Below are 144,179 nucleotides of genomic sequence, written 5' to 3'. Positions count from 1 at the left end.
GTTTAAACATGTTTTGCACACGAGTGTTTTATATCCAGGAGTGAAATATACAGAGTGTTTTATATTTAGTAGTGAAATGTATAGAATGTTAAGTAGAGTAACTATAATTGTAACGGTGTGAGATTAATGTAGAAATGTTGGAATATATGTGAAAACCTCATGTTCTCATGTTAAAAGAATCATGTCCGAATTAAATGTAACTTTGAAAATCCAGTATTATGTGTAGGCCTTAGGGCAATTCACAGCAAACCTGAACGTGCTGCTAAATTAATGTGAGATAAAGTTGACATGGTTCTTCCAAAATGTACTATTGAACTTAGGGTTAAAAGTATATGCTTTATAGATGTGTTATTTTAGAAACGTATGCTAGTTAAGAATGTTTGCTGTTTAAATCAAGTTAACGTTTTAAGAGTGCAGGGACCTGCTGCATGTAAATCAAGTAGGCCAGAGGAGATAATGTCATGTCGTGTAAATCGTCATGTGCTCGTTAGAGAAGAGGTCGCGAGGTGTCCAGCACCGAGCTTTGAGAGTGTTTTATGACTAAAGATATGGTGGAGTCTGGAATTTGAGGCCCACTGCAGGACGAGCTGTATGCAGGTGCGAGGGTCCTAATCAGCTCGAATGAAAGGGACTTTGTTCAGTGGCGCCTTGCGCAGGCCTGTAGGAGTTTCCAGGAATTTCAGGGGGTATCAGCGCACTGAAGAAGAAGCCTGGGAACCAAGGTCAACTATAACGAGGGTCTTCAAGAGTACCATCATGGAGTTTGCCGCGCAAAGATGTACCACGTGAGGGGCGTCCTAAGGGGCGTTTCTATTGAAAATGTGATTTGGTATTAGGGAAAGAGACCCGGGAGGAGAGCAGAGCAGATGATTTTGGGAGCCTAAGGAAGCGGATGGGTAGGCAGATAGACTGATCAGGAGAGACCCATCATCAGAGAAGAGACAAAGAGAAGTGCGTGATCTTCTTAGGAAGTCACCACGGCTGACACCTAGAGGGTAAAGATCTTGCTAAGTAGGGATGTCATTTAAAATAGTGTAGGGACAGACTAACCTTAATTTTCTTTTCTGTAATGACTTTGAGATTGCAACTTATATCTATTTTGACAACCCTTATGGTCTTTGAGCTTGTACTTATTATTTTGTTCTTCAGACTTAGATTATTCAAGAAGTTCATGTTTATAGTGATACCAATTTACCTTTTGAATCTCATTTTGAGAAGTTTGTATCTTCAGTTATCTTTGACTTTATATTAAATCTTTAAAACTTAAATTTGGTCAGTGGTCATTTAGAGTGTTGTAAGTTCTTAAATTGATTGACTTATTGCGAGATTACCTTTTACTCAAGACAGGTACCAACGATTCAGTCGACATAGTTTGGGATTTGGTAAGATAATTAGTAACCAGTAATCCCGCGTTAGCAGTATTCTAAAGAATACGCTAAAGGGGCTCTCTCTATATTGTAGGTAAAGATCAAAAGTTCAAATAGGCTGGCGATCCCAGCTTAACATCCTCCAGTGAAGACGAGGAAGCGGAAGGGATGTCACATGATTAAATGCAAGGGACTGAACTGTGGTTGGACTATGGTGACCATGGAGACTGCTCCCTTATGGTTGATGGGGTGTGTAGTCTGTGATGTTTTACTGTTGTTTTTGTTTAAATTCTTTTAAAACTGTGTGAAAATAAAGTGAAGAAAGAAATGCATAATCCGAGCCTTTGATCCTATGACATGAGGTACTTCCGCATTGAAAAGAGAAAACAACTGTAAGGCGAACAGCGTCGTCATTGCTGGTATCACGTCAGTCAGATGCGTGTTATTGCACAGCTGTGTACCTAATCCGCCGACAACAATTAGTTTTAAACAACAAACAACAATTTGTAAAATACATACGAATATTATGCCAATAATTCCCTTCCACTCTATTTCACCAACCGGCGACCGCTGCGCTCAGTTTTTTGCTTCCGTACAAACAATACCCCACCAGATATATGTTATTTAATTTACTCATCGTTAATCTCTTTGGCCACTGCAGAAAAAACGCGGTATTGTCCTTCTTTTGTTTCCATAACGATTAACCGTTTGGGGCCCACAGAGCTTAACGGAAAACCTTTGATTAGAAAATAGCGTTACGAAAGTTGCGATCTCTCGCTAGTCTGTCTTCCATTTCTAGGTCTCTCAAAGGCGTCTTCCTATCAGCTCCCTTCTTCCTTGTAAGAGTAGTGTTTCTGCCATCTCTATTACACCTGCCGGTCGCTCCTTCCTAGCCCCCTCTGCGCTGTCAAACCTCTGATAGCGGAAGCAGCGGCTGGCGCTGGGTGGACTGGGTCCCGGGGAACAGCGGCAGGAGAAAGGGACAGTGCTCGGCGAGCACTTGCAGGCGTCACGTACCAGAGCCTGGGGGACCAATTCGCATCAATGGAGCTCGCCCACAGTTTGCTGCTCAATGAAGAGGCGTTGGCACAAATCCCTGAACCGAAGAAGCCAGTTTTCGTCTTTGAATGGCTTCGTTTTTTGGACAAGGTCATTGTTGCTGCCAACAAGACAGATGTTAAAGAAAAACAAAAGAAGCTGGTTGAGCAGCTGACTGGGCTGATCGGCAGCTCCCCTGGGCCGCCGACAAGGAAACTATTAGCTGAAAATCTTGCAACGCTGTACAGTATTGGAGACACTTTTACTGTATTTCAAACCCTGGACAAGTGCAACGAGATAATCAAGAGTAAGGATGACACCGCAGCCTACCTGCCAACCAAGCTGGCTGCAGTGGCATGCGTTGGCGCTTTTTACGGGAAAATGGGCCGAATGCTGGGAAGCACTTTTCCAGAAACCATTAATAATCTCCTAAAGTCTCTAAAAAGCGCAGAGTCCCAGGGTCGGAGCGAGATCTTGCACAGCCTGCAGAAAGTCCTGGGTGGCCTGGGAGGTGCTGCTGCGTCCTATCACCGTGACATCTACAAGAATGCCCGCTCCCTCTTGACAGACAGGTCCATGGCGGTGCGATGTGCAGTGGCCAAGTGCTTCCTCGAGTTACAGAATGAAGCAGTGTTCATGTGGACAGCAGAGCTTGAAAACGTGGCCACCCTCTGCTTCAAAGCTTTGGAGAACTCCAATTACGGTGTACGCGTTGCAGTATCTAAACTCTTGGGAACAGTCATGGCGACCGCCTTAATGCCAAAGCAAGCAACAGTGATGCGACAGAACATCAAGAGGGCAACGTTAGAAGAAGTGTTGGAGCTGCTGGCTACTGGGTTCCTGAGAGGAGGCTCAGGGTTCCTTAAGAGTGGAGGCGAGATGCTAAAAGGCGGAGCATCAATCAGTCGAGAAGTTCGAGTTGGAGTGACCCAAGCCTACGTTGTTTTTGTCACAGCTTTAGGAGGACAATGGCTGGAGCGCAACTTTCCAATACTTTTGTCCCATGTATTGGATCTTGTTTCCCATCCCAGGGCAACTCAAACTCACGTAGAGGCTGTATACTCACGAAGATGTGTTTCTTTCATCCTGAGGGCTACAGTAGGCAGTTTGTTAGGAGAGAAAGCCCAGATTGCTGCTGCCACAGAGATCTGCCAGGCCATCGGTAAACAAATGAGGTCAGTGGAAGCTGTGGTAAATGACGCCAACAATGAAAATAAGACTGGAACTTCTGATGTGGCATCAAGTCAGCATGTCATGGTATGTGCCCTTCAGGAGCTAGGCAGCCTGGTTCAGAGTCTGAATGCCACAGCCTCCCCTCTCATTCAAGAACCTTCTGTAGGTCTTCTGGAGACTGTAACCTCTGTCCTCCTTCATCCAAGCATGGCTGCTCGACTTGCTGCTGCATGGTGTATGCGTTGTGTTGCTGTGGCATTGCCTTACCAACTCACACCACTGTTGGATAGATGTGCCGAAAGAATTAACAGCCTAAAGACCTCGCCAGAAGCTGTTAGTGGGTACAGTTTTGCAATGGCAGCTCTGCTAGGTGGTGTATACCAGTGTCCTCTGGGTATCCCTCATGCTAAAGGAAAAGTCCTTGTTAGTATTGCTGAAGATCTGTTGCGCACTGCTTTGCAGAATAGCAGGATGTCATTGCAGCGCACCCAAGCTGGGTGGCTGTTACTTGGTGCACTAATGACTTTGGGACCATCAGTTGTGCGTTACCATCTCCCTAAAATGCTTTTGTTGTGGAGAAATGTCTTTCCCCGTTCCATAAAAGAGCTGGAGGCAGAAAAAGCACAAGGAGACTCTTTTACATGGCAAGTGACACTTGAAGGGCGGGCTGGAGCGCTTTGTGCAATGAGAAGTTTTGTTGCCCACTGCCCTGAACTCCTTACCGAGGATGTGATTAGGAAACTGATGACGCCTATCGAGTGTGCTATGACAATGTTGTCTCACATTCCCTCAGTGATCAAAGCCCATGGAGCTCACCTAAAAGCCAGCGCTGCTATGGTCCGCCTTAGACTTTATGATATTCTGGCCTTGCTACCTCCTAAAACATATGAAGGGTCCTTTAATACACTCCTCCGTGAGCTGGTTGCAGAATTTACATTAACGGACAACTCAGCCAACACCACAACATCCCTTCTACGGTCTCTTTGCCACTATGATGACAGCGTCCTGCTTGGTTCCTGGTTACAAGAAACTGACCATAAATCGATTGAAGATCAGCTACAACCAAACAGCGCATCTGGCAGTGGTGCATTAGAGCATGACCCCTCCTCGATCTATCTACGTATTCCTTCTGGAGAAGCTGTACCGGGTCCTCTTCCACTTGGAGTATCTGTCATTGATGCCTCTGTGGCCCTCTTTGGTGTGGTATTTCCGCATGTCTCTTTCAAGCACAGACTTCAGATGCTGGATCATTTTGCAGAGTGTGTCAAACAAGCTAAAGGTGTGCGTCAGCAGGCAGTACAGCTCAATATCTTTACAGCTGTGCTCAGTGCTTTAAAGGGATTGGCAGAAAACAAAAGCACGTTGGGACCGGAGGAAGTTCGCAAGTCTGCCTTGGCCTTGGTTATGGGTGCATTGGATAACTCCAATCCCATTTTGAGATGTGCAGCTGGAGAAGCTCTTGGAAGAATGGCTCAGGTTGTTGGAGAAGCAACCTTTATTGCAAGAATGGCTCAGTACAGCTTTGACAAGTTAAAGTCAGCACGGGATGTTGTGTCCAGAACCGGCCATTCTTTGGCTCTAGGCTGTCTGCATCGATATGTTGGTGGGATTGGGTCTGGGCAACATCTGAAGACAAGTGTTAGTATTCTCTTGGCATTGGCACAAGATGGAACCTCTCCTGAAGTTCAGACATGGTCTCTTCATTCTCTTGCCCTTATAGTAGACTCTAGTGGACCAATGTATCGTGGATATGTAGAACCAACATTATCTTTGGTCCTCAACCTGCTTTTGACTGTTCCTCCTTCACACACAGAAGTACATCAGTGTCTGGGAAGATGTCTAGGCGCTATAATTACTACAGTGGGGCCAGAACTGCAAGGTAACAGTGCCACAATTTCAACAATCCGTTCTTCGTGTTTGGTGGGTTGTGCAATTATGCAGGACCACTCTGACTCTCTTGTTCAAGCAGCTGCCATCTCTTGCCTTCAGCAGCTCCACATGTTTGCACCGCGGCATGTCAACCTATCCAGCTTGGTTCCCACCCTGTGTGTCCATCTGTGTAGTTCACATTTGTTACTACGTCGAGCTGCTGTTGCTTGTCTACGGCAGCTTGCGCAAAGAGAAGCTGCAGAAGTTTGTGAATATGCTATGAGCCTAGCCAAGACTTCGCAAGACAAAGACAACAGTGCCATAAATATAACAGAGACTGGTCTTGAAGGCGTCCTTTTTGGAATGTTAGACCGTGAGATTGATCGCAAGCTGTGTTCTGACATTCACGATACACTGGGCCACATGCTTTCATCTCTTGCAGTCAACAAACTGTCACATTGGTTATTGCTTTGCAAGGATGTATTAGCAGCCACAAGTGATGTTAGTTCTGCTGCCCCAGTGTCGGGAGGCAGGGATGAAGACTCTGATAAGAAGGATGAAACGGACGATGACTCTATGTTCACCACATTGGGGGATGATGATAAAGCCAAGCCATCTGTAGCTCCTCGGTGGGCCACACGTGTGTTTGCTGCTGAATGTCTGTGTCGCATTATCACGCTGTGTGAGACTAGCCACCAGGCTCATTTTGATCTGGCAAATGCCCGTTCAGCCAAGCTCAAAAATCAAAAAAGCGACCTGCTAGTACTCCATCTCTCTGACCTGATCCGTATGGCTTTTATGGCATCAACTGATCACAGCAACCAGTTGCGTATGGCAGGCCTGCAAGCTCTGGAGGACATCATAAAAAAATTTGCTTCTGTACCAGAGCCAGAATTCCCAGGGCATGTCATATTGGAGCAGTATCAGGCTAATGTTGGGGCAGCACTGCGACCAGCATTTTCTCAAGATACACCCTCCGATATAACCGCAAAAGCCTGTCAGGTGTGCAGTGCATGGATTGGGAGTGGAGTTGTAAGTGACCTCAATGATCTCCGACGTGTTCACACTTTGCTTGTCTCCTCACTAGATAAGGTCCAAGCAGGAAAAGGGTCCTCAAGTCAGCTTTATAGGGAGAGTGCTGCAACAATGGAAAAACTATCTGTTTTAAAAGCCTGGGCAGAGGTTTATGTTGTGGCGATGAAAACCAAAAAAGAGGCTGAGACAACACCAAAAATATCCCGTTTGAGGGGAGATGATGAGGATGAGTACGCCTATGGCACTGTGGATGAGCTGCCCCCAGACAGCTTGATAACACTTGTTCAACCTGAATTACCATCACTTAGCAGCCTCTGGCTTGCTGCCCTCAAAGACTATGCACTTCTGACACTGCCTCCTGAATTTGCAAGTCAGCTTCCACCAGAAGGTGGAGCTTTCTATACTCCAGAGACAATTGATACTGCCAGATTACATTATCAGAATTCTTGGGCTCCTATATTGCACGCTATGGCGCTCTGGCTTAATACTGCTGGATTTAACACCCCAGAGTCAACGGAAGAAACAGAAAGTGCACCTAGGCAAACAACACAGGTTGTATCGAACCAAGCACCTGGAACTGGCTCGACAGCAAAGTCTCTGCCAGAGTTAACTAAAGAAAACATGCATTTAATTTTGGGTGTCAGTATACAATTCTTCTGTAGTCCTAGACCTGAAGAGCCTATAGAACATGTCACAGCATGCCTCCAGGCACTAGATACATTGCTTGATTCCCCATATGCCCGAGCACATATTGCAGAAGATTATCTCGTTAGTGTTGAACTTTTAAATGTTCTACATCGCCTTTTGCTTACCTGGGATCCACCACTTGTCCAACTGCTTGTGACTGGTGTTCTTCGACAGATTGTGCAGGCCTCTCTGGATTATTCCCAAGCAAAACTAAATGTCTCAAATGAAGATGGCTCAAAGGAAAAAGACACTAGCATGTTGGAAAGGGAAGGCGACGACAGTGGTAGCATTGTCCCTGGAAAATCTCTTGTCTTTGCAGCAATGGAGTTATTAATGTTTATTCTGGTGCGACATTTGCCTCAGCTCAGCATTAAAATGTCAGAGTCTCCTAATCACATGCCCAGCAAACCACAACAGCTGCCAGAGGAAAGTGCTCGCCTTGTGGCTGTCTCTGTTACCATCCTTTCTGACTTGCCAGCACTTTGTCCCTCAGCGGGATGCATGACTGTGTTACCAACAATCCTGTATTTAACTACACAAGTACTAAAAGAGACGGCAGTAAAGTGTGTGGATGGGCAAGTTCCATTACCAGTAAGTGCTGCTTTGCAGGGCCTGAAAAACATTGTGTCGTCACCACTGGCCAGGACAGACAAAACTCAGAAGCAGTGGACCAGCCTTATACGCAGTGCTTTAGCATCCATCTTGGAATATTCTGAGCCAAGTGACTCCAATTCTGTTGATGAAGTTACTATGCTAACAGCTATCGTCCTCTTTCTTTGGTCTGCAAGCGTGGAAGTAATAGGTGTTCAGTCCCTACAAAATGGATGCTTGACCAGATTTAAAAATGCTCTAAATTCCAGTGACCCTTGGGTTCAAGCCAAAAGTTACCAGCTACTGCTTTCTATTTTTCAGCATTCGAATCGAGCTCTCTCAACACCGTACATACATTCATTGGCACCAATTATGGTTGAGAACTTGAAAGCTGTAGAAAATAATAAACCAACCTGTAGCACTGAACTTTTGGCAGTCCAGGAAGGAATTAAAGCCCTTGAAACATTAGTTTCCCTGACAGAAGAACAAAATCGAGTCCAGTTGCTTGCTCTACTTGTCCCAACTTTAATCTCGTATCTACTGAATGATAAACATTTTGCTTCAGCCTCTCCAGTATCCAAAGATCTCCATGAGTTTGCACTTCAGAACCTTATGAGAATTGGCCCCCATTACTCCCAGGCTTTCAAGACAATAATGGGAGCTGCACCAGAGCTAAAAGCCCGCCTAGAGACTGCCATCAGAGCAAGCCAGGCCAGCAAGGCAAAAGAAGCAGCTAGGCAGCCTGCACCAACAATTAACGCTGCCCCAACAATTAAACTCAAAACAAGTTTCTTTTGAACTGTTTTTCTTGGTGTGTCCTAAACTGAAGAATAAGCATTCCAGGAGACTATAGAAAGTACTTTATATTGACAATAAAAATGAATCCTTGAGAAGGTATTGAGAATGAATGTCCCGAATATGCACTTTTGAGATGCAAGCCAAAAAGGCATTTGTTGGCATCTAAATTATGAAACTAAGAAAGAAACCGGATGCATATTTTATTCTTTTAATCTTTAATTATGTAGCCTTGGGTACTTAATTTAATTGAAACATTTTGATGGGTTTTTGTTCCATTTCACAATACATTCTGTCCTCCCCTTATTTTACGTGACTGTTACAATTCATGGTTAAGTGCATGCGTTGACAGGTTTATTTATTAAATATGGCATAAATATAAGAAACAGATAAAATAGTGGGCTACCTTATTAGGCAAGAACACTGTTTTGTTTTAATGGGTAAAAAACAGGCAGTCTTGCAAGGATGATATATTGATTATGTTAATCCATACTTCCAGTTTCTGGCTTCCAGAATTTACAAATCCAACATAGAGGCAAGGCGTCTAATTACACTATTAGTTTATGAAATGAAAGTGTAGCTATAATGTGTGACTTTACTAGGTCCAGCTAGGTCCAAGAAAGACGGGAAGTTTTTTTCTATTTACACGTGAGAAACAAATACCTTCAAAAAAGTTGTCATGTTGTGATCACCCTTGTCTTACAATTGACCAATTACTCTTTGTATTCACAAAAAAATAAGTCAAATGTATGAAATATTTAGCACTTGTGACTGTAGTGACAAACCAATTTTCATCCACCTAGTACAAAAAGGGGAAGAAGTGGGTCGTTTGACATGTGACTCAGTTTCTTTGCATATTGCTGGTGGATATGGCAGCAGGATTTAGTTCTTTTTGGGCTCTGAGTGGAGATTGGGGCTCAAATTTCTGCTATGTATAAGCAATTTTCCAGTGGGTGACTTAATGATTCCTTTTAGTGATTTCCAGTGCATGACAGAAGGTTGTAGATGGCAGCTACAGGAACACAGACCATTTCCCGTTTTGTGTTTGTTTCACAGTAGGATCTTTCTGTTTATTCTAGTGTCTTTGATGATCTGCTCATCCACAATCCTCTGATTGCAGCCAAGATTTAAGCATTCTCTCTTAAAACAGCTGCTACTCTTTTTCTGCTGTATCAAAGTATGTCTTTTCATATTGCTACCCAACATAGTGGCATATTTTGTGTGTTGTGTTCAGGGTTATTGTTTGAGTTTGTTGAATATTGACTTCTTTATGTTTTCTGTTTTATATTCCAGTGATGGAGTTGAAAAATAATTATTTTCTTGAGGGGTTCATGAGTAAGCTGCATAACTGCAGTGTAATATAAGAATGACATTGACTAGCTGCCTCTCTGGATATAATCTTGTACTGGGAATGCTATTTATTGTCATTCCACTGTTGTTGATATTCGTCTAGGGGATCTCCGTAGTTGCTAATGTTGCTTTTTCTAGAAAGGACAAAGTGTCATGGATTCAAACAAATCCTGAATAAAACTGGACTTTTTCTTTGTTAAGATGGTATGTTTAATGTGTGCTTTTAGACAGATGCTTTTGTCAAGTTTAAGTGCACAAGATTCAGGTGCTCTGGGTTTCTCCTATAAATTATGGGGCGCAACAAGTTTGCTTGGTTCTGGCTCTCCTTATGATGTTTTGACTACAGTAATGTGGTTCATGTCCATCAGTTATTTTTGGATGTGTTGGTTGAGTTCTCATGTTTTTGGATATAATATTTTTTTAACATGGATTATTGTATTCTTTTCTGCGGTTGACAATGTTCATTATGACTACTACTGTAGGCATGGTTGTTAATTGTGCTTCGCGTACTTTTCAGTGAATGTATGGCTCATCTTTCAAGCGTTGATGAGCTTGTACATTTGTTTTATATCTGTTTTATCTAGCATTCTTGGTATTGATCTGTATCAGAACTTTTCTGTTTTTGCGATCATTCTTTGTGGTGGGATGCAGCCTAAATATTGGTTATGGACATTTGCCTTCCTTAAAAAAATCTCTTGAATGTAGAATATGTCCATATGTATCATTCTTTTTTATTGTATATTGTAAATATCTGAAAAATTTACAGGTCAAGGGGAAAAAAGCCTACCTTCAATATGCTCTTAGTCAGTATTTCTTTTCTTTGAATGTGACCGGTCCCAATAGGAGAAGCCTTTCATTTCTCTCGATCACTTTTCATATTAATCTTTCTTCTTTTGATGGCCCCAACAGGAGCAGTCTTCAAGCTTTCCTAATTTTAATTTATATTGTCTGTCTTTCTTTTTCTGTTGTGGCAGCAGCTACAATCCAATTACCTGCAAATTCCGTTAGTCTGTTTTTTCAGAGCCTCCGTTTACCATTGGGCGTCCAGGCAGGAGTAATCAGCCTATTATCTGCATTACTATCTTTGCAGTCTTGTAATTAACTTGTAGCTGGTATACTAACTGAGCTCACAGAGTGAATCCAGTGGTTGGCTTAAGCACAAGTGAAGCTGGCTGAAGTTGCTGGTTAAAATTTTTATGTAATTTTGAAATGTAGAAATGCGAGAGCTGAGTCATATTGTGTTTCTTTACATAGGTTGTTCATAAACGTTCAAGTTCTTTCAGTTATTAAATTATTTTCATGGCCTGAAAGATGTACATTTCGGCAAATAATGTTAAACAGATTGAAAAAATAAAATGCCTTGCGAACACTATGTACATCCGTTTGATGGGGGAGCATGGTCACTTTATATGCAGCGCGAGTGAAGCTTAAGAGTGGCTTAGAACCACTCTGGCACCCAAGGGAAAGTTTTCAGCGTTAGAGCAGATGGGCAAAGTGCCATCTGAAGGTCACCAGCAGTTCTGTTGGCCGAGGTCAAAGCTTCCCTTAAAAGTTTCGAGGATCATTGAAATTAAATATGTAAAAGGGAATGTCCAGACAGACAAACTCAAAATGTATATTCTTTTTTCAGTATCAAGATACTAGTCATAAGCATGAATGAGATGAAAGCAATGGATGAAAATGAATGGCAATTCAAAAAGAGTAAAAAAGGAATAAAATATCTTTAACGTGGAAACTTCCTGTCAAACTGAATTTGAAGTGTAAATAATAAGAATACAAGCTCAGGGATTTCGCTGGAAGCGTCTTTCTTTTCAGGGATTTGGAAACTATGTACCATGCACCTATATTTTGTCAGATACCCCATCAAGGAAGGAACAGACGTGTACAATACTGTTCCCCAAAGCTTCTTTAGTGGGAGCAAGACTTTAGCACACGTTCTCTCCATCAAAGATCTTACACCAGTAACACAGCCAAATGTGCAAGTAACTGTATGTAGAGGCATCAAAGAGAACTCCCTCGCATCACCTATTCACCACACACATACATTTCCTGTCAATGGGCGCCTATATAAACTGAGAAAATACAATAGTAATTTGTTTCAGCACTCCAGTCTCAGCTCACTCTGCACTTTAATGCTATACTAATTATATATTGTATGCTAAACAAGTGCCATTTAACAATAGATAGTTGAGTGATGAGATTTTTCCCATTGTAATACGGTGCATAGATAGTTGTTGTATTTTCTGCATATGCTTGCTTATGGGCCAGCAGGTTAGCCCGAAAGAACACTTACAACACAATGCACCCAACACATCTCAGCTATGCTGCCAAATAGCTATCATGTGCTATAACAGCGCGCAACCCCAATACTGCCTCCATCAGAACACTTTTATAACTTTTGCCCCGTCATGTGAACAACACAGCTCCTAGCCATCTAGGTGGCTAAGCATTTGTCAGCTGAGCGATTGTTTCATTGATTAATATTTATATTGAATACGCGTAGAATGGAATCAAAATGGGAAAAGATACAAAACATAAGTTACTTGAAGCAAAACATTGGCTGATTTTATACCCATAAAAACGAAACGCAAAGGAAGATCCTTCGGCACACGGACCCTTGCTACTGATGCTCCATATAGACCCATCACTGATATAGCTGGCTATAATCCAATGTATTCTATCATTAAACAATACATTATTGTACTCCAACCTTGCTAGCATCGATCCAGTATGACTTTTTCCAAGGAATAGGAAACACAACTAACTACAATATGAACCCCTTGGACTCTGGTCAGTGAGAATCCCAGAACCGTAAGGGGCGACCAGATTCCAAAAATGTTTTGGCACCATACTGTTGTGATTGTGGTGTACAAATACACTCATCATAAATGATAGCTCCACTTAATGGCACCCACTTCCAGTGCACAAGACATTATTCATTCTTTCCCTTTACAAAAACAAACTGGAGAAGGCCCAAACAGGCTGCCGTTCAAAACAAAATCCGAGATCCTTGTTTCCATTCATAAAACTCGCTTCTGCTGTCCATGAGCCTCTTTTCACAGTTAATCTCAGCTGGTTAATTACATTTACACCCACCTTGCCTAAATACTCCAGTGTCTGAATGATTATTTGCCAATCCTATCTGCTTTTCATTGATGTTCTGGATGTAGGCAAACTGGCTCGGTTTCAGGCCTTCAAGAGTCCATTGTCTCAAATGTGATTGACTCTGGCATAGCCTTATTTGGAGATATGCCTGACCAGTCACTGGCTCAGACTTAGGCCTGCTGGATTTTCAGAGCATGATCCAACATGTGCGACTGCCAATCCCTAAGACCTTCCAGGGGCAACACTGACTCTGCCCCTGCTCTAAATATTTTATTCCTGTGGCCAAGTAAGCGCAAGTAAAATGAGCCTTGATAAAACTATTCGTTTTGGCCTATGTGTACGAAAAAGATTGTACAAAGTCTCTGTAGCACAGAAGAGGTGTACAGAGGGGCAGCCAGCAGTGCAAGCCGCTCTTCTACTTAGGACAGGTACAGCATGGTAACGACAGTGCAAGCTTTCCTCATCCACAGAATAGATATGACATAGGAAGCAGCAGTTCACACTTTTTGACATGTAGGCACGCTCACACACACTTTCTCTTTCTTTAGACAGGAATGCCCATAATAGGTTCAGCAAGCTGGATCCATGCCAGATTTTTTTAGGATATTCACAAAAGATACTTTTTTATACACTGAATCTAAACCGAAATTAAATATTTGCATAGTTGGTGGTAGTGTTGAAAATCTGGCATAAGTTCGCGCCCTAATGGGCCTCGGTTTGACACCCCCTACTCTACTGATTTGGTACGTACATGGGCATTTCAAGGTTCTATCTCTTGCTTTTTCTACCACTCGCTCCCTAATAGAGCATGCACGACAGTAAGTCAGGTTCTCCTCGTACACACACAGCATCAGAATGGTACAGCTACAGCTAGCATTAATGCAAGTTTCTCTGGAAAAGCAAGGAAATACAGTCTGCTTTGAGAAAGCTTCTCTCACACACAGAACTGATGAAGCACAGCCCGTAGCAGGGCTAGCTTCGTCAACACAGAACATTTAGAGCACAGGGGTATTAGCTTTTTGCTGAGGTAGCTGCAATCCTGGCACCAACCCTGTTTTTAATGTCTGCATTGTCGTTTAATTAGCAGATCTGGAAGTGTTTAGACTCGAGGCCCCCCTTACATTTAACAAACAAGGCTTTATGTTCTGAAAACCACTATTATTTCTTGTATTCAATAGATTTTAGTTGTTGGTTGAAATGTGTGTCCATGACACCCACATGTAATGGGCACTGGCAAAGCCAGTAGGTCTTGTCTTTATAAAGCTAGTGCCAAGCTTTTGGCTCTGCCAATGCTTGTTTGTAAAGCACTTTTTTACCATCAAAATACTGTAGTAGGAAAAGCAAAAATATGTTGAAGTTTCTCAAGAATGTACATGGAATTCAATATTTGTAAACTTTATAAATGTCATGGTTTACTTGTCAAATTCTTTTCATAAAGGACACTGATCGGATTTAAAAAGAATTAAGGCAGTGTAAGAATTTCAAGGAAACTGCTTGACAAGCCATCTGATCCACTGCAGTAGCCCAGGGATCAGATTTATGTGCCTCCAGGAGAAGAGACCTCTACTTTTCAGTCATGCTATGTATTCTTCTACCTCAAGTGCCGGTGAGTAAGTGTTGCAGCTGAACTCTTCCCACAGTGCCATAAAAGCCATTGTGTGTGTCAAAGGCACTGATTTGATGCGATGTGTGCAAAGCAGGAGATAAAACAAAAGCAACAGTTAAAGTTTGGTTTTCAGCAACACTGTGCCAAAAATATACCTATTGCTGTTCTTTTGCAGACAAGCTTAGAGGGAAGCACAATTGAGAGCACACTGGCAGATATTTGAAGGGGAAAGCAGCACACAAGGGAGATTTCAAAACGCTCACTTATGGAGTGCTAAAGGAAAAAGGTTGTTCCCTGAATGTGAGCAGTGGAAGGATATAAGTCATCCAATCAAAAGAATGGTTAAAAACACTGAACGAGGGAAGGAACAAGCAAAAGGGGAAGCAAAGCCATCAAACCAAAATTAGGCAAATGAGGATGACAAGAAAGACGACCAGTGGTAAGCAGGGAGCTGGCACAAAGCCCATTTTGCATGGTCCACAAGAAGTCTTTCGACAGCTGTCTGTGGGTGAGCCCTAAAAATGATACCTACTTGGAAAAGATGTCATTTTTCATGAAACTCTATCTTGTGTTGTAGTTTAGCATTTATGAACTTAGACAGGGGGTGGAGTGGTAAACTGTCTCCTATCAGTGTTAGGAAGGGACACACCATGACATAGGTGTGGGAGAGGTAGGTCACCTGCACATGGCAAGCGTGAAGGGAGGATGAGAAAACATTTCACAGGCCTGTCTCATGCTCCATACTTGTGTGGCAAATTTTATTTGTGTATTGTTTTATTCAATGCAAACTGCATCCGAAGCAAATTTTCAAAGCACTGGACAGAGATTTAGAATGCCGCCAAGTGTACAAAATATTATTAGCAGCAGAAAAGGTAATGATGGAATAAAAGGCTTGCAGTATTCATGCGTAGACATTTTAACTGACATAAGAGCAGCAAGGCATAGGTTGCAATTGCAGGGCTTCAGTAAAATTTCCAAAAAGAGACAAAATAACATGCATAAGTACAGATCGGAACACTGGCATAGCATGGGCAATTTGTACAAGAGTGTGGCAGATGTACAAGGCACTGGTCACACAGGGTGAATAATGAACAATTTTTGATGTCATTCTGACAGGTGAATATAAAAGAGTGGGTGTCGGTCATAATGGGTTGCAAATTTAGCGCATGAGAAAAATAAAAAAAAGTCATAATGCATCAGTATAGCTTACATTAATGGCATAAAATTATGTTTGGACAGAATACAATAGTTTTGTAACTGGGGTAAGAGGAGGGATCAAACACGAACCATATGCGAAGGGAGAAACAGAACATCATGGCAAGCCTGCTCGAAGGCTGGACACTTGAGAGAGTCGTGGGCAAGTCACTTGGCATCATGATGAAGAGAAGCCAGTTTGCAGACATGAGCCGGTGGTGGAGAAGATGGACATAAGGGATAGAATACCATGAAGGGGTGAATAACGGCCTTAGCACAGGCGAGCAACAGGGAGAATGTCAGTGTATTAACAGCCATGACGTGGGCGAAGGAGATATGGTACACATAAATGACTAAAGACAAACTAACAATTCCTGAAAAGGATGGGGCATAGATTGGGGGGAGGCAGGGATGGATGGGATATGGATATTTGGGCAGTGCCACACCCAACAAACACCAGTTTTAGGCAAGACGCATAGGACTGGGCAGTATACAACAATAGCATAGGTATGAGTGAAAAGGGCAACCTATATCTGCAGGCTATGGAAGACTGGTCAGTAGCAGCTGGGACTGAGATACAGGAGGAGGGTTTCAAAGTCAGGCAGCAATAAAGGGCCAATTAGAAAAAAATACAATCAGTAGAACCAGAGTTATAAATTGTAAATGTTTTAGTAAAAAACAAGTGCTTAAAAGATCATAGTGCCAACCGCAGACATCTAGTAGCATATGACCGGGTCAAGGGAGAAAAATATGTCTGACCACAATAGAGTGCAGCTCCATTACAAGTAGGGATTGGGCCCCCGGTCGTCGCTTACCTTCGGACTTGGAAGAACTTCCAGGAAGAATGTTCTGAGAAGGTAAAGTTCAGCAGGGCAAGGCTACAGTTGGTGGCTGAGAAGGGAGCGTTGTCTTCAGGGAGCCTTGGGTTGAAGCTGCGGTGAAGATCTCTACGTTTGGACTGAGTCTCTTTTTTGGAAGTTGGAAATCTCCAGTGGGACAAAGCATGAGGCTGTAGCCGAAGACGGTTCCAGGGGCTCGGATACTCCTTTGGCAAAGGATCTCTGAACAGGATTTGCTGCTGCAGAAAACAATGAAGTGGAAACAGCCACAAAGTCTGACTGACTGGCGATGCACCATGGGCGGATTGACAAACGGGTTAGTACTGGGTTCCTCTCAATTCTCAGGGCACCTAGTAGCCAAAAATATTTTAAGTTCCAAGTTTTGGAGTTTGGCTATCTGGGCACCTTGAGAACCATAACCAAGGATCCCGGACCGGTGGGACACCACTTGGGGGTTCAGGGCTCATGCAGGCTGGGTCCAGGTGCGGGTTCAAGATGGTGGGAGGCACAGGAAACCAGCAAACTAGACTTTGGAGTCACCCTGATAGTCCTGGGTTCCAGTGAAGATGCAGGGCTCCAGCAGCCTTGAACCTCTGAGGGTTCAAGGCAGCAAAGCAGTCCTTCCAGGTACAGCAAAGCAGTCTTGCAGAGTGCACAGCAGCATGCAGTCTTCTGAGAGTGGGGTTATGCCCCGCTCTGATATCTCCCCCCAGCCAGCAGATGGCCCATTCAGGCCCACTAATAACTTTACTGTGTGACTGTCTAAAAGGAATTCATAAACCCTGTCAGTTACACCCAGTCATGTGACCTAAGACAGACTGCAAGCACGAATAAGCCCACTTTCTAAAAGTGGCATTTTCAAAATTGTAATGTAAAATCTGACTTTACCTTTAAAGCAGATCTTTCATTACAATTTCATAGATACCAAAACATAAAATGCTTATCTATCTTCAATCAAAGCACTTAGTTAATGTAATAAGGCTACCCAATGTTATCCTATGGATTCCTAAGTGGGTGGCATAATAATTGCTGAAGGCCTACTAGTAGCATTTAACTTACAGTCTCTGGGTATATGGTATACCACACTACAAGGGACTTATAAATAAATATGCCTATCAGGTATCAACCAATTAAACCATGTTTAGGGGAGTGAGTACGAGCACGTTAGAAGTGGTAAAGGGCACAGAGTCCTAAGGTCAACAAAAAGGAATTTCAGCACAAAATGAAGGTAAGCAAAATGTTAGGGGGAAGACCACTCTAAGGCTGACCGGTCTAATATTCACCCTTCTAAAGTCGCCACCCCAGCTGGTGTCTAATCTGCTCCCCGGAGAAACAACCCAGGGGAAATTGGGGTTATGGAAGAAAAATGTAGAAAGACCGGATTCTCCGGCCATTTTAAGGTCTCAGCCATCGGTCTTGCAGTTCAGTACTTTACTTCAGTAGGACACAGGTCTTCTTGCTAAATAAAGTACAATAGATTAATATGGTCGCACAGGTTTTAAAAACATTCATAAAGAAACTGAAATACGACTTACGGGGTCTCTGAAAAAAGTGTGTAGCTGATGAATGTTGAATTTACCAGGAGCATTTCCAGCACACAGGGTGTTATGGAAGACCATCAGATGCAGATGGAAATACACAGCAAAAGGAGCAACAGATCCTGACAATACTGGTAAGGAAGGCAAGTACCAAGGAGAAAGGGATCTGAGGGAAATAACAGGAAGAAACAAAATCGAGGTGTCAGAAACGGGCGGCCAGGTGAACTGTAATAAGAGCAGAACACAATGCAACTATGTAAGACGTTGGCAGCCAAGGAACACCTGACTGTTTGTACTTCAGCTGCCAGAGTGTCCCAGAAGCGCATGACTCAATCTGGAGGTGGATTCTTATCATGAAGAGGTTTGTGGTCTGGTTTCTGACAGATTTTTTTATCTTACATTTCCCTGTTTTCCATAGCCTGTGGTGTAACACCACCTACCCACTTAAGGGTATGGTGATACATGTGTCAGGCATTCCATGAGTTGGCTCAAGTGTGTGCAACATTCATTCCTGGATCCCTGACCCAACTCCTCACATCCTACTCCACTGGGTATCTAGGACAACTGAGGACCTTGTGCTGATTTTCAACCGTAACTATGATGTGCAACGTATATTAAAGGTATGAACTACCTTAAATGTGCAGGTATTAATTTCCATGAAAAAAATAGCTAACGTAGCATCTATAGCAAACTAAAACAACAAATGTAGCAATGTTGCAAGAATCTCACCTGAAAAAAGGATGATGCTATAAGAATGTGCTCATACTGGTTCCATACTTATGTGTCCACTAAGTCTAATGGGGCGTCTCTGTCTCCATAATAATATGGATGGGCATTCCCTTTTCTCTAGAAGTACTATTTAAGGATACTGAAGGGAGGGTACTTGGTCTTAGAGGTGGCTTCAGCTAAAGGCGGCTTACACTGTTCTTGGAGGCATTTTACTCTGACATGATCTAAATAACCTACAATTTACCAGGTTTGATGTCATATTAGGAGGTGACTTTTTTTTCTCACGGTTTTCAAAAAATAGAGACATAAAAAATATGTCACAGAGCACACAGTACATTAGGAGGAGACATTTACGCTGCACTGAATCCCACCACAGACTACTGAAACCCCAGGCTTTACTTTCAACACATTCCTGTATCACTAATACAAGACATAGAAGAATTAAGCACAATAGATATATGGTGAATCCATCATGTCTCTGAAAGGGACTACACACTTATTTTGGATGTGCACTAATCATATTCCAAAATTGATTTGTTCTATATCACTTACCCTCAAACCCCCATAGGTATTAGATTAAATTAGCACAACAATCCAGTCCGACCACTCATCCATCACTCTAATACAGGAGAATTGGAACAGTTCGGGATTCAGAAGTCCAAGTGGCAAATTAGGGACACAAATGTAAATGCCTCTGTTGCCAATACTTTAAAGCATAACTTTGCAGACCATTCTAAAAATGAAGCATCCTTGGACATCGTTTGGGATGCCACTGAGGCAGTCACAAGGGTGAACTGAGTTCAGGCAGGTTGACATTTGTCTGATTGGCGAAACAGAGGAAAACCACCCTTGAATCCCAAATTAGAGAACTTGAAACTCAACACAAATCGAATTGCTCACAGAACACGTACACGTTTCTTAGAAAGGCTAGAGGAGAACTGGAGAAACTCTTGCTCACAGAAGTTGTTAGAAAAAAAGTGTACTTCACCCACTCATACTATGAATGTGTGACGAGGCAGATCCCCTGCTTACCCACAAATGTAAAATACTTCAGTCAAGAAATCACGTGCATTGTTGACAGTAATGGCAAATGTCAGGAGGAGACATTAGACATCACCACAGTTCTTCATGGCTACTACACTGCTCTGTACGCAACTCAGGGAAGTGACCTCATATTTACTATTAGATATCTTGCCAATTTTGAATTCCCCCAGATTGACCCTCAGAATATTTAAGATGCGGTAGTTTGAGTCGCCATTACAAGCCTGCCTAGCAAAAAGGCTCTAGGCCCATATACATCACAGATTCATACTTTAAAACACTCCAGGACTTATTAGTGCTTCTTCTGACTAAAGCCCTTAACCACTGTTTACACTCAGGCATTGTTTTGGACATGTTGACAGAATCCACCCTGATGGTATTGTTGAAATCCGACAGACGGGATACAATGTGGTACATGCAAGCCTATAGATTTTTTGAGCCCAAATGCAAAAATGAACCCTAAAATTCTAGTGTCCCATTTTAACTCTATATGGTCTGAGATAACATCAGTCTCAAAATCAGGTATCATCAACAACCAGCACAAATGGGACAACAGCTGCTTAGAGGTGGATACGCTTGTTATAGCTGAACGCACTAACAATCGATTGACACTCATAACACTGGATCCTGAGAAAGCGTTCGATAGAGAGGGGTGAAAACTGCTGACCAAACTTCTATACAAATACATGTTGGGTAACTTTCAATGCCCAAGAACTAATATAATGGTCAACTGTGAATATTCTGCTGTTATAACCCTCTCTAAAGGAACAAGGTAGGGCTGTCTCTTCTCAATTCATTTATTTGTGCTTTCAATGGAACCATAAGACACAAAGCAATCCAAATATTCTCGGTATTACAGAAAACAAGCAGCCATTATAAATTAGCCCTCTTTGATGATGTTGTGCTGTGATGCACATGTGGCTGGCGGCTCTTTCATCTCATCACACATTCAAGAAATCTCCAGAACTCCTAAGGGCACATTTCTGGTGGACAAAGATGTGGTCCCTTTTCACAATGGAAAAGTTGTCAGCCGTATACTATGATAGGTTAGCAAAACTTGAAAAAACCTGTGTTTCCTCGGTGTTGGAAGCCCCATGATGCACAACCGGTTCAGAGCTATGGACTTATGCGCTGCAGCAGGAAAACATTATGTAAGGCAATTGGATGACCCAAGAAATATGGCATGCCCACTCGGGAGGGGATGCTTTGTTTGTTAAATAATGGTTTCCTTCCAATATATCATTCGCTTAGATTTTATTAAAAATATTAGAAAGTAGAATAATGATAGGGAATAGTATTGTATTAAAGCAAAATGTTATAAATACCTCAAGGAGGTTAATTACCTGATGTATTGGTTTACAGATAGGAAAAATGTCCTGATGTTTCATTACTTGATACAACATGTTATTCCGCCGTGAAGTTCCTCAGAAGTTAATGGTGACGCTTTAGCCCATCTCAGTATACCACTATGTAAAGTATTACTCTGCAGACCCTTAGATAAAGGCAACACTCTACTTGTCGGTGCCCTAGATTCATAGGGAACCCTCTTCTTCATGGTGCTGCCTGGTGAATCAAGAAACTGATGTAGGTGGCCCAAAACTCACACACATGCAAAGAAATACACTAATTTCTGTCTCTTCGGGGCACATGCATAAATATTGCATTTTGCGTTTCCTTAATTGCGAAAAATAAGGAATCGCAATTAAGGAATTGCAAACTGCAATGCATCAAGAAATCGCTATAAAAATAGCGATTTCTTAAAATTCCTTAATTGCAATTCTCTAATTGAGATTTGCAATTAAGGAATACCTCCCCATCCATTCCTATGGGCCTAGAGGCCCTTAGGAATGAATGGAAAGACATTCTTAATTTGCAATTCACCATTAGAAATTCGCAAATTAAGAATGCAATTTCAAGGGTGCACGGGTGTCCAAATGACACCCTGTTGCAACCCTGAAATCTGCTTAGAAGTACATTTTGCACACTCACATGCCCCAAGGGAATGTGTGTGTGTAAAATGGAACTTTGAAAAATGCACTTTAGTGCATTTTTCAAAGTTTTCTCAAATTACCATGAAGGTCAACTTCATGGTAATTTGCTCCCCTTATTTGCGAATTCGCAAATTTTTAGAGTTTGATGCATTGCATTTAAGGAATCTCAATTTGAGATTCCTTAAATGCAATCGCAATTTAAGAAATCGCAATTTCTTAAATTGCGAAAATTACAAAAATGTTAATGCATCCCAAAAATGGGAATTGCATTCGCAAACGGCTGAATTTTGCAATTCGCACCATTTGCGAATGCAATTTCCTGTGATGCATGTGCCCCTTAGTCTCCATCCCCGGCAAGTCCACAAACCTGAGCACCTGACCATATCTAGCAAGCAAGATCATGCTCTGGTGTAGGACAAGCATCAGCAACATCATCTGCCTTCAGGCAACAAAATTCAGGAAGGAGTGTACAAGACTCCAGGCCCTCTCCTGCTATGCTCCAAAGATGTGGAACCCTCTCCTCACCAGGCCCGGCAGGCTCCTTTACTTGTAGCACATATCACTCTCAGGATGATGGACCTTAGCTGGTAAATGTCCTCTGTCCTACCTTCATCCCAGCCGGAACCCACTGTCCCCCTCCTCTGTACTCACACACCTCCAACCCTTTTTGTACATCTCTTTGTAGCTAAGCTTCCACCATATAATCCACACACATACAGATGAGGTAGAGGCAGGCGAGGATGGGATTGCACACCTTGATGATTCAGAAGATGGATTGGACGGGCTCAAGGGATATAAGTATGTAGGACGAGCACTATGGTCCATGTTTATGGGGCCCAGACAAGAAACTGGGTGGACCTACGGAACCTCTTTACTGCTTATACCACTGCTGATGGGAAATGAGAGTTGCCCGGAGAGAGAATTCCGAGTTCAGAATGAGGGGGCCATTACACCTATGAGAATCAAGCATCCGTGGATGGGGAAAAATACAAAGAGACACTAGTGACTGGGGAAAGCTATGGGGACATGGGGGTACAGGAGGGGAAGGTACTGACATAAAAGGAAAGGGGGACTTGAAAGGTACTCAAACACGAGGAACTGGGAATGAAGAAAGTACTGGGGCACATGGGTGTGGAAGGAGAGAGACGGAAGGGCACATGTCGCTGGGGAATGAAGGAAGAGTTGAGAAGAATGGTTACTGATGTAAACTGCACAAGCGCACATCATGCTACTTGTGCAGCATAATAGTAGGCTAGACGGGCAAGGCGTAAATCTCAATACAACCCAACTGGAACATTCCATGTTAACGGGCAGCAGGAGGTTGTCATGTGTTTTACTTTCAAGAAAACAAAAACAGTGAATTCTATAAAGCAGGTTAGTGTGCAAATGCAACATAATGGCCTACAGGGCAAGCATTCTTTGGCAGAGTAAAGAAATGTGCTGTACATGCAGGTAGGTCAAATCCAGTTCAGTGACAGTTGGGTGGGTGCTCACCACATGAAGACTGCAGAAATTCCTTCAGCTCAAATTGAAAAGACAAGCACTAGAAAATTACTCCACTGTGGGAATTCTAAAGAGAAATTTTACTAGACACGTCATCTTCTGTGGCCATAACGATGGGCAGGTGCAATAGGTGCAGCTTATCTAAACTTCTTACTCCAAACATTTGATCACCTTTTTGCTAATTTACTCAAGTTCTTTAATGTACCCCTGTCAGCCTCAGTTCATTAATCAGAACCTATTTACCTTCATATGGTTTATAGAATTTCGAGGTATCCTCCCTATAAAGTCCCCAGTAGTCCTCCAAACACAATCTCCCACAGATACTCGAGATCACTGGCACCCTTTTAATGGTCATGAAAAACCTTATTTGTCCTGGGAACTTATAGCATTTTCCTAATTTCTCCCTTTGACTATAAGGTCAATGTTACATTTTGGATACTTAAGTTATCTTTATTTATGTTTGCCACCACCTTTCGCTGTCATGTTGCTGATATATACACCATTGTGGATAGCAGGGTCAGCGCTCTAGTCTGCCACTGGCTCTCACAGGAAATGAGATCCGGTGGCCAGGAAATTGTAAGAACGAGAACGCAGGTTAACATGCAGGTAAGGTAATAAAGTATTTTCTAGATATTTTCAATTCTATTAAGAACATGGAGGCAAGGGTTATGCTTCTCAATTTTACTGCAAACAAATACTGCAGTTAACAAAAATAGATATACTTCAAAAACTACATTCCCCTCATTACTTTGCAGTTATCACAGTTTCATTAACCAATCATCACACCCTAAGACATCATCTTAGTCCCTCTTTCTTTGCCAAAGTCTTGTCTCATATATCACCGATTAAAAAATGTCACATTTTAAATAAAGGCATTCAACAGAAATAAACCAAAGTGAACAATCCAACATTCTTCAAGGAAAGAACATGACAATGTCCACAAGTTTCTTCTCTTCAAACGCAGCCAGAACATGTGCCTTCGCAGATCATCAATCTGCCAATGCTGTCTATCAGTCCTGCTTCTTTTCTCCCTTCCTGAAAAGTAATAGTATAGCCATAACCAAAGTCTTTAAGACGCCAAGGGCCTCATATATGAAAAGTGACACATTGCTGCTAGAAAACAGCGATGCGTCACTTCATTGCGCCCTCCTTGCGACACCAATGATGCGTCATTTTTACAGATTGTCGTAAGGAGTTACAGCTACGTCAGTATTTGTGAAGTATCTGTAGGTGCAAAAATGACACATTGCTGGAGTGTTTCACAAAAGTGACACAACTCTAGCAATGGGTCATTACACATGGGCAAGTCCCATGTTAAATGTGCCTGTGTCAGTCTTACGCCTGCCATGAGGCACGCGTAAGATATTGACGCATTTGTGTCTTGAAGTGGCGCAGTGAAATCTTATAGATTTCACTGAGTCGCTTCTACGACCCTTTCTTGCGCCGGAACGCCCCCCACATACATTATACCTGGCGCAGGTATAATGTGGCGCAGGGGTTTACATAGTGACGCATCTACCTAGATGCGTCACTTTGTAAATATGGCGCAACATGGCGCATTTTTTACGATGCTGGTGTGTCACAAAAAGTGAGGCACCAGTGGCGCAAATGTGACACAAGGGCCCATAAATAAGCCCCCAAATAAGCAGTAGTTGTATGATTATCTTTGCTTCACACATAGCATACATGTAATTATCTAGACTTATGCTGAAAGCACTTTTGGATGGAATAATTATTTTCTCCGTATCTTTAATAGAATTGAAAATTCTTAACATGATAACTAGAATTGTTTTTATTCTATGTCAGGACTGAAAGCTTATATTATGGCTGGCTAAAGCTGTCCCACAACACCAGAAGCAACATTAACAATAGATTAACAATCAAAATATTTTAAATGTTGACTCAGATGACCAGTCAGCTACTTGCATAATGTCTTCCAATCTAAAAACCCAGTGTGAAAGCTTTTGAACCCATGATCCCTCTCACTGAGTGTGCACTGAATGTGGCCACATTAGTGCTCACTTCTGACAGCAATCATTTAACTCAGCAAGCCAAAGTGGCTGCTGACACTGGTGTATGTGACTTTTGAAGAGCGATCAATAGTTGCTCTTTGGGATCCTGACGGAACTCTCTGGTAACATCCTTATATACCTTAAAAAAATGCACCACACATAATCTATGATTATTTGTAAAACTAGGATGAGAGACACATCATGAATTAGTCTTAGTTCTCTAAGAAATGGTAAAGAACAGCCCATCTGGGGAAAATACTCTACCTGCTAGGTTCGAGCTTACGCATCCGACACTCTCCGACAGGATATGAAGCTTAACAGTTATTTATCTTTGTTGACAACTGTGTTCTTGAGAGATAGGAATGATCCAGCCATGTTTCTAGGGATCTTAAAACCATGTTAACTTCCCATAAAATTCAATATTTGTGCTTAGGAGGGTTGGAAATACCTCTCATGTGTTTGCTTAGCAATGGATGTTCTCTAACAGGTTTGCCTTCATCCTGCAAATGGTACGCTGACACAGCCAATCAGAAATTGTTCAACGATCTGTAAGCCATTCCATCTGCTGCCAGTGTAAGTAGATATTTATTATCATATGCAGCTCATCCTCCAAAGGTTCTACACTTCTGCTGGTGCACCAACAAACCCATCTCTTCCATGCAGTGGAGTAGTGTTTGTGTGGGTTATTGACCAAGCTTGTTGAAGGAAGAATTCAGCTTGTTGCAAAATTCCAGGCATGCACCAGCATTGCCTGAAACTCTCCAAGACATGGGGGTGAGGTGGCCTGAGAAGATCCGTGAATGTGGAAGATCTAACGGATCAGTACAAAGATCCAGACAAACAAGGAGTCTGATTGGTTGATTGCAGCTCATTTCCTCCAGAAATCATGGTTGGAATCTCCAAAGTGGTGTTATCAGAGCCAATTCTTCTAGCTGTGTCCGTGCTTGAGCCGCTACTCTCAGAATCATCACAAATGGTCTAAATGCATTATGTAGAGCCCTTCTTTTTAATTTTTTTTAATTTAATGCGATTTTATATAGCGTGAAATTTACCCGAAGGTGTCAGAGCGCTTTACATAAGAACCAGTTGAAAAACATAAGGACTAAGGATTACATGTGTTACATAAAAGATACAAACAGAAAAAATTGCAAATGTACAAGATGTAGAGTCACACACGGAAGAGATACAAACAGAAATAAGAGGTACGAATGGATATACTCTAAGAGTCACATAGGAATGGTAGAGACTACAAAGGTCTATTGCATATACTAGTGATTAGAGTTATCTCTATATACATAGGGAAGGGATACGAATGGATATACTCTAAGAGTCACATAGGAATGGTAGAGAGTACAATGGCCTACTTCGTATACTAGTGATTAGAGTTATCTCTATATACATAGGGAAGAGATACGAATGGATATACTCTAAGAGTCACATAGGAATGGTAAAGACTACAAAGGTCTACTGCATATACTAGTGATTAGAGTTATCTCTATATACATAGGGAAGGGATATGAATGGATATACTCTAAGAGTCACATAGGAATGGTAGAGAGTACAGAGGTCTACTGCATATACTAGTGATTAGAGTTATCTCTATATACATAGGGAAGGGATACGAATGGATATACTCTTAAGAGTCACATAGGAATGGTAGAGAGTACAAAGGTCTACTGCATATACTAGTGATTAGAGTTATCTCTATGTACATATGGAAGGATATGACTGGATATACTCTAAGAGTCACATAGGAATGGTAGAGAGTACAAAGGTCTACTGCATATACTAGTGAATAAAGTTATCTCTATATACAGAAAAGCAGAGTTCCATTAAGTGGGGTCGGCGGGGGGGAAGCAGTCACAGCACCAAGGGAGGGTGGGAGGGATACAAGGGTATGGAGAAAAGGCAAATCAGAATAGGGAAGAAACATTTGAAGATCGTCAGGTGGGAAAAGGGTTAAAGGACGTGGGAATGGACTAGGTGGTGGGTCAGAGTCCAGAGAAAAGTGGCCGAGATCAGCAGCAAAATGACAGCCAGGACAAAGGAAGAAGTAAAGAAGTCCAGGAGAGTCCGTGGCGTAGTTTCTTTCATTCGAATGTGGCTACAGGGCTGTTGCCTGCATCTGGTGTTTTCACGGCCCAGCTGCTTTGTTTTGCGGAGGGGTGTGTGTGCCCCGAGTGCCGCTCCGCACTGGCCCTCTCTGCTGGCCCAGAATTGGTGGGGCTGCCGCAGACGTGGGGCTCTGCTTGCGCTGGTTGCTGAGGCAGAAGGTGCAGATCTGCTTGGGCTGCGAGTTATCACCCTCCCGGGCTGGGCTGGTGCCCTGCTGGTGGTGGTGGTAGAAGGTGGTGGTGTGGCACGGCTCCCCGTCGCTCACCAGCAGCACGTTGCCCAGGTGGGAGATGAAGCTGGAGGTCAGCCGCAGGCGGGTCTCGATCTTGGAGAGCTTGCGGTCGGTGGGCTCGGTGGGCATGAGGGCTCGCAGGGCGGTGAAGGCTGTGTTGACGCTGTTGGTACGGTCGCGCTCCCACGCGTTGGGTGTGTGGCGCTGGTGCGGCTCCCGGTGCCGCCCGTGGGTTGTGAGTGGGTTCATCTGCCCTGGCTGTTGTGTGGGTTCATCTGCGCTTGGCGAGGGTGCTAAGTAGCTACTGCGCTTTAGGCTTCCGGGAGATGCAGAGCCTGCCTGCTGTGGTAGCCTCTGGGCCTCTACCCTTGATGCGACCACTCTTGCTTTAAGGCAATGCATTGTTGGGCTACGCGCTCAGGATGTCCTTAAGTCTGCTATTTTGGAGTCAGGCAAGTGTGTTTATATCGATATTGCCGGAATCAGCTCCTAATTAAAATAATACCTCACCGGAGCTTCAGATGTGTGTCGGTTCCCTACAAGCATTCAAGTGCTGCACGAGACATGAGTGCTTGTATCACCTGGCAACCACTCTCAGCAGTCTGCCCTTCTCCCGCTCCCCTCAGTAGTTTTTCAGCTCTGGGAGCACGCTATGCTGAGTTTCGGAGGATCTGTGTCTCGCGCTCCCCCGTGGGTTTTGGGTTTCCTCCACCTTCTAACCTGGTGCCGGGTACTGAGGGGCTGCGGGTCACTGGGCCAATCCTGTGTGGAATGCATCCATAGCTTCTGCCATTGGATCCGGCCTCCAGCTGAAGAACTTGTCTAGCTGTTTGTTCAGTTGTGAAGCAAAGAGGTCTGTTATACATGGACTCTGGTTTAACCACTGTAATATTTGCAGAAGCAGCATCCAGTCACTGCTGTCCATCAAGTGTCTAGAGTTCCATACTACTATATCATTCTGCTGACCCACAATGTATTCTTCTATCATGGATATCTGATGTTGGAGACAGAAGTGCCATAAATCTTTGGCATTCTTCACCAGCATCTGGGCCCTCGTTGCTCCTATTTTTTTTTAAGCAAACCCTTGAGATATTGTGCGTCCTTATCCGAAACAGGATGGAACACTTCACTTTCTGCAGTCACAGTGTCTTGATGGCAGAGGACCATGCTAGGAGTCCCAGACAATTTATATACAGAGATAATTCAACATATCCCTAAACTAGTGGTGTCAAGAACTTTGCCTAAAACTGAGATTTTATTTTGCAGCAAAACAGAAATAAGTTCCTGTTAGACCTGGGGTTACCAGACTACATAGGGTAGCTTAGCACAGAGCAGGGACAGCTACACTCTAAGGCAAATGTGTTGTGCTTACAATCCTCACTCACAGTAACCCAGCGCTCCACCACTAAAATAAAAGACGCCACACCAGTTTAGAAAAATACGTTCCACTTTATAAAATCTCTTTGCAGTTTCTCTATGTTCCCTTGCAGTCCTCAGTTTCTGTTCACTAAATGGCTCCGCACAGGGTTATTAGCATATACACATTTACATGTAACAGTATTTACTCAACACTCTGTTGCTGGGTTGTGGGTCAGTTTTCTTCAACTATGACATGGGATAATTACTTAGCCTAAATTGACACTCTGGAACATTCAATAAGGAATTACTTTCAGGTCCAACTCAGCAGATCATGGAGACCCCAATTTCAATGACTTATCAATTATACTTATCACTTTCAATTCGACTATACTCAGTTTGTCTGGTTAGGGGTCACTGAAACACCATTTCTCATTTATTCAGTTTAGCAGAAGTATACATTAGGTCCATTTGGTAACCATGGAGAAGCCGACTCAGCTAAGTTTCCCAATATGTTTTCTCAACAGTTGCCTGATTTCACTCTTATGCTTCTCCCCTCCCCCTTCTTAATCCCTACACAGGAAATCGGGGTCAATACTGTCCAACTTTGTGTGAAATTTCCTCTGTCCCTGGCTTCCCTGGTCCTCGTTAATAACTTACCAGGTTTAGCCCTAAAACGATTGAGTCTGAAGTCTTAAGTCTATTGGCAGTCCCGCCAGCTCAACTCGCGCTGGCTAACACACTGTTCCACAGAGCTCTTCCTCCTCAACTAATCACCAGGGACCGTGGCGTAGATTTCTGATTCCACGTCCCTTGCCAGCCCCCACCGCTCCCTGCTTACTTGTATTCAGGGAGGCTGGTTCCTCCAGTTCACTATTTCTCTACCAGCGCCGAAGTCCCGAGTCCTCTCCCCTCACAGGCCAATCTGCACCAATTCAAAGCCTGCAGGAGAGGGGGGGGGGAAAGGTCGCACACACTGTCGGCGCGCTGGATGTATCTCGATCCCCAGTCTTCACGGCTACCGGCTTAATGTAGGTCTGCGCGGCCGATTCTGCGCAGTAGATTAGTGTCTTCCTCTGCGGTGCCGCCTTTCTCCTCAGACGGCTGACAGGCCCTCCTCCGGACCCGCCCGCCAGCAGCTACTCCGGGCTGTCGCTCCGCCCCCTCTCGGAGAGTAGTGTCTCCCTCACTTCGAGACCTGCGCAATCACGGGCCACTATTCTCGAGCCCCTTCGCTTCTCCCGCTGTCAATACCACCAATTCTCGCTCCACACCCAATACCTCAGGGAGGGGCCAACAATGAAGGGGCAGCGCTTCCCAACACAGGAGAAAGGTGAGCACTACGGGGGTATCAGAATCGGAAGGCCTTGGATTTGTCGAAGGCTACGAATTCGCCTTTAGTTCCTGGGGCACGTTGTTGATGACGGGACCCTTCAGGTGTTCCTGCCCAGTTCACCAGCAGACTGACGATTCCACCTCAGCGTCAGGGGATTGGTTCTAGTAACTCGTGGGGGCTTTGTGTCCCAACAACCGAGTACAATTCAAAAGGGGCCAGATCTATGGTTTGCGGGTCGGTGTCAGCAGTAAGGCAGCAATCCCTAGGGAAGGATGTCAACCCTCTGTGAGTCCTAGCCCCCTAGCGCCACAGCCTGCACTCCCACTGTTTCTAAGGTCACTCCTTATCATCCCAAATGGCCGCTTTGGTTCTGGCCTTTTATAGTCTGGGTTCTGGCTACCAGAACTAGCCAGAAGGTTCTAGAACCTCTCCATAGGTTCCTATGGCCACTAGTCCTGAGGTAAAAAGATTATGGCAGTTGCAAGCCACCATTTTGTGTCACTGTGCTCAATAGTGTTTATGAGAGGGGACTAGGCCTTAAAGAAAAAAAATGACACTGGGAAAGGTGACACCTAGCCCCTAGACAACACTAAAAATTCTGGTGAACATGAAAAATGGGAACTCTCGGAGGCCAAAGGGGACAAAATAAATAAATAAATGGTAGGAAACTCCCAGAAGCAGACAGGTCTAACACGTCCCCCCCAGCTGAAAGTGGGGAGAGCTACCCAACCCCTTGGGGGTTCTCATCACTAAGGCGGAAATACCTAGATAGACCGTCTGCATTGGCGTGGTCCACCCCAGGCCGATGTTCCACCCGGAAGTCCATTCCCTGTAGAGAGAGAGACCATCTCAACAACTTGGGATTTTCTCCCTTCATTTGCATCAGCCAACGAAGGGGTCGGTGGTCGGTCTGAACCAGGAAGTGCGAGCCAAACAGGTATGGCCGCAACTTCTTCAGAGCCCAAACCACCGCAAAGGCTTCCCGATCTATTGCACTCCACTTCTGTTCCCGGGGAAGCAGTCTCCTGGACAGGAAGACAACAGGTTGATCCAGACCCTCTTCATTGAGTTGCGATAACACTGCCCCAATGCCATGCTCTGATGCATCTGTCTGGACAATAAATTCTTTGGAAAAAATCCGGGGCCCTTAGGACCGGTGCCGCACACATTGCTTGTTTCAACTTATCAAAGGCTTGCTGACAAGCCTCCGTCCAGACTACCCGTCGAGGTTGTTTCTTGGATGTGAGCTCAGTTAGGGGTGCCACAATAGTGCCATACCCCTTCACAAAGCGACGGTAGTAACCTGTGAGGCCCAGGAAGGCTCAGACCTCTGTTTGGGTCTTGGGGGGCTCCCAGGCCATGATAGCCTCAATCTTCGCCTGGAGGGGCTGCACCGCTCCCCTGCCCACCAAGTGGCCTAGGTACACAACAACCTCTGCCCGATCTGACATTTACTGGCCTTGATCGTCAAGCCAGCCTGTTTCAGGGCCTGAAGAACTGCTTGTAAGTGACACAAATGGTCCTCCCAACTGCTGCTGAAGACGGCAATGTCATCCAGATAAGCAGCGGAGAAAGCCTCCATCCCAGAGAGGACCTGGTTCACCAGCCGCTGAAAGGTGGCAGGGGCGTTCTTGAGCCCAAAGGGCATTACGCAGAACTGGTAGTGGCCCTCAGACCGTGGAGAAAGCTGACCTTTCCTTTGCTCCATCTGTAAGAGAGATATGCCAGTACCCTGAAGTAAGGTCAAAGGTACTCAAGTATTGGGCAGCTTCCAGCCGGTCAATAAGTTCATCCGCTCTGGGGATCGGATGCGCATCAGTTTTAGTCACTGAATTCAGTCCCCGGTAATCCACACAGAACCTTAGTTCTGGAGTGGTGCCCGGTGGGGCAGCTTTTGGTACCAAAACCACCGGACTGGACCAGGGGCTACTAGAAGGTTCAATTACTCCTAGCTCCAGCATCTTAGTGACTTCACTGTGGATGCTGGCCTTCACCTTGTCTGACAGCCGGTAGGTCTTAGACTTCACTGGTGGGCTGCCTCCTGTGTCCACATCATAGGTACACAGGTGGGTCCTTCCCGGGACAAGGGAGAACAGCGAGGAGTACTGCTCCAAGACCTGGCGGCAGTCTTCTCGCTGCTCAGGAGTTAGGGATGGTGAGAGAATCACTCCCTCCACAGACCCATCCTTTTCCTGAGACGAAAAAAGATCAGGGAGAGGCTCGCTTTCCGCTTCCTCTGCTCCATCAGTCACCATCATTAAGATGACCTCGGGCCTCTCATGGTGGGGTTTGAGACGATTGGCATGTAGTACCCGTAGGGGCTGCCTAGGGGTCTTAAGATCCACTAAGTAAGTGGCCTTACCCTTTTTCTCCATCACCTCAAAGGGGCCTGTCCAGCGGTCCTGGAGGGCACTTAGCTCTCCAGGTTCCATCACCCACACTTTCTGGCCAGGCTCCAACTCCACAGGGTGAGCGTTGTGATCATACCACTCCTTCATCACGGCTTGGCTGGCTTCCAAGTTGTCAGAAGCTTGCTTCCACAACTTAGCCATTTGGCTCCGGAAGGCCAGCATGTAGCTCACCACATCCTGGGGAAGCTTCCTGGGAGTCTTTTCCCATCCGTCTTTCACCAGGCTGAGAGGTCCACGCACAGGGTGCCCATACAAAAGCTCGAAGGGGCTGAAGCCCACTCCCTTCTGTGGAACTTCCCTGTAGGAAAACAACAAACAGGGTAGGAGGACGTCCCATTTCCTCCGCAGGCTCTCAGGCAGACTTCTTATCATGCCTTTCAAGGTCTTGTTGAACCTTTCCACCAGACCATTGGTCTGTGGGTGATAAGGAGTGGTAAACCGGTAGGTAACTCTACACTCCTTCCACATAGCCCGCATGTATGCTGACATGAAGTTGGTCCCCCTGTCGGACACAACCTCCTTGGGGAAACCCACTCGGGTAAAGATCCCCATCAGGGCCCTAGCTACTGCAGGTGCAGTAATGGTCCTCAGAGGAATTGCCTCTGGGTACCGTGTGGCGTGATACACCAGAACCAGGAAAAACCTGTGACCAGCTGTAGTTGGTGGATCCAATGGCCCCACAATGTCGATGCCCACCCTTTCAAAGGGGGTGCTAACGACAGGAAGTGGTTCCAGGGGAGCTTTCAGCTTCACCCCTGTTTTCCCACTAGCTTGGCAAGACACACATGTCCGACAGTACGTGTCGGACGCCACCCTCATCTGAGGCCAATAAAAGTGGGGGACAAGCCGGGCAAAGGTCTTGTCCTGACCCAAGTGTCCTGCCAAGGGTATTTCATGAGCCAACTCTAAAAGAAAGGCTCGGTAACGTTGAGGGACAACCAAGGCCCGTGATGAACCGTGCACGGGTGCCTTAGGTTCATTGTAGAGGAGTCCATCCTCCCAGTAAATATGGTAATTCCCAGTAACGTTCCCTGCTGCCTGGGCTTCGGCCTGTCGCCTCAGTCCCTCAAGGGTAGGGCACTCCTTCTGGCCCTTACAAAATTCCTCCCTGGTAGGCCCTCCTTCCACATGCCACTCAGCAGGGATAGGTAAGTTCTCCAGGGAGACAATTTCCCCCTCCACGGACTCCTGGTCCACCACCGCAGGTGGCCTATCTGTCTCATGGGGCGTGGAAGCCGAGGCAGGCTTCTCCTGTTCCCTTTTTGGCAGCTGGCTGGGCCTTTGTTCCAGGCTCCAGTCCAAGCGAACTCCCCCTCCGGGCAGTCGCGGACCTTGTGCTAGCACAGGCCCAGTCAGGTGTACCCAGCATCTCAGAATGAGTCCGGTATTCCACCTCCTTCCAAGCATTGTGCTCCATATCATTCCCCAACAGACAATCGACTGGCACGGCAGGGCTTACGGAAACTCGAAGTGAACCTGCAACCCCTTCCCATTCAAATGGAACCTCGGCCACAGGGTAGTGGCCCAATCTGCCATCAGCCATCGCGGCGGGGTGGAGTACATGTGGAATCACCTGCTCTGGAGACACCAGTTGACTCCTTACCATAGTCATACTGGCTCCTGTGTCTCTCAGGGCCTCCCCTCTTTGGCCATTGATGGTGACCCACTGCCCATACTTAGTAGTATTTGAGGGCACCTGGATCTTAGGAACCATCTCCCGATCTCCCAGGGACACTAAGGTGACACCCGCCCACTTCCCCCCCTTATCTAAGGGCAACTCCTCCCCGAGCACTACACTAGCTACTCCCGGGGCTTTTCCTCCAGTGGGAGGGGGTGGTCTCTTTGGGCACTTGACATCTCCCTTATACTGTCCAACGCCACCACACTCAAAGCAGTGGACAACCCTTGGCTGCTGACTTTGGCCAGGATGAGGGTTTCTGGGCGGGTTAGCCTTAGGGGTGAATCCTGTTCCCTTTCCCTGGAAACTGTTTTGGGGGCCTTTTGAGAACTCCCTCTTTTTATCTCCCCCCTCTTTCTTCTGGGGGGCGCCCTGTCCGGTCCTTTGGGAATCCCCTCCAGTCCCTTTGAGGACACCCGGGTACTAGCCCAGATGTCCGCCTCCTCAGCAAGCTTCCGGGGGCTGGTCAGCTTGCTGTCCACCAGGTGTTGTCGCAGCTCGGGAAAACATTTCTCGAGTAGGTGCTCCTTGAGAATAAGGTCATACAACCCCTCATAGTCCTTCACCTCGCTGCCTTGTACCCAACCTTCTAATGCCTTCTTTGCGTAGTCCAAGAAATCGACCCAATTCTGTGTGCCTAGTTTGTGACTACCCCTAAACTTCTGTCGGTATTTTTCTGGGGTCAGTCCAAATTTTCTTATTAGCGCCACTTTCATGGTGGGGTTGTGATGTATTCCTATAGGTTCTGCATCGATCCCCCTATTCCTGACCCTATTCTGGTTAACAAGTTAACTAGCAGCCATCCCATGAGGCAGAAAACCCCCATGATGCAGGAACCGTTATCTGATAAAGCCACACTACGGCACAGGAACGTGTTATCTGATTAGGTCATAACGCTTGCCATCTAATTAGACAAGCGATATTCCTCCAGCCCCTGATAAGGCATACGGAGTTCTCAAAACAAATCAAACCTATGACAGACCTGGGAAAAACCCTGCGGCCATTGTTTTGATTTCACCGAGAACTTCAGCAAAATAATGTGCTAACGACCAGGTCGTATGACATCCTTATTGACGTATCTATGTCCATCCTTACGTCAATCTCGGCACCTTAAAGGTATAAATATTACCGATATTGCCCTATGCAAACACACGCGGTGGTGACGAGATCGGAGCAGCCAGACTTGCCAAAGCCCAGAGCAGAGCAGACCCCGCTGGCGCAGCCCCGCCTTCCTGACGCGCTGAGAACGAGACGCTGCTTTCTCCTGCCGAGAAATCCAGCTCCGGCGCTTCCGGGTAGCCCTCGCAGGCAGCCTGGAATATCGAGACCAGAGACGAGAGATACCATCCCTCATTCATCCTAGATTCCAGGTACAGAACTGAATAACCCCTTGCAGAGAATTCTTTAGTCAGTCACTTGGCAAAACAAACTTAACTTAAACTGTAACTTTCTACTCCCGCCCACGTATTAGGCTTAGGTCAGGTACACGGGGTAGGCGTAGTTAGAAACACCAGTTGAGTACGATTAGTCAAATGTAAATGTGTATGTATTCATTTTATTCATTTTAAACCTTCATATGGCTTAGAAACCATATCAATGTTTTTACAGTATTATTTTATACTTCTGCTTTTATTGTATGCACTTTACTTAACCATAAGTATTGCAATAATATCGATCCATTTCTCTTGTATGAGAAAAGAGACTGATCAATAAATAACATCTTTTATTGAACACGCCCGTCTCTTCCTTTTCTCTACAATCTGGTGAGACTAAGAATGCACGTACTGACTGAGTAAAATAAGTCGTCTTTTGTTTTCACACGACTCTAGAGATACACTCTTGATTAGGGGAGAGCAAAGTTGTCATGTTCTATGGTTGTCAGAAACTAAATCCCTTCTTGTCTATCCAGGGAGGTTCAACTCCTCCTTGCCTATTCGAGAAAGTTTCTAGTGAACTCTGAGCTAGCTGGCAAAACCCAAAACTTTAAGTCTAATATCGACAGTAGTAGACCTAGTTAATGTCTGGTCTAAGCCTATACTATTGAAGGTATTATTCCAATGCGCAGAGCCTATTGGGATAATAGGAACTACACTACATGGCGCCCAGCGCGTTTGGAAGGGCGATAAAACTAACGTAAGACATTTAGAGTAACTCAGTCGTGCTTTTTCACTCAGACCCCTTTTTTCCCATAATACTCCAAAGACGTCTGGAGTGGGTAAAAGGTAATATCCGCCAGACCTCGCAGGAGGAAACTCCTATGTATGGTCCTTGGTTTAGTCAACGTTGAAGGATACACTGTTCCAAAATATTGTGCATCTAATCTTTGTTTCCATAAGAAACCTGATCTGCAAACAAACTAAATAACCTTCCTGTCGGTAAAATGGTAGACAGTGATGAAGAAAGAGAGACAGTTAGGATAGCAACTGAACTCGCAGCAGCTGATAATGCACTGCTAGACACAGACCCGGATATAATACTAATCCCGGTCATCAAGAGGAAATCTATAACTTTAAAACTTATAGAAAATGGACTGACACCTAGAGGTGGCACAGTCATATTCGTGATTGAGGCACACGAATATCGGCAGACAGAGGTATATTATTCATGGATACATTTTCCAGCAGCAAATGCTGTAACAAAGTACTTCCACTATTACAAAACAGAGGACCCTCCTAATGAGTACACTCCTTTCGAGGAGGTGGAAGTACCACTTAAATTTCAAGAGCATCTGCTCTTATTTAATGGCGCCCTAAAACATAATAATCACATCACCAGGCTCGGTCCACTAGGTAGACCAGGAGCAACGTGGCCGGTTCTAGCCGGATACACACCACATCCAGACATCGATGGGATGTCTGCAGCAAACCTTTTAACACAGCTAAAACAATTAATAAAACTACATAGACAATTAGTCCAATATGTGATGCGGACTTCAACAATTCAACCAGCAATTAAAATTCCACAGCTGACCCCTCATCAGGGGAACACAAATAAAATTACACCACAGAACATACAATCCTGCCTAGGTAAGGTACCAGCTAAACGGGAACAAATACCATTCTGGTTAGCACAAAAAATCACCCAAATAGAGGCGGTGTTTCCAGACACCACCCCGTTAGAAAAACACAGGATTCTGACTATCTGTCTTCCAATGGGAATCGCACCACACGTGGAGGACTGTGACACTTGGGGTACAGTCTTTGCTTCCATCTACACAAAAACGCACGGTGTTCCATCCATTTCGGTAATACCAGATGTGCTAAAACAAATTCAAGACGAATACGGTCCAGAACCCGCTTTAACTCTTGGTATGAAATTACTAAAAGACTTCAAGCAGGTCTCGGCTATATTATTAGCCAACATAAAGGGAGAAGCAGCAAATGTGGCGATCCGCCAGAGGTTAAAGGAGACAGATATAGCAGACCAACCAGCTGAAATTGCCAGAATTATAGAAAAATCCTATGAGGAACTAGGTAGAGATAGTTTAGGTGGAATACCAGTAAAACCACAACTGATTGAAAGTCCCGAAAAAATATTTTTTAATAATAATTCAACATCACAAAAAAAGAGCTGGGATGGAAACAAACAATCCAATCCTAAAGAAAAGAAATTCCAGTCCAGAGGAAGGTCTCCTAGGCGGAGAGAAAAATCTCCAAACCAAAGACACAGGTCACCCCAAAGTGACCCCTCTGGGAAAAGATATAACCTTAGAAATAGGGATAATATAAAGAAGCCTGATAGATATCAAGACATTGATACACGTCCCTCTCAATCTTTTCAGACTTCCTCGCAGAAATCGGAAAGAAGAGGACGATCAGAACAAAGAGAAGAGCACGCCAAGTCCAAAGACAAAGAACCTGCTCATCTAAAAAAGAAATTACAATTTCCAAAAAAGAAGGTAGCCAGTATCAAGGTAGTTAACAATGCCGAGAATACTGAGGACACAACTGAAAAACGGAGAATGGGCTCAGACAATGCTAGACAGCGCAGCAGAAGTGAGCATAGCTCGCAAAGTCCTTATGAATCATCTGGAGACAGTGGACACGAATGAATATCTTCAAGTGGAAACTGCAGACACCAGAGTTAGCAAACCTCACAAAATATATGAAATAACTTTACGTATAGAAGGGGATAAGACTAGAAAAATAAGGGGACTATTTTGGGATAATCTCTCCAAGGGCTATGACATCCTTCTAGCTGAAAAAAACTGGCCACCAGAGTTTGTCAGGGAGTGCCCTCATGGCGAAGAAATAATTATGCCTGCCTTCTCAAATCATATCCCAATTCATAAAAAATACACACTTGCCAGAAAGTGGGCAGTAGCTCAAGCTCCTGCTTTATATATAAATCATGTAGGATGGGATGAGGACTCTCCTCCTCACAAAATCCAGTTAAAATCACAACCTACTGCACAAAGACAGTACCCAATTAAGCAAGAAGCTAAAAAACAGGTAAAAGAAATCCTAGATCAACTAGAATACCAGGGGGTGATTGAAACTTGCACCTCACAAATGAACAACCCTTTGTTTCCGGTCTCCAAACCAGACAATTCATATCGTCTAGTTTTGGATTACCGACACCTTAACTCATGTTGCAAAACTTTTGCAGTGCAAAACTCGCATAGTGCTGCACTAATGAATAACATAGTGCGCAAAAAATACAAAACAACATTAGACATCTCTAATGGATTCTTTTGTCAAAACATAGCACCAGAGAGCAGATATTTGTCTGCATTCTCAATAAATGGCACTCAAAAACAATTCTGTCGGTTAGCCCAGGGGTACAAGAATAGCCCAGGGGTATTCTCAGCGAGAGTAACAGAATTACTACAAACATATGATGACGAAGCATTATCTTATGTCGACGACATATACTTAACAGATGATGACTTGGATACTCACTTGAATAGAGTGAACACCATAATACTTGGGTTCGCAGCAGAGGGTTACAAATTCAACTGTAAAAAATCCAGAATTGCCCATCTAACAGTCCTGTTCTTAGGATACGAATTATCAAGTGAAGGCAAAAGCCTGGCTGACAATTTCCTAGAGAAATGTGCCGTACTCCAAGCACCTAGAACACTAAAAAACCTACAGTCAATTCTAGGCTTCCTAAATTTCGGAAGAACATACATTGCAAATTACGCAGAAAGGGTCAAACCCCTTTATGATCTAATAAAACCAGATTATAAAAGAACCAATTGGACTCAAATACACACAGAAATTTTGAGATCCTTACAAACAGACATGTTAATTAAAACAAAATTAGAAACACGTGATAACACACGCAATCTTGTGATTCGAGTCATCCCAGGAAGATGCGGATTCACATACCTGACCTCTAATGAGGGAGAAAAGGTACCAATTGCATTCAAATCACACTTGTACACAGAAGCTGAAAAGAAATTCAGCATTAAAGAAAACATGGTTCATGCAGTTCAAACCGCAATAGCTAGAGAAAAAGATCAAGCGGACGGTAGACGTATCATAGTTAGAACAGCAGAATCAGCCTTTGAGGCATTAACAACACCTTGTAATTTACCAACAACAACATTGAATCCGGAATGGATACAATGGGTGAATTCAATTACAACGGACAAAGTATACTACTACTTTGATCCAGAACTAAAGGAATTGAAAAATCTAGAATATGAAAGAACATTCCCTCTGCCTATCGACATTCTGCCCTTACGACAATACGCTTGTGTAATCTATACAGACGGACATGCTCAACCCTCCGTTTGGGGAGAACAAGCATACAACCCAACATGTGAGATTACAAAAGAAGTGTGGCGCGGAGGTAAACTAAGACCTCTATTAACAAAAACACACTCAGTAGAAACTAATTCAGAACAACAGACTGAAATAATAGCATTGAAAATGGCGCTAGATAATGCGGATCGCGAATTCCCGACACTTATAGTGTCCGATTCATATTACTGCGTCAAATCATACAACAACGATTTGCAGACAGGGATTCAAAACGGTTACAAAGATGACACAGGTGCAACAATAAAGCAAAAACTGCTTTGGGAACAAATAGCTCTTTTACAAAAAGAACTACCAAAGACTCACGTGACACACTCACTGAGTCATCAGCGTGATGGCGTTCACGTTGCAGGGAATTCATTGGCTGAGACAGCCACAGCGGTAGCAACTAAATCAGCTTCCGTAGCTCGAAAAAAGCGTACAGTGAAGTATATTGACGGTGAAACAGTGCTGGCGGTGAAAACGTCATCAAAAGGCGACTGCTCAGCGCTACCGATCAACTATCCACTCAATTATACATACATAATCGATGCAAACTCCGTCCCTTTTGCTCGAATCCCTGGAGTGGGGGATAGAGTGATTCCAAACATGGACAGGAGAAACTTGTTAATAGCAGACGCACATATGGGCGAGGGTCTAAGACACCTCAAACTAAAAGATTCTCTGGAAGAATTACAATCAAGGTACTGGTGGCCAGGCATGAGCCTGCATCATACCATTTTTGTAAAGAACTGCCCAAACTGTAACAGAAATCGCAGTGGTGAGAGAAACGGTGTAATACCGTGTCGTTTCACTCCAGAAAAGATCAACAGTAAAAAGCAAAGCGTCCGATTAACATATACAGGCTAGTTTCCACTTATAATGTAGATCATCAGCACTCGGCTGACGCCAGAACTGTTATAAAAGATTTGCGAGTCTTTATCGGCACATACGCAATTGGCATGCTGCATTCGGACCATGGTCCTGCTTTTAGCACTAGGGCTTATAAGGAGGCCATGGTCAGCATGGGCGTTACATTGCGGTACTCTTTTTTTTGTTATTTATTTATTTTTTTTTGGTTAAAAACTTTTATTGAGCAATCACGTAAAATTACATAGATGGGCCCACAACCACACGGGCTGGCCGCTAAGTCGCATAGTACGACACATGAAATAAACAATCATTACCTAGGTCAGGCCAAATCGTAGAACGAAATTGCTACAGACATAGAACAGGATACAGCAATTTTCTATATAAAACATAAAAATACTCAACACAAACATAAGGCGAGTGCAATAATCAAGTCAGCCCAAATAGCAGAGGGGGAGGTCACGAAACAGGAGAACAAAAATACATCAATGAGAGTCGGGAAGGCCGTGGGGGGGGGGAAGCAGGGAGGACAGGAAAATCCTAGAACAGAGCGAAAAATTTCGGGAACGTCAGCCTAAGGAGACAGGGTAACATCGGAGGTGGCAACCAAGGGAGGGGTACAAATTTCTCCACGGTACGCATTCCATTGACCCCAAATTTTCGTCCACGCCCCCGGCCTGCCCCTAGCCATGTAGACTGTCTTCTCACGGAACATGGACCAGTCCATGTTGTCCTCCCACACTGAAACATCAGGAGGTCGGGATGCGCCCCAGAGTTGCGCAATGTCACGCTTCGCGACCATGTAACCCAGGGTCGCCCATCTAGTCTGGGCCACAGAGTAATCGGAGGGTTCCCACACATTCAGCAGACATCGACGGGCCTCAGGCCGCAGGTCAACACCAGTCACCTCAGTCATCAACGCAAGCACATCCACCCAATAAGCTGCCACCACAGGACACTCCCAAAGTATGTGCATAAAGGTAGCGCTCATCCCACAGCCACGCTTACACAAGCCATCCGGGGAAAAACCCATCACGACCAGACGCGGACCAGTCACATACACCCGGTGGAGGATCTTGAGTTGCACCAAACGAAGACGGGCGGGAATGGCGACCTCCTTCGGGGAGGAGAGTGCCGACTGCCAGTCCTCGTCATCTAGTTCCAAGCCATCACCTACCCACATTTCTCGGAGTCGGACCAACAAATCAGCGCGATTATGAATCAGCTTCTTGTAGATGAGAGAGATGGTGCTGTCGGGCAAGTGTCCATCTAGTATACGATCTTCAAGGGGGGAAGACTCGGGCAGGGCCACATCAGGAGTCAGAACCGAGGCCAAGGCATGTCGGACTTGCAGATACCGGAAAAACTCTCTATCACTCAAGTCGTATTCCGCCTTAAGGGCCTGGAATGATTTCACGCAACCATTCACACAAACGTCACCCACTTTACAAATCCCGATCACATCCCAGCGGTCAAAGCCCTTAGAAGACCAGAGACATCCCAAACGTTCAGAAGCATAAAGCGGAGTCGCCAGCGTCAGCCGATTCTCCCATCCCAAACTCACATTCGCTGCGCGCCACACGTTGACCGCTGCCCTGGTCGGGCCCACAAGATGGCGCCCGGCCGATCTGGAGTATAGCGCTCTATTAAAGTCCCCTCCCGGCAACTGGAGCGTATCCATCTCAAACGCCGGATCGCGACCTGGGGAGTACATCGCATGGTTAATGGCCGATAGCTGGGCCGCCCAGTAGTACCTCTTGATGTCGGGGAGTGCCATGCCCCCGTCGTACCAAGGGATAGTAAGTTTCGCAAGGGCTATACGTGGACGCCCATCCCAAATCAATTGTCTTTGCAGACTCTCGATTTCTCTGAAATAAGTAGCAGGAACATCGTCGAAGGAATTCTGAAGGGCGTAGAGGAACCGCGGCAAAGACATCATTTTAAAGAGAGCAGCCCTACCCAGAGGAGACAGGGGCAGCTTACGCCAACGGGCCACATCCAGTCGCAATCTAAGAAGCGGGGGGAGGAGATTACGCTCAAACCGGAGGGAGGAATCCCGGGTAATAAAAATCCCTAAATACTTGAAGCCAGACTGTACCACCTGGATAGGGAATCTGGCCGGCAAAGAGGGCAAAACACCCGAGAGAACATACACACAGGACTTAGCCCAATTAATAACAAGGCCCGAGTTAGCACCGAACGAAGTAAGAACATCAAATAAGACGTTCAAAGATTTACGCGGGGATGTCAAATAAAGAAGAATGTCGTCCGCGTAAAGAGAGACGCGGTCTTCAAAGTCCGGTGACCAACGGATCCCTTTGAGGGAGGGTTCCCATCGAAGCCACGCAGCTAACGGTTCCAAGGCCAGCGCGAAAAGCAATGGAGACAGGGGGCAACCCTGACGGGTCCCTCTACCAAGGCTAAAGGGGACAGAGACTCTACCATTCACCACCACTTGCGCTAAGGGTTCCACATACAACAACTTCACCCATCCAATAAATTCAGGTCCAAAACCAAATTTTTCGAGAGCTGCCCAAAGATAGGGCCACTCAACCGTGTCAAAAGCCATCGAGGCGTCTAACGAGGCCAAAATGGCCGGCTCCGTCAGAAGCCCCGCCCTCGCAACAGCGCCGTGAAGACGACGTAGGTTAAGAGCCGTGTTGCGATGCGGGATAAATCCGGACTGATCCGGATGAACCAAGTCGCTAATGACCGTCAGCAGGCGGGTTGCCAGGAGCTTAGCCAGGACCTTAGGCTCAACATTTAACAGGGAAATGGGCCTATAAGACGAACAGAGGTCCCGCGGTTTCCCGTCCTTGGGAATAACGACTATCGTGGCAAGACGCTGGTCATACGGGAGAATACCCCGTTCCCGGGACTCCAAAAACATGGCACGAAGATAGGGCGCTACCTTGTCAGGGCGTAGCTTGTACAGCTCAATTGGCAACCCATTCGGGCCCAATGCCTTGCCCGAACGGAGCGAACGAATGGCAGTCGCTATTTCATCCGTAGTAAAAGGGGACTCCAACGAGACACGGTCCAGATCGGAAACACTGGGCAAAGCTATATCGCGCAACAAAAGGCGAGAGTCAGCCACATCTCGTCCAGACACAGGGGTATACACCACACGAAAATACTCAGCAAAACATTCAACTATTCCAACCGGGTCTGTCACTCCGACACCATTCGACGATTGAATCACAGGCACCACACGATTCGCTCTCTCTTTCTTATCCAACCATGCCAACAATTTACCCGCTTTGTCCCCCATATCATACAGACGACCCTGCTGTTCCCGGAACATCAGTCTAGCCGCATCCGTGACCAAGGATTTATAAGCAAATTGTTTCAGACCCAGGGCGTGGAGTTTATCAGAGGTGATCTCAGACTCTAAGTCGGCCTCCCTCTCAGCAATCTCTATCTCAAGGTCCACCACCTCCCGATTCCTAGCCTTCTTGGATTCAGCAATTAGAGAAAGGGCCTGCCCACGAATCACTGTTTTAAAGGCCTCCCACAGGGATACCGCCGAGGAAACCGACCCCTCGTTGTCCAAAAAGTAGGCATCTAAAGACTTAGTCAAAAGGTTCCGGGTCTCAGGGGAGGCAATATACCAGGGGTTAATTGGAGCCACTCGGCCCACCGCCTCCACCCCAACTCAAAACAAAGCCAGAGCGGAGAATGATCGGAGATGCCCCGGGGGAGGTGTCTGATCTCACGCACCGCCGGCGTCTGCGCCGCGGGCATCAGGAAATAATCCAGTCTAGACAGACTCCCGTGGGCCCCCGAATGGAAAGTGTATTGAAGCTGGGTAGGATGCAGGAGCCTCCAGCAATCCACCAAACCAAACGTATCCAAAAACCCACCTAACCATTGTTGGGCTAAAGGAGTATCCCTAGGGGGGTAGCGATCTTGCAGACCGGAGATCACAGAATTAAAATCGCCTGCAAGAAAAAGAGTACTATCAGGAAGGTCCAACAACACACGGCCCAAATCGGCAAAGGTAGAAGTCTGTAGGCCGGGGGGCACATAAACAGTAAACAAGGAGAGGGTACGACCTTCATAGCGACCCACGAGGACAGCATAACGCCCCCGATCATCAAGGATCACATCATCAATAGCTAGGGGGAGGGAAGCCCGAACAAGGATACCCACCCCCCTGGAACCCGTGGTAAACCCCGAATGTGCAGCAAGGCGATACCCCCACCTATTCATCGCACGACAAGTATTGCCCACCAAATGAGTTTCCTGCAAGAAAACAATATCGGGAGATAAACGGCGTAGACATTTTAACACCACACTCCGCTTAATGCGATCTCCCAGACCATTAACATTCCACGAAACAAGCCTCAACCCGCTACCCCCATCCCACACAGCAACCCCGAAACCCCCCGCAATGAGCATGACATAAAAAGGAGCAGAAGCCAGATTGATTCGCCTTGAAAACATAACACAAAAACATCGAACATCCCAACCACCCACCCCCCAACAATCAAGAAAACACCCCCCACCCTGCACCCCTGCAAAATGCTAAATAGCCACCCCAACATGCAGTGTGCCTGTCGCCCAGGAACCCCCAGTCTACAAAAAGAACCCCGGAGGAGGAAAGGCTCCGGCCCACCCGCCACCCCGAGTAAGACAGATAATGAGGAGAATACACAAACAGCAGAGGCACTGAGGCATCAAATCCCTGAAGAGTTTACTCTAGTCGAGGGCCCAGGCGTAGGCGGATTGTTCAGCTCTCCACACCACCCTCAGCACCACCCGGGTGGGCGGCGGACTCAGTCTCAGGAGATCGATCAGGCAGAGAGTCCATCCAGTCATTTACAGAATCAGGCCGATCAAAGAAGAAGGTTCGGTCGTTGTACTCAACGCGCAGCCTGGTCGGAAAAAGCATGGCGTAGCGAAGCCCCATGTCTCGGAGACGTTTCTTAACATCACGGAAGCCCATACGCTGTCTCTGGACCTGTTGAGAAAAGTCCGGATAGAAGTTCACCGTGGCGTTCTCAAAGGCCACCGGGCCCTTCACACGCGATGCTTGCAGGATAGCGTCCCGATCCCTATAATGGAAGAGTTTCGCAACAATAGGCCTCGGCGGGGCACCTGGTTTACCCTTGCCCCCCGGAACACGATGGGCACGTTCCACAGCGAAAAACTTCGTCAGACCAGACGGAGAGAGGTGGTTCTGGATCAAATCCTCAACAAGGAGATCAACAGAGTGAGGTTCTGGATTCTCCGGAACTCCGACCACTCGTACATTACAGCGACGTGCCCTGTTCTCAAAGTCCTCCAAGCGCCAGGTCATGAAGTCGTTCACCCTGCGAAGGTTGCCGACCTCCGTCTGTATCTCCGAAACGTCCTCCGTGAGACTGGATGACTTAAGATCCAGTGACTTCACCTTCTCATTGGTTTTCGACAGGTCAGCACGAATCAAGTTGACCTCGATGGCCACGGTGTCGATTTTGAGGGCCAAAGCTTCATATTGTTGGCCTATCGACTCCTTCATAGCAGAAATGGCGCCCATGATGTCCTGCAAAGAAGGCTCCGTTGACGCGTCCACAGTGAGATCAGTATTAATGGCTCCGGGCAGGGCGGCTCCGGGGGACCCCTTGGAATGGGTGTAGCGGTCCATCACGTTAGACTGGACCGGGCCCCCACGCAGGGGCGTCTTGGTCTTCCGAGTCTCTCGGTCCCCTCTGCCCGCCATATCAGAACTGCGTCACCAGGTAATTAACCAGGCTGGATGGAGTGGCCACAGGAAAGTAGGGCCTCGGGACCAAAGAACCGCAGCTAGGGCACCACTAGCAGAAGGGCCAACAGATAGGAGAATAAGCTAGCCGAAGGCCCGACAGCCGTTCCGTGCCCCGACTGCAGCCCAGGCCAGGCTCCTCTGCCAGATGTCTCAGACTGAGGCAGAAACAAAACCGAAACTTAAGAGGGGGACCCACAGGTCGAATCCCCCTGCCGTTGTTGTTCAACTTCAAGACGGCCACTGAGCCTCACCCAGTCCCGGGCGTACCTCGAGAGTGGAGCCCGAAAGTTCGAACAGACGTAACTCCGGAACCCCGGGTCCAAATCGAATTCCAAAAAGTCCAGGGCAATCAGCCCAGTGTCCTCTATACAAATCCTCGTAAAAAGTCAGGATAAGTTCAGGATATCATGCGGGAGTGGCGGGGGTCCGGGGAGCGCTGTGCTCACGCGGCCATCTCGGATGCCCGCCAAGCTCCTCCTCCATTGCGGTACTCTTGTCCATTTCACCCTGAGGGGAACGGAATTGTTGAAAGAAAAAACCGTGACATAAAGCAATCTATAACGGCAAAGGTATTAGGTTCGGGAGCTGGGTGGGTCAAACATCTAATAAGTGTCCAACGTAGTCTAAATAACTTGCCAAGAAATTCTCTGAAGGGATTCAGTCCGTACGAATTATTATTTGGAACTAGGATGTTAGTCTTAGACCTCGACAGTCAGACTTCAGTGGTGAAGGAAAAAAGCTTTGATATCAAAGATCGTTTGGCTGTTTTGCAGGACTTAAACGAAACAAGAAAAGACCTGAGCAACATAAAGTTGAAACAGCAGCCAACAACCACTGAAGAACCACCACCTGTCCCAGCAAGACCTGTCTGGATTCCAAAAGTCGGGGATCTAGTCAGAGAAAAGATCGCGGTAAAGAAGGAATTTGGGCCTTCTTACAGAAAAGCAGTTCCTGTCTTGTCTGTCAACGGGACAAGATCAGTTGTACTACCGCCGCTTGCAGGTAAAAAGGAGAACCGAGTTGTATCCATCGACCTGGTAAAACCACAACATGTGGCCGATAACAAATAGTAGGCCAAGTGGACTCCCGAGAAGTAGTAGAACACCAAGATTTGCTACTAACACAGAGGTTCAATCTAAGAGGCTAATCACATTCGAAACGCCTACAGAACTACAACAAGGACTATGCAACAATGCAATGGAACTTAGACCTCTGAAAACCCAAATAAAAACATTTAGCAGAGACACACCAATCTATAATGAAGTAACAAACGACTATGCAAGAAACAGTGATCCTGAAGCAATTGGAACAATTGACAGAACTGCATCCGGCTACTTCATAAACTTCGATGATTCCTCTGAAGGCTTCACTGAATCAAAAACACAGCCATCAACAAAAACCTTTAAAGATAAAGTTAAAGTACTTTTGAAACAACTGAAAGAAACATGTCTAATTTCTCCATGGATTGAATTTTGGGTGGGTTTTGGTGCATTTATCCTCATACTTTGGCTCATCATGGTACTAACTTTGGGACGCTTCATTGAGGGAAAATATGCTAAAATGGACACAGCAAGTCAGAAAATCAACTTGATCCTCAAACCACACACATCTTCACACGTCGAGAAAAGAGAACTTTCTTCAGTCAACTTCACAGCCAATCCTATACCGTGTGGGGTAGCATGGGACAATACTGACTACGAAATTTATGGTCCGGTTGAAATCCTGAAATATCCACACCAAATTAAGATCTCATTGAGTGACTTTGTAAAACCAAGCTCATTTGCTGATGATTGGGACTTTGAAAGTATAAATAATATGATGTCTGACTTAGTGATGTCTGCTAAATTTACCAAACATGATTATTTGCAGGGTTCGACAAATTATGATAGTATGTACTGTTATAACCACTATGGTAACCATTTTCTACATAGATCTGCACAACCTAGAAATGTTTTAAATTATAATCAATGGGAACATTGTGCAACCCCTCCAAAAGGAAGCTCAAGAACCGTTTATGACAAATATTCATACTTTTCAGGTTTTAACACAAGTAATGCCGAAACATTTTATTTCAAATTGTCAAATAAGACAGGGACAAAGACCATGATAACAAACACGAAATTGATATATTCAGACTCATTCTTTGAACAAATGAATACTTTTGGTTTTGATTATTGGGACAAAAATGTTGAAGTAAAAAGTGTTTGGGGTACAAAAGAATGGCAAGTACAGGGTATAGAATCTTTGTTTAGAGCCTGCATGATCCCAGAACAAATTATATTTTTTAATGACACTGTTCAACAAACTACCTGTCTTGGCTTAGCCAAAATCAAAGACTTAAATAAACCGTCTATTCCAAAACCAACAATGAACAGCAATAGCTCCACAGATGAAGAGATAGACGTAAATTATGTATTAAACCAAAACAGAACACATCCTGATTGGAAACAGTGGTTGATCTGGCCCACAGATACTAATAACTGTCAAAACAGATTCCTGAACAAAACACAGGGGTTCCAAATGACCAGGCCAGACCCTAGATATTCCCAAAGACAACACCCAGGAATAATAACCACCTACAGTGTGGGAAAATTATGCCTTCAGTGGCTACAGACTTCCACACTGGCAGAAATTAAGCAACACCTAACTTTACTTACTGATGGTGCTGACTTGCGTGATTTCATTATGGGACCGCGCAAACAGCGTCAGAAACGTTTCATAGCAGCCTCTGTATATGCAGCATACAACGAGGCCTGGAAGGTGACTCAAATTGAGACAGCAGAAAGAATACGGGGAAATTGACCGTATTAATTTGGAAAAATCACTTTCTGTAGTGGACAATGGGTTAATGACTCTGTCCTCCAGAATTTTTTCTCTGGACAGCATTGTGTCTTCAGCAATCGACATAATATTGCAAGACTTGCTGTTGTTACAACACGGTCAGTCTCAATTGCGTTCTATTGTACAGCTTGGCTGGACGTTACAAAATCTGCGTTCAGGCTATGTGCCTTGGCGTTTAATCAACACAACGTCACTATTCAATATCTTTAACCTTACTGATAAACAAATCAGTATGGCACAAAAGGGTGCTGATTATACAATTCTGAGCATTGAGAAACTCGAGAGATTACCAGTGACAATGTCAGAACGACCTGTCAGTGAATGGATAATACATGGGATAATTAATATTCCAATATCAACCTTCAGGTTTCAATACTGCCAAAAATATATACAGGCTGGCATGTACGAAAAATTGGGAAAGGGGTACATTAAAACAACATGGAACTTGCCCTATTCACATGCATGTGTCAGTAATAAAGGACAGAAAGTGTTTCTTAGTGGCAATAATTGTGCAATGTCACTGAGCGGTACACTTCTGTGTAATGGAATTAGTTTGCATGGAGCCTGTGAAGGGAACTCAAATAACCTTTCATGTCACCAGCTAGGCGCACCTGCAACAGAGATAGAACCATTCTTTCAAAGACTCTATAATGGGAGTTACATTCTAATTGTAGATCGCAGATGCTGTAGTCTTATGCCCGGGACTCCTTATCTCGTAACTACGACTGCGAAGGTCAAGTGCTGTGGACGCTTATTGTTTCCCAGCTCCCTTCCAGACAGGGAGGCAAGGGCATGGCCCAACTTGAAAATTACTTCTATTCGAATAGATACTTTAAGCAGAATGAAAACAGTGCTTCTTCAGACGCCGACCAGACTCACGTCATCAAAAGAAACGTATGATCTCCTAGTCGCAAGGACGACTGCAGAGATTCACTCCTTATTATCAACTAATTCCCCCATACATTTCGCAGAAATCCTGAATGAAATCTTAAATATTTCTGATACCAGTGGAGTCTCAAAAGTATTTAAGACAGTATTTTCTATGGCATTATCACCATTCAAAGCCATACTGGGTATTTTTCCAGATTTCGTCCATTCGATTTTTGGCGGACTTCCCCTCATTTTAGGACTAATTGCAGGAATCCTATTCCTAGTCCTTATATTTCGTTATGGCAAACCATGTCACAGACAAAACACCTGCGACAAGGGAAGAAACAATCCTAGCCATTGGATACCGGGACCGGATATCAAAAATCCTGGGACTATCCCGGCTTAGAGACCTGAACATGACTTGGTTTCTTTCATTTCGACCAATGTGGCATCGATGTGTTTTACCTGTATTAAGGTGCTTGCTATGCGGAGAAGAATGCGTGTTAGACACCTGTCTGACTCTACAATCAGATGCGCCAATGGATGCAGAAACATTGTTGAGTCCAATAAAGGCTCATGCTTTGTGCTGCCCTCAACGGCTACCAATCCTGATGACGGCATTCGTGGAAGCTTCACCACTACGATTAAGGGGTAGTGAAGTTCAAGATGAAAGCAGCATTGATCAGGTACGACCTTCTGTCAGCAATAGTAATCAAAACGTCAATGGAAACAATCATGCGCACGAATGCATGGTTACATCTTTTTCCGAGTTGGTGGAACTCTCCCAGGAAGCTGTTGACAGCTTTTTTGACAGTCTAAATGATATGATGTTCTCACCAGAGCAGAAATAGAGACTTTTGAGCAAGCTCGCACACGGCGTTCCCTGAATTTGGCCTTCAACTAGAATAGCAAAATACCATGAACAATTTTCCCTCCAGTTCACGGACAGCAATTTTTTTTTCAGCAGCCCCAAAATATTTTTACGAATTTTTCGGGACACTTATTTTCTGCTTAAAGTAAGAACTATTCTTAGAGAACTAAACTTTCTATTTTTAGATACTTTGTAGACATTAGCTGCCCGCTGGACTGTTCATAACTATTTTATTCTGTGATGGAATGGTCTCGAACCTTTTTTCTGTATTAAGAGCCATTTCATGTGTAAATTCTCGTATACAAATTAGTGATAATGTATAGATATGCGTGATTACTTTAGCGTTATTCTACAGCTTGAGTGCATATATTACATGTGACTGTTTTTTCCGTATATTTGATAATTTCAAAATGCATTTATGTATTTTGGGGTGGTAAGGTATACACGATACTCTACAGTATGTTTTACTATGCATAGATTCGTAAATATGTCCATAGTTAGCGTGGAGTGGGTGTGATGTATTCCTATAGGTTCTGTATCGATCCCCCTATTCCTGACCCTATTCTGGTTAACAAGTTAACTAGCAGCCATCCCATGAGGCAGAAAACCCCCATGATGCAGGAACCGTTATCTGATAAAGCCACACTACGGCACAGGAACGTGTTATCTGATTAGGTCATAACGCTTGCCATCTAATTAGACAAGCGATATTCCTCCAGCCCCTGATAAGGCATACGGAGTTCTCAAAACAAATCAAACCTATGACAGACCTGGGAAAAACCCTGCGGCCATTGTTTTGATTTCACCGAGAACTTCAGCAAAAGAATGTGCTAACGACCAGGTCGTATGACATCCTTATTGACGTATCTATGTCCATCCTTACGTCAATTTCGGCACCTTAAAGGTATAAATATTACCGATATTGCCCTATGCAAACACACGCGGTGGTGACGAGATCGGAGCAGCCAGACTTGCCGAAGCCCAGAGCAGAGCAGACCCCGCTGGCGCAGCCCCGCCTTCCTGACGTGCTGAGAACGAGACGCTGCTTTCTCCTGCCGAGAAATCCAGCTCCGGCGCTTCCGGGTAGCCCTCGCAGGCAGCCTGGAATATCGAGACCAGAGACGAGAGATACCATCCCTCATTCATCCTAGATTCCAGGTACAGAACTGAATAACCCCTTGCAGAGAATTCTTTAGTCAGTCACTTGGCAAAACAAACTTAACTTAAACTGTAACTTTCTACTCCCGCCCACGTATTAGGCTTAGGTCAGGTACACGGGGTAGGCGTAGTTAGAAACACCAGTTGAGTACGATTAGTCAAATGTAAATGTGTATGTATTCATTTCATTCATTTTAAACCTTCATATGGCTTAGAAACCATATCAATGTTTTTACAGTATTATTTTATACTTCTGCTTTTATTGTATGCACTTTACTTAACCATAAGTATTGCAATAATATCGATCCATTTCTCTTGTATGAGAAAAGAGACTGATCAATAAATAACATCTTTTATTGAACACGCCCGTCTCTTCCTTTTCTCTACAATCTGGTGAGACTAAGAATGCACGTACTGACTGAGTAAAATAAGTCGTCTTTTGTTTTCACACGACTCTAGAGATACACTCTTGATTAGGGGAGAGCAAAGTTGTCATGTTCTATGGTTGTCAGAAACTAAATCCCTTCTTGTCTATCCAGGAAAGTTCAACTCCTCCTTGCCTATTCGAGAAAGTTTCTAGTGAACTCTGAGCTAGCTGGCAAAACCCAAAACTTTAAGTCTAATATCGACAGTAGTAGACCTAGTTAACGTCTGGTCTAGGCCTATACTATTGAAGGTATTATTCCAATGCGCAGAGCCTATTGGGATAATAGGAACTACACTACAGGGTAGTGGGTCTGCTCTCCCTGCTCTAGGGCCAATAGTGTATCCCTCCCTGCAGGAGGCATGTATTTATACAAGCCACCCCCCCAGTGTTTCTCCAGTATCCCATGGGCTCTCAAGGAGACCTCATAGGCGGCCAGCTGGCAACTACGTCCTTTGGTAAATAGGGTCTGGGTTCCCTGGTTGTATCTTTGGATTCGCTGCCACCATTAGGAGTACTGGGAGTCCCTGCCTGTAGGGCCTTGAGGTCTAACTCTCTGAGTTTCAACTCATGAGCCATCCTCTGCTCCTCCCTCTCCTTTTCCAACCGGGCTAACTCCCACTTCAGCTGTCTTTTCTCCCTCCGGTCAGCTAATTCAGCTTCGGTTAAGCTTCTTCCAGAGACACTGCTGCCCTCCCTTGAAAGTGTCCTAGGACCCGGTAGTAGGTTCCCCACTTCAGGTTGGTACAATCCATCTACCCCGATGACAGTGTCCCGGCCTGCCTCCTCCTCCTCCTCCTCCTTTCCATCTGGGTGAGCTGCTACCCACGCCCTCAAGCTGGTTTGGAGTTCCCCCTTTTTAGCACCACGCTTGAAGAACACTCCCATATTTTTACAAAATTCTCGGAAGTTGAGCCACAGTATAGGTCTCTAACTCTTCCAGACCAAATTCCATTTTTGCCAATGAGAGTCAGGGACAGCCACTCGGAAGAAATTAGTTAGAAGCTACCTCCACCCACCGCCAGGAGTAAATTTGGAAAAACAAAAATATAATTAGGGAGTCCGCTTGGAGAAAACTCCAGGTGTAGGCCTGTGGTACACACTGCGTTACTATTGAGTGGATGTAAGCACAAGCTCTAATCCTACCACTGATCACCAATTATGTTAGACCTGGGGTTACCAGACTACATAGGGTAGCTTAGCACAGAGCAGGGACAGCTACACTCTAAGGCAAATGTGTTGTGCTTACAATCCTCACTCACAGTAACCCAGCGCTCCACCACTAAAATAAAAGACGCCACACCAGTTTAGAAAAATACGTTCCACTTTATAAAATCTCTTTGCAGTTTCTCTATGTTCCCTTGCAGTCCTCAGTTTCTGTTCACTAAATGGCTCCGCACAGGGTTATTAGCATATACACATTTACATGTAACAGTATTTACTCAACACTCTGTTGCTGGGTTGTGGGTCAGTTTTCTTCAACTATGACATGGGATAATTACTTAGCCTAAATTGACACTCTGGAACATTCAATAAGGAATTACTTTCAGGTCCAACTCAGCAGATCATGGAGACCCCAATTTCAATGACTTATCAATTATACTTATCACTTTCAATTCGACTATACTCAGTTTGTCTGGTTAGGGGTCACTGAAACACCATTTCTCATTTATGCAGTTTAGCAGAAGTATACATTAGGTCCATTTGGTAACCATGAAGAAGCCGACTCAGCTAAGTTTCCCAATATGTTTTCTCAACAGTTGCCTGATTTCACTCTTATGCTTCTCCTTCCCCCCTTCTTAATCCCTACACAGGAAATCGGGGTCAATACGGTCCAACTTTGTGTGAAATTTCCTCTGTCCCTGGCTTCCCTGGTCCTCGTTATTAACTTGCCAGGTTTGGCCCTAAACGATTGAGTCTGAAGTCTTAAGTCTATTGGCAGTCCCGCCAGCTCAACTCGCGCTGGCTAACACACTGTTCCACGGAGCTCTTCCTCCTCAACTAATTACCAGGGACCATGGCATAGATTTCTGATTCCACGTCCCTTGCCAGCCCCCACCGCTCCCTGCTTACTTGTATTCAGGGAGGCTGGTTCCTCCAGTTCACTATTTCTCTACCAGCGCCGAAGTCCCGAGTCCTCTCCCCTCACAGGCCAAACTGCACCACCTCAAAGCCTGCAGGAGAGGGGGGGGGGGAAAAGGTCGCACACACTGTCGGCGCGCTGGATGTATCTCGATCCCCGGTCTTCACCGAGGCACGGCTACCGGCTTAATGTAGGTCTGCGCGGCCGATTCTTCGCAGTAGATTAGTGTCTTCCTCTGCGGTGCCGCCTTTCTCCTCAGACAGCTGACAGGCCCTCCTCCAGACCCGCCTGCCGGGCTGTCGCTCCTCCCCCTCTCGGAGAGTAGTGTCTCCCTCACTTCGAGACCTGCGCAATCACGGGCCACTATTCTCGAGCCCCTATGCTTGTCCCGCTGTCACTACCACCAATTCTCGCTCCACACCCAATACCTCAGGGAGGGGCCAACAACGACGGGGCAGCGCTTCCCAACACAGGAGTAAGGTGAGCACTACGGGGGTATCAGAATCGGAAGGCCTTGGATTTGTCGAAGGCTACGAATTCCCCTTTAGTTCCTGGGACACGTTGTTGATGACGGGACCCTTCAGGTGTTCCTGCCCAGTTCACCAGCAGACTGACGATTCCACCTCAGCGTCAGGGGATGGGTTCTAGTAACTCGTGGGGGCTTTGTGTCCCAACAACCGAGTACAATTCAAAAGGGGCCAGATCTATGATTTGCGGGTCGGTGTCAGCAGTAAGGCAGCAATCCCTAGGGAAGGATGTCAACCCTCTGTGAGTCCTAGCCCCCTAGCCCTGCAGCCTGCACTCCCACTGTTTCTAAGGTCATTCCTTATCATCCCAAATGGCCGCCCTGGTTCTGGCCTTTTATAGTCTGGGTTCTGGCTACCAGAACTAGCCAGAAGGTTCTAGAACCTCTCCATAGGTTCCTATGGCCACTAGTCCTGAGGTAAAAAGATTATGGCAGTTGCAAGCCACCATTTTGTGTCACTGTGCTCAATAGTGTTTATGAGAGGGGACTAGGCCTTAAAGAAAAAAAATGACACTGGGAAAGGTGACACCTAGCCCCTAGACAACACTAAAAATTCTGGTGAACATGAAAAATGGGAACTCTCGGAGGCCAAAGGGGACTAAATAAATAAATAAATGGTAGGAAACTACCAGAAGCAGACGGGTCTAACAGTTCCCTACACCAACGTTTGCTGATGTAGCCTTTGCCCAAGTCCATATCTGCGTGTGCTGTGCTGTACAGACAGTGCACCTGTAATAAGTAAATATTACTTGACCGTGGTATCAGCTTGATGGAATAGATAACAGACTATAATGCATTTCTTTATGTTGTTGGAAAGGGCAAGTGACAGGCTTCAATTAATCATAAAACCTAATTAAGAAATTGACAAAGATAAAGAGGTATGAGTAAAATCGGATTCTCATATTCATTCAGAGGTTAAATGTTTTAGTAGATTATATTTTGCAAACTGCCAGGAAATATATAATTCCTAGCTGCTGGTTTATTTGTGTACGTTTTTAGCCAGGTCCCGCCATGGCTCAAGGAGCTATATGAAAGAAAATTCCAATTGGTTTTGGCTTTTGTATATAGAAAATAGATACAGCAGTACGAAATTCCCTCGAACACACAGACAGGTACCACATAGGCATCAGCAGTGCTAGCTTCTACCCCTCACAGGATAGGTACTACGTAGGCATCAGCAGTGTAAGTTTCCATTGCGCACACAGAATAGGTTCCAGAAGGGCATCGGCTGTGCAAGCTTCCCCAACACAAAGCACAGGTACAGGACACATACACCTTCTTCCACGTCATCCTTCTCCTCTTCTCTCGCTAAATTAAGGAAGACAAAATGTAGAATACAAAAAAGTGATGGATGGAATGCTTCAATTAATTTCAGCCACTGGTAATTAATCAGGTCCGCCTCTTAACACCTTCCATGCTCAGGACGGCTCCCGGCTGCCATGAGTCACAGTAGACGTGTGCTCATGATGGCTGGGAGCCGCCCGAACGTTGCCGCTCTGCCCATGCGCGATTAATTCCCCGCCTGTGCAGGAGAATTTTTATTTAATGCGATTTTATATAGCGCAAACTTTACCCGAAGGTGTCAGAGCGCTTTACATAAGAACCAGTTGCAAAACATAAGGGCTTAGGATTACATGCGTTACATAAAAGATACAAACAGAAAAAATTGCAAATGTACAAGTAGTAAAGTCACTCATGCAAGAGATACAAATGGATATACTCTAAGAGTCACGGTTACACCAACCCCAGATTCAGAAACGGGCAGTGAACTCGACTGATATTTTAAGGTCTTTCATTACTCAAACACTGAGGTTAAAGTAAAGTATTAACAGGCTCGACCTAAAAACATGATTCCTCCATGGGCTTCAGATAGCACGGGGCTGGTCTTGTGTGACTCTATTAATGCACTACCAGTAACCTGCTCCTGCAAGCAAGTGAACATTTGTGTCACACTTTCTCTGCATGCCATAGCGATTTATCTGTGCTCTTGACAGGTATGGAGAAAACGTATATTTTGAATTTCTGATCAGGCAGCAGCACACTTGCAAGTCGCATGTCCCTTACACGCTAATAAACCCGAGGAAGGCCGTAAAATAACTGAATGGGAGAAATTTTTAAAAATCTCCCACTTTCATCTTTCGAAATGTTGTAACGTATGCTAGTTCTCCCTTTCCAAAGTCGGCGGCTGTGCAAACCACTCGACTCATCACAAGCGTGGCGGGGCCAGAACTAATCAGTGGGCAGAGTTCGGACGGCTCCCGGTCGTCATGAGCACACGCCCACCGTGATTTATGATAGCTGGGAACCGTCCCGAGTACCCGAGCGCCACGCCCAGCCCCCCCACCCCTCGCACCGCGGTGGAATTTGCCACGCGGCGAAGGGGTTAATCCATAATTTTTTTGCCCATCTTGCTACCTTAGTTTAGAGACAGCCATATGCAAATCAGACTTGGCCCTGCTGCAAAGCAGCCCAAACTGCCAAGCCAAGTCCTCTCTGAACCGGAACACAAGCAACCGAGGACCAGTTTCATCCTAGCCGGGTCAGTGGGTCTTTTGAGTCGGGTGCAGCCTGGGGTGTCAATTGCCTCAATGACACTTTTACTTTCGGTAGCGATACGAGCTGAAAAGACTTACTTGCTGGTAATCACGAACTCTGGAAGCAGTCGAGGAAACATTGCATCTTGTCAGAAAAACATGCTTCTCGTTCTCACCCTGCGTATTTCTTACCTCCAGCAACGTAGTGCAACCATTTGTAGGCATTGAATCATAAGGGTGGTCGGGCTACTACTGTTACAATAACGAAAGGTATGTATGTGGTCTAACGAACATATATGTATGTGGTATTTGAATAGAGCAAGCCAAAAAGACTGCAAACCGCTGCATTAGTTTGTTTTATTGGGCGATGCTCCCCTCTACTGGTCGTAAATGGTATGAAGTGTGAAAGGGTCAGTATGTGAGTAGTAACTAAAGGCAAACCTGAAGAAACGTGTACTAATTGTGGTGTTTCTATATTCTTCAGGGTGTGTTCAACCCAAGACAATCGTAGTAAAAAACTGAATAATTTTGTTCAGCTGAGGCAGCCTTAGAAAGTATTTTACTCTGATATTGGTAAAATAGACATAAAGTGAGGTTATAGTCACATTGCCCCAACGTTAGCCATGGTCAAGGTAAATGCAGATCTTGGCCTCTTTAAGATTTGGAACATGTATTTTGTTTGGCCTTAGGGATAAGTTGTACAAATGCTTGTTTTCCCATATTTCAAACAGTGCTCGTAGCTTTACATTGGCACAGGGCTGTTGACTTGCTCATTTACACACTATGGTTCTGAAGGCACTCGAGAGAAGAAAGCATTCGAAAAGTAAGTAGCTAGTCCATCTTCGAGTAACATTTCTTTTGCTTTAAGAGAAAATCTTTACCAGGTAGCAGCCGTGTGTGTGCTCGAATATTTGAGTAATGTTTTTTATACCAAAACAAAACATTCAAGGATGGTTGGTGGTCCATGCATGTTTATTTATATGCCGCAGCTATTTTTAGGTCTCACATAAACAGCGCGCATGAGCTGCTGCTGTGAGGGGTATTGTTATACTGTGAGTGAAGGGCTTGGAGCCCGCACTTACCATTGGTTCGCGCTCCATCTTCATTCTTCTTTTTCAGCTTTTTAATTGGGCATCACTGGCCATTGGAAGAAGCACCAATTAATTAAACTTAATTAGTGCCTGTCCGCAGATCGAGCTGTGATTCAGGCACTATTTCGTTCTTTGCCACCACCTGGATTCTTATTGCTTCCTTGTTGTTGACTACTTCCCCCTCCCACGTCATTGCTGCTACCAACTCCTGCGTTGTTGCCCGTTTTCCATTGGGCTAGCAACATTCAATGCTTCAGGTATAATGCCGACCACACATTGCACTATGACGCAGCCAGACACAGTCAGTGCGTTAAATCTCTTTGGTTTTTTAGGTCTCGCGACCTATCGATGCGCGCAAGCGCATCGAGCGGAGCGAGAATTCAAGTCGGCAAAATCCTCGTCAAACCAAAGGGCTTTCAGCCGCGGTTTTCTTGCAGTTCACGTGAATCACGTGAGCAAACATGCACGAGCATTCACGGACAGGGCTTCTCCTCCCCTAGCAGCACTCCTCCCACACCAGCAACTCCCCCCTCCCACACCAGCACCTCCCCTCTCTCTCCCCGCAAACACAGCCTTGCTGTAGCAGCACTCCTCCCACACCAGCACCTCCCCCTCCCACACCAGCACCTCCCCTCTCTCTCCCCGCAAACACAGCCTTGCCGTAGCAGCACTCCTCCCACACCAGCACCTCCCCTCTCTCTCCCCGCAAACACAGCCTTTCCTTTCATTTCTCCTCCCCCTCCCCAGCCCGTAGCAGCACTCCTCCTTTTGCCTTTTCCCATCACCTCACCTATTTTATTAAAACGCTTCCACCTCAGTCTCGTGCTTTCTATGACGTTGTATGTTTATCTGTCTCTTGCCATGTTCCTCCTCAGCGTCTGTCTGTCTTTCACTGTCTCTGTTGCTTTGTCTCTGTCTATATGTCCACCTCTCACTGTCTCTGTTCGCTTATCTGTATAGCCTGTCTCGCTGCCCTTGTCTCGCTCTGTCTCTGTCTATCCCTGTCTATGCTTGCATACCTATCTATGCCGGTCCCTGTCTTACTGTCCGTGTCTCGCTCTCTCTGTCACTATACATGGTCACTATACATGACTTTCTATGTCAATCACCCTTCCACAGGCTTCCCCAGCGCTGCCCCGCCCCCTGCTTCACGGCCAGGCAATCTGTTCCCTGCAAGACACGCGCATCGGCAGCATTTCTCCAGCACAAGGGGCTGAAAAATAAAATATCTTTCACGGCAGCAAAGGCTTCACGCCTCCCCAAAGACTGCAGTCTTCTGAAAGACCTAGAAATATCACAATGGCGCTAACTGAAAATAATTGAAGGTTTTGTGAGCATTTAATGCAACAGCACGGGCAAAACGAAGCCTTACATAACTAAAAACGGACAGAAAACCAATGAACTAATAAAAACGAAGAAGTCCAAATTTCGAATGCATCACTGAGAAAATTATTTTCTTTAGTGGCTCAGAAATGTATACTAGCATGAACACGAGTGAGGAACGTAACAATACCTTACTACCAACAACAATGTAACAATATCGCATTAGTGAAATATTTAGAGATCATGAAACACATTAAAAACCATACCGAAAGGTTTTGTTGACGCCATAATAATTCTGACAACTACCTCATCTCATAGAGCCCTTTTTTTATCAATTAAATGCTAGGACAGGAAAATAAACATAATATCTACTTAGAGTTTGATGAAGAAATCTATGCCCACTGTATTGCTAGTCAGATCTCATTTTTAAATTAAATAGTGCTGGATCTTTTGTCTTCTATTTTATACACAACAAAAAGATGTTTTTTAAGAGTGGGACTTGATAAATCTTTAGTGCATTTAAAATGCTTTTTTAGACTCTACTTAACAAAAGGTGCACCAGGCAGCATTTCTCCAGCACAAGGCTCGCAAAAGGCTCTCCTCCCTCTCCACATCAAATGCATCAATCACCCTCCCACAGGCTTCCCCAGCGCTGCCCCGCCCCCTGCTTCACGGCCAGGCCATCTGTTCCCTGCCTAGCCTCACACCTCCGTCACAGCATGTCGCCTTCTCTTCTCTCGGCTCTCCCCTCAGGCGCCGTGACATACTTCAAAGTCTTATCACTTCACACGGCCGCAGGCCGTGCAACCAGAGCACTTCAGTTGGTGTGCAGCCCCCCTCCCAGCACTGCCTTGTTACTCTCGGCAGCCGTGACTCCCTAAACACTTTTTATTTATATTTAATTAGCAGCAGTAGCATTTCATATAATGTGTTTCCAGCATGAGATATTTGTCGCTTTTTGATCCTCGCGCCTTTTCCCTTTCAGTTTGAAGGCTCGAGGTCTCCTTCACGCTTCACTACTCACAGCGTATTTATTTTACATTAGAGACTCATGCTGCTCTTCGTGCTGCCCTTCGCGCTCCACTGCACGCAGAATATTTACGTTTGGTTGGCTTAGCTGATGCACACACACGCAACACCACACACACGCAACACCACACACACGCAACACCACTCATCCACGCAACGCCACTCACCCAAGCAACACCACTCACACACGCAACGCAACTCACTCACGCAATGCCACTCATCCACGCAACGCCACTCATCCACGCAACGCCACTCATCCACGCAACATCACTCCACGCAACGCCACTCATCCACGCAACGCCACTCACACATGCAACGCCACTCACCCACGCAACACCACTCACACATGCAACGCCACTCACCCACGCAACGCCACTCACTCACTCACGCAAAGCCACTCACACCCACGCAGTGCCACTTTCACCCACACAGCACCACTTTCAGACACGCAACGCCACTCACACCCACGCAAGCCCACTATCACCCACGCAATGCCACACTCACCCACGCAACGCCACACTCACCCACGCAACGCCATTCACCCAAGCAACACCACTCACACACGCAACACCACTCATCCACGCAACGCCACTCATCCACGCAACGCCACTCATCCACGCAACGCCACTCACCCACGCAACGCCACTCACCCACGCAACGCCACTCACCCACGCAACAACACGCACACATGCAACGCCACTCACCCACGCAACGCCACTCACTCACGCAATGCCACTCACCCACGCAACGCCACTCACCCACGCAACCCCACTCACACACGCAACGCCACTCACACATGCAACGCCACTCACACATGCAACGCCACTCACCCACGCAACGCCACTCACCCACGCAACGCCACTCACCCACGCAACAACACTCACCCACGCAACGCCACTCACCCACGCAACGCCACTCGTCCACGCAACGCCACTCACCCACGCAACGCCACTCACCCACGCAATGCCACTCACCCACGCAACACCACTCATCCACGCAACGCCACTCATCCATGCAACGCCACTCACCCACGCAACGCCACTCACCCACGCAACAACACTCACACATGCAACGCCACTCACCCACGCAACGCCACTCACTCAAAGCAACACCACTCACACACACAACACCACTCACACACGCAACGCAACTCACTCACGCAACGCCACTCACCCACGCAACGCCACTCACACACGCAACCCCACTCACACATGCAACGCCACTCACACATGCAACGCCACTCACACACGCAACGCCACTCACCCACGCAACGCCACTCACCCACGCAACGCCACTCACCCACGCAACAACACTCACCCACGCAACGCCACTCACCCACGCAAGCCACTCACCCACGCAACGCCACTCACACCCACGCAGTGCCACTTTCACCCACACTGTGCAGTGCACAATAGGTCTCGCAGTAGGAAAGTTGGAGCTATTGGTTTTGTAAATGACAAAGCCCTTTATGTTTTTAAAATGAAAACAAAAATAAAAGGCATTGTTATTTGCAATTGTAATAGCTCCAACTTTCCTACTGCGAGACCTATTGGCAACGCCAGTGCTTGTTAAAACTTATCTTTCTTCTCTCCTCACAGCCATCCATGTTTCTCCCACACCCATCCTGCCGTTTAAAAGGTTCAACAACTGGAGGGGGAAGCAACATACTGTTGATACAGAGTACTGCTCGGGTCTCAGCAGCATTAAAAACATGCACTACATTAATGCTTTTTGTTTTTTTGTGTGGCTAATAAATGTGTCATTTCTTGGGTATTATCACCTCATGTTGAAACTTCTCATTCGAATACATTTCATGCACCCGGCTTTGAATTCGGGCTTTTCATTAGCTGGTGAATGTTTATGGACATCTGAAATGCTAAACAGCAGCTGTAGCTTATTGCATTCTCTTTGGCCCCACGTCTGACGTAGGTAAACATGCCTGTCTGTTGTCTCATAGGACACTCAGGTGTGATGTGTCATCGTTGGTGTTTGTTTTCTGAGAGCAATTTCTTTCTGGTTACCTCCGAGTTCTTGCTCTAGTCCTCGGTTGTATGAGGAGCTGTTGTTGCGTGCAGTTTACATTTTCTTTCTGGCTTCATCGTTCGGCGGTGTGTGCAGTGCATCTGCTGGTTGAATCCCAAGTTTGTGAAGTGGGTGCAAATTATTCTCGCGCGATCGAAGAACATAGAGAGCAATATGTTCTTTTATCTAATTTAGTGTAGCATAATTGTCTTGTTGAATGACAAACTTAAGCGTTATGTAAGAGTTAGGTGAACATGCTTCACCTATGTGCATCCAAGTCTAACGGCTTCTTTATCAAACTTGCTGGGAACTAATTGACTCATTTGTACTTTATAAATAAATAAATAAATAAATGCATCATAGTGAGTGGTGCGACAGAAGTAACGCAGATCGCTTACTCAATGCATGTTCCCTTTTACAGGCCTTCTGCTTTTTAGGTCTCGCCTAGCGTCGCAGCGCATCCGCTGCTCGCTCCGCAAGGGCTTTGGATTCAGAAAGGACTTGAAGCCCCACCCCAACATAATTCTCTCTAGCAAGCGCAGTAACGACCATAATAATCTTTTTACACTCTGAGACTAATGGGTACATATCTCTTCAGCCAGTCCTTTAGGGCAAACAGCCTTTACAATGAGGTTTTTACCATGTTGTACCTTTACCATGCATTTGTTACTACGCATGATTTTAGAACGCATATGCTTTTACACGTATGCCTTTACCATGCATTTAAGTTAATTTCAGGGCTGTGAGGGGTCTCCCCCCACAAATACATTGTTTAGATGTATGAATACATATTTATAAACAATGCGTGGTAAAGGCATACACTGTAAAAGCATATGCGTTCTACAAAAATGTGGGGTGCAAAATGCATGGTAAAGGAATGCAAAGTATTTCCCTGAGTTGTTCCGTCATACAACCATTCTTTAGGCAAGTAAACTATCTTAAATTGTGTTCTGTTTATGTCTAAGTAAGTCACAGCTACTTTATCTTTCCGTGTGAATTTCTGTGGAGGCATCATTTAAAAAAAAATACTGCATATGTAATGACAGATCATAGGCTGACTTCCATTGCCTCTGTTCCAAATCATCATCCCGCTTGTCATCATGACTCACTCATGCCTCAATAACTCCAACTCTTAACTGGCTCCCACTGACCCCAGAGCACCACAGCCCCATATATGGCCTCCCAGAGTAAAATGTTTCCATTTGGAGCACTGGCTGAAAGGTGACTGTCCTACCTCATGATGTGGCCCATGTAGACCATGTGACAGTATCTATTTGCTCGTTGTTGTTAGGAATCACATGTGAAATGAATTGCTCATTCCATACTGAACTGAATCTCTCTCTCCTCACACAGATCCTTACCCTACATAACAAGTTTCCATACATTCAGGCTAGCGATGTTCCAGTAAGTAGCATTGTTCCAGTTAAGTTATATTTTACCCATCTTATGGCCTGCAGTAACCAGCGAATAGTCTTGATTCACCTCCTCTGCCAAGGACAATTTTAACAGTTGTCCGGTGACTTACCATGGCAGAGCTTTCATATACTGTCCTGCAGCATAAACCTGATAAAAGCTGTCAGTTCCTGCACAATATTTCACTTTTAAAAGACAATGGGCAGAAATGCCCACCTCCCTCCAGGATTTATGTTTCTGCACATCGCAAAGCCCATCCCTGACAATCTATGCTAGAGATGCTGGACCCGATATGTGACCTACTCTGGCCATGCCCTAATTTAACACAGTGCTGTCTAGAACCAATGCATATTCCGGCCAACACCAGCGACTGTGTTTTTCAACACTGCCAAACGGGTCATCCTAAACAATACATCAGACACAGACATCACAGCCTCACTCTGGTGACTATTGATGGCTTTTCAAAGAGTCAGAAGCTAAACTATGTATGATGCCTTCACAGAATAAATGGACTTCAGAACCAGGCCAGGCAGGCCTTGCGTTGTGTTCCAGCTGCCATCTTCCCCGCTGTGCTGCAGCCCTCGGAGGTAGGTTTGGAAAGGCCAGGCCCGCTCCTGGTGCTTTTACCACTGACCCCAACTCTCCGAAATGAATTGCAGCAGCACTGGAAGGTTTCAAGAGAGAGACAAAGGGAGGGGGGGTGTATAGAGAAAGTGATCAGGGAGGGTGAACAGAGAGAGGAGAGATTGGATGAGTGGAAAAGGGAGATTTTGCTCGATGTGATGAAGGGTGCATTTTGGACCTCAGCTACTTTAGCTCCCCAGTCCAGTCTGGCTCAGAAGTATTACACCCAGTGGAATACGAACGTATCATATACAGACCACATCATCAGGTCACATTGTCTGATTATATATGGGGATCCCCAGAGCTACAATGCCAAATGCATAAATGTAAATCCAATATTTGTATAGCGCACAAATCTAGGCGCTGGGGGCCGTTGGGAAGATTAGGCGAGCTATTGCCCAAAGTCGCATGGTGCTGGGCAAACCCCTGCCGCCGGGGATCGAACCATGATCCCCAGCATCCAGCGTTAGTCGCCCTGGCCGCGGCGCCACACCTCTCCTGGTCCGATCAGAAAGCTGATCGGATAGCTTTCTAACTTCCTTCTCCATTTCTCCCTCTCCTGTTCTTTCTTACATGCTCTCACCGTTGGGTCCACGTTTAGATGGTGCAATTTGAATTACATCACTTTCTTCTTACATGCTCCCACCGTTAGGTCCAGGTTTTGATGGTGCAGTTTGAATTGCGTCACTTCCAAGAACAGAGTTTAAACTACCTCTTGCAGATATATGGATAGATCTCAACACCCCATGGAGAAAAAGTCCCTAGTGTAAGCACTTATGCAAAGTCGAAGACTGCTCCTCTTTCAAACAACATCATGCATGTGGGGTGTGCTGTATTTTAATAGAGGGTTATTGCCACTCTTCGGAATTGTTCCATTGTTTGCATCTATAGATTCCGGCACTAGCCAGGAATGATCACTTCCTTTAAATATTGTACATTATTTCTATGTTATAGTGATTTGCTCTTGTGCCATCTGCTGGAACTAACATGATACTATGGAAATAAAGTAGGGTTAGAACATGGGATGCAAAGGGAGATCATTTCACAATGGGTTTAAGAAAGATGCTTTTGTTTTTTGAAGTGTGTACTGTGACAAAATAGTTTGGCTTGTGCTGCCAGACAGTAAGCTCGAGGGGGCATGATGCGCATGGATCTGATGAAGGTATTTGGCGTTTTTGCACAACTTGTTGCCAAAAGCTTTATTCAGAGTCTGACAAACCCAAGACGGTACACAGAAATCCTAGGTAGAAATGACGAGTGCACCCTCGGTCGAAGTTACAGAAGGCAAAGGCACTTGTCCAAAAACCAACCAGCATATGCTCCCAAGGACAGACAAACAGATCAGCAGGTGTCCAAACCAAAAAACGATAGACACCCACGCATGGCACTCAAGCAGTCCAATTGTTAATGGTGTCCATACACCCCAGATTACTCTGACCTCCTTACGTCAAACTACTAAGCCTGTCAAGTGTGATTTGGCACCCGTCTCTCCTGTCACCACAGTCCTCTTATAGAACTCCTCTGGCTAAATGACTGGTGACCCTAAGCAATGCTGGGTTCCTTCAAGTGTTTAGGTACCCTCACTGTTGTTCGTACCTCAAGTTCCCAGCCTTTGAATGCCCATAGTTCTTATTGTAGATTTTACCAAACTTCGCCCACATCTCCTCAGATTTCCACTTCTTGGTCTTATAAACACTGCTTTAGCACCACAAGGTTCCCACGGATGCCCCGGTAATAGCATAAAGCGTTCTCAAGTGCATACCAAACAACCATACTTACGCCACCCGAAATGTTTGAATGATTCAAAGATGGTTGCAACCCATATTTCGGCAGCTCTTCCACAGATTACACCACCCCATAAGCCCAAAGTCTTAACACTTAAATACAATAGGATTTTTACTGCAGCATATTCATTTGTACCCTTGAGCAATACATACAATATATCACGTCTAGTGATTACATAAATCATTTCATATATATAAAATTGCTGTATAAAAACATTTGGTAAAAAATATAGATATGTATATAAAAAATAACAATACTAAAATGGTTACAAGGGTAGTTGGGAAAGTTCCCCAGAGCGGGAGAAGCCGTGCCAGCACACCTTCTTGCCACAGCAGGGGAACTTCCAACTGAAGATTACTCTCTTGACTGTTTCAAGAGTGCAGTGTGAGGATGGAGGGCTCAGGAGTGGAGTACTGAAGGGGGAGGAGCCAAGCAGCAGCTCCCAAAGAGGTCAGGCTTGGAGTGGGGGATCAGGAGGGCACTGGTAGGTGAGGAGTGAAGTGCATGGTTTGAGGCAGCAGTGGAGTGTAGGCATTAGATGCAGAGAATGAGGACTCAGGAATACATTGTGTGAATCAAGATAAGATTTGGTGTTGGTTGGAGCGTCATGAGTGGATTGCAAATGTCAGGATTGCAGTGAAGTTGTGAAAATAAAAGTGCATAGCTTAGAGTGGAATGAAGGGTTGGGAAAGGAGTGTTGTCTGGTGTGCTCCAGAGTGGAGTGCCTATGTCAGGAGTGGACTGCTGGAGTCAGCAGAGATTGCAGTCTACTGCATGCAGGAACTGAGGGAGCTGCAAGAAAGCAAGGGATGTATAACACAACAATGTCTACTTGAAAAGCGCACAGTCACCGAGAGGGTATTGTGGCAGTAAACAACATGTTTATAGTTACCCAACTCAAATGTGCTCATTTAATCAACCTCATAAGGAAGAAAGGCTGAGTGGACCCACCAGGATTTGAACCTGTAACCATGTGGTCAAACACAGGTCCCTGCAGGGGATGCCTTAGTCCACTGAAGCACCAGACCTGGCTTATCATGTACCCACCATAGGTAGTGCCGCAGAGATGCAGGGTTGCAGGGATCAGCTTGTGATGAGTGCCGGTGCAGGGCAAGAGTGCTAGGATCATATAATGTCTAGTGACAGTAGGAGTGGAGTAGAGCATGTGACTGTGAGGCGAGTGGGCGGCTGAGGTGTCCAGAGCGTCTTGTGATGAGTGATTAGATATCACTAGTGATGGTTAAAACTGCAGCAGGTTACATCCCAGGGACTGATGAATACTTATCATTACAGCTCAAGACAAGTGTCAGGCAATACCACTTGGGTTGTACATGAGACCTCTTGGATCCAGGAAACATTACACAGAGAAAGTAGCGCTCTTCACCGCTCCCCTAGCTTCCTTCAGTTCAGCTCACAATGTTCATTGCCTTTATTCCCCGCCATGTCAATCTGGGACCACCTTGCAGGCCAAGATGTATTCTTAAAGTCCAGGAGGAGTCCTCAAGCGTCCTGACTGCAAGATGTTGCAAGAAGTCCAGAACATCGAGCCTCCCCTCCCCCACAGCCCTCCAGATTCCAGTCACTTCTGAGGTTCTAAGGGAGGGTTTGCTTCAGATTCAGGGGTGGTGATGCTGTCAGTCCGCACAATGCAGGTGGGCCGGTGCAGGTTCAACATCACCATAAGCTGTTGCCGCTCCAGCTTCAGCCCCTCAATTTGCGCCTTCAGCTCCGAGTTCATCGCCTCCAGCCTCTCCGACTCCTGGGAACAAACAAAGCATTCACTAAGGCTGAGAAGTTAACTCAAAACACCCTCATACATACATTGTTACCTCAAACATCTCTCATAACTATGTCTAGTTACCACAGGCCTCGCATCATGCTGATACACCCCTCGGAGCCCATCCCTGTGGCTTGCAGCTAGGAATTAGGATTTTTAGAGCGAGCTACAGTGATCATCTTCACAATATGGGTGGGTCACTCAAATGGTACCGGTTGTAACGTGGACACAGTCTAAGAGTGATTAGCATGTTGTGGGCAAAGTTTGGTAAAATCTAAAATAAGAACTATGGGGATACATAGGGTGGGTTTGATTTGCCAGGCTGTGTAGAGTTTAATTACTAATATATTTGGAAATTACATGCAATTGCATCCAACATTACAGCGGCAATGAGAATTGTAAAAAAGAGAGGCGAAGAATACACTCCAAATAATGCTATTTTGGTATTGTGGTGCTGATGCTGGACAGGACGGTTGTGCTCCGTGAAGACTGAAGTGTACCCTTAAGTCACAGCTGATGATCAGATGCACGACTAGATAGATGCCAAGCACTTCTCTCAGTAAGTAAATTATTAGTTGAGCACTGGGCGTCTCTTCAACCCTTTTGTCCATGATGGAGATGAGTTTAACAGCAACAGGCTCTCCTGGTTACCCCAATCCGGGAGAAGCTACCATGGCTAGCGTCCATGGCCTTGGTCATAAGTTGTCACATTACACGACTCAGTTGTGCTGATAAGGGTGTCATGGGTCTGACAAGCAAAAATTAGCCAGACATCCCCCTGACCTTAAGGTTTAGAGTAGCAGTAGTTGGCAATTGTAGCCTGTGAAGAGCAAGGCTCATTTTGCATCTGAGGACCTTATGAGATATATAGCAATATCTGTTGGTGAGTCACTAGCATGATACGCCAGTGAGAGCATCTTCTGAGGGTCCTACTGAGAAGATAGAAGTTGTGCCATACCTCTCTTAGGAAAAGCCTCAGGGTTCATTAGTACAGGACTCCTCAATTGGGCACCATTACTGATTGTTCTTGTGACACTGGCAGAGCTGCTGAGTTACTTCTTTTAAAAAGTGTGCTTGGAGCTCAGTCGCTCAGCGAGCAGCCGAAACGTATATACGCTTGTGGTCGTACCACTAATCTCTGGTGAAATCTGTTATAAGCACTATATCAGGAGAGAGGTGGGCATCACGACCCGTTTCAATGCTGCAAACCTGTGCCCTCCTTTGGTTCTGATAGATTCCTGCTTGTGTTGAGAAGGTCGCTGCAGAAAGGACATCATGACCTTTGATTTTAAGGTATCTTTGTTTTACAGATGTCAGGGCCATTTATTTCGATTCAACACTGCTGGGTTCGCGTCTCAAATACTATTACCAATTACAAAAATAACCGCAGCGTTATCAGATTTATCGTTTTTCAAAATAAAAATCGTTTGTTTGTAATATAGCTCTTGCTACTACAGTTTTGCCATTACGTAGTTCCGTAACTGGTATTGTTTTTATCCAATTCAATAGTACTCATTTTATAGAGTTCTGAACAATAAAGCGATGAGCAGGCCGTGCAAAGATTCAAACCTGTTACTTGTAGATTACACACAAATCACCATAAGATTCTTTTTTTTTTTTTTTTTTTTTTAAAACCTTTATTGAGAAACAGGTATAAGTACAAGCGCAGGCCTACAACCACAAGGGCCGGCCGCAAAATCAGGAGAGTCAAAAGAGAACAACATCAATGTGTACGGTAGGATGAATACAGGATAGACGAGTAACGAAATCGTCACACAGTAAGTGCCAGGATAAGAAAGGTTTCATTTTATGATGTATAGAGGAGGCAGAAGCCATATCTACCAATGTGTCATGCAACATACTCGAAAAAGAGGGGGGGGACGAGAGGGATGCAGCCCCCTACGCAATCAAATAACCACAGTAGAGCAAAGCCCAGATACATCCAATGCCCATCAAAGGTTCAAAAATAAAGGACAAATCGTAGCAAACAAGTAAATGGGTCACCGCATAAACCGCCCTCCCGCCCCGAAAAAGGAGAAAGTGCAGACACTTACGAAACGAAGGAGAAAGAACAAAGGGACACAGCCCACCCCCTAGAAAGAAAGCAAAAAAGGGACCATAGAAGAAAACAAACTAAAATAACAAACACCCCCCCCCCCACCCTACATCACTGTAATGGCTATGGCCTATCCCACTAAACAGCGTGCCTGTCGCCCTGAGTCACCCGAAATATAGAAGAGAGAGAAAGGGAATAATAACGAAGGGAAAAAAGAGGAAGGGATAAAAGGAGAGGAAAAAGAGGGAAGAGAAGGAGAGGAGAGAAGAGAGGAGGGGAGCCAGCGATCGAAATACAGAACACCACCCCACCCGCAATAACGGATCACTAGTCGAGGTCAAAAAAGGACACTGAGAAAAGCCTACATAAAGGATGAAGACAGGAACTGTCCAAATGATGAGGCACGGAGATGCCAATTAGCAAAACAAAAGTCCCGCAGGCACCCAGGCACGATCACCCCTGTCCACTTCTATGAAAAGCAGAGCTGCCAGACCCCGCCATGGCCAGGAAACAGCATGATACAGTGGGTCCATACCAGTCAAGGAAAGCAAGTGGGATCTTCACGGAACACCGTCTCGGCGAGCAAAAAGCAGCCAGGAAAACTCGGCAGCAGTCAGAATGCAGAAGTAACCCGAAGATCCACGTGGCCAAGCACAAAGTCCGGGCTGTCCAGAACAAAGCAAAGAAATCAGGATGTAGGAAATACTGCTGCATCGGCACCGGGTCCACTTGATCCCATGGAATCGAACACCCAGCCGGATATCCCAGCACAGCAGCTGGAGAAGTCTCAACAATACCAACTCGGGGAGACGACACCGCGTCACAAAATGGCTGAACAACCATGGCGGTGATCCGCAACTCCAAGTCCCGGCAGTGCAAGGACAGGTCGATCCGCAGAGCACCCAGGGCGAACAAGACAGTACTCTGTGTAGGGGCCGCCCGAATCAAACGAGGTCTGGGGAGAGCAAATGCAGCAACGTCCCTGTCTCCAGGAGGAAGACACTCCGAGGGGCCATCCGCCATCTTGTGCATATCGTCCGCCGCCATTGTCGCATCCGCCGCCAAGCCCACCAGGAGTGCCGGAGGCCCCAGGACACACAGCCGATCCGCGGCAGATGGCGCTCGGCGGAGAAAGGAGAGTCACCAGAAGAACGGGCGTGCTCCACACAACTCGGGGGAGCCCCGCACCGGATCCCAGGCGGGACAATCAACAGGAGTGGGCTTCTCACCCGAGGGGTGCCGGACAACTCGGCTTCTCTTCTTCGGGCCGGCAGGCAATCAGGCATGCGGGGTGGCCCATCATCGGGGGTGGGTCCGCTCCGGCGCCACCGGCTCGCGGCTCTCAGGCTCCCACCATCGGGTCTCTTCAGCGGTTCCGGGCCGCCGGCACTCCGAACACCTCCGGGCAGACACAGCACTCGAGGCCCCGGCGTCAGGGCCGGGAAGGCCAGCAAGGTTACAAGGGCAGAACGCAGAAACCACTGCACGCCAGAGCCCCGGAAAAAAACGGTAAGTGAAGGCTCTTCCCAGGTAACCAAATTCGGATCACCCCGATCAGGATTAAAGACAGGATAGGCGGCGGGGAGGAAGGGATCTCGGAGCGAGGCGTTTATGCGACTGTTCCGATCGCCATCTTGGCTCCCTCCACCATAAGATTCTTAACTTGCTCAGCAGCTCACTAGCTTCAACTATGTCACCATCTGGGCATTCTGCGTTTCTAAGGAAATACTGTCAATAATCCAGCCTTTTGATCTCCCAGACACCCCAAGGATACAGGCCCCCAACATCATAAGGAGTTGGCCTCCTTGCTCATTCATTTATCTTAGAGCAAGGCTTCTGTTTAGAGTCAGATGGAACAGTAGCTTCCAATGTTTCATTCTCCGACCGCAAGGAACTGACAGTGGCCATGTTGTCGCTTCCTTAGTACGCAGCATGCACGTTTAAAGAAATTAGAAACCAGGTCCATGCAAATGCGGATGTGACCTAGACATGCAGTGAAAATACACATGTGCAGTACTTCCCATACACACATAGGCAGTGATGTTAATTAGCTCCTGAATGCTAGCGGATGAAGTGTTCTGGAGAAGACCATTCAGCATCCATTTAAAGTGCTCATGCCCACCACGATTAGCTAGCACGTGCCACTTGGAAGTGGTGAGTGGACGAAGGGTGGAGTATCTTCTTCCGAAGATCTGTCCCTCCACATGGGATCTATCCAAGGCAATACTGGGTCCGCCAAAGTAGTTGATGAGCATTCATTCTACAGGTACTGGTCATTCCAGGGCTAGGGAAAATCATATCCAGAAACTACCGCTCATGTTCCAGATCAAACGGTGAGGGAAAATATGGCACCATAAGAACGAGACAGTGCTTAAAAGGCTAGTGCTTAGTGGTGTGATGGGCAGGGAGTGGGCCTGAATGTTTAGGGCTGTCCTGCTGAAGAGGCTGCTTCATGTATGGGGGTGATTATGATAGAAAATTTGTGGGTTTTGTTTTCTTCTTTCCCATGCCTCTTGTGGTCTTTGTGCGCTGAGTCACAAGACAGGTTTTATTGTACATTGAAATATGTAGATTGGCTCTTCCACCAAGCTCCTTACTAAACTAAGATAATTTAGGAAATGGGAGTACAGATAGGAAAAGTTCAATGTTTCCTTGATGGTTTCAGGGAACTGAAAGAGAGGATTTCAAAAGATCAGAAAAAACAACATTGCTTGGAAGCAATGGACTAGGACATTTTTAAATTTCTCCCTGATCTTGATGAAGACGTGTGTACAAGGATATAAGTGAATATGCACAAAGTGGATATTGTAAGGTTATTTTTGCAGAAACTCAACATCATAGTTTCTCTAAGGGTGCCGAGGAAACCCTTGCCATCTAACTAGCTGGATTATGCGTGTGTACTCAACCGGCACATTCACCCTATATATCTTTGCACGTCAGGTACACTTGCACAATCACTCTAACCTCTCAAAAGCATTTGGTTCACTATCACACTTATCCTGTAACAAGAGTCACCGCACATTCACCCCATGATCATCAGTGTATCTAGTCCACTTGCAATCATAACCCATGCTTCATCTTGTAGACGGATCACTTACATACTCACATGATACTCCCTAGTGTTGTAAGAGCCCTTGTCTATTCACTCTATATGGTTCTGTATGTGCCAGAAACCCTTACCCTATAGCCCATTATCTAATTATGTGGCGGTGACTCTTGCACCATTACCCTGTGCTACCTCGTACGCAAAGGGCTCTTGCATACGTATTCTATTCTACATACTGTGGTAGGAGCGTGTACACTTAATTCATGCTGTTTGGTCACAGGAGCAGCCTAGCACTAGCCCTTTGCTCCCTCTTGGCAGAAGCTGCTGGTGACTCACCTAATGTTCCCTTGTGCATCACTATCCCTTCCAACTGTAACCTCGGATCCTCTCTGTTGCAGGAGCCTTTGCATACTCACTTTACGTTCATGTATGTGCCAGGTATCCTTGCACACTTCTGCACTCCATAATGTGTCAGAAGTTGCAGCGCTCTTACTCCATGGTCCGTAAGATGGCAGGAGAAGTGCCCACTAGCCTCATGCTTCCTCACATGGCAGGATCTCTTGCACACTTACTGTATACTCCTTTGTGGAAGAAGCCCATGTGCACCCACCCAGTACTCCTTCGTGGCAGGAGCTCTTGCACACTCAACTATCCACCTCGTGTGGCATAAGGTCCTTGCACAACTTAACCTATTCATGGTCAGGTTGCTACCTTTTGCCTTGTTTCCCGGGTCAGAATGGGACAGAAAATAAGCCGGGCACCAAAATAAAAGTGGCCCCGTTAGTGAATTAGGAAGCTAAAATACAGACCCTTGTGAACTAGTTGGAGCAGTTGTAAAGACACGCTGTATGAGTGTTTTGCAAGGTATGAATGACTGCATGGATTTGAGCTTGCTACAGGCAATGTTTGTTTTAATGTCATGAAAATCAACAGTGAAAACTGTCCCAGAAGACCATAAAACAGGCCCACAAACAGCCAAACAATCAGCCCCTCACTGACCTGTCAAACCAGCCTGTCAGGCAGTGCCTGAAGCCGACCATGCTTGTTACTCCGTGCTATATAACGTGGTAAGGGCATGGGTACACTTGGCTCATGCTCCTTCATGAGATCAGAGCTTTTGCACCAGATTTACCCCTCGGTTGCCACAATTTATTCACGCCAGACCTGACCAATATAATATTACGGTCTTGCCAGCTCCAGCTACAAGCTGCATCTCAAATAAGCATGCCTTCTGACTAGACAGATCAGACCAAAATGTTTTCAGAGTCTGGTGGCCTCCGTGGTACGTATCTTTGACACCCCTGTGTACTAGTGGTGTGGGGTTCAATGATGACAACCAGGGCTGAGGTGGGTTGTTCCCGGTCTCCTGCTTCTTTCTGTTTATTGAAACAGACAATGCCTGAATAGTTATTTCATGCCTTGGTAGATATTTAATGCCTTGATAGATATTTCCTCTGGTACATCTAGAGAAACCAAAACTCTCACCATCAGGACAAAAGGAGAAGGGAATGGGTGGGAGCCAAAAACCAACCTCTGCGTTATTTTCTGTTGAATAAAATGTTGGAGGATTCGTCTTTTAGTGTTAAAATGGCTGGCCACGCGGCATATCCAGGATTACACTTACTGGCCTTCTAGAAAAATACTGAAGGTAGGTACGGCACGAGTTGCATGTTGTAGAAGGTGGCTCTGTGGACAGAGACTACGTTAATCTCACATGCCTCATCCCTTCTCTGTGCAATATTAGAGCTACGGTCTAAGCAACATGGGCCTTATTTATGAAGGTCTTGCGCCACCGGTGCGTCACTTTTAAAATGGGAAAAAGTGACGCACCGGCGGCGCAAGGCCTTCATAAATAAGGCCCCATATGTTTAAATAGAAGCATACTCCTTCATATGAGTTTCCTTAATTGAACATTTTAAAATTAAAACCACTGGAGCACTCCAGTGCTGACAAAAGTTACCAATCACCCACTGTCCACTTATTAGGCTGATCTAACTCAACAGAAGGCAGATGTGGATGAATTATTCAAATACAATGTGGATGACAATCTGAACTTCCCTTTTATTCCTATTAGTGCATAGGATGCATCACACATTGAATCCCTAGTTGCAAACAAGTTGCTGAGCAATCTGCGCATTGATAGTTGGCGAATAAGTATCGTACATTAGGTCAAAACGTCTTGTGTTAGCCAGAGGGCCAGACTCTCTCTGTAGTACCCATAGTGTTGAGATACCCAGGAAATCTTACATTTGTTTGTGGAATCAGAAAACGAAGGTTACAGACTCAATCCAATACACACCTTAGTGGTCATGAGAGCTCATGCAGGCATCCCTTCTGCAGTGAGACATACGCCCTCTCACGCTCACTCTTGCGCCCAGGATGCCTTGTCCCCTCAATGAGACAGGGTCCCTTGCACACTCATGATTACCTTCATTAGGTTAGGTGCCTCACCACAATCGACCTGGACTACATTTCAGAAATGCCCTCATACACTCATGTGTCTTCCTCTGGGAGAGGAGTGCTATCACACTCTCTTCTGAGCACCCAATGGAGCATAAGCCCTTTAAGACTCACTCTTTTCCCTCATGGGGCTCGTGCTTTCACTTACACACCCGCATTGACAGGATCAGGATTCATTTCACACGTATCCTTGCCTCCTTGTTGGTACAGCTGTCCTTCTACACCTAACCTTGTTTGTCCCCTTTAAGTCTTGTGTGACAGGAGTCCTCAGGGACTCAATTTGCCACCCATGTGCGAGGAGCCTTCACTCATTCACCCGTGTCACCCAGGTGTTCCAGTACCTGCACATACTCACCTTCTGTAGATATTCCGTCCTTTCTTTCTTTTTGTTCCGACACCGAGCAGCGGCCACCTTGTTCTTCTCTCGACGTCGTTTCCTTCGCTCTTCTTCTTCATCCAACTGCAATGAGAAAACCAGTTACCAAGACTTGAAAAGAACTGGAGGTACAGCTGTGGTGGACTCACAGGAGACAGTTAAATAGAGAAATCTGTAGTGTCCATACACTACCCTTCCACGAGGACCATCTGAAGTTTCACTTCGCACACATCACTCTAAAAGAGATTTTTACCTCTTCCTCAAATGTACAAAATGCCACAGAACCCTGCAGTGTTTCTGGTGCATGCGCAGTGCACAGCCATGCATGAGCCATGTGATGGACGTAGGAAGTGAGGGCAAACAGACACTATTAAATAAGTGACAGTCTGTGACTGTTCTTCATTTACTCACAGGTCATTTTTCGGAACCAGGCAGAGATCATCTTAGCGAGAAGAATGTATTAGTAAAAAGACCAATAGAGTGCATATACTTAAGAAATGTTAGACAATTTATGCCGCTTTCCTTTATTCCACTCTCAGGTACCATGCCTCCTCTAGGAAGCAGCAAGTACGTACGGCGACTCCTCATCAGGAGATAGATCATTACTATTTTTGTATTCCAAAGACTGGAGTTCTTTACAGTGGCCAAATAGTTATTTTAGGGGTTGATGGTAGGTTCTGCATACAACCAGAAAACAAATTACTGATTTGAGGAGCCAACCAAGGCGAAGGAAAGCTGGTGACCTGGTTTGCCATCTCCTTCCTGAAAGGTTGTTGCGAAGTTGACTATACAAAGAAGCCTGTTATGGTATTCATGGCCTGGTAGCTCCCACGAAGAAGATGGTGGGATTATACATGGACTCTTTAGTGGTACAACGCCAAATAATGAGAGCCCCCTGCAGAATATGCACCAGGGCCTGACACTCCCGTATCTCACAGATATTCATTGGCCTTAAGATACGTAGGGAGCTCCCCAAAGAGCGGGGGACCCCTGCACCACAGGGGCGCTAGAGGAGCCTGCTTTACACCCAAGGAGCTATCCCTTTAACTAGTGGTTCTTAACCTGTGGTCAAGGGAAGCTGGTGGCAGCGACACCTCCTCAGGGGGTCCGCGACTGCTTAGAAAATTAAATAACCTTAACAGCTTAATAACACATATATAAATAAAAAAGCTACATTGAAAATTATTCATATGAGCAGACCAGTGACTTTCTGAATTAAATTAAATGTTCCATCCTTTGTGTATTTATTTATTGAATACTTATTTCTGTATTTTTGTGTATTGTTATGGTTACAATTATTAAAAGTTTTTAGGCTGGGGTTCCCTGCTTCCAATAGTGACTCCATGGGGGTCCCTGGATTCCAGTAAATGATTCAGTGGGGGGGTCCCCGAATTCCAGTAATGATTAAGTGGGGTCCACATGTGAAAAGGTTAAGAACCACTGCCTTATACCAAGCACACAGCCAGTTTGAAGGACTCCTCTTGGGGGAAGGGTTAAGGATTCCTGGTCTTTCATGGGGATCCTAGCAAACTGAAGCATATGCAGGAAACACTTGCAGTTGCTTCTTCATAAAGATGAGAAGAGAAGCACTGCATGGCAGACAGCATCTCATGGCAGACTAAACACTCCGTAACACTGTGCACTCTACAGCAGACAATGCACTGCATACTAGACTCTGCACTACATGGAACTGCACATTCTATGGCAGGCAGTGCACTGCATGGGATATTGAGCCATCTATGGAAAACTGCACTCCGTGGAATAAAGTGCACTTAAGGAATTACCTGTGCTCTGCGTGGCAAACTGAACTTAACACAACATAACAAGATGGTGCCCTGCATGGCAGCCTGTGAATGGCAAACAGACTGTGCACACCATGTCAGACTGTTCACCTGATGACCGAGTAAGCACCCACGTAGCAGAATGACCATTAACTCAATCTGGCTAATGCCTGTCCGGCCGGCTGCACAGTCAGTCCCATAGCGGTTTAGTGACTCGTCCCACTGCAAGTGCTCACATAGCTCCTTATTAGCATCTCTCAAGGCAAGCATGTTTCTTAAGCTGCACTGTGGAGGTCTCCTGGGGGCACCTCCTGCTGCCCAGTCACCTTGTACACAAGCACCCACTGGCCACTTCTGCATAACTCATGCTCAAAGCGTGCAGGGCTACGCGAGGACCATCACATCAGGCGATGCTTGAAATGGAACTATAGAAGTGCAGGTACTATCTAAAAGTGCCTGTTTGCAACTGAACACTGCAAGTACTCTCCCATTAAAAGTGCTGCACTCCTGCCGAGGCGTGCTGGGCCTCTCTCCTTCAAATTTAGGAAAGCACTGCACACAGAGCCGCTTGGGGAATCACAGCCAACACCAGCGTGTCAGCCTGACACAGCAACCATCTTCTGCCTGACATGTCACATATATAAACCTTAAAGCTATTTAGGAGACTCAAATAGCCAAAGGGCAAAGCTGAAGCTTATGAATCTCCGATTTGGAAATAGCCAATTTCGTGGAGACGCCCCTACATGGAAATTGAAGAGTAGTGAGAGGATGTGTCGCCTCTGTAATTACAAGAGGGAAGATATTTGCCATATCATCTGTAGCTGCCCTGCACAAATAGAGGAACGTAGGAGGCTGCTAAGATCGGACTTTAATAGACAAATGATACGAACATGCCGACAAGCAGTCATAGCCAGTTTACAAGGAGAAAGTTTGCAATTTATGGGCAGACTTCAGAAGTTTATAGAAATAGTGGAGAAGAAACTGCTTAACTGTGGACAATGAAGATGGTTTTATATATATATACTTGGTTTTATAAATTGAAGAAAAGTATCTTTTAATTATGTGGTCTTAATAATGTATGAAATGTAAGAAGAATTGCATAATGGTGTTTTAATTGTAAGTTTTTAGTAACTGAACAATACATTTTTTCTTTCATTCACAAATATATCACTACATTCACACCCAGGGTCACTAGAAAAAGATGATTCCTCAGAAAATGTTGGCTAACTTCATTTTAAATCACATAAAACTCGGGTGGGGTGACGTTTCACACAGATGTATCCCAAGACCAGTGCTTAATTTGAGCCGGTGGTTTTCGGTGCTCAGCATCAGCACTGAATCATCAACACCGGCGCTTTTCATGAGCACCAGTTAAGGGCACATTAATTTATGGTAGGCACCAATAGATTAACTGATTTGCCGAGAATCACAGGATGTTGGGCCGAAGCCAAGACTCGCATCTTGTTTCCCAGCTCCGAAGTCAGCAGCTCTGGCTATTACACCACATCTTATCCCCACTTTCATGGTTAGTAGTTGGTTCTGTTTTAGGTAGCGCTAACAAAGGGAAATGGGCTGGTTCAAGCTGCCTCCTGACACGAGCCCCGGCAAGTATTTGTCTTTTACAAATGAACCACAGCCCAAGACTAAGTGGAAAGCTTCAGTAAGAACCTGAAGAAGATGGCTTAGAACTAGGAGTACAACACCAAAATGACCTGCTCAACAGCTCCGTTTGGTCCTTGTTGCTTTGAGGTGCGCCACAGTCCCAGCCTCATTTGGTACTGCGGCAACTCCAATATCCCTGATGAGGTTGGGTGGTTGTGCACATTACTACAGATCACGGGTACTCGCAAACATTTTCCCAGGGGCCACAAAGTTTGGTCTGTAATGTGACAGAGGACCACATTGATGCAGCAGGGTGGGGATTCGGGGGATGGGGGAAGCAAGGTAAGTAATGGGGAAGCGAAGCATATACATCTAGTGGCTGAACTGCACAATGTGAAACCAGAAAACCTTGGATTAATCCCAGCATCCCCACTTTACCAAACTGTGTGATTCTTGGCAATTTGTTTATTTCAATTTTCCTCCTTTTTTGTCATTATCACATATGAGGAGTTCGAAATATATCACTTCAGGATGTGCATTGTACAAAACCTCCTGTGTTTTATTTTAATAAACTATTATGTTGTTCATGAAAAATAGGAACCCAGGCCACAAAAGGAGTGCACATAACAACTGACTTGCCTCTGAGTTCACTATTGGCACTATCAGTGGGGGGTGGGGAGTTTGGGGGTTAATAAACGCTTCTAAATTCATATTTGAAAACTCATTAAAAAATACGTATCAATAGAATAATATACTAAGGTGAAATGGTTCTGCATGTTAATGAAAAACACATTGTCCTAATTCTGAGAGACCTTATCATATTTTTACAACTTTGCTGCAAGATGGTTTTGAAAATAAAGGTGTTCCTAAAGTTAAGTGGTGCAGAACAACCTAGTTACTTCCTTTCTTTACCTTCAATTAACCTTTAAATATAGGCTTGTCTGTTTATTTGACATCTTTGTAATGTTAGCGCTGAGTCAAGTGGACAGCAGACCAGTGCTGCTGTTGATCAGCGGTCTGCATGTAATGGTCAGGAGGGCAGCACTTTGAGTATCACTGCTAAAGATGGTCAATAAAGGAACTAACGTTAGAGAGGTTTGTAACCCCTAAAAAAGCTACCAATACTTAAATGAGCAAGTCTCTGCAAGGAGCAGAACCTGATAATTGTCCAAGGATGGACAACCTGGATATCAGAAAAACATTTTTAGTGAGGTACTTTAAGGTACTGGTCAATAAAAAATGTCATGGCTTCCAAAACTAGCTAGCAATAGGTATGTCTTGTAGTTTCGGGCAGACTACCCGATTGTTCTCTCACTGCCCTTCTCAGTGCTGCACTGCTGATCCTGAAGCTGCAAGGTTTAGAGAGGGAAAGATGACTACAGGCTTTAATCGTACAGGGACAACTGACGCAGCTGGCACTGGGTTGCAAGACATGATCATCAAATCACTGCAGGTGCTCAACTGAGGCATATGCTCGATTGCTGTAATTTAGTAGTACTTTACGTCAAGCTATTTGGTTTTCACTCGTTTATCAAGATATTTGTATACTTCAAAGACTATTGAATTTGCTCCTCACGTAAAGCCAGTGGTGCACTTTCTACGTTTCTCTAGTGTGGATAATTCAGAAACAGGAAGGGTGTCAGATTCTGTAGTTACTTTTTATCCGTGGGTTTCTGCACCCTGTTTGTTTAATGTTCTGATCCTGGAAGTGGGGGCTTGCCCAACTGGACCATTTGGATGGCACAGCACGCCCTGCTTCTTCCTACTAATTCCCCACTTAAATCAGAGATTTAATCTAGACCACTTGATCAAATTGTGTCCCTGGAGACTTCCTGTAGGAGACTCAAGTCAGCTTCAGAAATAATCGCATTGCTAGGAAGACCCGCATGTGAACCCTAATAAAGGGTTGCAACCGGTGTCCTCGCTGATAATATCCGAGGCTTAGATGACATCAGACCAGCAGCACTTGGTACACTTGAAATGATACCCTGCTGATCCCCGTTTCCATTTTTACAGAAAAAAAGACTGGTCAACTGAAGGCGGATCTCCGCTATGCTGGAGAAGATGTCATGGAAGAGGGCCAGTTTGTTAGCAATTGTCGTATAACTATGACTGGCAATCCCTAGTTTGGCTTTCAGGTGCTCTGTTAGCTCCTTATGAAAGAAGACTTTAGTCCCTTTTCTGTAGATGTGTGACACCTGGGATCCCAGAAGAAGTGTCCCACGGTTGAAAGGCTTACCATGGTAATGACTGCAAGAACGTCTTTTGTAAAAAAAAATGCTAAGTCCTTTGAAACAACAGCCTCCATAAAACATCTGCAAAATGTCAGTCTGGTAAAGATCTATGCAGAAACGAGAATCTCCCTAAGTATAAAAGCCCTTACATTTTAGCCGAAGCAAGTTAGTTAGCAGTCAGCAGCAACCAGATTTTTGTCCCTGTCTTCCAGTTGTCTAAATACTAAAGGAGGTTAAGTCGAGACATAGAAATCTTTATCCCGTGTTTACCTGGTAGGTCTAGCTGGCCTAGATGCCTCCCCAACTCACCGGAACATTTTAATTTGTCCTGACTGCTTCCAAAACTTTGAAACTTAACTTTTACAATGATCTTCAACATCCACATCCATATGATTATATTAATATGTGATAAGACTTCATCTAAGGCTGGCTAAACCTGTCGAGGTTTGCTTGGGTGGGCGTCGGCCTTAAGTGGAAAGGAGAAGCTGTTCGATACCTAGGGGACCATTTATATCACTCTCTTAAAAGGCAAACTCCGAAGGACCTACACAGTCCTAAAATCCCAGGTCCAGTTCTGGAAATCACTCCTGCTAGCCCCAACAAGCAAGATAGCCCTATCTAAGAAGATCATGCTCCCCCGCCTTCTTTATCATTTCGCCAACCATCCAGTTGTTCACCTGCAGTTTTTTTCACGATCTAGATGCCATACTATGAGAGCTTTTCTGGAGTAACAAGCACCACTGTATAGCTTTACCTAAATTACAGCTGCCTGTGGAGAGGGGGTGGGGGAGAGTGAGGGCGCACCTTCGTTTGAGGCATACTGTCTAGCAGCCCAGCTTCAGTGGATCTAACAGTGGCTGGCATACGGACACGGGCTCCCTCACCGACATCCAGAAACTTTTTGCTATGTAGGGTGGCCTACTGGTGCCGGAGCCCATCATGCTTGCCGAGTGTAGCACACAAATGCATTTGACGGAAGCTGGCCCTTACACACCACGTGGCCTCATATGCTCTAGCCTTCCCCCTACACGGTCTCCCTCATTTTTCTGGCTCTCGCTCATCCAGAGACCTTATGCCCTAGCATGATTGCACTCTCATCACAATAGGTGACTTTTTCTAGATAGCCAGCTTTTTACCATCGACCTAATCGACGACTTCGCTCTTCCCAGGGGTCATTTTCTACAGTATCACCAGATACGGCACTACCTTTGTACTCAATGGTCTATAGTGGACACTGAACCACTCTCGCACTCAGTTATTCAGACTCTGCTCACTATGGGGACGGGCTGTCGCCTTATTACATGGCTCTACAGGGCAATGAAAGATCACATGGGAGCTCCACTTACCTCCCTCAGAGACAAATGGTATCTATATATAGGTTGGGGCGCTCCACAACTCTGAATGGGATACAGCCCTCGAATTTCCACACAATGTCTCCCGCAATGCCTGGTTTCAAAGTATACAATTCACCATGCTCCATAAAGCGTACTTCATGCCAAATCAGCTAAACCGTTTCTTTCCCATGGCTCGGCCAGGCTGCCTGCACAGCCACGAGTTCTCAGCTGACCTCCGACACATGCTATGGTCCTGTCCCACCCTCTCCCTTTACCGGCAGGCAATTCACAACACAATCTGTAAGGTGAAAGAGCTCCCGGACATAGCCACTTGGGAGGCCTGTGCCCTCAGCATATTTAAACATGTGAGGCACTTGGTGGCTAGGGCACGCTTTGCAAGTCTAGCAATACTTCTTGCTAAACGCGCTATTACCCATAATTGGCGACCCACCCAGCCTTACGGATTGGTGTCATGGCACAGGGTGTGCAGTAGTAGAGGAGGGCTGGAAACGAGGCACTACACTTCAAGGAGGTTTGGCGCATCCGTATGCGGCCCATCTCCCTAGCGTGGGATACCGTCCTCGAAGACTTCCTCACTCTTACCGGAGACCTCCTTGAACCATGTGACATACCCCTCCAGTACTTTCCCTCCCTCTTCCCTAATCGAGCCCCAGCGCAATAAACTCCCCTTCTCCTGTGGGTCATCTCAGTACCCCTAACCCCACCTCTGTCTGCGTGATCCGGCTCTACTGGAACCGCACGCCCTGGCATTGTCACTATCCTACCTCTAGCAATGCCCTTGTCTTCAACCCCATTCCTGTTCCCCACCTGCCTTTCTGACCTCATTTCGACGCTAGATCAGTCATGTGGACACTCCTGCTGTTATCATCTAATTCTTGTGCAGTCAAAATGTCTGTTGTTGTAGTTTGTTGAAAGCTGTAATAAAAATATTTGTTAAAAATAAAATCTAAGACTTGCTAAAATAGGTGAACTCACATTTCCTGTCAAGCTGGCATCTACAAAAACAAGCATTTGCAATGGAATAGGTCTCGAATTTACGAGAGTTGGAGCTATTGGCATAGTAAAATGACAATGCCTTTTATTTATATGTTGTTTTTAAAACAGATAAATAAAAGGCATTGTCATTTACAATGTCAATAGCTTAAACTCTCGCAAATGCGAGACCTATTCCATTGCAGATGCGTTGCGCTCCTGTGCTATACATGTTTTTAAGCGTTAGGAGAAAGTGTGTCCTGTCTGCAACAGGAGTCAGGACAAAGCTATTTGAGTAAATAGTGCTCGGAGGCTGTAATTAAAGTCTACCGAGTAACAACACACGTAACAGGGGTGTCGCCCTAGGAGGTTACAAAATTAGACAAGGCGGTACTAAGGAGGGACTTCTAAGCCTATTGACCAATAAACAGCCAGAGTTTACAGTGAACAATCACACAAGCCAATGAAAAATATGGGCAGAGAGTGGGCGGAGCTTCACACTCTACCTGAATACAGAATGCCTCATAGAGCAGCGCATGCACTGCCCAGGCTCGACCTAAACACTAGTCGCGTCCACAGAGAGCCCAGTGCCTGCATAAGCAGCCCGACCTCTGCATGTGCAGCTTGACAGATGCATGTCCTTCTGAAAAATCGCATAGGGTGCCTCACGACTGCATCATGCATCCGAGACCTGCAAATGCAGCCAGACACTCGCAAAGACAGTTGTACCTGCACATGCAGCCCTATTTCTGCACAAGCAGCCTGACAGCTACATGTCTTTCTGAACAACAGCAAGTTTTGCCATACATCTGCATCTACTGCCAAACACCTGTGTCGCAAATACAGCTCGGCAGCTGCACAGACAGCTGTAGCTACACATGTTCGCCCTAAGTGTGGCAGGGTATGCTCAGACGTGAGTCCCTTGTTCACTTGGCCACTGGATTCAAGATAGCCTGGCTGATGAGGATTATGAATCCGAAACCGGTCCCAGGATGCTTGTTTCCGGTCCAGGGAAGACATGGCTTGGCAGTTCGGGCTGGACTGTTACCATGAGGCACAGGGTCAGACTGATTTGCATGTAGCCATGTCTGAACTGGGGTGGCTGAGTGAACTAAAGAATGGTGATGGATTAAACCCAGATCAGTTGACTGGGGGTGAGTGTTTGATTTGTTCAAACGCTCCGTCCATCATCCCCTTTTGTATCGTAGCTACACATGTAGCACAAATCCCTGCGTGTCCAGCCGACAAATCCGTGTGCTGTCGAATAACTGCATGTGGTGCCATGCAAATGCATATATTACAGAACATCTGCTTGTGTGGTCAGATTCCTGAATAGACAGTCGTACCTGCATGTGCAGCGCAAGCTCTGCATGTACAGCCTGACAGCAGCCTGCCCTTCTGGATAATCAAATGTTTCCGGACAACTACATCTGTTGCCAAACGCCCACAGACGCAAACACAGCATGAAAACTGCACAGACACTTGTATAAATATATGCAGCACACAACCCTGCATGTGCAGCCTGACAACTACATGTGCTATTGTATGACGGCATACGATACCATGAAAGTGCATGTCCTGCTTGACATCTGTGTAGCCAGACACCTGCCGCCCAGCGCCAGTAGGTACAAACATACACCTCCATGTACAGCCCGACACTTGAACAATCTGCCTATATCTGCAAAGACAGCCCTATTATTGTATACATAGCCTGTCACCTGTTGCATACAGGGGAGAGGTGTGGCGCCGTGGCCAGGGCCACTGACGTTGGAATCTGGAGATCATAGTTCGATCCCCAGCGCCACTGACGTTGGAATCTGGGGATCACAGTTCGATCCCCAGCGCCGGCGGCAGATTAGCCCAGCACCATGTGACTCTGGGAAATAACTTGCTTAATCTTCCCAACGGCCCCCAGCGCCTAGAGACCCTTACGGGTGATTGTGCGCTTTACAAATGTGGATTTTTATTACCCAAAACCTGTTCTATCATACACCTGCATGTGCGGAGTGTTGCCTGACCCTGTACGTACAGCTTCACACCTTAACACAAGTTAGAAAGCCTATACAGAAAACCACTTAGACATATCATAACCTACATGTGGCTGGCATTTAACATAGATTAAGCATAATTCTACCACTCACATGGCATAAAACTTTGAAATTCTGGCCCCATGAGGAAGAAAGGAGATTGATTCTAACGAGGAAACAATGAGGGTTGCTTATGGCAGGTGAGGTGTAAAACAAAACACAAGCATAATAGCTACTTGGCTGGCCCTTCGTAGCATAGAAATATTGGTAGCAAATGAAATACGGTGTACCAAAAAACATAGAAGCCCCGTGTGGAAAAAAGCAAGTAGACCGGTCTTTGCCTGCATGGAAATCAGCCGGCTTGCAACAGAGGGAAGTGTGAAGTGTGAACTGTCTCACCGCACAGGAACTCACAAGACAAACAGCAGAAGTGTTTATGCAAGGAATCCATAGAATGACGACGTGATAACACAGATATGTTCTAATAAAGAGATCAAATGAACTGTATTGACCTTTGTAATACTGGAATTGATGATGAATTCTATTTTCGAATTGGGATATCCTGCACTTTAAAATAAATAGCGCTCCAGAATATTGCACACTTCTTGCGTTAAAAGAGCCCTGCATGTTTTATTAACAAGACGTGTAACAATGGTGGGGGGGAGGTGTTCTTGGCATTTAATACACAGTAAAGATTGCAGTGACGACACAGTGGGTTATATGGTTTTAATCTTTACAGTATGCACTCAAAGTTAGCTGCAGTTTTTATCACACATATATACAAGTTGAAATCCTGCCAAGGCCTGACATCAATGGGAGGTTCCTTTGATTTTGTTAATGATAACTTCTGTTATTTACAACCCTTAGAAACAGCAGAAGTGAGGTATTAAATGTTTTGTTGTTAACATAATTGCCAGAAGCATCAAAATAACAGAGATTGGCACTGAGGACAACAGGAGCATAAAATCAATGAGACAAAGAGCTCAGAGAACAAAACAAATATGTAAACCCTCACGTTCAAGAGCTCAAACAGAAAAAATACCAAAAACAGAAAAAACAAAGAGATAAAAAGTCCAATGACCATAAATACTAAGAAGCCAAAGACCAAAGTGACCAAGAGAACATATTAAAAAGAAACCAAAAGCTTTAGTGGGGCTTCCTGTGTAGAAAATAAACACAGTTCCATTTGTCCTATCCTCTATCTCTAACACTCACCAACAATAAGAAATCTAGAATGTTTCTTGCTTGATGATGTCAGGTTATTTCAGTTGTGGGAAGCAAAAGGACATGAGATGTTGGCACTGGAGGGGTATCACAACATTGCTAATAAAGGATATAGAAACCTTGCAAAAATATCTTATATATACCCTTGTAATAGTAAATGGTGGTACATACTATTTTAAAAATAGGTTAATGTTTTGAGAGATGGGTAAGCATGAGGATGTGGAAAATTATTTTTGAAGAGTGTAACTGCCTGTTCAGAAAGGACACACTTTGTGATGTTGGGGCGCATCACAAATGTTCCCGAATTCAGATTCGGTGGGATTGAAATGAGAACGCAAAAGGTGAACGCGAAAGATGCACTATACCAAATTATGAAAAACGTTTCAAACACCACTCACCGGTGTCACCTAGAGATAGGCGATTCTGTAACGCATGCTTTATAAAGGTTAAAATCCATCCTTTCACCCATCAGTCTTGCTTTCTAGAGCAATGTTCTACAGGAACGATGCACCAATAGTGGGGGTGGTGTGAAGCAATCACACTAGGAGTAGCCTCAGGAAGGCACTCCTGCCATGACTTACCTCGCTCTTGATTGGCTGCGGCCTCTTGCCTAGTTTCATCTCCAGGAAGTGTAGCGGGGAGATCATGCGGCCGATGCCACAGATGCCGGGGTATTTGAGGTCCTTGACGGACATGGTGGTGCCGGGGATCCTGCTGAGGAAACCCAGCCCTGGCAGGGTGCCAGCCGTCAACGAAGGATCTGGAATCTGCCCAGGCATCATATCATGAGTCCAGGTCTACGACTCTAGAAAGCAAAGGAAAAAAGTACAATGTTAGCAGGTAAGACTGAAAAGTCAAAGTGACCTTAGCTTGGCAGGGCCTTTCCAGAGCCAGCAGTAACTACATTTTATCAAAATGCTTAGAGTGCGAGGTGGGACCTCATGCAGCCCTTTATACCTCCATCAAGACATTACCGGAACTGATATCACATGATATCTGATCCTGCTGATAATAACAGAAGTGTCTTAATATGGCCCTTGACCCAAAAGAAAAGCAAATGAGGGTATTTTCATCTGCCATAGAAATGCACTGGCTGTTTTTTTTGTTTCTTTTATAAGGAGGAACAGGAAACAACTTGTAGGCACAGACCATGTTTAAACTTGCCTATGTTGACCAAACCCAATTGGGGGAAGAGGGAGAGGGGGGCTGAACATACTGTCTAAAGTATGATTTTGTAGTTTGTAAGTATTTCATTTTTTGTAGTATCACAGACAGTTTTCGTTGTCTGTTTCTAGCATTATTGTATTCCATACTTTGCTAGCCACTTTCTTCTTTCCTATTGGATGGCTGTCTTATTAAATTACAATCTTGTGCTTGCGAATTGTTGCTTCTATGTCTCTACTGTGTTTGTCTCTCCCTTGGAGCACTACTTTTTCACCAATTTTGTGACTGGTTTCTGTGGAGTAGACGTCCATTATTGACATCATAAAACCCTGTTATGTTTTCTTTATCCCTCTATCGACGTGGTATCTTTTTTCGAGAGCGCACTTGAATTCTACATTTAGTATTCCCATTCCCCCCCTGCCCTTCAATCCTGCCTTATCTTTGCCCTTCATTGTTGTGCCAGGTAGTGGGCTTAGTGATCCCTTGGATGTCCTCTTGCACCCTCCTGATGCTCCACAACTGTGACTTGTTATGTTAAAAGGCTAGAAAACAATGAAAACATTGCTTTCTATTCTTCCAAGGTGGCCGCCACGTTGGGTGATGCAACATGCATCATCACACTGCACCAATGCATGTAAAGAACCCTGTGACACAGTGTGATGGTCATCTGGAAAGTATAGAAAGCAATGTTTTCATTGATTTCTAGACTTTTAATATAGTCACAGGCATTGGCAAAAGCCATTGGCGTCACTCACTGAACTTCGGTAAGCGTTTTCTCATTGTGGCTCTAGTCACAAAAAGTTTCTTCACATTATTATAACTTCACAAATAACTTGAAAAAATAAATATAAATCACTAATGTCATGTAGAATTTTCTTTTTACCTTATACCTTGGTCATCTATTCTTTTGTACATTACTGCACTGTGCTGATTAAATGTACTGCTGGATACATAATTTACCACCGAAAGGGACATTCAAGATACTGGAGGGCTGTGAGGCAAAATCATAAATTGCCCTGATGCCCAGAGCGAAGAGTTTGGTCTCTGTAGCTAACAAATAGCCAAACATAATAACCTGATATAACCTCTACTGGAAGACTTTGTCCAGGTATAGCATGACTTTGCCTAACCCACAACTCTAGGAGTATGAACAAAACTATGCAGGGATACCAGCTTGTGGACAGGGAAGGTCATTATGACCAGGCCACTGATATGAAGGAATACTAGCTTGTGGGAACAGCAAGGTCATTTTAGATCCAGGATGTGCTATACATGGATGGAGTTTGGATTACTTTTTTGCTTAAAATGGGAAGTGGTGGGTGATGGGGATAGAGGGGTTATTAATGGACACATGTCTGAAAGAGTGAAAAGAAGAACGAAGGCTCAAAAGTAGGTTTAGAATGGTTGAGTTGGATGAAGAAGATGCAACCCTATGGTTTGCAGTTTGAGGGAGAGGGAGAGAAATGTTGAGTGAGTGATCAATGGGGATTTGAAAGAAAATGAGGTTTTGAGTATGGTTTTTAAATGCATGATTAGATGCAGCATCGTTATTGTTATTTGTACTTGTATAGGGACAAAGTTGGTTGAGAATGACACTGAGGCCATCAAAGCATGACTCGATAGGGCTAGGGGCAATAGAGGACCAGGTTGAGCAATTCATATGGTGCAGACGTCCAGAAACTATGATAGGCATAGTGTTATATTGCCAAATTAGGGCCATGTAGCTTGAAAGCTTATTCCTTACATTATCCTAGAAAATAATATGTCAGCTGTGACCTTTTGTACACATTTGCATGCACGACAATGTTGGATTAGTTTCTCTGAAACTACTTTGTTTACCCATCCAGCTTTGCACAATATCACGATGCCTTGAACATCAAGTACTAGGCCTCTCCACGCACTAGGTTCAAAAGGCGTCCTATCTTCATCCATGGGGTGACACCGCCATCTACATATCCATAACATCACTAGTCCAGAGCGCACATCGCAATGGCTGCTTTGAATTATAAATAATAGGCATCCCGATAGATTGGTACAGGAGGGACTTCTGCTGAAAACTAAGGTCCCTGCATGCTGAGAAATCACCACACACCAGTCTGAGATTCTGTGAGGGGTGTCCAACTCGAGACCAAGACCGAGACGGGATCCTTCACTCTCTCACTTCAGGTAATGGGGTTGGATCGTCCCTAGGGGGGATTCATGGCTCTACGCCCATACAAACTCTAGGTACACTCAGAGTAGGGTCCGCATTGTAGGAGTACCCTAAATTACCATTTTGCATATATACCTGCATATATTCACCGCTTCAACACCATGGTAGAAATGTATCACTCTTTTGGTGTTGGTCATCTCCTTAATTTGCTTCTGTCTCCTAATCATTGCAGCACACGTATTTTATGCAAGAATAACGTAGGTTCAATGAATATTATTGAAAACATCCCACTGTGTATTCTCTGTACATTTCTCTGAGGGCAAGTGAGCACAAGAGACTAAGCGAAAGATTCTGTACTGTTTCCACGAGTCCTGAGTGATCAGGGTTGTCATGTTCAGTGGTCGCCAGAAACTGTTCGCTCCATGGTACGTTAAGGGGGCTTACAGTGGCACTGTGAGCTAGCTGGTCTATAGGCCAACATATTCTGCTGGGTGTCCGGAAACAGTCTTGACACCAAGCCCTTCGTTTATGCTGTCTAAACAATGCACAGATCCTATAGATCAGTAGGAACTACACAACAGTAGTAGCTGTTTGATTTTTGTTTAGGTGGAGGCCGATACTTCCCACATATATGAGACAAGCGGGACAAATCGGAGAAGGTGGTTCTAATGGTATGTAGGGCTGTTTGTGTCCTAGAGTCCATAAACTTAATTCATGACTCGGTGATAGTAGCAACGTGAAGATTGGGGTTTATGCGAGGGTGGGGGCCCACAATGATAGACCCAACAGTCTAGAGGTAGAGTGAAATTGTATGGTTTTAGAAGATTCATTAAAGAACTCTTTTACGTGCTTCTCATCTTGATTAAGTGGATCGGCTCAATTGAAGCTCTTTTTCGTTTTGCTAGTAAATTAGGACAACGGCGAATAGCAGAAATAATATCCTTGTATAAAGCTAAGTGTGTTTCTGTTATTACTTTTGGTGCTGGAGTCTGGGGGTCGCAAAATTGTGAAAAGTTGCAGATTATGGAGAACAAATTTATAAAACGTCTCCTATCTGTTCCATTGGGTACGTCGAACAGTTTTTGCCATGGGCAGGTTGGTATGGAGTTTGTGAGTGATATCATACATGCAGCTCCATTACTACTTTGGTCTAAAGTTTGGCAATCTGAGGAATTGAAATTAACAAAAAATATTCTAAAAGACTGCCTTAAACTTGACCATTATAAAGAGATCCCATGGATTCGATATGTTAGGGATACCCTTTATAAGATTGGGTTAGGTAATACGTTTGAAAACCCTGACATGATTAGTAAGGATGCAAAGTTAATTATTAAAAGTGCTTATGGTTCTAATTTGGGTACCTTAAGGAACAGTAAACATACATTGTGTGTCAGGGGCAAATTGCTGCGACCTTTTTATCTTTCATATATCACCAATACGCAATGGCGTTTTTATTTGACAAGGTTTCGCATTAGCACTTTACACTTCCTTTTTGCATTTCCAAAGCAAGGGGGGTGGTGCGAGAAACTACCATTTTGCCCCTGTAATGATAAAGTTTCGCAAAATACTCTGCACCTTATTCTTTTTTGTGCTCTATATAAGGTCCCAAGAAACATCTTTATTAGACCATTACTATTATCCTTCGGATCACGTTATTATAAAGAGAGTTATGAATATTTACTATCTTTGTCAAACCCTAACATCTGTAATGCCGTACTTAATTTCATTAGATCAGCTCTTGTTATTAGAAATCGATACTGAAATATCTTGTGGGTTGAAAATCCCATAAAATGTATTTATGTTGGTTTGATGATAAATTTGATTCAGTTTCTTATCCAGAGATTCTAATGTATTGAAAGCCAGAAGTATGTAAAATGTATTGTGGTTTTTATTTTTTGATGTATACTTTTATGATTCCTTTGTGGAACCGAAATAAAGTTATTTCGGCAGAGCAGTGTATGGGAATGGCAGAGACAGATTTGCCAGAATCTCTGTTCTGAAACAGCTGGACTAGTGTAGGACAAGACCTGAGTGCATAGCAGATGAGCTTAGACCAAGTCTACCAAGAGTGTAGCAGGCCAGGATCGAAGTGCACGGCACAGCTGCACCTCGATTTTTTGTTTAAAAATTGGAGAGGGGGGGAGTTAAAATAACAAAATTAAATAGAGACAAAAACTAGATCAGTAAAACATTATATTACGAAAAATTCAAAAGAGTTAGGGGTGGGGTAAAAAACTGAATTTGGAATAGGTTAACTTTAGGCATTGGTTTGAGGTCCGGCAAGCAAATGTGTTACGGTTAGGGTTGGGGCAGGAGTTAGTGTTAGGATGGTGGTAAGGCGTAGGGCTTGAGTAATAGGTGGGGTTAAGGTCAGGTTAAAGCATTTGGGGAGGTTGTTACAGTAATGGAACATGTAAAAGACAGTGCAATATGGTAGTGCAAGAGATGGCTGGTACAAGGGCAGGGACAATATTAGGTGAGGGGGCAAATAGGTATGGGTTAAGGAGGGAGTAACAGATAATAAATCAAGGGTTAAGGCATATATCTATGTGCACTTCGCAAAATGCAATGTAAAAAAAATACTTTATCTCCACCTTTTCGTATTTTCCATTGACATACATGTTAACCACAACTTTTTTACCTCTACATTTTGCATTCTACTGTTTTCAACTCTATTGAATACAATACCAGACATGCTTTTCAATAGGTCAGTTGGAGTTGGTATTGAGTTGGGCAACACCAGCACCTGCTTTATGATCGCAAGGTTATTCAGTTTACATGTGATTGCCAAATAAAGCTCTTGCAAAACTCGATGTTTTGATGCACTGTATGAAAACAAACTATAATAAACACAGAATATACAACAGGGAGGTCAATTCTGCAAAGATCGGTGTGTAAACTACAGGTCAAGTGTTCTAGTCGCAGTTCAATAATACATAGGGTTGAATGTGCTCACTGTAGGCATCTGTGAGCACCTAAAAGTCACAGGTTAGCAGTGCTTATTTTGAACTGGTGGTTTCCGGTGCTTAGCACCGGCACATAATTGTCAGCACCAGCGCTTGTGATAGTCTGCCACAAGATGGCACTGTCTGACTAATTTAGAGATGCCCACAACAAAAGTTAATTATTAATTCAATAAACTTTCAAATGACTATTACCTTCTGCCCAGGCCATTCTCACAGCTTTGGGGGCAGGAAATAGTCCGAATTGTCACACTTGTAGGAGTGTGATGGTTAGTGGTTGTGTTGTTACTGTCATTGGTAGCGTTGGCAGGGACATTGTGTGATGCAAGCTGCAGTGGCATCCTGACAGAACCCTGGCACTTATTGTTTTTTTACAAATCAAACACTGCAGGTTATATTCCTCGTAAAATAGCTGTGGAGGGAAATATGCCTATTGCAAAGAGTTGTGAGTAAAGTACAAGTCACAGAATTAAATCACTGTAACGCGGCTCTGGCGGATACCTGCTTGTCATAGTGTCCAATCTGCTTCATGGTTAATGTGCCTGTTGCAGCGAACCATGCGTACATGAACCTCATATGCTCTGGGGCCTATTGAATGGGGGTTAAATTAATCTGCCATTTGTTGAGATGTGCATCCTAGGGATCATGTTTCAGCCCTAGTAGGTCCACTCTGGGGATGGAGAACCAGCTGCAGAGCTCAATACATCCCATTCTCAAAGGTACAGATTTAAGCAGGGCTGACTCATCCTTTCATCACTCCAAATCCCACAAAAGGAAGATATTTGGATTTAATAATATTAGCAATTTTACTAAAGTGCCTGGATGCCCCATATTTGGTTGCTTTATTTAAAATAAAATAAAAGTTGCTATTAATATTTCTGAACTTCTTCAAATTGGGAGGCCGATGTCTGTAAATTTAACCTACTACACATTGCCACATCCCTGCTGCCTAAAAGTGAAAGCATGCGTCCCAACTTTAAAGGGTAATAAAACACAGATTATTGCTTTTGCTCACGCTCTTTTTCAGAAAGACAGGAAGAATCAGAGAAAGTAAAAGATCAATGACGTTTGATCACCCATGCTCAACTCTTCAGAAAAAATAACAAATTAAACTTGCCACTGCTGTGAGAACAGATAGAAGGTCACTTTATTATTAGGGAATTTTTTAGGTCTAGCCTGAGACAGCGCATGCTCATCAGCTTGCGAGAGATACTGCGTACAAGGGGCTTGCAGCCCGCCCGTTACTCAACATTAGGTGGCTTCATTGTCATTCTTATTTGCTGCCATTCAATTGGCTAATGCCTGCTGGCTTCACTTACTCTTCTTCTAGCTGGAACATGGACCAAGTACTGATCGCTTCAGCTTGAGTGCAGTCTTTCCGCTGATCCGGCTGTGACTGAGGCACTACTTTTATTTTTCATTGTTCCCTGTCATTATGGTTGAACCTCTTGCATTTGTAGCTATGTTTTTGTAACAAAGTGACACTACCTGTACAGGACATTGTTTCCCCTTCAACTCCCCTCTTCTACCCTTCACAGAATCTCGACGTCACAGACAGCGCACCAGAGACCGAGGAGAGACACTGGCCCTTTAACGAAGAGGAGTGGGCGGCGTCGTACGCCGACGCTGAGACGTCTTATACGGAGGAACGCCAACACCAGGTGTGCTTATTCACCCGGAGAGGAGAAGACGTGTGGAGGGAAACCGGAGAAGAGCGGAGAACTACGAAGCGGGATCCAGAGACAGACTCCGAGCCTGAGGAGTCTAGAAGCAAGAGACCGGACGAGAAGCCAGGAGGCCAACGGTTCCACGATTCGCCCTGCCACACACCCAGGGGAGGTGTGTGGCTATCCCAGGTACGCAATACTATCCTGAACTGGGTGGGACGTAAGAACGAGTCTAGTAGTTTACCGTGACCCGGGATCTTGATCTGGTGTACCTTTTTCCCTGAGCACTTCCTTGCACCGCTTATAGTACGCTGTTGAGAAGATTACACTGGTTAATGTGTCTTCACTCCCTCTCCCCTACACTTGTATATATGTAAAGCACCCCACTGACGGAAGTCTGTTTCTGTCTCTTTAAATCGAGAGCCAAGACTGATCCAGACGTTAAAACCCGGAGAAGCCCGGAGGCGTTTCGTCGACTGGACCCGTCCGAAAGACATCACAGGAGACCCAGTAGAAGCAGGTCGCCACGACGAAATACGCCTTCAAGAAAGAAGTGTACTGACCATTTGCTCAAGTTAATAAAACCCGTTAAAACTAAGACCCGCCTTTTGCCAATTCATCTTGACCCCGTCACAGTGGTGGAGAATGCGGGCACCAGCACCATCTGTGTAGAAAAGATGGAATCCGTCGTGCAACAGTTAGTGAAGGGGCAAGAAAGACTTGAATGGGTAGTAGAACAACAACTAACTTCGGCTCAAGCTGATAGAGAAATATGGAAGAAAGCCTTTGAGTCCCACTCAGAATCGTTACCTCCATGGACTGACCCCGTACAAAGAACAGGGAACGTAGAAAGACCCGTCAGCCATGGCGCTCCAACAGTTTCCCTCCAAAAATATCAACCGGGGGAAGACCCAGATGCGTTCCTGTTAAATTTTGAAAGAGCCGCTAGAGCATGCGGCTGGCCTATCACTAAGTGGCCCTTCTTCCTAGCGCCTCTGTTAGGAGGTGAAGCCCAGGCCGCATATCAGGTCGCAAACCCTAATGGAGACACTTCGTATGCTGACATTCAAAAAATAATATTAGACCATCTTGGACTGGACGCAGAGGCATATAGATTGAGATTCCGAAAAGAAAGAGGAAACCCTGGAGAGAATCCGAAAACTCTTTTCGTTATATTAAAAATGGCCGCCGATAAATGGCTCACCCCGTCAATCAGCAGTAAAGAGGAAATACTAGATCGAATATATTTGGAACAATTTCTAGAAGCGCTTCCATTTGCAACACAAAAATGGCTGAGACAACACCATAACTTATCCACCAAGGACGCGGTCGAAATGGCTTCGACATTTTCACGGGCGCAACCCAAACACCCAAACTGGGACTATGAAAAGTTTAACAAGACAAATACGAAGTTAAGCTGGGACAGTGAAAAGTCTTCCAGACCCGTACAGAAAAATGAAAAGCGGGTACCGAGACCAGTAGACTCTTTCCGTCCTCGTCCATGGAGTACGGGACCCACAAGGCCATCAGAACCACAATGCTTTGACTGCGGAAATTGGGGTCATATCGCACGGTTATGCCCGAAGAAAAGAAGTCAAGAAGAACCAATGGAGGTCGGCTATCTACCCAGAGATGTGCTATATTCAGCAGAAATGGGAGCCACATACAGAGTAAGTGTTAAGGTGAATGGTGCATCTGTACAAGCTCTCCTGGATTCAGGATGTCGGCAGTCAGTTATTCAGTCACAACATGTACCCCTTGACCAGTATATTCCCCAAAAGAAAGTTAATATCAAATGTGTACATGGCGATGTTAAGCCCTACCCTTTAGCCGACGTACCAATACTACCGGCCATAGGGAAACCTCATGTTATTAGGGTAGGCGTCTTAAGAACCCTCCCCGAAGACTTGATTATCGGAACAGACAACCCAAGATTTTTGCAAATGTTTAAAAAAACTTTGGAACAAGGCTCATACATTCAATCTCAAGGTGTCTTACAACCAAAACTTATTTTGAAAGAAAACGACTGTCACAAAACAAATGGTGATATCCTACGCTTTGTCAAACTCTCTGAAAATGCAACGTCACCTACAAAAGGGTCATGTAGAGCAGCCGGTTATGACTTATACAGTGCTTACGATTATACTATTCCCCCACAGGGAAAAGAGCTTATAGAAACGGATATTCAAATTGCTGTGCCTTCAGGCTGCTATGGAAGAATTGCACCACGTTCCGGTCTAGCAGCAAAACATTTCATTGATGTAGGAGCCGGAGTCATTGACGAAGACTACAGTGGAAATGTCGGAGTTGTACTCTTTAATTTTGGGAAAAAAGAGTTTCAAATAAAGAAAGGTGATCAAGTAGCTCAACTAATTTGCGAACAAGTCTCATACCCCTCTTTGGAGGAACGTCAGGTGTTGGAAGAGACAGAACGAGGCACACGAGGATTTGGTTCAACCGACAAACAAAATGACACAGTTCCAGCGCTACTTTCCCCAGACCCCTGGATCATGGATAAAAGTTTCCGGTTTGCACAAATGAACGATGCGACACTATACAATGCCTGGGAACAAGCTCACGAAAATCAGACTGTGGATAACAATGTTTTTCCCAAATTTATAATACGAAACGATCTACTGTATAGACAAGGCAAACCAGATGATCCTCTTCAACTCCTAGTACCTGTGTCCTTTAGAGATCAAGTCTTATTCTTTGGGCACAGTCATTTGCTGGCAGGGCAAACAGGTCACGAAAAAACGACGCAAAATATCCTGAATAATATTTTTGGGCCTGGGATCTATAAAGACTCCTCAGTATACTGCAAAGAGTGTGGCATTTGTCAACGGAAAAACATGACCAAACCACCGGCAGTCCCCCTGCAGCCTTTACCTATTATTGGTAAACCGTTCGAGAGAGTCGGTATGGACATCATTGGACCCTTGCCCAAAACCAGAAAAGGATTCCAGCATATTCTGGTAATAGTTGATTATGCTACACGGTTTCCCGAAGCTTTCCCATTAACAGCTACTACAACTAAACAAGTTGGTGAGAAAATGATTGAATTGTTCAGTCGAGTAGGGTTTCCCAAAGAAATCCTCACTGATCAAGGCACACCTTTTGTATCAAAGTTAATGAAAGAAATTTGCCATAACTTGAATATCCACCAGATTCGTACCTCTGTATACCATCCTCAGACGGACGGTCTGGTGGAAAGATACAATCGTACTCTGAAAACTACCCTTAGGAAAATGATGGAAGTCAGCGGATCTGACTGGGACCAAATGCTGCCCCTAGCCTTATACACGATACGGGGTCAGAAACATAGCAGTTTGGGAACATCGCCGTTTGAAATGCTGTACGGCCGTCTCCCGCGCTCACTCTTAGAGATGACTAAAGATGCTTGGGAAAACGAGGTTGTGGAGGAAACGGCTGCCTTGCTAGATTATGCCAGGAATCTAAAATCCAAACTGGGTAAATTGAGAGCGTTAGCCTTCTCTCAATTGGAAGAGAGTCAGAAGCGCCAGAAAACCGCCTACGATAAAGGAAAGAAATGGAGACAACTGGCCGTCGACGACTGGGCTTTGGTTCTCCTCCCTTCCTCGACGCAGAAGTTTCGTGCAGAGTGGGTCGGACCCTATAAAGTGGTTGGTACGATTGGGAGAACAAGTTATAAGTTGCAAGTGACTCCGACCAACATGAAAACCTATCATATCAATTTACTAAAAAAATGGTTGGGACCTCCACCAGCTGAAGTACACTTGCTCTCTTCACCTCAAAGAAGCTCCTCCACTCGGGATCAACTGATCCTTAATGACGAACTTTCTGCACAACAACAAAAAGACCTGCAGGATATCCTCACGAGACATGACTCCCTATTTTCCAACACACCTGGCAGAACTACGCTAGCGGAACATTGTATTGACACTCCTCCTGGAAAAAAAGTTAAGATACGTCCTTATAGGGTACCGGAAGCACGAAGGGCTGATATCAGAAAAGAAATTGACGACATGTTGGACTTGGGCGTTATCCGTCCATCCAAGAGTGACTGGTCTAGTCCCATTGTAATGGTACTAAAACCCGACGGAAGTCGACGTTTTTGCATGGACTTTAGAGCCCTTAATGACATCTCGACGTTCGATGCATACCCAATTCCTCGGGTTGACGAGCTTATTGAAAAGCTCGGTGATGCCAAATATATTACCACGCTCGACCTCACGAAGGGGTACTGGCAGGTGCCCCTTAAAGAAGAGGACAGGAAGAAAACGGCTTTTTCAACTGAAGACGGTCACTTCGAATTTACGGTCCTTCCCTTTGGCTTGCATGGCGCCCCAGCCACATTTCAGCGCCTAATGAACACTGTCTTGAGAGGATTGATGAGTTTTACTTCTGCATATCTTGACGACATTGTCATCTATAGCCCTGATTGGTCATCTCATATATCCCACTTACTCACTGTTTTTTCAGTCCTGGAAAACGCTGGATTAAAAGTCAATGCAAAAAAATCAAAAGTGGCCTTTCAGAAAGTGAAATATTTGGGATATGTATTGGGCCATGGTCTTATTGAACCTCAAATAGAAAAAATACGGGCCATTGCGGATACATCCTTCCCCACGAACAGAAGAGAAATGAGGGCCTTCCTGGGTTTAGTTGGGTATTACCGACGTTTCATACATCAGTTTGCTCACGTGGCTGCTCCTCTCACTGACTCTCTGAAACAACAAGGGAAATCGTCAATGCCCATTAGACCCACAACTGAGATGCAGGATGCTTTTCATAGACTGAAGTCCATAATAACTTCTGCACCGGTTCTTACATCTCCGGATTTTTCAAAACCTTTTTTGTTACACACGGACGCCTCAGACTATGGCATTGGCGCCGTGCTTTCCCAAGTCGGAGCAGACAATCTTGAACATCCAATACTGTATATTAGCAGAAAACTTTTTCCCCGTGAACTGAAATATGCAACGGTTGAAAAAGAATGTCTCGCCATTAAATGGGCAGTGGAGAAACTTGCATACTATTTGGAGGGACACGAATTTTCATTGTATACTGACCATGCCCCCCTATTGTGGATGGCTCGCAACAAGTCGAACAATACTAGGGTTTTGAGGTGGTTCTTGTCCCTACAACCCTATAAATTCACTGTGCATCATCGTAAGGGTGTCTTATTTATTTATTTATTTATTTATTTTTAATATTTATAAAGCGCTGCATATACCCGTGGGCGTCAAGGCGCTAAAAACCAGTAAGGAGATGTGAGGGGGTAAACTGAATGGATCAGATGAGACGGAATGGAAGAAGAAATTACTGAGAGAACAGCCAGGTTTTCAAGAGTTTGCGGAACTGAAGCAATGTAACACTCTGTCTGATATTGAGAGGCAAGGTGTTCCAAAGTCTGGGTGCTGCCACCAAAAAGCGTCGGTCACCCCAGGTAACTGTTTTGGTGCGAGGGACAACCAGTTGGCTGAGAGTGGCTGATCGCAGAGCTCTTGCGGGTTTGTAGGATTGTAGTTGGTCTCTGAGAAAATGTGGTCCTTGATTATGGGTTGATTTAAATACTATGCAGAGTGCTTTGAAATGAATTCTTTTCTGTACAGTCAGCCAATGAAGATCTTTTATGTTTTTGGAGATGGGTTCAAACTTTGTTTTGCCGGTGAGAAGGCGAGCTGCTGCGTTTTGTATTGTTTGAAGTTTTGCAATTACTCTGATTTGAGCATTGAGGAATAAACCATTACAGTAATCCAGGGATGAGAGGACAAGGGCAGAAACCAATGTCTTGATGGCAGAGTCAGGGAGAAAAGGGCGTATTTTGCGGATCATTTTCAACTTCAGGTGCGCTGTAGATACTGTTTTGTTGGCATGGTTCATGAAATTTAATCCTTCATCAAAGGTGACACCAAGATTCCTGACCTTCGAAGTCGGCGTAGGAGGAGTACCGAAGGTCTCTGGCCACCAACCGGTGGACCAGGCTGGGGAGAGTGGACCAAAAATGAGTACCTCGGATTTTTCCGAATTCAGCTTTAAGCAGTTTGTCGCCATCCAATCTCCTATGTCTAGGAGCCCTTTCTTAAATCTTTCAGCTACTTGCTCTCCGTCGCCTTTAATCGCCAACACTAGTTGGGTGTCGTCGGCGTACGAGGTAAGGCTCATCCCATGTGCTTTGATGGTCTTAGCAAGGTCCGACACATAGATGTTAAAAAGTGTCGGACTAAGGGATGAGTCTTGCGGAACTCCGCAGGGAGCAGAGAGTTGAGCTGATTGATAGGGTCCCAAAATGACAGCCTGCGTTCTTTTGGCAAGGAAGGAAGCTATTAGGTTTTTGGCAATGTGGCAGATGCCAAGACCTTGGACACGGTCGACCAAGGTGTTGTGGTCGACCGTGTCGAAAGCCGCTGATAAATCTAGCAGAACCAATATGGCAGTGCCACCCTGGTCCCTGATGACCCTAATATCATCAGCGGCTTTAATCAAGGCTGTCTCGGTCCCGTGATGTTTTCGGAACCCAAACTGCGTGTTGTCAAGAAGCTGATGTTCTTCAATAAACTCGGAAATCTGGGTATTCATGATTTTTTCAATCATCTTTGCCATGAAGGGTAGACTGGCAATTGGTCGATAGTTTTTTTAACTCACTTTTATCCAGTGAGGGTTTTTTTAGCAAAGGTTTTAGTAAAGTGTTTTTGAGAGGATCCGGATAATTGCCTGACAGCAGTATTAAATTGCAAACCTGTGTGAGTGCCGGTATGATGACATCCATGACTGGTCTGAGTACAGATAAAGGGCAAGGGTCCAGGGGGGAACCTGATTTGATGGTCGATAATGTGTTTTTTATTTGGTCCGAGGTAACTGGTTGGAAGCAAGGAAAAGTATTAGCTAGGGGGGGGTGGTAGATGAGATTGAACCCGGAGGTGATTTGGAGGAAAATGCTTGGTAGATGTCATCTACTTTAGTGTAGAAAAAAGAGGCAAGAGAGTCACACAAAAATTGTGATGGGGGGGGGGTAAGGTCTGGGGAATTGCCTGATAATGCTTTGGTGATTAAAAATAGTTGTTTGCTGGAGTTCTTGGCTTTCTCAATTTGATCACTGTAGTATTCTTTTTTTGCTTCTGCTATCATGTTTTTGTATAGTGCTAAGGATTCCTTATAGACAGATTTACTACTGGTATCATAGTCTTTTCTCCAAGTTCTTTCCTTGGTACGGTTGATCTGTTTTTGTGTCCTTAGTTTATCATTATACCAAGGTGCGGTGGGTTTGGCTCTATTATTAGAGTATTCCTTGGAAGGGGCTGATTGGTATGTAGCCTGGCCAATCCAGTCGTATAATTGCTCGAGTGCTAAATTGGGGTCTGAAGCGAACGCAGGGTGAGTTTGTTCTAGTATGACCTTCAAATCTTCTAAATTTACATTTTTCCAATCTTTAAAAGATTGTTTAGGTATAGGTTGGGGCTTGTTATTGCAGTGATTATTGGTAGCTATCTTAGCAAAGATTGCAAAATGGTCTGTCCAAGGCATGGGCAAAATATTGGTGATTTGCAATCCTTCTAGATTGGAAAAGATAGGGTCTAAAATGTGACCTGCTTGATGGGTGGAGGATGTGACAAGTTGTTTCAGCCCCAAATTACCTAGATCAGCGATAAGGGCAGCAGAATCGGCTAGGCGACCTAGATCTAAGTGGAAGTTCAGGTCACCTAGGACCGTGAAGCTACTTTCTGTGGCTACAGATTCCATCATAGTATTTATGTTAGACAGGAAGGTAGTTTTTGATCCCGGAGGACGATATATTAGTATACCCTTGAAATTAAACAGAGGGGAGATGTTGATAGCGAATTGCATGGCCTCACAGGATGTGGATGGAATAGATGTCGTTCTAACAGGATATGAATCTCTAGCAATTATGGCCAGCCCACCCCCTCTTTGTTTAGGCCTGTCCTGACAGTAGGCTTTAAATCCCTGTGGAACAGCGATGACCAGGTCTGGCTGTGAAGTATCATCTGTCCATGTTTCGGTGATAAACAGTATATCGAGTGCATAGTCAGTTATCAGATCAGATATTTCCTGCCTATGCTTACCAAGTGAACGTGCATTTATAAGGGCTATGGAGGTGACGGCACCTACATCATGTTTGATTAAAGCACCGTTTGTTTGGGGACGTATTAGAGGGATAGTGTAATGACAATGAGGGCAGATGATAGCCGTGTCCTTATGAAACTCTGAGGGTTGAATTTTTGAACATTTGGCCATATTGAGTGGTCGGAGCGCATGTAAGTCATGGCTGGCATATGTTTTAACATCTCCTGAGAGGTTTTGAACAGGGGTTATGGCCCTGGGCCCGGTCCTGGCACGGACGGGCGCAGACGGGCTTGCCTCCGGCGCGCCGCCGGCGCGCCCGCTGCGCCCGCCCGCTGCGCGGACGGGAAGTGCCTTTACTTTTATGCATCGAAAGAACGGAAAGGGAGGGAGTGCTGGATAGACTGGAGCGCAGCCCTTCCCTCCTCAAGATGGCGGGTGAGGTAGGAGAAGTCACGTGACCGCGACCGAAAGGGCAGCGCTGTTGGGGAAGAAAGCTGCAGTCGCGCTTTGCAGCGCGCGATGATTTCTAGAAGTGAGCGCCAAGGTTTAACCACCCAACAATGTATTTAAAAATACATCGAACTAGTTATGGCCCTATGCACGGACAATAACAGCTGATATAAGTGCAAGTACAAATTTTAAAAATAGAGGATAGAAAGAGAATCCCCCGGCTTCCGCCTCAGGGGAGAGCAATATTAAAATAATGGTTTTCGCCAGTGGTGAAGGAAACGCCCCTTAAGTAGACTCAGAGGGCGGGAGCGCTGGATAGACTGGAGCGCAGCCCTTCCCTCCTCAAGATGGCGGGTGAGGTAGGAGAAGTCACGTGACCGCGACCGAAAGGGCAGCGCTGTTGGGGAAGAAAGCTGCAGTCGCGCTTTGCAGCGCGCGATGATTTCTAGAAGTGAGCGCCAAGGTTTAACCACCCAACAATGTATTTAAAAATACATCGAACTAGTTATGGCCCTATGCACGGACAATAACAGCTGATATAAGTGCAAGTACAAATTTTAAAAATAGAGGATAGAAAGAGAATCCCCCGGCTTCCGCCTCAGGGGAGAGCAATATTAAAATAATGGTTTTCGACAATGTTGGGGCTGACTTTCTATCACGCCACCCACTCACCGATCGTGAGTGTCTAAGGGGGGAGGTGTGTAACAAGTGACACTACCTGTACAGGACATTGTTTCCCCTTCAACTCCCCTCTTCTACCCTTCACAGAATCTCGACGTCACAGACAGCGCACCAGAGACCGAGGACAGACACTGGCCCTTTAACGAAGAGGAGTGGGCGGCGTCGTACGCCGACGCCGAGACGTCTTATACGGAGGAACGCCAACACCAGGTGTGCTTGTTCACCCGGAGAGGAGAAGACGTGTGGAGGGAAACCGGAGAAGAGCGGAGGACTACGAAGCGGGATCCAGAGACAGACTCCGAGCCTGAGGAGTCTAGAAGCAAGAGACCGGACGAGAAGCCAGGAGGCCAACGGTTCCACGATTCGCCCTGCCACACACCCAGGGGAGGTGTGTGGCTATCCCAGGTACGCAATACTATCCTGAACTGGGTGGGACGTAAGAACGAGTCTAGTAGTTTACCGTGACCCGGGATCTTGATCTGGTGTACCTTTTTCCCTGAGCACTTCCTTGCACCGCTTATAGTACGCTGTTGAGAAGATTACATTGGTTAATGTGTCTTCACTCCCTCTCCCCTACACTTGTATATATGTAAAGCACCCCACTGACGGAAGTCTGTTTCTGTCTCTTTAAATCGAGAGCCAAGACGGATCCAGACGTTAAAACCCGGAGAAGCCCGGAGGCGTTTCGTCGACTGGACCTGTCCGAAAGACATCACAGGAGACCCAGTAGAAGCAGGTCGCCACGACGAAATACGCCTTCAAGAAAGAAGTGTACTGACCATTTGCTCAAGTTAATAAAACCCGTTAAAACTAAGACCCGCCTTTTGCCAATTCATCTTGACCCCGTCACAGTTTTACAATACCACACATACTTCAAAGAAGACCTTTCCTCCTTTGAAATTGATGTTTATTGTCAGAACAGATGTTATCTGCTTCTATTGCGCCAACTGATGTTACTTGCTTTCAAATTCATTTCACTAAGACATGGAAAAAATTACTTTCTTTATGTGATAGGTTTTTTGCCAAATGTCACTTTTTTTTATTTTTCCACATACAGGGAGAGTAACTGATTTGTTCTGAATCACATGGTTGTTGTGCAGAGACCTTACAAGCATTGGCAAAGCCAATAGGTCGCCCCTTTGAGACTTTTAGCTCTGCCATTGCCTTTTGTTCATGCTGTACCGCATGGGCATTGGCAACTTTGGCAAAGATTTTTAGCCATGCTGTATAGCAGTGTAGCACTGTGCAGCATGGCTAATAGTGATAAAAAAGGGACTATGATGATGTATCCACCGATAATGCACTTAAAAAATAAAATATTGTAGCCCTGGCTACATCATAGCGCTTTACAGTTTTAGCCACACTGCAAAGCATCCGTGCTGCAGTACACCATGGCTACAAAACATTCACAAAGCCGATAGCTCTCATAGGCGAGACCGGATGTATGACGGTACAACGCGTGCTTTCACAACACGTACCGTTACCGCGCAGGTTTTACAACGCAGGTCGTTACAACGACTTGCGTTGGGGGGCGCTGGATAGTGAATAGTTTAATTTACTATTCCAACTCCAGTCCCCGTGGATAGTAGGGAAGGTGTTGGATAGTAAATTAAACTATTCCCTATCCTACAGCGCCCTCCAGCGCAAGTCGTTGTAACGACTTGCGTTGTAAAACCTGCATGGTAATGGTACCGCGTTGTGAAAGTTTCGTTGTAAAGGATGTTTCCCAGCGAGACCTAGTGGCTTTGCCAATGCTTGTTACACACCCGCATTTAATGGAGCATTGAGCAAGCCACAGATGCTAGGTAAACCTGTGCTTGTGTTTCACTGCCTGCCTGAAGCTTGTAATCCCACTTCCTACTATGGTCAATTTCTTACACTGCCCTCCAGCGCAATTGGTACACAAAGTTCACCAGAGCCAGTTTCTCTTGCTCTTCACTTGCAGGTGCATCTTCAACACCCCACCACTACCAGTTCTCAAACTACCCACCGGATACATTTTTTCAGAGCCTTTCAGTGTGTGCTCCTCGCCCAATAATACTTCTAACAATGGCCCCAGATTCCAGCTTCTCACATTGCCCGCCTATGTGGTATTCTCACAACAGATTTCACCAGAGCAATTCTTACACTGCCCGCGTGCAACTGTCCACCAAAACCATTTTCTCATACTGGCAACTTCTCACATTGCCCACTGGTGCAAGCTTCCAAACTATCCACCAATGCACGTGCTCTTCCTACATCACCAGTGCCAACTTCTCACATTGCCCACTTGTGCACTACCCACCAGAAAGCTCAATGGACGAACGAGACAGAGAAAACGAAAGAAAGGAGGAAAGGAAAGGGGCACCGAGAATAAGTAGAAATAAGTAAGGGAGAGAGAAAGAAAGATATATATATAGGCGGGGGCGAAATGGGGGAGAGAAATAGCACATAAAGCAAAGAAGAGCTAACAGAGATTAATAAAAAAACAAGTATTTACCTCATACAGTAAATGATGAAGCCCTGGTTTCGGGATGGATTGAAGGTGGGGGGCCGTAGTTGTGTGGGGAGGGCGGGTCGCCTCTGCTGTACGCCAGCACTGGGGCCTGGGGGGTCTCCACAGACCTCGTTCCCGCACAGCCCTGGCGGGCTCCAGCATCACTCCTCACACTCCCGGACGCCCGCCCACGGGGACCCCACGGGAGGCGTCACGCCCCCGGCTGTGGCAGCGGTGGAATGTGCCACCTGAGTGCCAGGCCTCGGCTTCGCAGGGTGGAGGGACAGACAGCCAGACATCCAGTCGGACAGAGTTTGGCTGCGGGCGCAGTCGGCTGCAGCGTGTAACGTAAGCCGTGCCGAGCCGTGCCAAGACAAGCACGGGAGCGCCAGGCCTGCGCCATTGGACACCCTGCCTGGGCCGGGGCGGGCGGAGCCACGGCGTGGCCTCGGCCTGCACCGGGGTGTGCAGGCGTCTGCGAGGGCCTGGGGTGACGTGAGATAGCACCATGAAGGGGAGGTTACAATTATGCCAGATAGGACAATCACAGCGTGGCCTAGGGACTGTAACTGAGAGAGTATCACCAACGAAGCGATGGACGGGAGCAGAGCTTTAAGTGCGCCGGGTCCTGCCGGTTTTGAGAAAGCAGGTGCTGAGACGGGTCCTAAACTGCAGCAGTACTACCATTCACTGCCTATGAGGTAACTTCAAATAGACCCGTTATAGTTCTTTCACAGTCTCACCATTTCACAACTGAAGCATTTTCAATATGCTGTACAGCAAACAGTAGTTGTTGCTTATTTATCTTATGCAACTAACAAGCATTGACAAAGCCAATAGTCCTGGCTTGTTGTAGGTGTAATGTTACTTGTTGTATTATATACTGGAAGCAATGACAGAAGCAGCAAATTACCAGTCAAGTGGCACACTATTCTAAGCACAGATTTTTAGGTAACATGTTTTAAGCCACGCCCTTAATTACATAGGCCACGCCCCTTTGAGAGACAACCCCCCCTAGTGTTTTCACCCCACTTAAAGCCCTGGATGGGGGGGTTACAGAACAGTGACACAGTGTGTACTGGCCAGCGCCAGGTTGTACAGATGCCTGTGACTGGGCCTGGGTACGTGACTGCCAGTGAGAAGAGTCAGAGTGGGGCCTCGGACCTTACACAGGGGTGTACAGGCTTCGGAGGTAAAAATATAGAGTACACAGAGGGGCAGGAAGTAGGAAATGGCCAGGACTTTTCCTGGGGCCAGGGCGGATGACTGTGGACACTAGAAGTAAAGGGACATGGTGCAGGACGTGGCTGAAGGCTTTCAGCCACGTCCTCAATACGCCCACTGGTGGGATATGAAACTATGCTTTGTACAAGTTAAAGACAGGGAACGTGCTGCACCCAGAGTCTGATCAACAAGGGTGAAGGCGACGTCACAGCACAGCATGTTCAAAGGTTGCCTCATGCCCAAAGACTGAGGCCGACAGGGCAGGCGGGGTCAGGTCAGAATGCGGCCTTGGGTGCCGTCCTATGTCCAGAGATGCTGCTCATGCCCTATGGGCTTTATGGGTAGGTGGAGATGGTGCAGGCCTTGGCTACCTTCCAGACACAAGCCACTGGGGACAGCCAAAATCTGTGTCCAGTAAGTTCGCAATGCTGCAGTAGCGAGGTAAGGCCTTACTGAGCTGTCTTTGAGGCTATCAGCCAGATTCATCAAGCCAAAATCGGCTCGCAAAGGGCCAGATTCTCCGAATCTGGCCCTTTGCGAGCGCTATTTTTGCATTTGGGATTCATCACCCCAAATGCAAAAATCGCAATTTTAGAAATCGCTAAATTGCGAATAATTGCATTTAAGGAATCTCAATTTGAGATTCCTTAAATGCAATTCATGAACCATTATAATATTGCGAATTCGCAATCTGGGGCCGCTGTTTACCGCGAAGTCTAACTACGTGGTAAATAGCGAAAACTTAGAAAGATGCACTTTAGTGCATTTTTCTAAGTTGTATGTTACACACCCACATGTCCTTTGGACATGTGTGTGCGCAACACCAGTGTACATTACCATTTATGGGATGCTACAGGGTGTCCTTTGGACACCCTGGCACCCTTGAAATCGCTTCCTTATTTGCGATTTGCTAATTGCAAATCGCAAATAAGGAATGACTCTCCATTCATTCCTATGGGCCTTTAGGCCCATAGGAATGAATGGGAAAGCCATTCCTTATTTGCGATTAGCAATTAGCGAATCGCAAATAAGGAAGCAGTAGAAATCGCAAAAAATATTGCGATTTCTACATGCGTCCCGTTTTGCGAGTCTTTAATAGTGATTCCTTAAAAATCGCTATTAAGGACTCGCAAAACAGGACTTTGATGAATCTGGGGGTTAGTTCCTCTGAATATGGCATTGCCACTGGGCATTCACGCAGGCTGTACCCAGTGTTTACTTGGGTGGTAAAAGTAGCCAGAGATTGTGTTCAAATGGCACTCTCTGTTTACCAAGTGCCTCGTGGACCAGGCCATAGGCCTTGCCAAAGGGGCACCAGGGCAACAGGACTGGGAGTAGCTCATAGCCAATCAATGCACTTTTTGGCTAGTAAAATGTTAAACCGTCCCAACTTGCACTATATATATATATATATATATATATATATATATATATATATATATATATATATATATATACTGTTAAACCTATTCTATAGTGTCACTGTACTACAAACGAAACTCACGTTAGAATTAATGTTTAACTTGCTTACAATGTGCTTTGCATTTAAACTTTGATTCACAATAAAACATATTGTTGCTTAAAAACACATTCTAAATATTAGTACATTATCCCCAAACAAAAATAAACATTTGTCAAACATTGACATATATATATCTGCAGTCTCGGACAAACAATTAATACTACAGATGACGCTCAAATGTTCTAAGTCTTTCTAAAAAGTACTAAAATCAATGAATAATCCTGTAGTATAAAAATATTCGTAATGAGTAATGTGATATATAATCCCACTCAGTATTCAACTACGTGTTTTGCAATTGTCATCGTAACCCTGTGATATCAATATAGGCCCATATTAAACAGTTTTCTAATGAAAGAATGAATGAATGGACAGCCATTTGTAAAGCGCACAGATGCTTCACAGAGAAGCATCCCAGCACTCATACCAGTAGACCAACAGGGCAGCAATTATAAGTAGGCGCCCCATAAAAGAGGAATTTTCAAACCAGATATGAAAGCCTGCTCAGAATCAAGTAGTCATGTAAATATTAAACAGAGTAGGACTGGACTCCCAGCTCTGAGGAACACCAAATCACAGTTCTTTGAAGCTTGAGGTAAAAGATGGATGGTATACAGCTTACTCCCTCTTAGATCGAAAAAACTTAAACCAGCAGTATGCTGACCTTGTTATCCCAGCCTCTTCCAGACGCTTTAATAAGATTTCATGAGAGACTATCAAAAGGGTACAAGAGATCAAGGAGAATTACCACTGCTTTTTTGCCGACATCTAAGGTGGCTTGACCAAACTCCCGGATCTCTAGAAGAGCAACCTCATTGCCAAAGCCTTATCAGAAGCCAGACTGAGTATAGTGCAAAATCCCTTTCCTTTCAATAAATTGGGGTAGCTGTTTATTAACCAGTTGCTCCAGCATTTTCCTCCGAGCTAGAAGAAGGGAATTGGGTCTGTAGTTACTCTGGCATCAAAGATCGGCATTGGGTTTTATTTTATTTTTTTGATAAGAGGAACACTAACTTTTTTTCAAAATCGCAGGAACAATGCCGAGTTAAAGGAGCAATTAATTAACCACTTTATCAGTTCATTTATAATTTGTACTGCACATTTAAGAATTTTTGGCAGAGAAGGGTCTGCAGGAGAGCTCAATCGGGCCGATAGAATGGACTCTTCCGAAACTGCAAGACAGATTTCTTCAAAATGTAAACCCTCACCCCCTGCTTGTATTGATTCTCCAGTACAAAGGCACTGGGCAGACGCTTCATTATCCTGAACCAGTTACAGAAAAATACGGCAACTTTATCCTGAAAATAATGAGAAAGATTGTTGCGTAATGTTTGAGAAGCCATCATGGTTAGTTTAATCCCATCACTGGAAACAAATGATCTAACTATCTGAAATATCATTTTGGTAGAATTACAGGCATTGTCAATTTGTTTGGCAAATGCATCCACTTGGTCTTTCCTAACCTTGTGATGGAAAGCATGGATAGCAGCTTTATAAATTGCCTTGCCTGTAAGGTTGTATCTTTTTCTCCATTTTCTTTCTAAATGTTTGCAGTGGTGCTTTTAGGCTCGTAGAAGCAGAGAAAACCAAGCTGCAGAAGGGGATATACATTTTGGTGAAGCCTATTGTATAGGGGCTAGATGGTCTATAGCCTACAAAAGAGCGGAGTTACATGAATTAACGGCATTATCCAAAATGGGCACCAACCGGAGATCCATGGATTTAAGAGAATTAGCCAAATTAATTCCTGTGATTTTATGCCAAGGTTGTGATTCCATGACTGTTCTAGAACCAGGAGTTGAGATCCCCTGTACAATCCACGAAAAGGGGAATAGAAAATGAAAAGACCAAGGCACTAGACAGGGATTTTCTGTGACAAGAGAAGACACGTTTGAAGCATTAAGATCCAGTGTATGCCTCTTGTATGAGTAGGACCAATTACTCTTTGTTGGAGATTCATATCCACCAATGCTTTGGACATCAGAGACACCCCTTTACACTCCGGGTCCGCCATATGAAAATTAAAGTCTCCCAGAACTGAAAAATGAGCATACTGTTTTTGTAATGGGGCCACCACCATTATCAGCAGCTCCCCAAATGTAATGAAAAGGTAGGGGGATGATAGATAAACGCACCCGAAAACGAGGTGTCAGATAGCTTTAGAGAGAAAAATAGACATTCCACCTTAACCAGACTGTCTAGCTTTTTAGTAGTGCAGACCAATTTAGAGAGTTAGATAACCGCCACCCCACCACCAATTTGATTTTTGCAATCCTGATGTACAATGGAATACTCGTCAGCAAAAGCTAGGGCGATACACGCCCAGATGAATTATCCAGCCATGTCTGTATAACAAATAAGATTTCCCAAAAATTATCTTCCAACATGCACCAGATATTATTTTATGTTTAGGTAACGATCTGGCGTTGATCAGACCGGCCCTCACTATTATGATCTTTAAAAGTCTCAGCTACCTTAGACTTAGATGCTAGGTCCTTCTCCCCGCCCGTACCAGTCAAATATAGGTAAAGCATCCTCCTATTTGATGCTATATTTACCAGGCAACTTTGATGGGTGAGCCCTTTCTGATCTTCCACAACTTGAAGTGAGAGCTGTTGCATTTATCCCCCCCGCCCCCAAGAATGCAAAGTCTTCTCTGTCTAGCAGAGCCTCATCTCACCTTGGAAGGCAAAATGGGTATGGTGACTGTCGCTGGCCTCGATCAGAGAGCGGATGGGCGCAGAAATCATGCCTTTGGTGCATAAGCGGCGCACCCACTGCTTGCATCTGCGCCTATGCTGCGATTAAAAAAAAAAACCATGTTAGAGGATGGAGTGACTCTTCTTGAAGACCAACAACAAGAGCGCTCAAGAAAAATGGCACCTTAGACTAACTGGAATAAAGAGAAAAAGGATACTATGCAACAATTAACAACTGTGACAAATGTTGATTTCCTCCCACCTTTCAAGTTCACTTAAAAAATATTCAGATACATTTTACATTTTGTATTCTAATATACATATATATATATTTGTAATCCAAAGAGGGTCCTTCCGGGATCGTTCTCCCATCGTCAGTTGGCGCGTTTCTTCGGCAGACCCAAAGCCGAAAATGTCAATATCACAACCAGTATGCTTCCAAGCAATACGCGTACTCAGGAGTAAGGATGCTCAATTTTATTCCTTAGGAAACGTTACGCGTTTCGACACCAGTTGTGCCTTGATCACACGTTCATATATATATATATATATATATATATATATATATATATATATATATATATATATATATATATACACACACTCATACACACAAGTGTGTATATATATTCACTGAAAAAAACAAAGGTTACAGGGATGTTATAGTAAGGAAATGGAATTTGAAAAACTTTAGAAATTCACTGAAAAAAACAGAAGGTTATAGGGATGTTCTAGTTAGGCTCAGGTTTTGCACGTACAATTCAGTGAAATTCCGCAGTTATAGCTAGCTGAGCTAACTATAACTCGTGCACTGCTTATGACCTCACATATTACTCATGAGATGGTCAGTGACATCACTGGTGACATCTCAGATGCCAGCACTGATGCACGTTGCTTTTGGACAGAGAGCTACTGAACATGCAGCTCCCTCTGTCCAAAAGCAATTCTGGTCTGCTTCTAGTTAGCAAGAGCATTTTTATGCTCTCGCTAGCTAAAAGTGGAGCAGAGTTTGCTATAGCTTGACGGGAGTGGTAAAGCTCCCGCCAAACCATAGCAGCTGCAATGTCCTGGGGTGGGTACCACAGAAAAATTGCAGAGGCTAGCCCTGGGGGGAGGGTGTCCCTAGGGCCATTATTGGCTTCAGGAGGGAGCTGTGTGCCACCCCCTCCTTTTTTAAGTCGAGCCTGGGCAGCGCATGTGCTGCTCTGAGAGGCATGCTGTATTAAGAGTATGTACTTGAAGCTCTGCCTACTCTTCGTCCATATTTTTCATTGGCTTGCCTCATTGTTCTTTGTAAATGCTGGCTTCTGATTAGTCAATAGGCTTGTTAGTCTCTCCTTAGTACCGTCTTGTCTTCATTTGTAACTTCTCATGACTACTGGCCCTTTTACGTCTCTTGTCACGGTATGTCTTTTTTAGTCTGTAAGCACTATTTTCTTCAACCAGTTTCTCCTACTGCAGGCACAATATGCTTTCCTGCAACATTCAGCGGGCTATGCGCGCTTTCACTTTCCAAGCAGCCCGGGACAATGGCGGCCACTTATTTGAAATGAAATGGTTCTCGCATATACAAGAGTTTGAGCTATTGTCATTATAAATGACATTGCCTTTTATTTATGTGTTAATTTCAAAACCGATAAATAAAAGGCATTGTAATTTACAATGCCAATAGCTTAAACTCTTGCAAATGTGAGACCTATTGCATTGCAAATACTTGTTGTCATTTGTCCCGGGGGAGGTGGCGGTTCCTGGGGCTTCGAATGGTCGGCGTGGCCCACTGTTTTTTTTAAATATTCAAGCCCCATGGAGGTGGCGGTTCCCTGGGCTGAAGGGGTCCAAGTGGACCCCAATTGTCAAATAAATAAGCCCCGGGGAGGTGGCACACCATATAGGCCTTGCCTAAATTTTTTGTTCTAGAAGCGCCGGGGAGGTGGTGGGCCCCAGGGCATCAATGAACCCCTGGAGGGGGTGGCCGTGTTGGACAACCCCCCCACCACCACCAAGAGGCCTAGGGGCTCATGGTATTTCTACCATGCCCCCTTATATTTCTTTTTTTACATTTTTCAGTGGGACTCTGCTTCAAGCATAGTTCCAAGATGACTGATAACACATCCTGTATCTTTGAAACTACTGAACAGATTTACACCAAAGCACGCTTTCAAGACCAACATCTAGCTTTTTGCCAAATTTGGTGTAATTCCATTCAGAGGTTTGGGCTGTAGTAGTGTTGAAAAATAAATGAAAAATCCACCATAGTCATATCATGGGGGAAACGTGTTTTAGGACCCCCCCTATGGACTTTGGATGGTCCTAACTATACCTATCGCCCGTAGGATATATATATATAAAACTATAGATAGATATATGTATCTATATAACTATAGATATATTTCAACCACCTTTGACTCTTTCTCCAGAAATCGGACTCCGCCACACGGGTAAGCTTCACCATAAGCTCTTGTTTATTTATCCGCTTAAAACTGTAGATATACGTGTATATATATATATATATATATAAATATATATATACATATATATATATATATACATATATATATTTATTTATTTATTATTATTTTTTTCAGTAACTTCGGTTTAAAGGATAATGCCTAGCTGACTCTTGGGCGGTCCAAGTTGGGGCTACCGGCAGCCCAATATATCCACAGTTCGTACCGCTTTGAAACAGACGTACTCGGACACCACAGGTTGCTAGTGCGAAATGTTTTAATAGCAGGAAACTATGGGTATATATATATCACAGTATAATAAAGGCAGAAGCCAACTGTGTGGACTTTCACAGTGTCTCTAAGGAACATACAACTTTTAGCTTCGGTGATGTCAGTGTTTGTTGATTTCAGGCTAGAAAATAGAGCTAAAAGGTAGGCGTATGCATCTGAGCATTTTCATTTCAAGTATAAGAAACAGCAGATGTTTTCCCATTTTATTGAAGCTGCCAATGTGTGCGTGGGTCTCTGTGTGCACACTTAGGCGAACACAGATGCACCAATTGGTGTCCTTCTGCTTTAGGGTTTCTAATGCTTTTAGCAACAGCTGTACAACTTGCTTTGCCAATGAAGCTCATCAGAGCCGGAGTTGAAGAACGAGGAAGGAGGGGTGGAAGAAGAATTACAACTATAAGGATAGCGTAAACATGGATGAGGGAGAGAAGTGGGGAGTGAGAGGCAAAGAGTTGAGATGTAGAGCAGTAAACAGAAATGTAAGAGAAAGTAGAGAGGATAGTACATTAAAGGATGGTAGAGGACAAGACTAGAAAAGAAGGCAGAGAAAAAATAAAAGCAAAGGAAGGCAAAACAGATATGAGGTGAAGTAGGAAGTAGGGAACATAAAGCAGGAGAGAGGAAAGTATTAAAGGGAGAAAATCAAAAGGGAAATAAGACAGCAAAGAAAAAGGATAAACATCGTTAAAGAATGAAAAGAGAAAAGAGTAGTTGTGCAGAGAGGAGCTAGAGAAAAGAGAACAGCACTGGCTGAAACAGAAGGAAGAGAAAAGCAAAGAATGTAGTCGAAGGAGCCAGAGAGTGAAAGGGATTGAGCAGAGAGAACAGGAAAAGATTACATACGGAGAAGCTGAATGTCAGAGAGTATAACAAAGGAAGATGATAGAGGTGGAGAGGGCTACAGATGACAATAAATGAGTTGGGAGATGGAAAGAAGGACAGGGCACAAAATAAATGGGAGTGTGTGAAGCAACAGATTAACACGTGGCATTAGCACAGACAAGGGGGTCTGGTGTTGGCTGCCAGCTTTTTGGTTTCTCCAATGTATTTTTGACTTAGAAAGACTTTGCTAAACTTTGGTACAAACATTATTTTTGCTTCATTGAAATGCCAGCACTGGGCCAGTCGCCCCTGGAAAGAAAGGGGACTGACTACCTCTTCAATATAAGTGCACATTGTACAAGAGGAGAATGCCATCGTTTACAGGGTGTGAAGTTCGCCAATACTGCCCCATGCAGGATGCTGTAGTGGGTGTAAGAAACTGGTGAATGACACAAGAATAGACCAACTGATGAAGAGGGTTTAATCAAAAGATCTTGGCTAACCCCAGACCCAAATACAAGAAAAAGATGAGACGGAAAAATTGATCAATATAAAAGGAGAGCAAGAAGGGGATAGAAACCATAAAAGACGAGTAAAGCGGGTGAGAGAAAGAGACAGAGATTCATACATGGTAGCGGGGGGAGAAGTGAGATGGTGAAATAAGGCAGTTTATGGAGAAGAGAGCGTAAGGGACAAAGAATGTTAGAGGAGGCGGAGAGTGAAGAAACAGGGAGTGAGTTGTGCTGGAATAAAAGGTATACCCCTTAACTATGAGTTTGGTACAAAAATAAATATGTGTGCCTCTTTTAATCTGCATGCAAACAACAGGATCCTGTGTGGTTCGAACTATGTCTTATTTTAGTACACAATGCATGTACACGCGTTGGAGGTGGCCCCAGAGCTGGACTGGGAACCAAAAGCAGCCCTAGCTAATTTGATCAGATCAGCCCCCATTTTGCATGTAGTGAGCAAGCCTGCCCCCTGCAAGTGGGTTGGGGGTGGTCAAACCACGAATGTTTGAAAAAATGCCAGCTACGGTGCATTTTACAACACATTTTTCAATATTGAACTTTGACCAATCATTGAATGGATGGATGGAGCCTGAAGACACAGCTGAGTGGCTTAGTGAATGAATAGTTGAATAGTGAGGAGCGGGTGCATGAATAAATTCAAGAATGGATGACACTGAATAAATACTTTTAGCTATGTGGAGCAAATGGTTGCAATGCACTGACCAAAGGTGGGCGCCCTGGTTTACATTTTAGCTTCTGCATTAAAATATCACCTACCCCAAAGACTACTATCACCAATTCTTATGAGACTTGCACAGCCTGGATGTATTTAACACGTACACTAATTTAGCACCAGAAAGAACTAAACACAAAATTTAAGCTTTGTTATACAACAGGAGAGAGAATGAGATAACCACGTAATGGCTGAATTGCACAAAAACCTTCCATCAATCCTGCTTCCACTTGACCACATTGTGTAATCCTAGGCAATTACTTTTTTTCAAAGAGCCTCCTTTTCCTTCATCATCAGGACAGCTCCTTGAATTACATAATTCGAGGTGCGTGCTAGACAAAAGTAAAAGACCATAATTTCCCTCCATCTATAGTAGATCACGTACAGTGAACAAAAGACAACTTTGCTTGTGGTTCACCAATAGCGTTGTAGGCAGGAAACACAGCTGGTCCCCAGCAACAAAACCAGCCCCCATCCCTGCCAGCCCACTGGGAGAATGCCTGGGCCAAGAAGCGACAGTTTGATCCTCTCCCCCACCAAGGACCCCATCACCGCCAAAGCCAACCTCCATGAAGGAATAAGGGCCGTCGCCAACTGGATGAAGATCAGCCGTGTGAAGCTAAACTCGGACAAGACGGAGGTCCTCATTCTCGGCTCCAACCAGTCAGCCTGGGACGACTCCAGGTGGCCAACGGCACTGGGGGCAGCCCGACCCCCACCGACCACGCACGCAACCTGGGAATCATCCTCAACTCAACGCTCTCAATGACCAAGCAAGTCAACGCCGTCTCCTCCTCCTGCTTCAACACCCTCTGCATGCGCCGCAAGATCTACAGATGGATCCCGACAGATACAAGAAAGACAGTCACCCAGGCCCTCGTCAGCAGCAGAGTCGACTACGGAAACGCCCTCTAAGCGGGAGCCCCGACCAAGCTCATCAATTGACTACAACGTAACCAAAACGCCTCGGTACGACTGATCCTCGATGTACCATGACACGGCCACATCACCCCCCACCTGAGAAACCTGCACTGGCTCTCCGTCAACAAGAGGATATCCTTCAAGCTCCTCATCCACGCACACAAGGCACTCCACAAGACCGACCCAGCCTACCTCAACAGACGGCTCTCCTTCTACACCCCCAACCGCCAGCTACGCTCCGCCGACCTCTCACTCGCCACAGTCCCGCACATCCGAAGAACAACCACTGGCGGGAGATCCTTCTCCCACCTCACCGCCAAGACATGGAACACCCTCCCACTGACCCTACGACAGACCCAAGATCTGCTGACTTTCTGGAGATACTAAAGACCTGGCTGTTCGATCAGTACCCCCCCCCCCCCCCCCCCACCCCCCAAGCGCCTTGAGACCCTCGCAGGTATGTAGTGCGCTTAACAAGTGACTGATTGATTGACAGTCTGGGCATAAGTGCCCTGCATTAGATTTCAAGGCTTTATGGATTCTCCACCGTTGTGACAACTTCTGGGGCCCGTGCCTTGACACCCCATAGTGCACCAGGGTCTGGTTTCTGTGCTGCAACACACATTGAACCCAGAGAGCTTTCTACCTACGCCTCCTAACTAAACCAGTTTTTTTCTCGGGCTGAGCAAAATCCTGTTCTTTTCAGCAACAGAGGAGATTGGAAGGCCTTGTCACCTAATACCAGACTGCAGTGACCATGTGTATCACCAGCTACCTCCAGTGTATGAAGCCAGAAGAATGCTTGTGAAGATGTTCTCTGGCTGTGGCACTTGAATTCAAAGTGGCAGGAGGGTCCTGATTTCCCACCATTTACCCCATTTTCCTATAAACACTGAAAGTCTTCAGCATGCGCTTAGGACCAGTTTTGTACTTCAGAGGAAATCTCATGAGGTCACAGAACAGAGTTTCAGAGCCTGGACACCTAGGCTTTTCTGTACCCTGTAGGGGAGCAGAACCCAGGACCAGAAGTGACAGTTGAAATTACTCACCCAACCTCCAGAAAACAATGTAACATCTGATAATATGTACATAGTTATTAAATCTAATCACACAATTGTTGCCAGTTGCCCCATGCCCTCTTATGTTTCCTGGGGCAGCCCCAGGTCTCATGCACAGATTTTTCCCATGCCCCCCATTGTAGGAGCCGCAGTCTATCGTCAGTTAAAGGCTATATCTCTTTTCCCTATCACCAGGCTCAGCCTCACAAGTGTCCTTTCAGCATTTTTAAACCCCTCATCAAATACATGAATAAGAGCCATTTTGGGGGCATGGTAGACTGGGCGAACAATGACGGTGCTAAGTGTTGTGTCAATGGAGTCCCGCAGTATGCAGGACCGCGCAGCTCCATATAGTGTGCAGAAAGTCTCCGCCTGCCCACTGCATCGGAGACAAGTGGGTTCTGCAGCTCTATTCATTCGCCTTACCTGTTGTGATGTTAGATATATGCAATGTACGTACTTAACTTTTATTAGGCGGAATCGTGCAGCAATTGCTTGATCTCAAGGTCCCATCAGGGATACTGCTCTTACCACATCATACGATCGCCCAAGATCACCCTCCCTTTTCTCTTTTAATACCAGGAAAAATTCTGGATTATTAATTATCAAGGACTTCTATATGATACATACCAAGCCACGTTCAGGAAGGGGAGCTGTAGTCAACTTCAAGAAGACTATATTCAGGAAGATTGGCAACAGCAACAATGAGTTGCCATGGTTCCTTAGGACAGACGATAGCCAGATGACAGACCTGTGTGAAGGACTTACTGACTGCCTGGAAAGCCTGACTAGGAGCCACAAGTATTCGCAACCCAGGCAAGACAAATACCCGTTTCACACGAGGAGATGTTGAAGAGACTGAGGAAGGGGTGTAGACATGGAGGCCTGGATAGATGATGGACAGATGAATGCAGAGAAGAATTGATGGAGAGGAGCACTGCGGAATTAGTGGAGAGCAGGATGGATTGAAAAGGATGGAAGGGTGGATAGGAGGATGAAGGAATGGTCAGAAGGATGGATGGAAAGAAGGTTGGAGGATGGATAGGAATAACATGGATGAATGGAGGAGCTGGAAAGGTTGGTGAGTGGAAAGAAGGAATGATGGACAGCAATCTGGCGTGAAGAAACCATGGGCCTAAGAAAAGTCTCTATCTCTGCAAACTGGGACGCGATGCTGGTGGCGCTGCAAGGTGCAGGCGAAACAGATCCGACCTCTCAAACAACCAATCTGGTAGAATGATACCGCATACGCGAGTCGTAGTTCCAGACTAACCTGAAACCCTCAGCCAGATGTGACACACAAGTGCACTTATGTATGCGATACCGTAGGGCCACATGATCAGGCAGCAGGCGTAAGTACGACATGCGAGATCCAAACAGTGAGGTGGGTGGGTTGCTCCAATTTAGCTCATAGTTTTCAGTTTTTGTTTCTGAACTGTCAGCTGTGTTATTCAGCCACTATTATTCAAGTACTGTTGGATGCTACATGTTACTCGCCATTTAATAACAGCAAATAGTAGTCCAGGGATGCCTCATATACGCTCAAGCAGATCTGGTGATATGTATCACGTAAAGTTCCTGAGTGTTACATTCAGCAGCACCTGCTATACGAGTAACTGCGACATTGTATTTTCTAACATATGTGATGTAACAAAATTGATGCCACTGCATACCAATGTACACAGTGTCAACTGTTGTTAAAATGGAAAAATCAATAAAATATATGAAAAAAAAAGGCATGAATGACAAATATATATGGATGGTGAGAAGAAAAGGAAGATCATGGATGAAAAAGGATAGAAGGAAAAAGAAAGTAAAAGAAGCTTTGGGGCCTGGAATAGTCTGCATTGTTACACTTGTATAAGTATGATGGTTAGTAGTTGTGTTGGTACTGTCATTGGCAGCGCTGGCAGGGGCAACGTGTGGTGCAAGCTTCAGTGGCCTCCTGACGAGGGCCTTGGCAACTATTTGTTTGCAAATTAAGCACCGGGTGAAATACTAGATTGACCACCCGTTTGGAAGAGTATTCCATAGCCTAGACTAGATAGGACGAGGAACTGGGCTACGGTCTGAAATTCGTAAGTCATTACTAGGATTTTTTACTGTTTAAGGTACGTGGATTACATTGAGCATTTTGGTTTTATAGCTAATGTGACCGAGCAGTAACAGTTTCAAATTAAGAACAAACCCCAGGAATTGGGCCTTGCTTACAAATCAGAGGCTTGTTCCAGTCAATGATAAGATTATGTGTAATGGTGATTTTGTTATTTGTCGTGCAGAATCAGAACAGTGTTTTGTCTAGGTTTAGTTTGAGGAAGTGGTTAGAGAGCCTTGACTCATGTGGTCTTTTTTAGTGGTTCTATGTCCCGTTCAAATCTTATTTCTGGATAATACTGAGTGTCATTGCACATACAGATCTACATCTCTTAACTCTGCATTTATTGTTTCATGTATAGGGTGAAAACGTCTGGGCAAGTATGGATCCTTGGGGACCCCGTGGGTGAAGGAGAAGGGCAGTGGCATAGGAAGGGGGTGCGGTGGCTGCGGGCCGCCCCGGGTGTCATCACTGAGGGGGGGTGACAAAATGGCAAAAATATGTGTCTTAAACACATATATTTGCCACTTTGTCAAGCTCCGCACCGGGTACCACCTGACCTTGCTACGTCACTGGAGAAGGGTCACAGGAGGTGGTCCCAATCTTAACAAATTTCGACCTGTCACTTGGATAAGATCTAAACCAGTTTAAGACAGTCCCATCAATATCATCCGATTTTGAAGAGTGTTAAGTATTCTGCTGCATCAAATGCCACTGTAAGGCATTAAGAACTATGATGCTGTGTCCGTGATGCGAAGGGCATTATCAATTTTTTATTTAATTATTTTAATTATTTTTTATAAAGAATACAATGACAATCTCTGTACAGGGTTAGCATAGAATGAATAGTAATCATTTATACATTGTTGTTTATATAGCTAGCCCCTTCTGTCTATATTTTGAGAGAAAAATTATTGTAGCGATGTTTGCCCTGCAACCCTCAGTGAAGCCATAGTGGTCTGAGTTTTGTAGTGTGCATTTTATGATTTTGTTTTCATAAATAAGACGACTAGACCCTACAGTTCTTTGGGGCCCCATTTGATAGCTACTGGAACAGCAGTCAATCAATCATAGCATTTAGCATCCTCGACATCCCTCGCCGCAGCCACATCACACCCCACCTGAGAGACCTGCACTGGTTCCCCATCAACAAGAGGATAACTTTCAAGCTCCTCACCCACGCACACAAGGCTCTCCACGACACTGGACCAGCATACACTGACAGCTCGAGTCCTGACACTGACAGCTCGAACCCAACCCTGTAGGGAAACGTCGTTTACAACGCGGTCGTTACATCGCGATGCCATTACATCGCGGTTTTTAGAATGCAAGTCGTTACAACGACTTGCGCTGGATGGTGCTCTAGGACAAGGAATAGTATAATTTACTATCCAACACCTTCCCTACTGTATGTAGACTGGAGTTGGAATAGTAAATTATACTACTCCTAAGTCCAGCGCCCTCCAACGCAAGTCGTTGTAACGACTTGCGTTGTAAAAACCGCGATGTAATGGCATGCGATGTATTAGCATGCGTTGTAATGTCATACAACCAACCCTGTATTACCCCTTCCCAAGTTAAAGAGCAAACTGATGTTTCCAACTCACTGACCGTCCCAGATCACCAAGAGGAGAACCCCACAGGGTCGTGTATATGCAGGGAGTATTTCAGCCTAGCAAAATCAAAACTGAAAACTGCAGCTAAACTACACACTATCCCAAGACATTCCCAGAGGCAACAGGTAGACTACCTGCTGCAGTTATTTATCCAGGTTGGTATCAGAAGTGTATTTTGATTTTGCTTATGCTGGACACTGAATTCTTATTGGATTTTATGTTATGGACTGATACTTATTGATATTGTACTTTTATGATTGCAGATGCTAATCGAAATAAAGTAAATATTGATTGATTGATTGACTGCTACAGTTCAATTACATTGTTTACCAGACTGATGAACAGCTACCTTAGGAGGGCCTCTGAGCCAGGCTACCGTGACCTGCCTCAGAATCCCATGTGATCCCAAGTGCCTGCAAGCTGAGCAACAAAGTCACCCCAACAGTAACCAAAAGGTAAAAGTGTGAAACCTACACCAGCAACCGCTGTAATCTCAAACTGCAAATACAGCCAGAGCTTTCCATAGCTGCTACACATCCTCCCTCAATCACAAATACTGTCAAAGTTACCCACAACTAGTATTCGTTCTAAAAACTCCAGCTCAGGAAATTCTTTGTAAGACGAAATCAAATATCTTAGTGTAAACATATTATTATATTCTTAAACTTTCAATACTCACTGTAAAGCACCCCATAATATAACTGTGTTTCTTGTTCGTGCCACAAAGAAAGAAAAAATTAACACATTTAGTTGATGTTGTCTATAAAGAACAAGGTGAGCTTTAGAATATTTGATCAGAGCTGATCCACTCGAGTGTTCACAAACTTTTGCCTGTATCACTGACTGCACAAGTCACTATCCTGGCTGGAAACACACCAGCACGATGAGAAACAGACTCAGAAATTGAGGGAAGATGACATATGAATTCATACACTTAAACAGGGCAACACAGACAGTGGGACACGGCGACGAGGGCACTGGTGCAGGACGATAGGACAATGGGACATGAGTAGAGGGACACAGGTACAAAGCTAAAAGCACCTATGAATAAACTTAAAACTGTGACAAGACGATACAAACACACTCTAAGAAAATACAATCTGAGTTATAGGAAGACATGGGCATTGGGGCAGGAAGCGATGAACACATCAGGTAGACATAAATGCATCCACAGAAACAAGAAGACAATGACCCAGGCCATGAAATACAGCCTCATGCAAAAGAGATACTGACTGATATGCCCACTGGGACAGAGAAATAATGTCTCACACACACTGAGAGAGCAACAGCCTGACGAATCAAACAAAGACACAGAAAAACTGACATGCATACTGGGACAGGTTGACAATGACATGCTCACGGGGCGAAGGAGACATGGGCTTAGGAGAAGAGAGAGATGGCTAAGACACAGAGGCAGGGAAACACAAATAAGCATTTGCAACGCAATAGGTCTCGCATTAATTAAATTTATAGCTATTAGTTTTGCAAATTACATTTTTTTGTTTGTTTTTTGTTCAAAATATCCTCACAGTAGCATAGCTGCAAAAGTCAATATTTTTTTTTTTTAAGTTTTGCGTCTGCTGGGTTTATTGCTATTTATTAACTTTTGTAGTAATCACAGCACACCACACTTTAACTTAAGATGTTTAAAAGTAAAGCGCGGCGTGACACAATTCCTACAAAAGTAAATAAATGGAAAAGAAATGCAGCGTATCCCTCCTTTTTATCTATTTATGACTTTTATAGCAATGGTGGCACACCGCGCTTTAGCTTTAGATGTTTAAAGCTAAAGCGCAGCGGGCCACCATTTCTACAAATGTCACAAATAGAAAAAAAAGTTCTTATGCCGCAGTCTTTGTTTTCTATTTACTGACTTTTGTAGCAATTGCGGCACGCCACGCTTTAGCTTAATATGTTTAAAAGTAAAGCGCGGTGTGCTGCCATTGCTATAAAAGTAAGTAAAGGAAAAAGAAATGCGGCGTCCGCCCGCCTTTGTTTTTCTATTTATTGACTCTTGTAGCAATGGCGGCACACCGCACTTTAGCATTAAATGTAAATGTTTTAATCTAAAGCCTGGTGTGCTGCCATTGCTACAAAAGTAAACAAGCACTGCAAGGAAAATCAGGAAGGACAGCAGCAATAATAGGAGGGAGAGGATGCATCTGCGAACGAGGAGGTAACATATAGACAACCAAAAGAAACAATCAGTGATGTCCTGTAGGAGGGAACCAAGCACCCAAAGGCAGGACAGATGGACACTACTGACCAACCACAGTAAAGGAATTACCAAAAGGCAGGGCAACCAACCAACCAGAAGCGTTGGGCGTAGCTTAAAGCCTATATTCTCAATGCAACATGTCTCGAAGAGACAGCACAAGTGGTACATAGGCGAGACTTAAACACTGATCAGTGAAACATTGATAATTATATTGGCTTGAGGAGAATTTTTGGTGGTACTTTTTCTGTATATAAGAGGCATCCATGGCATTTGTGTACCCAGCCCTGGGCAAAACGCTGTGGCTGATGTATCAATGGCAATTCCTGGTATTTTAGGGCAACCTTGATATTTTGGTTCCCACTTCATGGCATGTACATATATGCTATAATAAACGATAGGCCATGTTTAATAGCCGCCTTGGCTTTTTAGACATTTTTTCAAGAGGAATTGTGCTGAAAGATTGACCATTTTTTCAAAATGATTTGGGGGTTGGGTGGGTAAACCTGTAATCTTTTTCAAGATGATCAGGCATAGTTGGCACATCATGGTATTACGTAGATAATTCATGTGTGCCCTTTCCGATCCTATGACTCTTTCACAAATTAATGTGACCAATATGCTATAAAATTTATTATTTGACCTAATTTTTTCAAAATGTTCTCAGGGGAGAATTTTTCAAACCGCCCCATGAGAAAATGACGCTGTCCCTTTCGCGGACTGCAGTTTGTGGCAAGTATTACACCTGAACTCTTTCAAAATCACCAGTCAGCACTGGTAACCTTCCATCCTTAGCCTCTATGATAGTGACCCACCCGTAGTCGTTTTTATAGTGCCGTCCTCTGGCCACCCCATCCCTGGTAAGTACCTCCTCTAACACTGCTCTCTCAGAGCACCTTCAGCCCTTTTCACTTTCACATTCCCTTCTACCCTTCAGTCTTTAAGTTCTTGTCAAAGAGGTGCAAGGCTGTATGTTAGAGCTCAGCCCTGCCTCTCCCTCTGGGACCATCTATAACTAAGTGCATGCTGAGATGTCAAATGCAAGCCTTTATAAGGCGCTGATTACACAAGAAGGTCAGGTCTCAAAATTCTTTTTGTAACATGGTGTTCTGTCAGGGTTGGTATGGGACAAAAAATAGGTCCAGGCACCAAAATAAAAGTGGCCCCGTTAGCAAGCTAAAAATGTGGCCCATATTAGGGCAGTTTTTAACTAGTAACAACACGCTGTATGATTATTTTGCAAGGTATGGGAGACTGCATGCACTTGTGTTCGCTGCAGGCACTGTTTGTGGCAATATCGGGGAAAACAACAGTATAAACCGATCCACCTAGCCATAAAACATGCCCACATACGGTTAAAATACCAGCCCACACACTAATCTGTCAGACGAGCCCATCAGGCCTATAAACCAGTTGGACCCTGGTTACTGTGTTTCTGAGCCGTGATTGGGTACTTAGGTCTCCAGTTAGCACAGATTGACGGTGCTTGCTTGGGTAGGTATTCTGTGCGGAAGAGACTGGGGACACTGCTGGTCTGGCTATGTTTGCAAACGTCTCATGGTGGTGGTGACTGCCTGGCAATTTCTGCAGTTGTCAAATGGTGATAGTCATTACTTGGTGAGTGAGGTCTGCAGATTTCAGACGGTGGCAGGGCTGGGTACGTTGGCAGAGTATGATAGTTCTGTGCTTCATATGTCTGTAGATGGGATATATGACGGTACCACGCGTACTTTTACAACGCGTACCGTTACAACGCTACTTTTACCACGCAAGTCGTTACAACGACTTGCGTGGAGGGGCGCTGGATAGTAAATTTTTTAATTTACTATTCCAACTCCAGTCCCCGTGGACTCTAGGGAAAGGAGTTGGATGGTAAATTAATCTATTTACTATCCTGGAGCGCCCCCCCAGCGCAAGTCGTGGTAACGACTTGCGTGGTAAAAGTAGCGTGGTAACGGTACCGCGTTGTAAAAAAATGCGTGGTTACCGTTGTATACCCTGTAGATGCCACCAAATGCCAGAATATTTGCCTCGATTGGCCTGTGTATGGCACTCAATGGTGGCTAGGCTTCATATTTATGCTAAGGTTAAACAATGGTATTATTATAACTGTATGGTCGCACTTGGTAGCAAGACAAACCTGGTACCTCTGCAGATGGAGCACAACAACATTGCTGTTTCAAATGTCTGTAGATGGCACATGCTGACTGTGTTGACCCAGACATCTTTGTGCATGGCATACAGTGGCAAAACTAACCCTGATATATATGCCTTTGGCGTTTGGTGGCAACGCTGGACCATATATGTCTGGAAATAGTGCATGGTCAAATCCTGACACCTCTCTCCTCCCAAAAGCTAGGGCACTGAGGGAAACAAAGTGGTGTGTACCTCCCTCATGAGCTTGTGGGCTCATAGGTAAATGAATTTTTAAGAAAGTGGAAGCATGAAAGGTCTGGGAGTTCAAACACTGTCAGAGGGGGTTGGGAGATTGCCAGCCTCTTGGCCTATATCTCTCTAAAAGGTCAGAATGATTTATAATTAGGGCTTCCGGTTTTATGGTATTTCGTTTTTAAACATTTCCATCTGCATTTATCCATTTTTTTTTGCCTATCTTATTGATATTTGTCCATATTTAGTTTGCGTGTTATGAACAATTAGAGTGATAAAATGGTATATTTCCACATTTATTTTACTGATAAACATGCACTAATACTTTGATGCCTGTTGTTTTATAGCAAATTTAGCAGCCAACATAGCACAACACTACACCCAAGGGTAAATATTAGCATTGCATACAAATATATGCTAAAATATGCCTGTATTTAAGGAAATCGAATTTGTCCTTTAGCTCCTCGTGCTGTCTGTCTGCTCAGCTATTGGCCTGGAATTCATGAAGGGCAGCATGAAAAGTCACTAACAAGAAGCACAATTTTCGGTATTTTTCCACTTTTAAAAATAAATACAGACAGGAAACAAGTCGTTTGCTGTCTGTATTTATCCGTAAAATTGAAAACTGGAAGCCTTATTTACAATCTCCCTACAGGCCATGATTTCCCCCAAAAGAGTTGTCTTCTGTGCTGCGCCCTCAAAAGGACTGCAAATGATTCGTGCCGTGGTGCCCTCCACATGTTTGCATACGGCACACGGTGGGCACAGTGGTTTTGATATTTTATTATTTAGAGTTTTATACAGCGCTAGCTAGACCTGAAATTATCAGAACGTTTTATATGTTATGTGATTTTTACAAGAGGTACATGAAGGGATTCATAAGAGTCGTAGTTGAACAATACTGCATTAAGTGGTTATAAAGTCACACATATATATGTACACAGTCCCGGCTAGGGTATGTTTCCAGGTCACATTACAGCCATGATGTCTCCAGCTGGCACATGGTAGCACTACCCACCTTGGTAAGTCAGTCTATGTGGCATGGTAGCTGTGCTGGCACGCATATGTTGGCACATGTGACACTGTAGGCTAGGGTTTGTCTGCAGATGGCACACGAAGACAATTTTCTGAAAGTGCTCACAGCTGGCACATGGTGGCAGTGCTAGCACAGAGCGGTCTATAATTAGCACACAATGACTGGTAATTCTCTCCGTGTGGGGTGGTTAAGGACATCTTGGGGACAGTGTGGAGGAAGGCCGGGAGTCTCTTTGAGTATGTATGAATGATGTGTATGTGAAGTGGGGGCGTTGAATGGGATTTGTAATGATTAGGCAATGGTTTTTACTGTGTCTTTTGATTGTATAAGCAATATATAATATATGATAAATTGTGTTTTATAATATAATGTACTTTATGTTGAAGTTTGATCAAAACGAAATAATTTCTGAGAACGTAATAAATGTTTAAAAAATAATGTTGGGTAAGTAACTGTTTTTGGATGACTCAGAACTTGAAGTAATGCAGGTTGAGCGGGAACGTTACCGGCCTCGGTTTGAAATGAAGGGGCAGAGCAGTGACGTAACTCAAAATGACGACCAACTGCAGAACATGATGAGAGGCCCTGGAGTCTCACCAATGTGATTTGGCCTTGAGCTTGGACGGAAGCCCACTGAATAACCAACACCGCCCCAATACTCCCCCAATACTCCCACCCACCCCCATAGGGGCAGCAGGGGCCTGCATTAGGCCACTGCTGAGAGGCGGTGCCGATACCTGCAGCCGAAATCAGTGGGGCGCATCCGCCCCCACTCAATGGTCACCAATAAAGTGAGGGGGCGAGGGGAGGCTCATACCCACAGCAGCGTGCATGGTGGGAAGTTGCGGATTCCTGAAGTCCGGCTTGCCCTTGAAGAATGAGGGGTACTGATTCCCCCCACCCCAAGTCTAGGCCTCTGAGAAGGAGGCTACTGGGACAGACAGGAGTATTCACTCCTGGGTGGGTGGGTCTGTGCGGAGGGTCAGTGACACAGTCCTCTCCAGGCAGGGGAGGGCGGCGGGACCCCTGCTCGGTGCCCTGGTGCGTTATGTAAGCTCCCTTCCTTCCTCCCTCCCCCCTCCTTCCCTTGCATCCACTCACTGCGGCTTCCAGTCCCGCTCCCGGCCCGTGCTGCCGCTGCTCCAGGCCCCCCCGGACTTCCGCCGCTCCCGCGGGCTCGGCCCGACCGACCACCCTCCGCTCCCGCGGCCTCGGGTTGCATCAGCCCCGGTTTATAGCGGCCCCTGGGCGGGGAGGGGCCGGGAATGCGGAACCGGCCCGAGAGCCAGGGCAGCAGCAGCAGCGTCAGGGGGAGGTGGGGAGAGGAAGAGACGGACCGCGAGGGGGCTTGAAGCGGGGAGAGAGGCGCGCACACAGGGGCCATTCTATTTATTTTATTTTATTTATTTATTATTATTTAATGCGATTTTCTGTAGCACGAACATTACCCGAAGGTGTCAGAGCGCTTTACAAAAGAACCAGTTGCGATACATAAGCATTTAGGATTACATGAGTTACATAAAAGATACAAACAGGAAAAGCGCAACAGGGAGATAAGCAGGAAGATGTAGGAGGGGAGGCGGGGTAGAGGGGAAGGACAGGTGAGAAGGGTGCGTGGGCACCGGATTACCAGAGAAGAGCTGAGAGCGGCGGAGTGAAGAAAGCAAGAAACGCATGGGCGGGAGGAGATTAGAGGGGTGGATAACTTGTCAAGAGGAGTTGAAATGTGTGAGGGCAAGGGAGGAACAGGGATAGTGAAAAAGGAAACGAAGGGGAGCAGTAGAAGACAAGAGGAGGAGAGAAGGCGTGGACCGGGGGCGAAGAAGGGAGAAACAGGAAATGTAGAGTGTGGAAGGTAGAGAGTGGCTGGATGGTATAGAGTGGCGCGAGAGAGGAGGAAGGAGAACAGTTGAGAATCGAATAAACTGTGCATGTGTATTTTTAAAGTATTTCAGCCCCTCTCCCAACTGGAATGCGGAACAAAGCAGCCATACAGAGAGTGTCAGGTCCCAAGGGTGAGATTGCAAAAATCCAATCAATTGCAACTTCTATCTCTTATGTTCATGTAAGTCATATCTGCTGGAAGGGCAGTCCATCAGTAGCTCTGCCCAGCCAAAAAAGCAAACCTCACCAAATGAACAAAGCGGTACAAAAGGGGGTGGTGATGGACGGAGCATCTGAACCAATCAAACACTCACACCCAGTCAAAAGATCTGGGTTTAATCCATCACCGTTCTTTAGCCCACTCTGCCACCCCAGTTCAGACATGGCCATATGCAAATCAGTCTGACCATGTGCATCATGGGAACAGTCCAGCCCGAACTGCCAAGCCATGCCTTCCCTGGACCGGAAACAAGCTTCCTAGGACCGGTTTCTGGAATTTCAGCTGTCTTCAGCCAGGCTTGCTTGAATCCAGTGGCAAAGTGATCAAGGGACTCACGTCTGAGCATACCCTGCCAACTTATGGCGAACAAAGCGGTACAAAAGGGGGTGGTGATGGACGGAGCATCTGAACCAATCAAACACTCACACCCCCTTTTGTACCGCACCAAATGAACAGGCATCGAATAACTGCAGAAACCTGTCACACGTTATGTTTGTATCTTACATATCTTCTTCCAACGCACTGCTACGTGCTGTGTCACAATAAAGCACCTCTGTGGACATCATGCACGACATAGAATTACTGCTCACACAGGATCAAAACAAAAACAATTTCTGCCAACCACACATTACAGCATGCTATGCATGTAGGCAAATATAGGAGAAGTAAGCTCTATATAAACGCTGCCATACAATAGTGGTAACGAGCACCGGCAGTTTTCTAAAGGGGGCCTCAAAACGGGTCTCTATCGGGCTCTGTTTTGTCCCCTGACACAGGTGGTCCATTTTTTTCCAGACTGCAGTGACAGCAGGAACATCTATGTGCGCAGGCTCACACTGCTCACTTCTCACTTGTTAAGAAGTTACGGCGTGACGTCATGCAGGTGAGCTTTGTAGGGGAAGGGAAATCCTTTCACGAGAATCATTGTCTCTCTGGATTTCCATTCTGTTTTTGAAACTCAGAAGCAGCAACATTGTCGTTGTGTCACCAGGGCTTTAAATTGAAGCTTTTTCAATATTATATACAATCCATTGTTGCTGCTTATTTATCTTATGCAACTTACAAACATTGACAAAGCCAATAGTCCTGACTTGTTTTAGGTATGATGTTACTTGTATCATATATCTGGATGCAATGACAGAAACAGCCAAATACAAGTCGGGCGGCACACTATGCTAAGCACAGATTTTTAGCTTACGTGTTTTAAGCCACACCCCTAATTACATTGGCCACGCCCCTTTGTGAGGTCCTTCCCCCCCAGTTTTTTCATCCCACTTAAAGCCCTGGTGGTAGTGATTGTGTAAACTATGATCCTGTGCTTCTCACAGGATACCATCCAACTAGTATTTCAGTGCCTTTCTGTGAGCTTTTTCTTATTACATTCAAGCACATCACACAGTAATGGGCATGCATCCTAAAACAAGCCAAACCTATTAGCTTTACCAATGCTTGTTGAAAGAATAAGCTAAATGAGGAACAACAATGATTTTGTCCTCCCTCCGTCGACCTTTCACCCTACCAAAAATCCTGGGGCCTATCCTCAGCAACTGTAATATTAATTGTACTTTGTATACTTCCATCCCCTTGTACTCAGCACCCTTCCCCCCCACCTTCCTTAATTTATGGTATACTCTCGTGATCCCATGCCTCTTGTACAACTATAGGACTCTGTAAAGCGCTCTGATACCCTAACAGGTCAAGTTCGCACTCTATAAAACACAAAAATAAATAAATAAATAGAATCCTAAACATTTTAGTTCCGAAACTATGAGACTGTAAACTAAACATTATACGGTCTGGCCCATACTCTTTCACATGAAGGATATGATAGTAATGTGACATCCTGGGCTTTAAGTGGGCGGGTCCTTCAGGGTTTTAGACCCGGCAGGAATTTCTTATTACCCTTTTTACCAAAGATATGTTCAAAAGCCCTCCGCCAGTGCTAGAATCCATCTGGAACATTCATGCACATTATTTGTCTGTGAAAGCAATACGCAGCTGAGAATGTTTCGACAATGTGAATGTCCACATTTAAAGCATAATCTGAACATTAATACAAATGTAACCAGCTGTATAGCAAATAACTATGAATCAATTTTTTAAACAGCTTTGACCAACCTATAAAATAAACCAGCACATTTTATTCAAGCGTTAACAGTTTGCTGTTATGTATCCTTCTGATGGTCTTTCACCACCTTCAAGGTGTTAAAGTCACCCTGAGGCTACATTACAAGAGCATGTGCAAGACAGCGGTAATGATGGGCACAAGGTGACACAACCAGAAGCTCCCATTCTTCTGCCTTGGGCCAAGGCAAACGGAGTCCCCTTTCCAAAAATTGTTGGGGACTTCGTTCCCCTATTTACAACCCTGACTTGTGTCATAGGTGCAAAGCAAATAATTGTTTTTAGGGATTAGCCATTAGCGCAAATGCTGCATTGTGGTTTATATATTATAGGTCTTAACAGGAGGAAATTGCACAGGTAAAATAATACAGCACCAGTAATACCGTGCACAAAAACTCACAAAATGTATTTGTGTACATTATCCTCAAATATTTATCGCGAAGTTATAATAGGGCACAAAAACAGCCCCAATAATGTGCACAAACAGTATTCCCACCTGGGTGTTTTTGTGTCCTTTTATAACGGGCAGCCAGAGAACGAGGCTGTATGTCTATTCATTTTATGTCCAGTTGACAGGAGCAGGGAGGCTTTGCTGTACCTTCATTTGTTTCTGGCTTGTCTCCTAGGACGAGGCACGGTTATTCTTTTTGTATTACTCACTCAGACTTCCTTTTCCATGGGGAAGTAAGTGGCACAAGTGTCTCTGTAAGTAGGGCGGTGTAGAAGAAAGCTAGGCTGTGCTGTCCTGGAAGCTAAAAACAGCACTGGAAAATATTTTAATATCAGCCCCATAATGCACCACAGTGAGTCAGCGCCTCTACCAGGGTGTGTTGTGATGGGGATGGTCTCCTGCATGGCTCTGGAGTGTTTTGCCCCTGTCTCAACTACCACATAGCAAGCAGAAGGATTTTGACTTCCACCTCAGCACACATGACAATCACGATCCCAAAGGACACACTATTGGGCATATTTACAAGGAGTGTGAGCTACCGCAGCGTCATTTTTTTTAACGCAGCGGTGGCGCAATCAGTGCTCCACACTGCTCCATGTTTACAAACTGACACACTGGGCCCAATGTGTCAGTTTTTAGAGGCCTGCATTACATTATATCTGCGCCAGGTATAATGCATAGAGGGTAGGCATTCCTACTTTAAAAGCCAGGTAGAACTGATGCAGTGAAATGTATAACTTTTCACTGTGTCACTCTAAGACTGCATCACTGCATCAGAAATCGCTATGCCTTCTCAAACCAGGCGTAAGGATTGACTCAGGGCTTTTAACATGGGACTCGCCTCTGTGTTCTGACGCATTGCTGGAGTTGCGAAGTCTTATGACCAACTCCAGCAATGTTTCACTTTAGCACCAATAGATGCATCAGCATTTTTGACGGATCAGTGAATCCTTGCACCATGGAGCCCTGTATTGTAAATACAGCACATCCATGGCGTCATTAGGTCATTTGCAGCAGGCTTAAGAAATCTAACATATCAATGCCATTGCGTCAGTTCTTGTATATATGCCCCCACGTGTTTTCAGTTGAGCATGACTACTGTCAGCTCACTGGGCTGTAGAGGACTGTTAGTGCTGGCAGTGACACTGTTTCTAGTGGCAAGACCGGCTGTTTTAGATGTCCTATCCGGACAAGCAACCTACTAACATTTCATGCTTTTTAAATTGGGTTTGCAAGTTTCATGCAACTGGACCCTTCCATGTGGGACATAAATGTTGTGTGTGTGCACTAATAGTGCATGAATGCAGAGAAAGTGTGGAGCATATGTTGCACGTGGACATTGCCATACTGGGTTCCATTTTTCTCATCGGTATAGCCAAGTGGTTTAGGAGATGGATGGTTGGAGAGATCATAGACAACAGATGTATAAAGAAGGCTCTACCGGGACACTCCAGAGATCCTTTGTAGCGGGTCAGACTGACAAGTGTTAAGGCAAGGAGAAAGCGAGCCTTTGGAAACTAGGGAGTTTTCAAAAGCCATTTCTTGGCCCACTGTTCTCTGGAAGGGACACCTTCCCCCAACAGGTTAAAAGGTAGCTGAATTGGACAGCCAGTCATTCTTTGTGCCCAAGATGCCAACTCACCTTCCCAAGTTTGAGACCAGAAACCTGGGGGCGTTGCTTTAATCTAACAGGAGAGGCTACGTGGACCGTACTTCAAGAGAGAGCAAATCAGCCTCTCAGGAGAGACATTGGAGCTGTTCTTCCATCAGTGCTGGTTTGCTCAGAAGAATGGAGCCCATGTAGGAGCCAAGCCAAAGACATCCGCTGTGCACCAAAAACGATCCACACTACTACTGAGACCTAGAAGTCACCTAAGGAGTTCCAAAGTATGATCAAATCATGTATCCCTGTGGACAAAAGGTAACTGAGAGCTCATGTCAGTTCGAGAGCTCCCGCAACAACCAAGCATCACAAAGCTGAGAGATACTGGAAGAAGTTGAATCACCATCCACGATCCATACTTAAGACAAGCCAAAGTGCCAGAAGAGATACATCAAAGAAGAGAGTCTAAATCCAGAAGCCAAGTACTCACCAGCGGTGTCACCTGGCTCTTTGCATGGTGGATTTGTGTCTTGGTTCAAGGAAGATTCTCATTTTGCATGATTCACCTCTGCAGCTAATGCTAGCACTGCCTCCACTCACCTAAGGGCTGTGCAAGCACTATGAATACTGGCCGGGCATCAGCAACCCAGGCTCGGATGAGATCCCTTCTCTGATGCTTGGGGGCATTGTAAGCAGCAGAGTCCCACTGGTACTCTCGGTCCACTATCAAACAACAGGAAAGGCACTGTGCCCTTAAAATGATCCTTAGCAAAGGAAGAAAGCCCAAACTGTGTCCTTGAGAAAGGGGGGGGGGGAGGCCAACCAGACACCCAACATCACATGATCGCCCCTAAGAATTTCAGCTCCCCGTAGAAACTACCATAGAGACTTCAGAGATGCGAGTGAGATTTAGTGAAACAAATGTATCGACCACAATGGTTGGCTCCCCTATAAACAAATAAAAATAGATAATAAAGATAGAGAAATCATAATGGGAGAGACAGGCCCTTACAGTAAACGAGGTGGTTGTTGGAAGTTCAGGTCAGGGTCCAGTGAATGATACGAGAGAAGGGTGTATTTCTTGAATAGCCCAACTACAGACTTCTTGTAGGCTGTCTCCAAGAGTGTCGCCAAAATTGTTATATAGAGTTTGTGCTGGATAGTCTCTTTCACCCAACTCTAAGGTTCATATGTCCCCTAGATCCAGTATCACGCCCTTTGGCAGTCTAGATTTTGCTTAAAGCATGAAACTAGCAAGTTAAGGATGAGCGAGAGGATAAGGCGAGGGAGTTCAAGAAGGAGAAACTCAGGGTAGGCCACCAGGAAGAACAATAGAGGCAAGGGATAGACAAGAGTAGTGGCGTAGGGAGAGAAGAAGAGGGAACTGGATTAGGAGAGAACAGGAAAGGCAAGAGAAAGATATAGAAAATTGGAGAAGGAGTAGATAGCCCTTGAAAAGAGAAGCTCAATTTAGCATCTTTGTATCTAGAGCCATGGGTACATGTCTATCCAAATCTCTTGTGGAGTTCTTTGTTTGCATACTGGAGTCCAGAAACATGAGGAGCCTCCATAGGTATTGGCCCAGCCAATGATTCAAGAAGCACTTTACCAGAGATTGGAACTTGGAAACCTGGAAAATGAGAGATGCAAGACTCGCAAGCACCACATTGTCAAGAATTCTAAGAACCTGAAGCAATGACTTGATAGGCCACGTCAGCAATTGTCATATGGTTATGTAGGGTAACCTTTGCGGTGGACCAGCTTGTGGTGACTGGGGCGTCGGTACAGAGTGCAGCTTCCAATATGACACCCAGGTTGGTTGGAGTGACTTCCTGATCAGTGTTGGCAGAAAAAGGATTTAGGACCAGTAAGCACTTGCATTGATGCCTGGCAATACTTCACGTTGCATCATTGTCCGCTTTAACAATGGTGTGTTCACCAACTTCACATCCCAACACTTTATTTTCTTATTTCTTTTGGTCACTTTAGGTTTGCTTACAAAGAATTCCTTCGTTTTGCCTTGTTCTTTCCTTTCCCTTCTGTTTCTTTCAGCTTCCCTCCACTTTGGAGATCCTTCAAGAACCAAACTTTACACGACCAGCTTAATAGAGTCTGATCTAGATGTTGGGGAGTAACTCGCAAGGGGATTATTGGTTTTCAAGCATTGCTATCGTATTAAACATACTCACATTCGGGTAATAATTTGATTAAAGCAATATGCACATATGTCCTTCTTCAACTACTTTGAGCTACGCCTTACCCTGACCACACCTGTATGTACTACCAGATCCATGAGAATACTTGCTGTATATCTTTCTGATCCTTTCCCCCTTCCTTTTCCCTGGAAAATGCCTCATATGTTGGCTCATCTCAGTTGTATAAGAGAATAAGTCTAGGTAGACCATTGCAGCGATATTAGACAATATTATAGTAACACTCCAGTGAATAGTACATTTATGTTGTGTTACAATTCTTTATCCAAATTTTGAGCTCCCTTAAGGTTGATGAACCAGCCGACACGTGTTTCGCCCTTAGTGGCAAGCAGGCCTGGGGCTTTTTCAAGGCTGGATATATCAGTTGTAAAGAATATCAACACAAATAGTCAGGCTACCAGATAGAAACAAACATACAAAAAACAAAGGCTAATAATAACGAACAATCATCAGTAATATGCAGAAGAGAGAAACATGAAAAAGAAATGAAACAAACAACTAATCAATGTTTCATTATATAAAAAAACAGCTATTAATCAAAAAAGGTGTATGTGCAATTCATTCTGTGAAGTTTCCAATCCAAGCTGGGTCACACTCTATCATAATTTTGATGATATTACAAAAAAAATGTTGCTTGAATATGAATCTGCTTTGCAAAAAATGGAAGCGATGAGGCATTTGGCAAAACAGGAACAGTTGGTTTAATTAAAAGCAGCGGCGGGAGAACAGGCAACAGAGTCGGGGTCTAAAGACTGTCTCAAAGCACAATGGTTTAGTCCGTCTTTTTATACATTACATGAAGCATCATAAAACAATTTGTACATTCCTTTGGGGACATAAATCTGTACCTAGTCACAGGGCCATAAATCCGGTCATTTGAAGCTCAGGTGGGTCTTGACCTTGCGTGGACTCAATGTGGGGCCATTGGTTACAGCATGGGGAGCGCGTGATCACTGCTTGTAGTGTGCATGCTGTGTTCTGATTGGCTGAGTGTTCCTAACTTAGTCTGGCATCTGACTTTATGGTATTTTGGGAACGTGCACCCCTCCGACCAAAGGTGTTTTATTGGAGCCAATCTCCTAATACCATTGTGATGTTGCTGCCTATCTGTGGGATCGATATGGGTTATCCTGTTCGCGCATTTGTCTAAGGGTTATGTTTCACTGCACCTCTGATCTGTCAATCAGTTGCTTCAGGCCTAGGTTGCAGGGCCTGCCTGACCATGTTCTTCTGACAAGGGGTTGATGGAGAGGTCATATCGGGTGGATTCGACAACAGTGATGCAAGTTTGTTGTTATACGTACATATATCATGGCATACATCAACATTGTATTTATCAATATTAACAAAAGGAAAGTGTGACAAAGCAGCTCATTAATAAGAAGAGGTTGGGTTATAGGTGGAGGGCCTGTGTTTGTGTAAGTGAGATATAAGGACAGTGCACAATGGGGAAAAAAGGGGTAAATAAAAGGTTAGCCTTTGCCTGCTACATTAGCCTTACAGGTATATATAAATGAAAGATGGGGAAGAAAAGCACATACTAATAGAGGATCTTACTTTTTTATTTCATAAGAGTAAAGGGTTGCAGCAGCTAAAAATACACAATCATCTGGAAGTGAGAGAAAGGAGGGAAAATGAACATTGGGAGGCGGAAGAGAAAAATACATCATGGCAAGGCGAGTGCATGCTCAATTGGTAGTATTTAAAGTCCAGTTGGTAACTGGTAACTTAGTCCACCATAGATACGAGCTGGAAAAAAAAAAGGGGGGGGGGGGAATGGAGAACTCAGCATAAAAGTAATGGCGGTGGTACTATGATGCACACGGGGGGGATGAAAACCCAGAGTGCTTTTTAACGTTTACTCTCTGGTCTAAAGGATGTCTGGATCACAGGTCTTGGCAGTCAGGTAGAGGTCAGCTTGCATTCTTATCAGTCCATGTTCCACCGAGGAACAAGGGGGGTTTATAAAGACGTACAGATTAAGGTTAAAGGTGCTAGTTAAGGTCAGGTAACAAAGAGAAATAAGCATTATCAAAGCCAATAGGTTTCACCTATGCAAGAGCTTTTGGCTTTGGCAATATATTTTAGCAATGTTGTACACCAACGTGGTTGTTGTTCAGCATGGCTAAAGATTAGTGGGGTAAAGGAGAGTGGCATGGAGTATTGTAAAGTGTATTAGAGTGGAGTGTTAAGGAGTGGTGTAGAGTGGTGTACAGTAGAGTTGAGTGGCGTGGAGAGGAGAGGAGTGAAGTGGAGTTTCATGGAGTAGCGTACAGTGTTGAGGAGTGTTGTGGAGGGAGTAGAGTGTCGTAAAGTGGAAGGGCATAGAGCTGAGTGGGGTACGGTAGAGAAAGTGTCAGAGTTGAGTAAAGCGTTATGGCTTGAACTGGCATGGAGTGTCATCGAGCAGAGTAGAGTAGAGTGGAATGGCGCAGAGGATGTTGTGTAGAATGGAATAGAGTGTTGTACAGTAGAGTGGCAGGGTAAATTGTCATAGAGTTGAGTGGCATAGAGTGGAGTAGAGTAGTGTGTCATAGAATATAGTAGAGTAAAGAGGCTTGGAGAGGCATAGAGGAAATTGCATCGAGTGGAGTAGTGTCATAAAATGGCCTAGAGTGGAGTAGAGAGCTGGAGAGCAGAGTGGCATAGAGTGGAGTAGAGGGTCAGTGGAGCAGAGTTTAATGGAGTAGAACATCATAGCGTGGAGTATCGTGGAGTGGATTGTAGTAGAGCGGAGTATAGTGGCCTAGAGTGAAGTGGCATAAAGTACAGTGGTGCAGAGTAGCTTGGCATAGAGTGCGGTGGTGTAGAGTGCATTGGTTTTGAATAAAGTGGTGTAGAGTATATTGGCATAAAGTGCATTGGCATAGAGTAGAGTGGTGCAGAGTAGATTGCAGTGGCATAGAGTGCAATTTTGCTGAGCGGAGTAGTGCAGGGTAGAGTGCAGAGGTGTAGAGTAAAGTAAAGTAAAGTCCACATTTGTAAAGCGCACAATCACCCGTAAGGGTCTCTAGGCGCTGGGGGGCCGTCGGGAAGATTAAGCGAGCTATTGCCCAGAGTCACATGGTGCTGGGCTGACCTGCCGCCGGAGCCGGGGATCGAACCGTGGTCCCCAGATTCCAGCGTCAGTCGCCCTGGCCGCGGCGCCACACCTCTTCCACTGTAGAGTGGCGTAGAGCGCAGTGGTGTAGAGTGTAAAGGTGTAGAGTTGAGTGGTGTAGAGTGTAGTAGAGTGACTTAGAGTTAAGTGTTGCAGAGTAGAGTGCATAAGTGCAGAGTGCAGTGTCAGAGTGCAGTAATGCAAAGTAGAGTGTCAGAGTGCAGGGTTGTAGAGTGAAGGGTCGTAGAGTGCTGCAGATTGGAGTGGTGCAGAGAGCAGTGATGTAGAGTACAGTGGTGCAGAGTAGAATAGAGTGGCCTAGAGTGCAGTGATGTGGTATAGAGTGTTTTAGCAAAGAGTAGAATGTTGTAGAGAATAATAGTGTAAAGTTCAGTGGTGCAAAGTAGTTGGTGTAGGTGCAGTGGTGTAGGGTGAATTGATTTTGAGTAAAGGGGTGTGGAGTGTATTAGTGTACAGTGCAGTGGTTAAGAATACAGTGGCTAGGCGTAGACTGCAGAGGCGGATAGTGCAGTGGTGTAGAAGAGTACAGTGGCTTAGAGTGCAGTGGCATAGAGTAGATTGTTTCAGTGTAGAGTGAAGTAGTGCAGGGTAGATTATACTGGTGCAGGGTAGAGCGCAGTGGCATAGAGTTGATTAGTGTAGAGTAGAGTGGTGCAGTGTTGAATGCAGTGACGTGGAGTAGAGTGGCGTAGAGTGAAGTGGCACAGAATGGAGTGGTGCAGGACAGAGTGCAGAGGTGTAGCGTAGAGTAGCATAAAGAGCAGTGGCGTAGAGTGTAGTGGTGTAGAGTGCAGTGGTGTGGAGTGCAGTAGAGTGGCTCAGAGTTGAGTGTTGTAGTGTAGAGTGAATTTATGTTATGTTAAAACACTTGTAAAGCGCTACGTATACCGTAGGGTGTCTTGGCTCTATCTCAGCAGAAAACCGAGGGGGACAGACAGAGGGCTACAGAGCGAAAAACCAGGGCTTCAAAAGCTTTCTGAAAGCCTGTGTATAGAGTGCCACTCTTATGTGTAATGGTAGAAGATTCCATTCCCTGATTGCTCCTGCCAGGAAGCTGGCAGGAGCAATCAGGGAACCCCATTTGGTTTTCTTAAATCTGTAGTTGGTAACTTTGTGGGATCCGCTTGATCTCAGGTTCCTATTGGGAACGTACCAAGTAACTGATTTTCTCAGGAAATCTGGCCCTGTGACATGTAGAGCTTTGAAGGTGAGACAAAGTGCCTTCAATTTAATGCGATTCTTAATTGTTAGCCAAAGTAGATCTTTGCTTGCTATGGAAACAGAGTGATGTTTGGGAAGATTAAGAAGTAGTCTCGCGGCCACATTTTGTAATAACTGAAGTTTCTTAAGATATTGTGCCTGAAGATTAATATAAACTCCATTACAATAATCTATTTTAGATAGGATTAAAGAGGATATGACTGTTTTTCTAGAATTTTTGGGAAGAAAGTGTATAATTTTCTTATGATTCTAAGAGTATTATAGGAGAAGATAGAACTGAGTTGACTTGTTTGATAAAATTAAGCTAATCATCAAGCATTACCTGAGGCTTTATGCCTTTGTGGTGGGTTGGGGTAAAGCACCCAGTTCAGATGGCCAACAACCAGTAGACCAGTAGGTTTGTTTCCCACAAGAATCACTTCAGTTTTATCTGAATTAAGTTTGAGACAGTGCTTACTCATCCATCTGCCAATCTCTCCCATGCAATTATGAAGCTGATGACTGGTGTAACTGGTGTCATTGGCAGCAGATAAAACGAACTGCGTGTCATCTGTGTATGAAGTAAGACAGAAGCCTAAGGATTGGACCAAGGGGGCAAGCTCTCTTACGTAGAGATTAAACAGGGTGGGACTAAGCCATGATCCCTGTGACATACCGCAAGGTAGAAGGAAAGTACTGAAATGAAAATTGTCCAGTTTCAGTGTGTTTTCCCTGTCCTTTGGGAATGATTTAAGGCTATGCCTTTTGTGCCTAGATCCTCCAAACCGAGAACAGGGTAAGATGGTCCACGGTATCAAAGGCCGCAGACAGATCTAATATGATCAAAGCGGCTGTTCCTACTCCATCTAGGATGAATTTAAGTTCATCCATTGCTTTAATAAGGGACTTCTCCGTGTTATGTTCTGATCTAAATCCAAATTGTGTGGGATCTAATAAATTGTTCTCTAAAATAAATTGATTTAGTTGTTTGTTCATGTTTTTTCAATTATTTTTGCTGGAAATGGAAGTCTGGAAATAGGCCGGTAGTTAGATGGATCTTCTGGGTCGAGGATGGAAGCCCTTTTCCAGGGAGTAGGAAAGATCACTGTGCTGAACATAGAATTGAAAATATTCATAAGTACCTTGCCTACGATATCTTGAATTAATTTTAGCACGGATGGAGGGCAGGGCTCTTCTGAAGACCTTGATTTAGGAGTCTGAATGAAATTCAAAGTTTGTATCACTGTGATTGGGGAAAAATGAGTTAGAGTGGCCCAAGGGTAACTGTTAGTCGAAGAGCCCTCCTAAGTCCCCGTGCCCTTTTGTACTGTTAGATTCTTAGGATGATGAAATAAGTGATAGATTTGATCAACTTTATTTCTGAGATGTTGGGCAATGGTGTCACAGAAGGTTTGGCTGCTGCAGAATCCTTTAGATTCTAGTTGCTTTGTGAGGCTATTTATTAGTTAAAATAGTTCTCTGGACGAGTTTTTTGCTGATTCGATCTGTAAGATAAAAATGTTATTTCTTTGTTCGTTCAAAAGAGTTTTGTATTTGGCTAGATCATGTTTTTTTGCTTCTTTTTCAAGGAGCTCATACCTGAGTCTCCATTTCCTCTCTTGGCTCCTACAGTGTTGTTTTTCTAATCTGAGGGCCTTTTAAAACCAGGGTGCTGAGGGTTTTTTCCTGCCTTGTTTGGTCTTTTT

General features: G+C 45.0%; 2 protein-coding genes across 3 annotated transcripts; one reads left to right on the top strand and one right to left on the bottom strand.

Annotated features, from left to right (window-relative positions):
• Positions 1–2,205: 2,205 nt before the first annotated feature.
• HEATR5B (HEAT repeat containing 5B) lies at positions 2,206–11,277 on the top strand. Its single transcript, XM_078659923.1, has one exon. It carries the CDS (start codon positions 2,412–2,414, stop codon positions 8,556–8,558), a length of 6,147 nt encoding a protein of 2,048 aa, XP_078516049.1. The 5' UTR covers positions 2,206–2,411; the 3' UTR covers positions 8,559–11,277.
• Positions 11,278–67,649: 56,372 nt separating this feature from the next.
• Positions 67,650–130,903, bottom strand: JDP2 (Jun dimerization protein 2). 2 transcript variants are annotated; one of them, XM_078662032.1, is made up of 5 exons: positions 130,759–130,887; positions 113,505–113,622; positions 89,043–89,266; positions 77,246–77,350; positions 67,650–69,310 (listed from the first exon to the last, which is right to left on the bottom strand). In XM_078662032.1, the coding sequence occupies exons 3-5, from the start codon at positions 89,241–89,243 to the stop codon at positions 69,131–69,133; spliced, it is 486 nt and encodes a 161-aa protein (XP_078518158.1). In that variant the 5' UTR covers positions 89,244–89,266; positions 113,505–113,622; positions 130,759–130,887; the 3' UTR covers positions 67,650–69,130. The 2 variants fall into 2 exon arrangements, with proteins under 2 accessions (XP_078518158.1, XP_078518159.1); XM_078662033.1 differs by lacking the exon at positions 113,505–113,622 and having other exon boundaries at positions 130,759–130,903.
• Between the last annotated feature and the right edge of the window lie 13,276 nt (positions 130,904–144,179).

Source organism: Lissotriton helveticus, chromosome 9, assembly GCF_964261635.1.
Source record: "Lissotriton helveticus chromosome 9, aLisHel1.1, whole genome shotgun sequence".
In the NCBI taxonomy this organism is placed as follows: Eukaryota; Metazoa; Chordata; class Amphibia; order Caudata; family Salamandridae; genus Lissotriton; species Lissotriton helveticus.
Note: the sequence above shows the minus strand (reverse complement) of the source record. Positions and strands in the feature narration are given on the sequence as shown.

Bases quoted from the DNA above. Each gene is read 5' to 3' on its own strand.
- HEATR5B (XM_078659923.1), top strand. From the start codon at position 2,412: ATGGAGCTCGCCCACAGTTTGCTGCTCAATGAAGAGGCGTTGGCACAA.
- JDP2 (XM_078662033.1), bottom strand. From the start codon at position 89,243: ATGATGCCTGGGCAGATTCCAGATCCTTCGTTGACGGCTGGCACCCTG. The intron at 77,351-89,042 runs GTAAGTCATGGC...TTCTCATTGCAG, and splicing joins CGCAGCCAATCAAGAGCGAG to TTGGATGAAGAAGAAGAGCG. The intron at 69,311-77,245 runs GTGAGTATGTGC...GTTTGTTCCCAG, and splicing joins GGACGGAATATCTACAGAAG to GAGTCGGAGAGGCTGGAGGC.